At 42.4% G+C, this 128,514-nt stretch overlaps 3 protein-coding genes and 1 non-coding gene across 14 annotated transcripts; 2 read left to right on the forward strand and 2 right to left on the reverse strand.

The window, feature by feature from the left end:
* Window positions 1–239: 239 nt before the first annotated feature.
* On the reverse strand, window positions 240–63,263 carry AGGF1 (angiogenic factor with G-patch and FHA domains 1). 4 transcript variants are annotated; one of them, XR_002799857.2, is made up of 17 exons: window positions 62,680–63,253; window positions 60,095–60,197; window positions 58,887–59,089; window positions 57,867–58,031; window positions 55,292–55,480; window positions 51,380–51,707; window positions 50,405–50,516; window positions 49,266–49,317; window positions 44,762–44,863; window positions 43,223–43,388; window positions 41,997–42,079; window positions 38,906–39,033; window positions 37,158–37,257; window positions 35,705–35,907; window positions 5,265–5,357; window positions 4,910–5,155; window positions 240–4,363 (listed from the first exon to the last, which is right to left on the reverse strand). XR_002799857.2 is itself a non-coding variant. In XM_070234653.1 (15 exons), exons 1-14 carry the CDS (start codon window positions 62,887–62,889, stop codon window positions 35,707–35,709), a joined length of 2,142 nt encoding a protein of 713 aa, XP_070090754.1. In that variant the 5' UTR covers window positions 62,890–63,253; the 3' UTR covers window positions 4,895–5,357; window positions 35,705–35,706. The 4 variants fall into 4 exon arrangements, 3 of the variants coding, with proteins under 3 accessions (XP_070090754.1, XP_023473911.1, XP_070090755.1); XM_070234653.1 differs by lacking the exon at window positions 240–4,363 and having other exon boundaries at window positions 4,895–5,357; XM_023618143.2 differs by lacking the exons at window positions 240–4,363; window positions 4,910–5,155; window positions 5,265–5,357 and adding an exon at window positions 33,006–33,315 and having other exon boundaries at window positions 62,680–63,263.
* Window positions 11,893–25,607, forward strand: ZBED3 (zinc finger BED-type containing 3). 8 transcript variants are annotated; one of them, XM_023618147.2, is made up of 5 exons: window positions 11,893–12,169; window positions 14,354–14,409; window positions 15,519–15,620; window positions 20,094–20,188; window positions 20,876–25,607. In XM_023618147.2, the coding sequence occupies exon 5, from the start codon at window positions 20,888–20,890 to the stop codon at window positions 21,557–21,559; it is 672 nt and encodes a 223-aa protein (XP_023473915.1). In that variant the 5' UTR covers window positions 11,893–12,169; window positions 14,354–14,409; window positions 15,519–15,620; window positions 20,094–20,188; window positions 20,876–20,887; the 3' UTR covers window positions 21,560–25,607. The 8 variants fall into 8 exon arrangements, with proteins under 8 accessions (XP_023473915.1, XP_023473918.1, XP_023473914.1 ...); XM_023618146.2 differs by lacking the exon at window positions 11,893–12,169 and adding an exon at window positions 12,357–12,447; XM_023618148.2 differs by lacking the exon at window positions 11,893–12,169 and adding an exon at window positions 12,958–13,090.
* On the forward strand, window positions 18,018–18,155 carry LOC111767994 (small nucleolar RNA SNORA47). Its single transcript, XR_002799956.1, has one exon. It is a non-coding gene; the product is annotated as a small nucleolar RNA SNORA47 (small nucleolar RNA).
* A 42,550-nt stretch (window positions 63,264–105,813) lies between the features above and the next one.
* CRHBP (corticotropin releasing hormone binding protein) lies at window positions 105,814–118,621 on the reverse strand. Its single transcript, XM_023618151.2, has 7 exons — window positions 118,230–118,621; window positions 117,774–117,867; window positions 117,312–117,469; window positions 115,651–115,861; window positions 113,788–113,936; window positions 109,974–110,091; window positions 105,814–106,528 (listed from the first exon to the last, which is right to left on the reverse strand). Exons 1-7 carry the CDS (start codon window positions 118,308–118,310, stop codon window positions 106,374–106,376), a joined length of 966 nt encoding a protein of 321 aa, XP_023473919.1. The 5' UTR covers window positions 118,311–118,621; the 3' UTR covers window positions 105,814–106,373.
* Between the last annotated feature and the right edge of the window lie 9,893 nt (window positions 118,622–128,514).

Here is a 128,514-nt window from a genome sequence, read left to right on the forward strand (position 1 = left end):
CTGACATTGTTTAGAATTGCCAGAAGATGGTAATAATTAAAAGCAGACTACAGTTTAGGGCAACTACAAAGAACCTGCAGGCAATATCACACTTGATGGTGAAAGAATGAATACTTCTCCCTAAGATGGTGAACAAGGCAAAGACGCCCTCTCTCACCACTTCTCTTCAACACTGTACTGGAAGTTCTAACCACTGCAAAAAAAAGCCATGAAAAAGAAAGGACAGGCACAGATATCGGACAGGAAAAAAAACAACTATCTTTCTTCATAGGTAACACCATTGTGTTAGAAAATCCTAAGGAATCTACACACATACACACATACACAAAGCTACTAGAACTAATATGTTGAATTTCGCAAGGTCATAGGATACAAGGTCACTATATAAATTCAACTGTATTTCTATATACCAGCAATGAACATTTGGAAAATGAAATTAAAAATACAGATCCATTTACAATGCCATCAAAAAACATGACATACTTTGGAGTAAATTTGACAAAGCATGTGTAAAACCTGTACACTGAAAACTAAAACATTGCTTAAAAAAATTAAATAGGACAAGTAAACAGAGACATATATCATGTTCATGGAGCTGACGATTCAATATTGCTAAGATAGCAATTCTCCCCCAAATTGATTAACAGATTGAACACAATCACAATTAAAATTCCAGCAGATTTTTTTTAAACTTGACAAGCTGATTCTAAACTTTTTATGGAAATAAAAATGACTTAGAACAACCAAAGCAATTTGAAGACTTTCTATATAACTATAGTAATCAAGACAGTGTGATAATGGCAAAAGGATAGATATGTAGATCAATGGAACAGAGAGAGTCCAGAAATAAACCCATAAATACATGGTCAAGTGATTTTTCAACAAAGGCGACAAGGCATTTCAATGGGAAAAAACAATGCTTCAACAAATGGTGCTGGAACAATTAGATATCCATTTCAAAAAATGTAAGTATTGACACTTACCTGGCTATACTCAATAATTCACTCAAAATATATAATAGACAACATATAAAAGTGAAAACTATAAAACTCCTAGAAGAAAACCTAAGAGAAAATTTTTGCAACTTTGGTGAAGGTAAATATTTCTCAGCTGGGACACAAAAACCATAAACCATTAAAGATATAATTGGCGAACTGGGCTTTTATGAAACTATGTAAATTACATAATTATGAAATTAATACTTTGCTCATCAAAAAAACACTTGGTGGGGGGCTGGCCCCGTGGCCGAGTGGTTAAGTTTGCATGCTCCGCTGCAGGCGGCCCAGTGTTTCGTTGGTTCGAATGCTGGGCGCCGACATGGCACTGCTCATCAAGCCACGCTGAGGCAGCGTCCCACATGCCACAACTAAAAGGACCCACAACAAAGAATATACCACTATGTACGGGGGGGGGGGGGGCTTTGGGGAGAAAAAGGAAAAAATAAAATCTTTAAAAAAAAAAAAAAACACTTAGGAAAATGAAAGTGAAACCACAGAATAGGAGAAGATACTTGGAATAGATATATCTGACAAAACTCTTGTATATAGAATATATAAAGAACTAATACAATTCAACCATGAAGACAGAAACCAATAAAATACAGGGAAAATATTCGAACAGACACTTTACAAAAGAAGATTATGAAGGACCAATAAGCACATGGAAAGACCTCGACATCATTAGCCATTAGGAAAATGCAAATTAAAACCAAAACGAGATACCACTTCACGCCCACTAGAATGACCAAAACGGAGGAGACAGACAACGCCAAGTGCCAGGGAGGGTGCGGACGCCTGGAACTCGGGTACACTGCCAGCGGGAGTGTCAAACGTCACGCTACTTTGGAAAATATTTTGGCAAATATACTTTGGAAAATATATATGAAACTAGAAATAACCTGAATGTCCACCAACAGGGGAATGGATAAACAAATTGTGGTATATCTATATAACGGAATAAAACTCAGTGATAAAAAGGAAGGGTACTGATACATGCAACAACACAGACGACTCACAAAAAGCACTATGAGAAACGCAAGAAGCCTGACGCACTCCATTTATATGAAATTCTAGAAAATGCAAGCTTTTCTATAGTAACAGAAGGCATTTCAGTGGTTGCCTGGGGGTGGGAAGAAGGAGAGATGAACTGGACAGGATATAAGGAAACTTTTGGGGGTCAAGGAAATATTCCATATCTGGATTGAGGTGGTGTTTACATGGGTGTACACATTTTCCAAAACCCATCAAACTGTACATTTAAAATGGAAGCATTTTGTTGCACATAAATTATACCATAAAATTCATTTAAAAAGCAACAACAGCAACAAAAAACAAGTTCCTTAATGCTCAACTAGCTGCCCATTGTCACCCAGGGCGGAGGGTTGTAAAGGGGCCTCCACTATGTGAGGACCCTCCAGGCAAATATGCACTTGGCTCCCAGGCCCTCATGTGGGCTCACCGTGCTGGGGAGAAACTAGCCCACGTGAACCAGAGTGGACCAGAGGCAGGCGGGAGGGCCTGCTCTGCGCTCCCCCACCCTCGATCCCACTTAGCTTTCCGTGGGGAATGAAGGGCACCCCCTCCCATAGAGAGCTCAGCTGGCCTCAGCAGGAGGCTGCCAGGCTTCCAAAGGAGTAAACCAGAAGGTGGAGAATGGTGCAAGGACAGGAGACACCCGTCCTGCTTTAGAACTCACTCAGCAACAAGGACCATCATTTTCTGATGACTCACTCCGTGCCATCACTATGGTGAGTTTCTACGCGTTACCTTGTTCAATTCTTAACATGACCCTCATGCAACTCCTTCTGTGATGCCAGTTTAGAGAGGAAAAAGCAAAAGAGGCAGAGAGGCTAAGAAAGCACTGCAGACCTCCAGAGCCAGTACACGGCAGAGCTGAACCCCCACTGCCTTTGGGGAAGCAGCTCTGCTCCTGAGGGCTCCTGTGCCCTTCCCCTCCCACCCTTCCCGGAGCCGAGCGTACACAGTGGGGGCAGGCTCAGGGGCCGGTGTTCCAAACAAGCAGGACCAGGCCCGGAACACCGAGTCCTGTTCTCTACTCTGCTCCAGCGGCATCAAGGCTGCCCAAAGTTCAGAATCCTATTAAGTCATTTTCTCTATAATTCAAATACAGAAGTACTTTTAAGAGACACACAGCATCCCAGCTATTTCCATGTGCTATAAATATGCAATTTATGGGGAAAATGGGAACTCTGTGTTACATTCAAATTGAGAACTATTTGAAGAAAGGGGGAAAAAAAACCCATCGTATTGAGTCATGGGGAAAAATAACTTCAGTATATCATACTAGTAAATAGGGATGTAAAAATAGCTTCTGTTTGGAAGTGCAAATTAAATGTTAATGTGGCCTTGAGGTTATTTCAAATATGTTTCATTTTTCATTTTCACAATCTGATGAGTTCTCCCCATATTAAACCAAGGCCAAATAATTTTAGATGCCAATTTGAAAAACCTTCAGATCAAGGTGCTCAACTCCCTTCGAAAAGAACATCAGGCAACCATTCTCTGAAAACAGACAATGCTGGCAAATGGCTCATCAGTCAGCAAAGAACAAGAGCCTCGAGGCAGGGGCCTCAGCCGGTTTTTCTTTGGCTTGCCCAGAGCACGAAGCTCGGTTCGGGGTGGACACATCATTTTTCTTTGCCCCACTCTCTTTCTTCCAGGAGGCAGAGGTCCTCTTCATTCGGAAAACTGCCTTCCCTCACTGCAGCCTCATGGTCAAGGGAGAGCGCCAAACCAGGCATCCTGACCACACAGGTGAGAGAATTGGCCAATCCGAGTTTCCTCGAGGCCCTTCCCCAGATGTTTCGAATTTGAATGAAGGAAAGGGAGCACCCTGGGGCCACGTGGGCCCAGTAGCTGCTGGCGGCTGCGGTCCAGCTGAGTGGGGACAATCGGTCCTTAGACCTTTACCTCTTGGAGTCGATTCCTCTTCCAGCCACCAACTCCGCACCTCCCAGGGATTTGGCGCCTCCTGGGGTTCGGTTCCATGAGGGAAGGCGCTGTTTCAGGGGCCTGTGGTCCACTTTCATTCTCAAATCCAAGCTGAAGTCACAAAACCATTTATAAACAGCCATAGTTTCCAGCTCCTACTCCATCTCAGGAACCCTGCGAGGTGTCTCGTGTGATGCGTCTCGTTTACCCCACACAACAAGCCTACGGAGGGAGGTACTGTTATCCCCATTCTACAGACGAGAAGCAAAACCGACGACACCGCAGGCTCTGAAATCTTCAGTAATTCGCCCACGACGACACCATCACTGAGCCTCTTCCCACCCCTCTGAGGGCAACAACACTGCTTGGTCTTCAGCTGGACTGCTTCCGAACCCTTCTCACGTAGGCGTGACCTACAGAAGCAAATCCAAACGAAAAGCCTGATGCGAATGTTCCCATGTTTTTAAAAAATGGAGCTAGGAAGTGGGAAGCGGAGCCCAGTATCTGGCGCCTGCCCAGCAAGCCCATCAAACTAAAGATTTCATCCACACAAGATACTGACTCTGCCCACCAGGACCTGGGAGGGCGCCTGAAGGTAGAATTAGGGAGGAGCCTCAGATTGCTACAGTATGTGCCTTTTTAAGAATATATTTTCTATTGTGGTAAAACATACATCAAATTTACCATTTTAACCCTTTTTAAGTGTGCAGTTCACTGTACATTGAGTTCACATCATTGTACAACCATCACCACCATCCATCTCCAGAACGTGTTCCTCCTCTCCAGCTGAAACTCTGTCCCCATTAAACACTAACTCCCCGTTCCCCCCTCCCCTCAGCCCCTGGCACCCACCTTTCTACTCCCTGTCTTTATGAATCTGACTACTCTAAGCACCTCATATAAGACGCATAGTATACGGTTTGAATTTTCAACCCCTCCAAGTATTTACTGAGACTTACTATTTTATTTACCCAGCACTCCGCTGGGTTTTACGGGGAAAATATATAAAATATGAGATCAGATTCCTGCCACTGAGATCATTACAGCTGAGCTGTGAAGGCAAGGCCGGCTTTCAGGAAACGATGCGTACAGGCACGGTACTAACTCGGAGGCCAGGGAAATTTAGATGAGAGAGAGATCCTTGTAAGCTGCTATAGTCTAAGAAGTCTTCATAAGAGTGGTGACTTGAGGAAGGAGAGGAAGGTCTGGTTGGGGAGAGAGGAAGATTTCGGATTAACTACATCATTCACAAATCCAGGCAGCGGGATCGTCCCAAGCAGACCGAGCCAAAGACACTGGGCCAGCCATTCTGACCTGGTTTCTCTGAGGCAGGACGATCAGTCCTCGAGCTGTGGATCAGAAGCCTGCTTGTCTTCCAAGCCACACAGGGAATGCTTTCTTTTCCCCCTATCACAAAACAGACACAAAAGGAAATCAAAGGCTTGTTGCTGTTGTTACTCTTTATAATTATCTCGGAGAACAGCCAAACCAGCTCTTTCGTGCCAGTTTGTCTTTCTCCTTTGGCAAAAGGAGTTAGTAAGAACCTCTGAAACTTGTGTGGAATGTCTGACCACCAAGGTCAGGTCACATCAACCCTGACCACAGCTGGGGACACGGACCCCCGGAGCTGTGGAGACAGAATCCTGCAGCTGCTCACTCAAACCAGTCACACGAGTCCTTTAAACACGCCGCATGGACGCCACCCCCAACCCCCACCCCAGCACTTTGAGCAAGCGGGCAATGGAGCAGCACCCTGATGGGGCTGTCCATGAGGGTCGCCTACCACTTCCACATCCCCTCCTGCATAAGCCTCTCGGCTAAGGACCCTGGCGGGTGAGTAAGGACACGAAGGCCCGCCCGGCTGTCACTTTTCTGGGTTTTTTCCTCCCTCTCTTTCTTCCCTTTAAGATGCGGCAGTAAACAAAAAGAAGTCTTTGCTTTTAGACACAAACCCTCCTTAGTGTGGTTGATGGGTTTGATTCTGACCGTCCATTCAACCGTATGTTTGTTAACAGAAATTGCAAACGTGGGGCTAGTGAAGCAGCCAGAAAGTGCACCATGGGCCTTTACAAGGCATTTTATAACCACAGGAGATGGAAATGTGAAATGGCAGCAATGGGCCCTGCCTGGATAACCCACAAGCCTGCCACAGTCGACTAACGGGCACGTGGTGGTTTATGATGAACGGATGCACACAAACCACAACAGAACACAGGATGGGGACCGATGGCTCTGAAAAGGGGTGCAATGCTGAGGTAAACCCTTGTACTATTTCTTCCCAATAGTTCTTAGAAATGGGAAGCGATGTCCAATGCCTCTCTGAGAATTCCCATAGGAAGAGAGCCACTTCTTTCTGTGTTTCCCTCTCATATTGGTGACCTGGAAAGGTCACCCGGGGAGCGCTACTCTCTAGGGTTGAGTTACATGGGATGTTGCCCTCTGAGCAGCGGCTCAGTCTCCTCACACACACCAAGGCCAGAAAAAGACATGAGGGAGACAGGGGAACCACACACCACGTTGGAGTTACTTATTCCAATTCCGTCCCCCATCTGCTCTCTGGTTTATTGCTTTCTGCTATATATTGAACAGGTTGAATCTTAAAAAACCTCGGCTCTGGTCCACAGTGATGCAGCTGTCCAACTAGTCTACCTGTCTCTAGTCTGTTTTACTCAAACACGTCCCCCATTCCTCCCCAAAGTGGTATAGTTAATATATAAATCTCACTATATATAATTCTCTTGCTTAAAACTACCTCCAGGATAAACTCCAAGCTTAGGTCACTATGTTTCAAGCCAAAAATGACTTGTACTTATATATAATCACAGTGAAAATGTCAAGTTTCGGAGATAAGTTTAGAAAATTTCATAAGCCTCCAAGCCAAAAGCCAACCAATGTAATAGAGTCTATGGTAACATTTTTCTAACATTAAAGGACAGAAAATGACAAAGTTAAAAAATGAAGAAGTTGGTCTGAAAAATGCCTAGAGGTGAGGGCTGAAAACAGTTCACCATGTGGGAATAAACTTTGTCGTAATTACAAATATAAAATGAAGACATTATTTGAAAGCCACACAATTAGTTACAGTTAAAAAAGAAAAGAAAGCCTTTTCACTTGGGCATGCATTTCTTTCACACTCTCCCTGCTCCCCCAGTCTTGCTTCCATGATCACCTCTCAAACTGCCTGCATCCCAGTTCTTGTCATAGTCACAGCATTTGGGGAAACCCAAGCTAAGAAAGTGGGTACCAGAGTGGCCCTAGAAAGGAGAAGCCTAGAAACTCTGAACCTCGAAGCCTCAGGACAGGATTCTGGAACTGGAGTACGTGCCCATCAGATGGTAACAAGGACCCCATTTCTAGTGGTAAGCGGAGTGATGATAACCCTAGGTGTGCTGTGACAACAGGATTAAGATTTCCACCTGTGATGGATTAAGATGAGGAACAGCTGAAAGGGAAAATGGTGGTTTATTCAGGAGTTTTGGCTGATCCTAATAAATATACACATCCAGAAGTAGCTAGCCTGACAGACCATTAGAAGAGCCTACTAAAGTTTCAGCTCAGGTGCCTTTTGGGGAATAATATTCTATAGGGATGGGATGGTGTCCTCCAGGGTAGATTGTGTGCATTAAATCATTGATTTATGGGTCTGTGTCCCCAGTAGCTAGCATACATGGGTCCTCAACACTGTCTAAGTTTACAAGCACCACAGAACCTGGATCCATACCGTGTCTGTTAACGTGGGTATTAAAAGTAGCCAGATCACGCCCTTCTCCCCCTAATCCTCAGCTCCTCAAACTACCTTCCCACTTTTCTCTAGGTCACTAAGCTGCAGGCAGCTGCAAACCACTGCTCTCATCCCCCAGAAGAGTACTTCCAAGGCTCTGATGAAGCCCACAGAGCAAAAACCCTTCTCCAGCCCGGCTTCCTGCCCCCACTCCCCATTCCTGCAACTCTGTTCCCCAAGTTCCACGTCTGATTTTTTTTTTTGGCAAACTTTTCTTCCTCCCTCCCTTTCTCTCTTTCCCCTTTTCCTCCCTCCTTCTCTCCTCCCTTTCTGCCTCCTTTCCTTCAGGCACTGCCAAAGATGCACATAATTAAGAAAAACTCATTAATCCAGGGAATCAGGGCAAAAGGAAAACACAGGTAGGAAAATAAAAGATTAGGGCCCAGAGAAGTTGACTGTGTGGAACTGGTAGGTAAGTATTATGAGTTGAATTGTGTGTCCCCCGCAAAAGAGATAGGTTGAATTCTCAACCCCAGGTACTTGTGAATGTGACCTCATTTGGAAATAGGGTTTTTGCAGAGGTAACCAAGTTAAGATGAGGTCATTAGAATGGGGCTTAATCCAATATGACTAGTGGCTTTTTATGAAGAGAGAAGTCCGGATACAGACGCACAAGGAGAACACGTGACAACAGAGGCAGAGACTGGAGTAATGTGGCTGCAAACCAAGGGCTGCCGGCCGCCACGGGAACCTAGCAAGAGGCAAGGAAGGATTCCCTGCTACAGGTTTCGGAGGGAGCATGACCCTGCTGACACCTTCATTTTGGGCTTCTAACCTCCAGAACTGTGAGAAAATAAATTTCTGTTGTTTTAAGCCACTCAGTCGTTAGTATTTGTTACAGCCGCCCTGGGAAACTAAAAGAGCAGGCATCCCATATTTGACTCTTATCCTTCCTAGCGGCTAAAGCAGGGAAACCATCAGTTACATGATCCACAGTGCCCACAGGATTAAAGGGTCCCATTTGCTTCTGGGATGCAGAGCTTTTCACGGCATGAGGGATCAGAGAATGGTCTTCTCTCTGGGTCCTGCAGAAAAAACACTGTGAGATGCAATGATGACTGTAGTTGATGACAACGTGACACTGGCCCTGATAATGAATTTTATGCAGCTATTTCTACAAGGTGCCTCACTGAAGGCAGATGGTATGACCCCAATGGAAAGTTCATCAGAAGCACACAGAGGAAACCAGAGGTGAAAGAGGGGACATTACTACCAACCTTACAGAAACAAAAAGGAATACTACGCACAACTGTATACCAAAACATTAGATAACTTGGATGAAATGGTCAAATTCCTAGAAAGATACAAACTACAAAAACTAACTCAAGAAGGAACAGACAATTTGAACAGATCTATACAAAACGAAGAGGTTGAATTAACAATCTAAAATAGTACCCATAATGAACAATCCAGGCCCAGATGGCTTCTCTGTTGAATTTCACCAAACACTTAAAGAAGAATGAATGCCAATTCTGTTTTTTTTTTTTTTAAAGATTTTATTTTTTCCTTTTTCTCCCCAAAGCCCCCCAGTACATAGTTGTGTATTCTTCGCTGTGGGTTCTTCTAGTTGTGGCATGTGGGACGCTGCCTCAGCGTGGTCTGATGAGCAGTGCCATGTCCGCGCCCAGGATTCGAACCAACGAAACACTGGGCCGCCTGCAGCGGAGCGCGCGAACTTAACCACTCGGCCACGGGGCCAGCCCCTATGAATGCCAATTCTTCACAAACTTTTCCAAAAAATAGAAGAGAAAGGAACACTTCTCAAGTCATTTTATGAGGCCAATATTACACTGACAGAAAAACTAGACAAAACATCACAAGAAAACTACAGACCAAAAGCACACACAGGAGTACCAAAAAAGTGTGTTCCTGGTACACAGCTCTATCATTTCATGTTTTTGAGGCAATCTCCATAAATAGTTTTCTCAAGCTGTGTTTTTGATCATTAGATAGCAGATTTCAAGGCTATAATCTTAATCAAGAATCTGGAAATTAAATATTCTGCATTATCAATGAAACGCAGCTCCTTATGCTTAGCCAACTTCTAGGAAAGGGGATGGAAATGAGGTCCCTTTATGAAAATTAAGTGTCATTTATTTACTGTTAAATGCATGATGAAAGTCAGGGGAACTGCCACACCAAAATAAGAACTGAAGAGGTTTTTTCTTGCCAAAATTTGAACAAAGAATGTGGGGCAAAGAAGAAGAGTTATTAGATGTTTGCAATATATTTTATAATTTGACTTAAAGTTTAATTTAGAACTACAAGAAAGAGATTTCAGACTATAAGAAAGTATAAGGATGGAATCAAACACAGAAAAAACAGGCTCCTTTTCTCTGGACTTCAAAAATAAATCCAAAACACATCTAGCTAGGATAATAAACATAATTCCAGGAGTCCAAATCCTACCCCTTTTTAGGTCTTATTTAGGTTATTTAGGTTAAATGCTACCACTTTCTAGAAGATAAAAACAACAACAAACAAACACATAGATACAGAAATTAGGGGAAGGGGGAGGGAGGAGGGCGAAAGGGGTGACAGGGCACATGTGTGTGGTGACGGATGGTAATCAGTCTTTGGGTGGCGAACATGATGTAGTCTACACAGAAATTGAAATATAATGATGTATACTTGAAATTTATATAATGTTATAAACCAGTGTTACCTCAATAAAAAAAATGCCACCACTCTCAATAGGATGTAGCTGTTCTCAATTCAGCGTGGCACGTGAATGTTTCCTCTTACATTATTTTTCACTTTCTTCCTGGAGTTGCATTTGTCTTGCTGTCTTACTGGAGTATAACCTTCTTGAGGGCGGGAATGGTCTCTTGGATCTCCAGACTCTTACTCAGGTTTAGGATAGGGCTTTGCCCATAACCAGCACTTACTAAAAATTGTTCTATAAACTAATGAAAATAGCATGGACCTCATTAAACAGTCTAGTGGTCAAGATCCCACGCTCTCACCTCATGACCGGGGTTCATTTCCCGGTCAGGGAACTACACCACCCATCTGTCAGTGGTCATACTGTGGTGGCTGCATGCTGCTGTGATGCTGAAAGCTATGCCACCAGTATTCCAAATACCAGCAGGGTCACCCATGGTGGACAGGTCTCAGTGGAGCTGACAGACTAGGAAGAAGGACCTGGCCACTCAATTCTGAAAAAATTGGCCATGAAAACCCTTTGAAAAGCAGTGGAGGAGCATTGTCTGATAGAGCGCTGGAAGGTGAGAGGATGGCGCAGAGAAACTGGGGAGCGTTCTGCTCTGCTGGACAGCGAGTCCCTAGGAGCCAGAATCTACTCCATGGCACTAGCAAGAACAACATTACATGGTGAGTTTAAAGCCAGATGGATTTTTAAGTTACTCAAAGTCATAAAGCCTCTTGTTAAAAGGACTGCTACATACAATAAACTTTAAAAATCTGTTATGAATTAAACCATGAATAAGAGGTGGCTTTACCCTGATTTATTTCCACTAGTTACTTTTCTTTTAATGAGATGACCACAGCTGGTAAGTGTCCTTTTTGGAGAGAAGAGAAGTAGTAACCTAATATTTAAGCTTCACATTGCAAAATGATCCCTTTAAAGACACCAGACCAGTTTTTTCTTCTGAAACCATTCTTGGAACGGTAAGGAGAAATTCCATTAATGGACTTTGAAATTCTAGTCTATAGAAAGAATGAGGTAAAAAAAAAAATTACTTGAACCAAAGCATGTAAGGTGCATTATATTAATGTAACCAGTTATTCCCTGTCCTCCTTTTAAAAGGATTGTACAATCTCTGTCCATTGTTAGGGGACTTGCAAGGCTTCCTTATGAGAGGAGTATGCTTTCTAACCCCATTGACAGCATGTTTTGTCATGTGACTGGCTTTGGCCAATAGAATGCCAGCTGCTTTAAGAGCAGCATGTGCCAGGGTCATACAAGGGCTGGTTGTTACATTTCCAGAAACTTGGCAAGCCACTCGTTAAACTGTTAGTAGCTTGAAATAGGCCACAGTGGGAGTATTTACATCATGGAAATAGCCAACACTGCAAATGAGGACTCCCCCTCCGTCAAAGCTGGGTCCAGCACACCGGGAGCAGGTCCCAAAAAGGTTGATCTTTGAACCTGGAGCCTGGAATCAAGGGCACTGGTGGAGCAGAGCCAAAGCTGCCTGCAGCAGACATAATTTGCTTGAGAAATGAATCTTTGTTACCGTGAATCACTGAGTTGCGGCGTGGTTACCTCAGCGCGATCTATCAAAAGCTGGCTGATAACCAGGCCAGCGTCTCTGAGTTTTAGTGAACACCAATGAGCCCCATCTTCATCTGTGCAGGCCTTGATTGGCGGATTTCTTGTAATAACTCGTGCCATCACACCTTGAACCTGGAAGGATGCAAACTGCACTCAGAGACTCCAGACGGGGAATCCAGGTCTTGGAAGGTTAATGGAAAGGTACGAAACAAAGATTACATTTTTAAAATCACTCCACTACTGCATCCTTTTTAAACCTGGGCAAACACAAGTCTGTCACTCGTGGGCCGGGAGGGTTCAGGAGTGACTCCCCAGTCCGCTCAACGACCGGCCCCGCGTTACGGTCCCCCCTCCCCCGCTTCCCCGACGCGGGAATTGGGCGCTGTGTCTTTAAGGGGGCCGCGCGGTTTCCGCCCCGGACAAGATGTCTGCGGGGTCCCGACTCGCGGCGCCGCCGCCCCGCCGCGCCCCGGGGCCGGGTGAGTGCGGGCGCGCCCGGGGGGCCCCGGGGAGCGGGCGGGGCGGCGGCGGGGGGGCGCGGGGGCGGCCGGCCTCGGGGCCGCAGGTGAGCCGCCGCGCTCAGCCCGTCCCGCCTGCGAAGGATGCGCTGGGACCCGGCTTCTGCGGGAGGCCCCGTGCGACTTCCTTCAGCACCTCCTTCTTGCTCCTTCTCTCCCGTCTCCCCCAAAAAACTTACTCGGGAATCTCGAAAACCATCCGCTCTGCCTTGACGACAGTCGCCTTATTGCAGACTTTGAACAGTGCAAGAGGGTGGGTGCCCGGGAGCGTGTCTGTCTCTAACGGAGACTTTCTTACTGTTCCCCACTTTGGGGAGGAGGAGCCGAAGGCAAGCCAGCTGCTCCGACAGGCATCCCCACCCCCACGCCGCGGTGCTCAAACAAAAGGATTTTCTCATCCGCCTGGAGCCGACAGGAGCAGCTGGCTGTAACTGCTTACAGTGACCAGACGCCCAGAGCTCACCCAGCAAAGTTATTTTTCCCTCCTTGAAAGAAAAAAATAAGTACCTGCCAGCATTCGAACTTCTCCTTAGCCAAGACTACAAAGATATGGTGTTTGAGAGAAACTGGTGTAGAAACAGCTTAATAAATTGACATAATTAGGGTAATTATTTTCTGCACTTTTCATTAATGTATTATTTGTATACTTTTTTTGGCCAAAAATAGCTTGAGGCAACGGACAGTAAAAAGTATATAACAACGTGTAAAAAGGCTAAGAGCTCAAACAAGGTAATTCTTAATTAAAAAGTCTTCGTGGTACACAAGCCTTCAAAGTAGGGCAGCTTTTAGTCCTTCTAATTCATATTAAATTACGTATTTTACAAGATAAAATGGATCAACACCCTTCTTTTTGGAAACATGTATTAAATAAAGTAATGTAGGTCTGAAATAAAAGTCCACTTTAGGCAGAACACTTCACAATTTTTATTTTTAAAAAATGCATTAATAGAAAGAGAGTGTTTCTCAGCCTTTTAGCTAATGGTAGAGATATCTAAGAATTTGGCTTATGACGTTTAGAGAACATCTCTGATTCACCAGATAATAAGCTGTGGGTCCAATACATTTTTTTACAGTTCATATGCAAACTTTTGCCAAATTTTTCATCGTTAACCCTTTATTCCCTAACCTGGGGGTCCATACTTCACAGTTTGGAAGCATTTTTACTTCATCTGAGCCTTCAGCATGGTGATTCCTGACTAATTTTTCCAATTGTCTGGATCTGTTTATAAACAGATTAATACATGGCAGTAAACTAGTATTTCAACAGAGATGCACAGGTAACAGATGAATGAATTGTGGTTTCCTTGATCCCTCAGTTGTCAAGGCTAGTTATTTGTTTTAATCATTATGTTCTGTTTTGATTAAAGTCACTAGTGGATAAAGTAAATGAAAATGTTTGAGTGTTTCCACACAAGACTGTGTGGATTTCACATTAGTGTGAATTTCCCACCTAAAATCCAGGCTCAAGCTGCTGGATTAATCCACATTAGCCTGGACTATAGAAGGACTGTTAGAACTATAATTCATTTGTTATTTCCTTTTGAGAACACTGCCTGGTTCTTTGGCTTTTGGCCTGCCTGATATTTTGTATGTGTATAAGCGTAAGTATAAAATAAAATTAACTTTTGTGGGTGGTTTGTAGGATGATTCTCAATGTTATAGTCATATGGTGTGTGTCTATACCCATATTTACACAAATTATTCATCCAGGTTTTTATCTCTTCCCTTATTCTCCCTGAATTTTGGTATTCAGGGAGATCATATTGAGGAATATGGGTTTTAATTTGATAGACTATTAGAAGAATAAAACTTCTTCAGAGAATTTCAAATGCAGAGGTAATTAATGTGCATTTTTTTTCTTCCACAGAGTTAGACTTCTTATCATCCTTCCAGATAACGGATACTAGAATGAAACTCACAATGGTAAGTTCAGAGGCATGGTACCAACAACACTCCTCTCTCCTCTTCCATGAAATAACTAAAATCTACTTTTCTCCACCTGAAATTGGACTCAAAAATTTCCACTGTTAAATTAATTTCATGCTAGCCGTGCTTTTACTTAGCTTCAAGAAATTTTACTTTAAAATACGAGCTTGGAAGCCTAGTTATACAACTACAGAATTGGAACTTTATTTATTGGAGTCAGCACTGGTGGTAATGTGTTTTAGTCAGTTTTGTACCCTGAGCAGGATGGAAAAGGAGCGATGCTGAAGCAGAAGTGTCTGCATGAACATCTATCTGTGTTAGGGTCCCTGAGGCCCCCCTACCCACTCTTCACGCATGAACACTGCTCTGACCTCTGCCACAGGCACCAGAATTATTGCTTGAAGCATCTCTCCACCAGACAGTGGGCTTCCACAGGGCAGGGACTATGCGCTGTTCCCATGGCATCCTCAGCAGGAAGCACGTGCCTAACCCTGAGCAGGTGCACAAGGAGCCTTTGAATGAAGGAGTGGATGGATGTCGGCAGAATCATCACATTCACTGGCACTTTTCTGGTAGTTTAAAAACTGTTTAAGGAAAAAATTAGGAGAGCTCTTATTTTTCATTTTGTTCTTGTGAGCTAACCATACAGTTAACGAATGTGCATTTTTGCTGGGTATTTGGTAAGGAAGAAATGCCTATCACAGGACGCCAGCTAACCAGACCTCCCTGTTATCTTCTACCTGGGTGATGAGCAACCTATTTTGCATGAAGATCAATTTAGGAAGTGAAAATAAATCTGGCTGGGGGTGGGGAGGTGGATCTGTGATTCTTTTTTATTTGCTTTTTGTATTAAAAAATGCCCAAGAGAATTCTTCCAATTTAAATTACCTACTCTATTGAGTAATAGAATGTCAAAGAGAAAAATAAGTGCCTTTTAGCCACTACGATATTAATGTGGGCATGTTTGAACAGTAAATACTGGTAGCTTCTTTTTGTTCATGCCTTGAATTTATATAGCACTGGAGAGTCCAACAGCGAGATCATTTGCATTATCTGATTTCAGCCACCTGTTTAGAAGCAGATAATTTTATCATTTCCCTTGACAGATGCAGACATGGCGACTCGGGTGAGCCGGGGCTAAGAAATGTAAAGTTGGGCTCATTTCATTTAATGCAGCGCCCCCTGAGTGCCTACCCTGTGCCAAGGAGGTGAGTGGGGTGGGCTGCTCTCCCAATGCATCCTGCATCTCCTGTGGATGCAGAATCTCCCTCTGCTCAAGCAGGGCACAGCGAACCACCCGACACCGAATGACCTCTCAGGGTCCCCTCCAGGCCCAATGGCAGTGCACTATGCCCCAAGGGACTGTTCCCTCCAGTCTCCATCGCTGAGGCTGCCTGGCCCTGCCTGAGCTCACATGCCTGAGGATTGTTTTATAAAATTACTTTTTATTTAGGTGTAGACCCTGCCATATCCACATTCTACCTAAATGTACACCCAGGATGGCCTGCACGCTTTCTTAGTGCCTTATTTCTTCTCCTTTGTGTTTACCTCTTCCCTTCTCCTCTCACGTCAGCTGCCACCCCCTCAACCCATCGTGTGTCTCCTTCCTCCACATACATCTACAATCTTTATGTATCCTGTACAGATCTGTATGTTATTTAAATAATAGTAAGATGACAGATACATGCTTTTCTGCATCTTGCTTTTCTCCCTGAACAGTTCCTCCAGAAATCCCTCCAGGTCACGTGGCATAGCTCCAGTCCCTCCTTGTCACGGCCGCGTACTATTCCCGATGTGAACACACACTATTTACCCAGCCACTCTCCTGCTGATAGGCGCTCCTGTCTCCAGGTCACGTGGCATAGCTCCAGTCCCTCCTTGTCATGGCCGCATACTATTCCCGATGTGAACACACACTATTTACCCAGCCACTCTCCTGCTGATAGGCGCTCCTGTCTCCAGGTCACGTGGCATAGCTCCAGTCCCTCCTTGTCATGGCCGCATACTATTCCCGATGTGAACACACACTATTCACCCAGCCACTCTCCTGCTGATAGGCGCTCCTGTCTCCAGGTCACGTGGCGTAGCTCCAGTCCCTCCTTGTCATGGCCGCATACTATTCCCGATGTGAACACACACTATTTACCCAGCCACTCTCCTGCTGATAGGCGCTCCTGTCTCCAGGTCACGTGGCATAGCTCCAGTCCCTCCTTGTCATGGCCGCATACTATTCCCGATGTGAACACACACTATTTACCCAGCCACTCTCCTGCTGATAGGCGCTCCTGTCTCCAGGTCACGTGGCATAGCTCCAGTCCCTCCTTGTCATGGCCGCATACTATTCCCGATGTGAACACACACTATTTACCCAGCCACTCTCCTGCTGATAGGCGCTCCTGTCTCCAGGTCACGTGGCATAGCTCCAGTCCCTCCTTGTCATGGCCGCATACTATTCCCGATGTGAACACACACTATTTACCCAGCCACTCTCCTGCTGATAGGCGCTCCTGTCTCCAGGTCACGTGGCATAGCTCCAGTCCCTCCTTGTCATGGCCGCATACTATTCCCGATGTGAACACACACTATTTACCCAGCCATTCTCCTGCTGATAGGCGCTCCTGTCTCCAGGTCATGTGGCATAGCTCCAGTCCCTCCTTGTCATGGCCGCATACTATTCCCGATGTGAACACACACTATTCACCCAGCCACTCTCCTGCTGATAGGCGCTCCTGTCTCCAGGTCACGTGGCATAGCTCCAGTCCCTCCTTGTCATGGCCGCATACTATTCCCGATGTGAACACACACTATTTACCCAGCCACTCTCCTGCTGATAGGCGCTCCTGTCTCCAGGTCACGTGGCATAGCTCCAGTCCCTCCTTGTCATGGCCGCATACTATTCCCGATGTGAACACACACTATTTACCCAGCCACTCTCCTGCTGATAGGCGCTCCTGTCTCCAGTTTTTTGCCATTCTAAATAACACTGTAACAAACATCCTACTACACGTTACTTTACGTATTGGTACTTTTACTTCTACAGAATAGATTTCCTGGAGTGGGATCCCTGATTAGACCTATTTTTAATTCATAGAAATTGCCAGATTGCTTTCCTAAAAGCCTTCACATGTCCACTAGTAATGCACTAGTGGACATCTTTTCTCTGCCTCCCTTCTGGCTTTGGCTGGCAGCCCTCTTTATTTTTGTTAGTGTGATGCATTGAAAATGAGACCTTGCTGTTAATTTAACAGCACTTCCCTGAAGATAAGTGATTCTGTGCGTCTTTTCACGAATTTCCTGGCCATCCGATTTTGCTCTTAGGTCACTTGCCTGCTCATATTTCTTGCCCATGTTTCTGTTGGGTTGTTTGCCCTTTTCTCGGCAGTTTGTAAGAGCTCTTTGTGTGTTAGGGTGGTGGCTGATGATTCTAAAGCTTCTCTTCCAAGCCGAGATGGCTTCTCTCCCTCTGCACGGTAGGGGTGGTTGAAATGAGCTCAGGGCTTGTTTAGCAGGGCTACGAAGGCGTTATGACTTGTGGCCACACTGTGGGTCACCCTAGATATTGAGTTTGAACAGAAGAGTGTATCGAGCCAAAATGTAGCTGCGTGTGGAGGACTGAGAAGGTGAGGCAGTCCTGTACCGTGCTGCCTTCTACCGGTTAAGACCTCCGAGAGTGAAGGCCTGCCGAGGCAGAGGATGTCCCTCTGCCGCCCTCGGAGGGGCAGCCCTGTGCTGGCCGACATTTGTGATGCTGCTTGTCTCTGGCTCAGATGAGGCGTTCCACTAAGTCTCAAGGATTAAGACATCAAAATCAGTGCTTCTCGCCCTTGTTTCCAGCTTAGCTCTTCTAACAGATGGCATTCACGTATGTGGCACTCCTCTGGGCATCCCGGATTTTGTAGAAACTCAGAGACATCTTGCAGGGAGGTAAAGCATGACAGTAATTGGCCACCTCTGGCACTGTTAGGGGCACATCAGTAATGATTACTCAGACTTTGGCACAAGTCAGCGAGTCCGCAGCTTATGTACAATTTTCAACCCCCGGCTCAAGAAAGCGTATCAGAATGCGAAACGATAGTCTTGATATTATAGAAAAATGCTAAATTTCTTTTAATTCATAAAATAAATACAGGGATTCGTAATACTGTTCTCTCTACTTTTGTGTGTGTCTAGTAATAAAAAAAGGAACTCTGGAAAGATAAAATTCTAATGTAGAAGGGATGAAATTCTAAAAAAACAGTGTAGAGAAAATTTTAGATAAAGTTGGATGACAAAAAATATTTCTAAGACTAAAACCTGGTTCTGTTGACTAACCATAAAGGTTTACTAACCATAAAAAAATTATCCTTGAAGGTGGTCTGTAACTCCCCTCCTTGTCCCACCACTCCTGCTTTGGGGACTTTAGCTATTTAATAAAGCTCTGGGGAAATCTAGCCTTTAATTTCTACAGACCTTTTATACTAATTGGTCATCATAAGTAACCATATTCAAATCAATGCCTGTTGCATCAGAAGATATGTAAATAGCTGTTTTGTTTAGAAGAGGCCTGGTACTTGTCTTTTTTTCACGATTCTGGTAAATTCGTTATCTTTTTTTAAAATGAGAGAGAGATGTTAAATGTCATGCCTGATCCTGAATGGACTTGCTTGGTGGGAAAAAAATACTGCGGTTTAGAAAACTGTAATGCATCTGTAACAAGATTATTAGCAATTGAATTAAAAGCTTACACTAAATACTATTATTATAGCAACTTATTTTTCCTGCTCTCATCTTTGTCTTCAGTCACTCCTAGTTGCATTTACAAAAGAGATTCTGGAACTATCATTTCATTGCTGACAGTGTGAGTGGGCACTGGCTATCTCACCGTGCACGGTTCTCCCAACTTGGCCTTGATCTTCCCCTGAAATAAGGTCTCAGATGAGCTCCAAGAGTCTCTCGTGTGTTCTCTTCTTATTTTTAGACTTTCAAAGCAAATTTGTCTAGAATCACACATCGGGTCCTTTGTGAAGTTGTTTCCTAAAGAATAAACTTCACCTTTTCTATCCCCCTCTTGTTTGATAGGTTATCAGTGGTAAACTGTTTCCTAACAGAAAAGACTGTGATGATAGGCATTGCATTGGGATCCTCGTTTTTTCTTTTTAAAGATTGGCACCTGAACTAACATCTTTTGCTAATCTTTTTTTTCTTCTTCTTCTTCTCTCCAAGGTCCCCCAGTACACAGGTGTATATTCTAGTTGTGGGTTCTTCTAGTTATGGCACGTAGGACGCCACCTCAGCATGGCCTGATGAGTGGTGCCATGTCCGCGCCCAGGATCCAAACTGGCGAAACCCTGGGCCACTGAAGCAGAGCACGCGAACTTAACCACTGGGCCACGGGCCGGCGCCTTGGAGCCCTTTAACACAGATATTTTGTAGGACAAAGCAAGAAGCTACTACTTTTCTTCCTTAATTAAAAGTATTGACCGATCTTTCATCTTGCAAATATATGGGGGGGGGGGCCCATTTAGTTGGGATGAGCAGTATAGAAAACTAATTTATTTGTTTTACGACTTGAGCACCTATGAGAGGGTCTGAAACAATGAATGCCAGGACAGGGCCCTAGCCAGTACTTCTAGGATCTGTCCTTAAGGCTGGTTAATTGAATTCCTCTTGCTCAGCTGCCTGTCTTCTGAATTTACCCCCAGCACTGCTGACGCTTATGCTGCAGCTTCTACCTGAGGACCTGGGTTGGCTGGAAGCCCGGAGGCAATGAGGACGTGGCCCGCCATCTAATTTAAAGGTAAACGTTTAGAAAGCTGCTTTGTCTATTGCTATTTCCTAAATGGGCATATTCTAAAACATTTTAATGGCTTTTGGTACTGCCAATTTTCTCATAAGCGTATTGTCTTTAAAATCAGGAAAACAAAGATTTTTATCATGAAAAAGCACCCTCATTGAAAGCTTTTTAAAAGGTGACTTTAAAAAATGCACTTTTGCCCCTAAAGTTTAAGAAACAAATTTTTCATCCCCAAAGCTTTATTTTCCCCACCTTTCTAACGTTTGCTCTGCAGCATTGAGAGCAGAATACAAAAGGGAGCCCAGTGCTCTTATTCTGAAGAGCGTGGACAGTAACTCGTAGGCGAGAAAGGAGCCTGGTGCGAACCGATGCGGCCACGCGGCCCTGATTTCGCCAGTTCTTTCCATTTGAGAAGCGTGGCCGCCCAGTTTTAGTCTAAGTACTTGTTGGCTGGGGACCCACTTGATTTCTAAGAGAATTCCTAGTTAAGGAAAGAGGGCTAGACGTTGCTGACATTTTGCCGCGGAATCAACAGGTAATACTGACAGAGAGCCCCGGGTCCCCGAGGTGCCCGCGGGGTTTCCAGCCGTAGTCGCGGGGGGCAGGTTCTGCAGGCTGGCGGCAGCCTCGGGAGCCGCGGGCGCGCGTGTAATGCTGTCGTCGTTGTGCTTACCCTTCCCCGCGGAGCAGGCGCTGCGGAGGATGCGGAGCGGCGAGCCGCCGGGGACCATGGACGAGAGCGGCGCGCCGGCCGAGGCGGCGGCGCAGGGCGGCCCGTGCCCGGGGCTGGCTCCCGCGCCCGCCGGCCGCCTGGGGGCGCCCTACTCCGAGGCCTGGGGGTACTTCCACCTGGCGCCGGCGCGCCCGGGCCACGCGGCGGGCCGCTGGGCCACCTGCCGGCTGTGCGGGGAGCAGGTGGGCCGCGGGCCGGGCCTCCAGGCGGGTGCGCCGGCGCTGTGGGAGCACCTGAAGAGCGCGCACCGGCGGGCGCTGGAGGAGGCTGCCCGCCGCTCGCCGCCCGCGCCTGCGCCCGCGCCCGCCGAGGGCGAGTGGGCGCGCCTGCTGGAGCAGATGGGCGCGCTGGCCGTGCGCGGCAGCCTGCGGGAGCGCGAGCTGGCGCGGCGCGAGGCGGCCGTGGAGCAGGGCGAGCGCGCCCTGGAGCGCCGGCGGCGGGCGCTGCGGGAGGAGGAGCGCGCGGCGGCCCGGGCGCGCCGGGAGCTGCAGGCCGAGCGGGAGGCGCTGCAGGCGCGGCTGCGGGAGGTGAGCCGCCGCGAGGGCGCCTTGGCCTTGGCCGCTGCGCCGCCGCAGACTCCGCTCAAAGAGGAGCCCGACGGGGAGCGGGATGGCTGCTTGGTGACCAGGGTCCTCCTGTAGCTGCCCCTCCACCCCCACGCCAGCGCCCTTCCCAGCGCGCTCCGCGGACAGCGTCTCCAGCATCACCTGGGAGCTGAATCGAGGCCCGCTGCCACCTCGCCGAATCGCAGTCTTCAGATGTGGGCCCTTGAGAAGCGCTTGGGGAGCCAGAGCAGAACCAGAAGTCACTTCTGCTCTGGGGTGCCGGGGGCCAAGCTCCAGCCGCCGTCTAGTGGGCTTCTGTGCGGGGGTGGCCTTCCTCGGGGCGCCTTCGGAAGTGAGCGCTCCAGCAGCCCGGTGAACCCTGATCACCCGGAGCCGTGGCCACCTTGTACCTGTTACTTCGAAAGGACGGACGCTTCCTTACACACCAAAGACTGTCACACCACGTGCCTGTACACCTGGCAGGGCAACCCAGGGTGGAGAGTGCATGGAAATGAGGCCAAAGCGGTTTACCCAAAAGAGAGTTACTCGTTTCCTGATGAGTGAGTCTTTAATGGGTAGTCGCTGCTCAACACCAAGTTCTGAAAAGGGGGCCAGTAGTTAGCCTCCCCGTCTCGAGTGCCTCCTCAGGGCCATCCCAGAGAGGCCCTCTGTCAGTCCCCGCAATGCCAAGTGCAGCCGCTCTCTCCCCTGCCTGTCCTCTCTCCCGTCCAGACCCAGTGGCAGCTGTGGTAAGCTTCCCCCCTTCCCGCCTCACACCTCCTGCCACAGGGCTTGACCTCCACCTCTGGTCACTGCGGTGGGGGCTTCCGTCCCCACAAGTCTCCACAGTGCTCATTTCTGGGCCAAAGGAGGAGGCTCCGTCCCATCTGAGGCCACCGGGTCCTCTCCCTGGGCCTTTGCTCCCCTGGTGCTCCTCCTCTCCTCTGTCTCCTTCCCTCCCTTTCCCCAGACTCCTCTTTCTCAGCAACACCCATCTCCCTCATACTGAAAAGAAAGACCCCCTGCCTGGATGCTGCCGACTGAACAGCGTCCAAGGAGGTTACTAGACCTTGCTGCCATTCTTTCCTCCTTCACTCCGTGCACAGCTTCCCCAATACGCTGGACTCTTTAAGAGGCCGCCACAATCTCCCAGTGCCAAAGGGGGTGATTTATTTTCAGCCTTCGTTTTGCTCAAGCTCTCCCTTCTTGAAATTTCTCCCTTGGTAGGTGGAATTTGCTCCTCCACAGAATTCCTTTTGCTGATGTAGACTCATTCCCAAACAGTTTTTCTTCAGGTCTTTTTTTCCTCATTTTTTTATATTGAAAAATTTCAAGCATCCAGGAAAAGCTGAAAGGCTAGTACAATGAGTACTCATAGAGACCCTCCGCCTAGACTGAACAGTTGTTAACATTGTGCCACATCTAATTTTTCTGCCCTCCACCGCATACATGCCTGACATTTCATCCCTATTTCAGCGTGTATCTCCTAGGGATAATAAACACATTCTTCTGCATGCTTACGATTTCCTACTAGCCTCTAATATAGGGTCCTTAATCAAAACTCCCCAATTGTCCCAAGAATGGCTTTTTATCTTTTTTTAAAAAGAGTCCAATCAAGGTTCAACTCTTGTACTATTTTTTTCCGTGACACACTTTTTGAAGAGTCCTGACCACCTGTCTTACGGAATGTCCTGTGTTCTGGATTTGTCCGATTGTTTCCTTAGGCCATCTGACGCACTCATTCTTGGCTCGTCTGCCTGTAGAGCGACACTAATCACTCCGGTGCCAGCGACTCCTGACTGCCTCCAGCCCTGAGTGCTCTCCCGGCGCCGTCCTTCATGTTCAGTCCTCTCTGCATGTCTCACCTCCGCTTGCATAACCCATCACTACAGGTGGGAGGGACACAGCTGTTCCACTCCCCATCGCCACCCCTCACCCAATCACTAACATTTCCTGGGCTCTTAAATGTATCAGGCACATGCTGCACACCTGACATGTGTTGTCTCACTCTTCTCACAGCAGCTCCCTGGGGAGGGATTAGGACCATGCCCATTTTACAGCTAAGGAGACTGAGGTAGGGAGGGGTAAGTAGTTTGTACAAGATCACACAGCTGGTAAGTAGTGGAGTTGAGATCCAAATCCAGTGTCCACCTCCAGAGGCCATGCTCCTAGCAGCTGTCCTGTCTCCCTTGTTACTCAGTCACCGGGCGGATAGCTGTTTCCTTCCTCCAATTCCAGGCAGTACCATCAGTGACATGTACTGAGCATTCACCATGTGCCAGGGCTGTGCTAAATGCTTTACAAGGATAATTGCCTGCCACGCAGCAGCCCCAGGATGTAACTGCTGTTATGCCCACTTTGTAGAGTCAGGCCCAGGGGAGCTAACTAATGTCTTCACAGTCACACAGCTGCTAAGAAGCAGAGTGGGATTTGAACTCCAGTCTCACTGAATCCTAGGCCCCTGATCTACTGAGTGCATTTCTACAAAATATCACAGCTGTCTTCCTCTGATGCCAGCTGCCCAGCGCAGGCCCCATTTATCATTCGTCTGGGGTTCATCTTCCCATCCTTGTCTTCCTCCACTGCCTCCTGCCTAACACACAACTTGGCCAAAGGAACTGTCCTAAGCCAACAGTGATCATATCACGTTTTCTGCTCAAAAGCCGCCAAGATCACCCGTCATCTACAAGCTTGGACTCCGTGGCCTGACAGTCAAGCTCCCCACGCTGTGCCAGTCTGACCAGTCCCCTCTACCTACTCTGTAAGCTCCAGCCAGACTGCACTCCTTGTTCTTCCTGACGTGCCCTGGTCTTGGCACCTCTATGCCTGTTTGCCTTCCCTCCACTTAAAAAACCCCTTCAATTCTGAGTATGAAAGATCCCACCCATTTTCTGAGACCAAGCCTACACTCAGCGGCCTGCATGAAGCTGGCTTTGATTCCTCACTTAGTGGATTCCTTCCTGCTCTGGACTCATAGCATTTTGTATCTCACAAACCTTAGAACAGGGATCTAGCATACGCTTTGTGGATTCTTGTACGACGCCCTTACCAGACCTTGAGCCTTTGGGGGTAGGAATGGAGTTTACTCATCCTTCTACTCCCACAGTGCTTTGCAGATAATAGCTGCTCAAATATTTGAGGCATTGAACCCACTCAATGTATTAAAGATTTTTACAAGTTAGTTTTCCCATAATTATATTAATAATTATTCATCTTTAGTTCTGAGTAGAATTCATAATAGGAAAAATAACCTAAAAGGAAATAGCAGTAATACTTTTTTTTAAAGCTATTTAATCAACAAAGATTTAGTAAGTGTCGGTTATTGGGCTGCTTGGTTTGAATTCAATCAACTATTCCAGCATGTCATTATCAGGAGTGTTTTTCGTAAAACAACTTTTTTCATTATACAAGTAACACGAAAGCAATACCCCAATCTACAAAGAATGGCAGAAAAAAAAGAACTCCCCCACAGTCCTGTCACCTCGGTAAAATGGCTATTGGTATTTTAATGTAGTTTATTTGTCTTTTGCAATTTTTACATTACTCTAATAATAGTATAAGTTATTTCTCTTAAGTATGGAAATCTAACTTAATGTGGATTTGTAAGTTGGGCTATAAGATCTGAATCTGGACTTTTCAGAAGAAGACAAATCTACAAATGTTATTTCTTTTTTTTTTTTCCTTGAGGAAGATTGTTGCTGAGCTAACGTCTGTGCCAATCTTCCTCTATTTTGTCTGTGGGACACCACCACAGCATGGCTTGATGAGCAGTGTGTAGGTCTGCACCTGGGATCTGAACCTGTGAACCCTGGGCTGCCGAAGCGGAGCATGCGAACTTAACCACTGCACCATCAGGCTGGCCCCTGTTATTCTTCTATTTCATCAATTGTTAGAACCATTAAAATAAGCAAAGATTTACTTTTAGAGTCTTAACTGCTCCCTCAAGAAGGTTGGCTAAGGGGAGCGCCAATTGCCTGTTGAGGGGCAGGAGAACAATTACCCTGACTGGTGACTGAGTGCTGGCTGTGGGAGTTGAGATACTTTACTTCCAGCTTTATACACTTCTGTACTGTTATAATTTTTATACCAAGCATGAATACTTTTATAATAAAAAATAAAATTACTTACATTTTGCAAATGGAAACTCCTCACGATTAGCATTCAGCTTCCTTAGTTAAAATAAACAAAACCTGCAACACGAGGACTGACGTAATCCCCACTTCCAGAAAATCCTAGAAAGAAACATAGCCCTTGTGCAGTCCAACTCTGTCATCTAACAGAGGAGAAACAGAGTGGCCTGTCCACTCTCAGGAGACAGTGGCTATGGCGGCTCACCTGCCTCCAGCCTCAACAGACAGGCTGCTGCTTTGGCCTTAAGGGCTTCTGCTCACTCACCTGGCAAAGCAAGAGGGCTACCTGGAGCAACCAGCCGAGCTGGCAGCCCGATGTCAGCTAAGCCGTGGGACTTGAGTGGGCACAGGTGGGTTCCAGGGATTGCATCGGCCTCTCTGGCTGTGGCACAGCCTGCTCACAGAGAGATGTCACTGCCAATGGGTGAGTGACATACCTTGCCTACATCCGCAGGGCTTCCCTGGATTTAGGCAACAGCTTGCTACTTGGACTACCTGGGTACTGCCTTTGAGAGCAATGCATGCACTGCATTAGTGAGGTGGATGGGATGCTGGAACCAGACTGCCCTGAACACAATTCCTCCACTCCTGCCATGATGTAGAGTGATCAGTCACTTCTTTCGGTTGACATGTGGCAGGGAGGAGGGAGTGTGGGCAAAGCAGGGTAATGACAACTGAGCCTAGAACAGCTGGGGCCCTGTACACACCCAAGTTATCATCCTTAGAGGCTGGAAAAGGGGAGGGTTGGCTGGTTTGAGCTGAGTTTCTACTTTACATAGCTGTCCATGTCTCAGAAGGGAGTCATAAACGCTGGGCTTTTGATTTTGTTTCGTTTTGCTGCCGTGGACTCCTCGGGGAACTCTCTTTCTAAAGGTTTGACCATCTTACCTTTCCACAGCCCGAATCTGCTCCCCTTTGGCTCTAATATGCTATGATCATGTGAAATATAGTGAAACATCAACTAAACTTTGAGTGAATCGGTTGCTCTGTTTAATTGGATTTTCTCGACTGCAGACTTAGAAAAAAATGTTGAAAGTCACATATGTACGCTTGTTACTAAAAACAATAGGAGTATAGCAAGCTTCTTCCACAGTACTGCAGTACTACTATCAGATTCACTACCTAGAAATGAAAATGTGTGCAGAGCAATCAGCACACTCTCGCGTACTCTACTCTTTGTCCTCATGACACCCTGCAGGCAGGGCAGGTGTAACTGTCCATATTTAATAAATGAGGCCCCACACTTCAGCAAGGTGAAGGGACCCTCTGAACACCACACAGCTAGGAAGTGGCAGATTGCAGGCTGGAGCTTGATCCCCGGATCCCAGTAACACCTGTGGCCAAACAGCTGCACTTGCTTCCAGGCCTCTCTCGGCCCACGTTTCAGCGGTGCCGGGGCCTCTGGATCCTGGCCTGAGTGCTCGCTGACACTTGGGCTGGTGTTGGCTACTCCCACCCACGACCTCTGGTGCTGGGGGAAGCCAGCCAGCTCTCCGAGAGGAGACAAGGTCAGCCTCTGTATCCTCATTGCTGCTTTAACAAATTACCAGAAACTTCATGGCTTAAGACAACACAAAGGCATTACCTTGCAGTTCTGCAGGTCAGAAGTCTGAAATGGATCTCAAAGTGTTGGTAGGGCTGCATTCCTTTCTAAAAGGCTCTAGGAGAGAATGCGTTTTTTGCCTTTTCCAGCTTCAAGAGGCTGCCCACATTCTTTGGCTTCTGGCCCCTTCCATCTTCAAGGCCAGCAAGGGCCAGTCCTTCTCACATTGCCTCACTCTGCCTCCGTCTTCCACATTTAAAAGACACTCTCCTTATCTTCAGGTCAGCTGGTTAGCAATCTGATTCCATCTGCAAACTGAATTCTCCCCTGCCTGGTGACATATTGACAGGTCCCAGGGATTAGCACAGACATCTTGGGGGGTATTATTCTGCTGCCACAGGCATGATACTGCCTGGCACGGTCTGGGGCATGTGTGAGAAAGGCATGTGCTTGATGGGAAGCCCCTCTTCCTCAGAAATCAATACCTTACTGGAGGTCCTAACCTCTCCCCTCTTATATCTTAGTCTCTCTGCCCAGGGCAGGGAGCACTCAGACTTTTCTGAGACAGAAAGTTGGAAGTTGGGTATGAAGGATCCCTCTCGGGGGGAAGAGGCCTCCATAGTTCTGAGAACCTTTGTAAATTCGTGCACTGACTAAGACCCCGCTGACTTGTACCTGCGAGGAGCTGATCACGCCTTTGGAGCCCAATGCGAATTCAAATCTAAGCTGCTAGCCATGTGTGTTAGCTGTCACCTTGGCGACCACCTTAAGCCCTCTGAAACCCAGTTTCCTCATCAGTAAAATGAGGACAACACATACCTTACAGAGTCGTCATGAGGACTAAGTAAGCTATTTAGGCAAATTCTGACATGTAGTTTAAACTCAGTAACTACAGCTTCTATTTCTCTTCCTTCTCTGAATGGGAGCTCAAAACCAATCCAAAGGAGCTCAGAACAAGCAGGTTCCCTGGGGAGATCTCCAAGAGCAGCTGCACACCAGCCACAAAGGTTTGCCAAGTCACTTTCCTTCAGGATAGAAATATTTTTCTGTCAAAACATAAACTTCATGCCTGATTTGCGAAATACACAAATCCAGTCAAAACTCAGTACGACTCGTGACTACAAAGTAATCTGACCAACCTTACAAGTCAATATATCAAAACCTATCCATTTGAGTACTTTCCCTTCAAAGAAGTCACCTTGGGAAAGCATACAGTAGTTCCAAAAATGCTTCCCTGCTTAAAACATTTCTGGAACTCCTCCTTTAGAGTAGCCCTCGGAGTCTCTGGCACATTCTTTAAAACATCCTTAAGTTGGCAAATATCCATCTTTCCAAGAAAAATTAGATTTTTAGAAGAGCTGCCAGTTACTCAGAGCCCAGGCTGGCGAATATGGTGCTGATTAACCAGATTAACTTTTCTGGTTAATCAGGTGTGGTTACAATAAAGCAACGATGATTATTTTTGTGTGGCTCATAAATTGGCCTTGATAGTGTTGTATACTAAGGTTAAGTAAAGGGAGCATGGTCATAGTAGAGATTAAAGCCCATTTTAGTGGGTTTATGATGTGAATGAATTCAGATAGCACTGGGAGTCATTACATATTTAAATAGTATTAAATGTTTCCTTTTATGAAAATCTTAATTATGACATTCTCTGAAATCTGATTTCACAGTATTAAAATGAAGGCTTTAAGGAAAAGCATTAAATGTTAATGAAAGTTTTATTATTTCAGTATATATTCTCCTGGGCCTTTGGTCAAGATAAGTAATGATCAGGTGAATGAGCTGGCAACCTTCCTGGCCTCTGAAGTCTACCAGTAATTGGAAGCTAAGTAACACACTGTCACATGTTTAAATACATTTAATAATATTCCACCAACTTCTCTGTGTCTTTTGCTTTCTGGGCAATGAAATACCAGAGCATTTTTACGTGGACAAAGAAAGCTAGCTTTTTATTGGGAGAGTTTCTGAAAAGGCATTCTCCCTCAGCAGGCAGAAGACAGTCTGCCTCTGTTCACATTAACCTCCCCGAGTGTGTCTGCTCCCCATCCTCCAGGGACTGGTTGATGTACATGTTCCCCATCCACGCCAATTTCCAGTGACCTGATTCACGTTGCCTTTTTTTTTTTTTTTTTTTGTTCTTCAATGATTTATTGTTCAGATTTAGAACCACAAAATCCAAAAGTCTGAGCAGGCAGTTACTATTCTTCTCAGGTAATCAGAAGAGAGAGAGAATGAAATGAAGGACTGCAGCCTCAGTAAGGTTTTGCTGTTGTCTACATATCCAAAACCCTCAAAAACACGGCTAAAAGTTTTTTGAAGGCAGACTTTATAAGATTTCCCTAAAAAGGTCTGGTTTCAGGACAGATCTGAAAACAATTTTTAAAAAATTGCTCCCTCGCCCTCTGCCCCAAGAACTTTGGCTTTTGAAAATACTTTGAAATGAACAAAAACTGTTTTGGATTAATACTCTTTTTGGAACTATCAAGGCCTTCACGTGACTACTTGGCCTTTACATTCTACCAAATACTATCTAAAAATAAATGTTAGCTCCAAGAAGGCAGGGCGTCTTGTCCGGTTTGTTGACTGCTGCACCCCAGGCCTAGAATAGCACCTGGCTGTGCAAGTGCCTCAAGACTCTGCTGAACGAACGCACGCTGTTCAAAGATCTTTATGTGAAAGGATCTGAAATCTCCTATTTCTTGGAGTTCTCCCTGCAGCTTCCCTGCTCCCACAGGGTACAGGGTAGGCCTGCTAGATCTTTCTATCCTGTCTCCAGAGGGCTCCAATTCTGAAGTCATGCAGAACCCACTCCTTCGAGGATAACGAGGGTCACCTACAGTACCTTCTACCCTTTCTCATTGTCTTTCTCACTACGAGTCTGCTGCTCATTCTCCAATATTCATTAAGAGATCCAGCTCCTGACCCAGTCTTCTGGTCCACACCTATCTCCTATCATCTCCTCGGAGAATGAAGATGACCATCCACTCACTCACCTCATCCCTCACCTTCCCTCACTTCAATAACCACCATCTCCACTCCAGGATTCTACTCCTACAACTGTGCCCTTGACACTGGTAGCATGGCATAATACTACTAATAATTGCTAATATTTGAGGGCTTCTTATGCGCCAGACAATATGTTCAGTGCCACACAGGCTTTATCTCATTTACACTCCCCAACAACCCCATGATGACGTTAGGGTAGAGAAGTTTAAATAAATCTTTAAATGTCACTCAGCTCAGGAGTGGTGGAGCTGTCATTTGAACCTAGGTAAGTGAGACTCTTCAGCCTGTGCTCTTAACTGTCCCACTGGGATGAAAAGAATCAAGATTTAACCCTACCTCTGCCACTCTGTCACACAGGCTTCCTGACCTTGAGCAAAATAAAAACCTCTCTAAGCCTCAGTTTTCTGATTCATGAAATACTGGCAGGCATAAAGATGATTTATGTTAAGTGCCTACCACAATGCCTGACATACCGTGAATGTGTGTCCGTCCATCCTATCAACAAATGCTTACTGAGCACCTCCTAAGTACCTAATCCTGTGGTAGGTACTGAAGACACAGCAGTGAGTAAGACAACAAGGTCCCTGCCTTCACAGGTCTGCACAGCACCTATGGGTGCTCAATCAATATGTGACAGATGGAACAAGCCCTCCAAGGAGATCTGCCAGTCTCCACCCAGCCTCCCTTCAATCAGCCAAGTTATTCTGCTATAAAGCAACCTAATGAGTGCCCTTCCTTGCTTAAAATTCTTCACAAATTCTTGTCAAAGAGATAAATCCAAATTTCTTAACAAAATATGCAAGAATGGCTGTGGGTAAGTGACTCAGTTCCTCTCCCCACCTCACGCCCTCTTCTTTAAGCAGTGAAACCCTTTCTTCATAGGTAATCTATTTGGAAGACTGAATTGAAACCCAGATCAGTGTAAACCTATTCTGGAAACAGCACGAGCCCTTGAGTCACCAGTTTGGCATCTTCCTGTGGATCATGGTGGAGGATTTGCAAACCACTGCTCTACATCCTCTTCGTAGCCTCAGTTCCTGGCATGTTTCCTCAGTTGCATAAAACTATCCGTAAAGGCACCTGCAGTTCTACAAACCCACCGTGCTCTTTCACTTTGAGGCTACAAGTGTATATGCCAGGCATGGTGCTAGGCACTAGGAATGCAGTAAGTGAGCAAAACCAAGGTCTTGCCCACATGGCACTTAGGAATCTAGACAACTAGCATACCAATCACACAAATTAATATACAACTGTGAACCAAAATAAGTAGTCTAAACAAAACAAATAGGGATTTCCAAGAACATTTATCAAAGGCAATTAGACTAGGGGGACAAAGGAGGCCTCCCTGAAGAAGCAGCAATTAGCAGAGGTCTAAAGAATACGTCAGAGGGAAGAAGGTAAAAGTCTGGAGGAAGAGCATCCCAGACACAACAGAACACAAGCGCCCTGGGAGGACAGGGCACGGCACGTGTGAGGAGCTGAAAAGAGGGCCAGCGTGCTGCAGCCCAGAGAAGAAGGGGGAGAGTGACACAAGGAGGACTGGAAAATGTGGCAGTGGCTAGACCAGGTGGGGTTTTATGGGCTAGGGTTTTGTGTTCTGTCCTCAGAGTAACGGGAAGCCAAGCCACTGGAGGACTGAAACAGAGATGACGAGACAGGAGCTGTGAAGAAACTTCGTCTGCAGTGTGGATGGACTGGAAGGAGGAAGGCGGGACTGCAGGCAGACCTGTTAGGAGGCTAGAGGAAGAGTCCCAGGGAGTAGTGACAGTGAATTGACTTAACACACTGGAAATCAGGGGGAAGGCAGGAGCGGAACAGAAGCTGACTCCTAGGCTCCGGATTGCATGACTGGACAGATGACGCTGCCAGCTGACAGAGTGAACTGGAAGAGACCGGACTTGGAGAAGGCTGTGTTCACTCCTCGATAAAGCGGCCTTTAAGGTGACTTTGAGTTGGAGATGTATCCTGGCTAAAACAACCTGGAAGTCCCAGGTATATAGATGGTAAAGGCAAATGGGTACATGAGAGTCAAATGTCTGGGGTTGAGCCCCGAAGGCCTCTCCACTTCCTGGAGTTGCATTCCTACTTATTGTAAATGTGTGTGAATACACAGAGCTAACGACACAATTACACCTGCTTTAAAGTTCAAATAAGGAAATAATGAAAAGTGAAAGTCCACTCACTCCTTGGGTGATTAATATTAACAATTCAATACATACCCTTATATATATATTTTTTAAGTGGGATTATGCGATACATACGTTTCTACAATCTGCTTTTTAAAATCAGCACTGCAATGAGAATGCTCTTCTCCATCAGAGTATAGATAGTTCTAGCTTACTCATTTGCAGGGCTGCAAAATATTACACAGCAGGGCTGCATCACAGTCTAACCAACCACCCAGTCCCCAGTGATGGACAGTTGGGTCGCCCGCCCACTCAACATCCACCGTTCCTTCTGCCTTGCTCACTGAACCCCACCTCTGTCCCAGCAGCAACATGGTCAGCCCCAGTGATGGCTCCTGACTGGCCTAAGCCGACTGAGGCCATCCTGTTGCCCACCTTCTCCACTTCCCTTGCAGCAGCTACGGGTAGTCACATGATCAGGTGCAGGCTAAGGACCCCAAGGAGAAGTTGCTGTGAGAGCTTCTGAGCAAGCTTTTGCTTTCCTGATGAAAGAGGACTGACCCAAACATCGCTCTTTCCCATTGCTTCCTGTTTTGGACATGAAAATGATGACTGGAGTCTCAACAGCCTTTTTGCAACCACAAGGCCATAAGCCAACACTGAGAATAACAGAGCAGAAAGGCAGAGAGAAAGCCTAGGCCCTGATACACACAGACACACACACATACACTGACTCATTTTAGAGAATCCAAATGTATTTCCACTTCAAAGTCAGAAAAAGCAAAATGAAATGTTGGGGGATCAAAGATTCAGAGCAGAGATATAAGTAATGCCCTACAAAAATAAGCAGCACACTTAGTGCAAGATGATGGGGAAAATACTTTCAACTGTTCCTGAGAGCACCTTTAGGTGTTGGGTCCAGAAATGCCTTTCTGGCTCCCTGCCAAGCACATCCCTCTGTCCTGCAACTTGACAGGATGGCCTTTGTACACAGACTCTGACACTTCTTGCATTCCTTTGTTTGAGATTTCTATCTTCTTTTGCCTGCAATTTGAAAATGTGCCAAATTAAGAAATAATCTTTTACATGAAAAGTTGAAAGGTGTTTGATTTAGGTGAGCCATTGCTTTTCATAATGTCACCACTAGAGTAAGAAGGAAACATCAGAAGTAAAAACTTTTAAAAGCAAAAAAAAAGAAAAAAAATCCTTTCTGAGAAAAAGTGCTTCCTAGCTATTTAATTCTGGAAAACAATTTCTGTTATTTTACTCCAATATTGATGGTTTCTTCTGTTCCCAATTTTGCCAGTTTCTCATGGTTCTGGCACAAATATAAGATGTTAGATTTTGCAAAATTCAGCAACTTGTAGCTCCACTTAAACACATAAAGGCTATTAAATTAATAAATGTAAACTTTGTAAATAAACTGTAATTTAAGATATTAGACACAAAACAATTTTATGTGTAATCCAAATTGTACATAATTCACATCTATGCTTCTAAACAAATAGAAGCTCACATTTGTACTTTTACAATTTACAAAGTGCTTTTATATACATTTTCTCATTTTCTATTGAAGACAGACATGTGAGATAAGTGTTATTCTTATTCCACAGATGGAAACAGACCCAGATATTAGTCAGTGCTTTAACCACTATGCAGTGTAGCCCTGAGACTTTACATCTGCAAAGCGTTTTAATAATGCAAATATCACACATATTTCAATTTCTGTCACCATTTTTAAATTTCCATTTTCTTAACAAAAAACAATGAAAAATTTTTCTGCAATCTAGTAATAAAAATGAGAAATATTACCTAGACAGTTGTATACTACCACAATGAGTGAGATCCACCAGAAGCAAAGTCTACTAACTATATACAGGGCACCAGTATCAGAACTACACTGACATGAGTAATTTTTTCTATTTTAGAAAAAATAATACAGGATACTCCTGTTGCCTCCAAGTCTAATGGTGTGTGTGTGTGTGTGTGTGTGTGTGTTAGGGTGTGTAGATGGCCAAGAAGGATACAGAAGAATACTTTATCAGCTTTGGAGTAACAGGGCCTGCGGTTATCCCAGCTTAGGCCTACAGGGACTTGACAATTTGCTTGGCCATGTCTCATCTTTAGTAATAAACTTATTTTTCTTTCCTCGTCCCCCTTTCTTCCTAAATACCCTGTACCATTTGGACTAGAAATTCCAACAGGTAGACTTTCTTTCTGAATTATCTTCCCTACTGTATAATTTTTTTCAGAATTTTCCTTTCCTATTTCTAAATCTTGAAGACATTTTTTTATAGTAGATGAGGGAGCTATAGCTCATATTCACTGTCAGGAAAGGGTCAGTTCCAGCAGTAATTTCCCAGCAAACAGCTGAGAGAAAAGCTGAACAGCGAGGGATAGCACAGCGGTCAGTGGCAGAGCAGTGACACCTGCACGCAGGGAGCCGCACTGCAGCTCTCCCCTGCTCCACGGGAGCTTTCTTCCTGCTCTGCAACTGAAAGAGGAAAACTCGGGCTGGTCATGAGTTCAAAGCAGACCACTGTGTTTAAATCACTGGTTCAATTAATCACTCTTCTGATGTCATAATGTTTTTATTGCATTTCAGGACATTTTTAATAAACATCTTGAGTTTGACACCTTGACTAGGTAATCCTTTTGCAGTAGAAATCAGATTTCTCTGGCACGACTCCATTGCCAGCAATGGGATTTATCAAAACTACAAATGCCAGCACATTGAATATTTCAATACCGTACTCAATTGTCCATATCTAAATATTTCAGCTATGAAACAAACCAAATGCAAATGCTTAATATATAGTACAAATAAACAGATTCTTCACAGAAGAAAACAATGAAAGACTAATTTTCCACAACATGTCACCTGGTCATTAGTTCTTCAATACTATTACTTAGGTCATCTCAAGAATGATAAAATTTATGCACCACTACCCATGTTTTTCTCAACATTTTTTATCTAAGTTCTAAAGGGCAAAAACAAGGATGCTCCTAGTCAGAACTGTTTTTATAAACTTCTGATGTTTCTTTTGCTGTGCATCGTACAATAATGAACATGGAGACAAGGACAAATGCATATTTAAGCCATAGTGGTTACATGAATTCTGCTTATACGGCTAGGTGCTTATACGAGTCTTGTAAACGACAAGATAAAATAATAAAGTTTCATAAGCTCATCCACGCCCTGTGAACGTTAGTCCACTCACAGCGTAACTTGATTCAGTCACTACTTATTAGTTTTAAAAAATGCTTCTTACAAGCTGCAAACCACCCTTTATTACACATTGCTGAGTCATGAGAGGGTAAACTGTGACACAGTTCCCTCATGCCACTGACTCTTTTGGAGGGAAAAGTCTGCAATAAAATAAAGTTTCCAAACCCTCTTTTTCAAAAGCTTGAACTGTGTCCTAGGACTGACCTTCACTCTGTAGTCCCTTTCACCCAAGGCGCGCTCCCTGGTGCATCTTTTTGAGGTTTAGTTTCTGGGAAGTTTTCAGCAAACCTTTCTCGCGCTTTCTCCCAGTTCTTTTTGCTCTTGCTTTGGAGAAGGTGAGCATCTTCAACTGAGGATGGTTTGCCTGTCCCCAAACCTGCATGTGTTCGCCGGAGCTGCAGCTCTATCTGTTACCAAAAGTGGAGCAGACCACTTACTGGAGCGTTTACACACATTGCAATCTGTTGTGTCCAACCTGATACTTTTCAATTTTGATTTAGAAAAACATTGATGCAAAAGGAAAACCTGTCAAATTCATCACATATATACAAGAATACATACATGACTACACACGGAACTTCAACTCATTTTTCTACATTGTCTTCCCTGTCACTAAGTACAGCTGATTCTACAGGAAATGGAGTGCTCTTTCAATAGCAACCACCAAGTTTCATGGAGATGCTGCAGAATATGTCATCCTACTCTAACCAGAAGTCAAGGCAATGGATGTGTTTCAAAGTACTGTCCTAGCCTCACCTAAGTAAGTGAACAGGTAGGTTAAACATGAAGAATCATAAAGAGAATTCGATTGTTTATTTTCACAAAAGTAGGGGAGGACTTCCCATTATCTTGAGAACCATAGCTACCAGTTGCTGAGTGCCTAATATATGTCAGGCACCATGCTAGGGGCTTTATCCTCATGACATCCCTAAAAAAGTTATCATCCCCATTTTTACATATGAAAACAGAAATCGAAACTTGCCCTCAGTCACACAGCTGGCGAGTGAGAGGACACATACTCTAACGAAGGTCTGACCACAATCCCCATGTCCTTCCCATTGTACCTCAATGAAAATGAGAAAATTTACATTAAACTCACACTAATCCATCCACTACTTCTTTAGGTATCAAGCAATTATCAAGAAAGTTCTTTCGTCATGTTCGCTTGTAAGGTTTTTGTGAAAGATAATCTGAACCTCCAATGAACCTTGGGACTACAGAATTAAACCGCTGTACTATTTCCCAGACATTCTCTATTGCTTGTTACATGCTCTGATTCTTGAACCTAAAACAGATTCTCCAGCTAATACAGAATCTGCCTGTTTGTAAAGTAACATTGTGACTGTTCCTGCAATGTTTAGTACCAGGCATAATAAGGAGGTCCTTAAAAACAAGTAAAAGACACAGAAGACCTTTGGCTCAGGAAATAATATTTACTATCCTAGCTTTGATAAAGGAAAAGACTCTGAGAGGCTTCCTAAAACAAAATAAAACCATGCATACATTTGGTAACTGGGAATGCCATTAAGGCAGTAGCCGTGCCTGGTTTTGCTTGCTTCTATTCTCCTAGCTCTCAAGGTAAAGCTCGGCACGTGGTAGGTACCCAGTATGTATATCTGCTGTAAGAATTAAGAATGAAATAACACACAAGTCTTACCGGAGTTTTCATTCCTCCACCATCCTTCCCGAGGCCTTCTCCTTTCTTCCAACCCATCTTCTCCAACATCTTCCGACCTTTGTTGCTATCAGTAATTTCACTTTAAAGAAAATTAAGATGACAATTGATTTCTAATGACCGTTTAGGTCATATTTATAATCAATTAATGAATTAAAAATAATTGGCACAACTACTTTAGAAAATTATTTGGCATTACCTAACAAAGTTGAAGATACACAAATTCTACTCCTATGTATACAATTTAACAGAAAAGCATACACAAAAAGACACGTACAAGAATGTTTCTGCAGCAAATCTAATAACCACAAATCAGAAACAACCCAGATGTCCATAATGGTAAAATGGAAAAACTGTGGCTTATTCATACAAGAGAATATCATACAGCAGTAAAAATAAAATACACCTAATAAAATAATGTTTGACAAAAAGAATATAGATACAAAATAAATACTGAATTATTCCACTTATTTAAAATTCAAAAATAAGTGAAATTAATCTGTTGATGTTGAAGTCAGGAGAGTGGTTACCTTTGGGCAGGAGAAAGGAAGAGTGATTAAGAGGGGGCACTGGGAGGGCAGGTTTCTGGCGTTACTGATAATTGTCTATTTCTTGGCCAAGAAATGTTTATTCTGCAATGTGTTAATCTTATGATAATCAATAATTGACAGTGATACTGGTATTTGTGTACTTTTTGGTATATATGTTATACATCAATAAAAAAGTTAAAATGAAACAAAACCTCTCACTCACTATTTGCATTTTGTTCTGATTTTATATTCTGCTAATTTAAGGGTATTTTTATGTTCTATCACATTGTCTTTTCAGTTCTACAAAATACGTTAAATTAGCTCTTCAATAACAATCAACCAAGCAATGTCAGACCAATGTGTTTCATTTTTTACTTCTGCCTTCTAATTTAACTCTAAAGCAATCTTCATATTCTCCAGCAATTATTTCAAAAATACTAAATTTTAAAAAGTATTTGTCATGTTGCTTAGTATATCTAATTCATAATATTACATTTCATCAAATCTGACTCCATAAATTGTAAGACGCATCAAATTTTATGTACCATTAAGAAAAATTTGCTGCCATGCGTAATTATAAAACTCTTCCAAGTAGTGTATCTTAGAATCAATAAAATATGATATTTAATCAAAATTTTATAATTAGTTGTCAGTTCCACATGTAAGATTTAAATTTCAACTAAATCTAGAATTTACATTCTAGAGAAAAAAAATGTAACTAACATATGACTAAATGCAGAAATACGGTCATACTGTAGACCTCAAAATTACATTTTTCATGTTAATCAATGCTACTTTACCAAGAGAAAAGAGCTGAACAAAGAAAAATAGTATTTCAGGGTCAACAAGAACAAAAGTAGCTGGATATCGAAATACCAGTCCATACCAATTTCTTATTAGCGCAGCCTTCTAGATATCTAGTATATAAAAGTATGCCCAATTGACTGGGCGGCTAGAATGTTAGCGATGCATATATATGTGTTTCAGTATGTATATTCACATCTATGCTTAGTAATTTTCCAGGGAACAATGGAATTCTAATCTTAGAAGAAAATATAAATAGATACAGTGTTCCTATCTTGTTCTGAACCATTCCTTTAAAGGCTACCTAACAGAATATATAACTCTGTAAGTCAGATTACCCTATGAATGTGATTATGGTACAAAGAATGTTTCAAGCAACTAAAATGTAATGCTTACGAGTGAACAGAGGCAGGAGCATCATCTCTTTGGAAAGTTCCTTCACTTCCAATCTGCTCCCTACGTTTTCCAGCTCTGTCTTTATATTTTGGATTCTTCAGTGCCTTTTCATCTTCATATTCCGTATTCTTTATAAATAAACACAAAATATTCATTGAGGAAAACAAAAGTGATAAATAAAAATGTAATGTCTTTATATTTGCCTTACTTAGCAAATATGTTTCAATGTGGTCTGTATTAAACAGTGAATTAAAACAAGTCATAATATAAATTAAGACAATTATATTATTTACTATGCTATTTTTATTCTATCCTCTTTAAAATGTTTATATTATTTCAAGTTGTACTACAACATAAATTGCATATAGAATATAAATCATAAATTGTAATATGTAGTCGTAAGAATATAGTGAAAATATAGTATATATTTTGACCTAATGATGTGTACTCACATTCTCATATGAACTACCAATATTCAAAGAAATATGCAGAACCCCTGAGGTTGGAAAAAAATCTATTTCTCCTTTTCTCTAAGGAAGTGAATGTTCCCAAGGGACTAAACAGTTTGATACTATTCCTTGGAAGGGAAAAATGTAGAAAGCCTTTTAAAAAATGGATAAATAGCAAATACTCTTTTATCCTGGCACTACTAATAGCTTTCTGCTTCAAAAAAACTCCATTTATACAATTCATCAGTCACTCAACAAATATTTACTATGTAGAGTGTGTGAAGCTCCATGCTAGGTGATGGAGTACAAACACATTTATAATCCTAGAAGGGAAACACAAAATCTTTGGCACGCTCCAGTATGACTGGTTCAGCATTAAGGTGTAACAAGATGTGGCAGTAGCACAAAAGAAGAGGCAGTCCATTCAGCTTGGGGCTTCAGAGAAGGCTCCTCTTCCCCATGTTACTACATGCTGATCTTTATATAAAAAGTATGACATTCATCCACCAAGATGCCAGGAACTGCTAGAGCAACTCAAGAAAAGCACCACAGAAGCTTTTACTTAATTTTGCTTCTAAACAGCAAAGAAAAACATAGAACCACCAACTCTAATTGGTTTTTCTCCCTAGAAGATACAAAAATTGAGCTAAAGTTTTTGAGAAAATATATTATTCTCTCCTTATATATCTTCTGTTTTCCTCTCAAATTAGCCCCTTGACATTTTTTTCTATTATGATTTCTCTCCCTTAGTATAACAGTAACAACAAATAATACAATTTTGCAGAAAAATACATTATTTTGGGAGCATCTTTTCCCACATCTTCATGAAGAGTAAAAAGAACTCCACAAATATACATAAGACCTAGATTCTAGCTATATCTAGCTCTGTCATTTAGTAGCTGGGTGACCCTTAGTTTCTCAAATGGAAACTGGAAATATGAATTACCTTCATGGTCTACTTATAGGATTAAATGTTAATTTTTTTACAGCCTTATTAAGGTATAATTAACATACAATAAATTACACATAAAGTGTACAATTAGATACTTTTGAGATTTGAAACAAACCATCACCATAATCAAGATAATAAACATAGCCATCTCCCACAAAAGTATCCTCGTCCTTCTTTGTAATCCTTCCCCTCCTGTACCCACACAACCACTGATCTGTCACGATATGTTAGTTTGCTTTCCTAGAATTTTATATAAACGGAAATATATAGTACGTACTCTTTTTGTTTGGCTTTTCTTTCACTCAGCATAATTACTTTGAGATTTAGCCATTTTGTAGCCTGTATCAGCTCATGTTTTTTTACTGCTAAACCGTATTTGACCATATACATATATATATCATACTTCATTTATCCATGCTTGATGGACAAGTGAGTTTTTTCCAGTTTTTGGCTAACAGAAAAAAAGCTGCTATGAACATTTGTTTACTAGTCTTTGTGTGAACATATGCTTTCATCTCTCTTAGGTAAATATCTCGAAAGAGAATGGTGAATCACATGGTAGGTGCACATCTAACTTTTGAAGAAACTACTAAACTGGTTTCCAAAGCAATCGCACCATTTTACATTCTCACCAGCAGTGTATGAGACCTCCAGTTCCTCCACATGCCACCAACACCTGGAATGGTCACTCTTTTTAACTGGTTTAATTTGCATTTCCCTAATGACTAATGATACTGAACATCTTTTCATGTGTTTCTTTGCCACCTGTACACATGCTTTGGTGAAGTGTCTATTCAAATCTTCTGCTCATTTTTGAATTGTTTTCTAACTGAGTTTTGAGAGTTCTGTATATATTCTAGATACAAGATATATGATTTTTATCAGATAGATGATTTGCAAATATTTTTCCCAGTCTGTGGCTTATCTTTTCATTCTCTTAAGAGCATCTTTGCAAGAACCAAAGTTTTGGAGACAGTGCAATTTATTAATTTGTTCTTTTATGGATTGTGCTTTTGGTATTAAATACCTAAAAAATCTTTGCCTATTTTTTTTATAGGTTTGCTTCTAGAAGTTTTACAGTTTTAGGTTTTAAATTTATATCTATGATACATTTTGAGTTCATTGTTATATCTGTTACGAGGTGTGGATCAAAGTTCTACTTTTGGATTTTGCATACACCTATCCAATTGTTCCAGCACTATTTGCTGAAAAGACCATCCTTTCTCCACCAAATTGCCTTCACATCTTTGCTGAAAATCATACATATATATACACACACACATACACAAATATACATCTATCTAGGTCTATCTCTGCATTCATTATTCTGTTCCATCGACCTATTTGTTTATCTTTAGCCTACACTATACTGTCTTAATTATTGTAGTTGATGAGCTGTCTTGAAATCAGGAAATATTGGTCCTCCAACTATGTTCTTCACTGATATCATTTCGATACGAGTTTTTTAAAAACCAGAAATGGCTATTCAAATGTAGGGTATTATTATCATTTTTCTACTCCAACTTCAACAGTTGTTGAGGTAAACAATAAACAACAGAAATTACATAAATCTCTAAATCATTCTAAATAGCTCTTTTTATATATAAAATGGACTGTGCAAATCTAAAGGCATTTTTACTCAAAACCAGATGCACAGTTTAACACACATAACAATATTTAACATCCTTACCTGCAAACCATATTTCACTCGTATTTTCTTTAATTCTTTTCTCCTTTCCAACTCTTTTTCCTCCTTACTTAGTGTCGGACCAACTAAATGGAAAAAGTGAGCTTAGTTTAAAAAATAAGAAAATGCTAAATTTGATAAATTTTATATAAAATTAATACTGTTATTTAATAATTTAAAAAACTAACAGTATTAATGTCCCATCTGCAGATTAACCAACAGGTCCAGTAAACAGTAATATAAAAGCATCTTGGGTTATGATGATGTCCTTTCAGCATGTTGGTAACTAAATTTACTTGGAAACTAACCAAAATGCAAAGATTATAGGAAGGTTATAGTATAGATACCAAAAGAAACACTAAACATGTTAATTTTTTGATATGACTATTGTAATAGAATCCCAAATGCAGAAATAGTGAATTTTCCAAAGGAACATAGGCATGTGCAAAAGAAAAATCACAGAACCAAAGATTCACGTTATCATGTAATGTGTCATACTCACTTTCACAATCTAGTATCATAACACAAAAAAATATACAATGACCATGTACAGTTGTTTGGTATTTAGGGGAAAAACTGATATGAAAAAAATTAGTTCTTAAAGTATCTATTCGAATTTTAAAAGCCTTAGATAAGTGGGCTTAAAGCAAGATAGCAACTCCTACAGTGTTATTTATTATAGAAAAAAATGGGCATACACGCAAATGATACATCAACATAAACTGTAAGGAAGAAAGCAAACACGTCAACCAGTATCTCAACATCCTGCCTATTATCCTCTACACCGCTATTATACAACAGAGTTTAACTGTGGATGACTTCTTCCCATCAGTGAACAGATGTTAAGAGACCATTATGTCACAGTTTCTCTTTTGAAAGACATTTAGCTACCACCGCAGGGCTGCTTCAAAAGCCACCTAAACTGGATTAGCAAAAACAGAGCTAATGATTATCTTTCCTGGTCAAAAAGTAACCTAATGCTGTAACAGCACAGCTAAATTACCACACAGAAAAATCAACTACAATCATACTAGCCTAGGCCTCTAATTTCAAATACATGTCATTTCTTCATCTCATTTGATAATATTCACCAAAATATAAATGTATCTCAATACGGTATTGTATCAATTAGATATGAAGCTGGTAGCTAACATATATATTATTAGAACACTCCAGTGAAGTAAAGAGAAAAGTTTTCATGCCCACATGTGACAATACATTTCACATACCAAAAGACTCATCTTTCTTATCAAGACGAAGGTGAGCTCTAACCTGCCCTGGTTCACAGCCATCACAGGTCTCACTGCCAGGGTGGATGTGGAAGGACAACACAGTCTCTCCAATTTTCACTTCATCTCCATGCTCAAGTACATAGGGGTCACATTTAGTTTTAGGCTAAAGGGGAAAAAATTACAAAACAGAAATCCAGGAAGGTTATATATGATTATTTTATGTCTACTCTAAGTAATTAGAACAAAAAAACATTTGAGATGCTTCTCAGTGAGACAGACACACACATGCAAACACACACACACAAACTGCCACAACTCGAGGATGATCCATAATGTTCTACCAATGGAGAGGAAGACAGCTGAACTGAACTGAGAATTTTGATATTCTCAAATCCACTCATCTCCCTATCTCCATGTCCAATCCCATCAGAGAAACACCCAACCCAAACTCCAAACAATCTATCACCAAAACGAAGAACCACCACAGTCAAAAGGTGACGTGTAAAGGAGGTAAGCGTATCACATTTCCCCTTTTCCTCTTCCTTTCTCTTGATAATTCAGTTTTATTTCATTTCTGAATCTTATAGACTAAAAATAAGGCCTCCCTCCCTCTCTTCTGTATCTTATCTTCTTATGTGCCAGGCACTTTGCCACATGTTGGGGATATAAGAGTTAAGTGGACAGAGATAGCCCCTGCCTTCAAGGAGTTTCTACTTGAGCAACATTTCCATTAAAACAATTTTTTTAAAAACATACACACACAAAAAAGGAGGCCCCCTAAAGTTGCTATAACAACATTTACTCTGAAGAGCTTTAAAATGCATTTCTCTCTAAAAGTAAGGCATAGATGCATAATTAGAAGTCAAACTCAACAGTCAAGTATCCACTTATTAAATACTTTTTTTAGTCCTTTCTGGGAATTCCTTCCACAAAACACATTTGGGCTTGAACGCGGATCTAAACCAAATGTGTATAATAACCATGGCCTTCAAGAATAAAAAGCTCTAGATCAGGGGCTGGCCTGGTGGTGCAGTGGTTAAGTTCCCATGCTCCACGCGGTGGCCCGTGATTCATGGGTTTGGATCCTGGGCGCAGACCTACACACTTCTCATCAAGCCATGCTGTGGCGGCATCCCACGTGCAAAGTGGAGGAAGACTGGCACAGATTTTAGCTCAGGGACAATCTTCCTCCAGCAAAAAGAGGAAGATTGGCAACAGATGTCAGGTCAGGGCCAATCTTCCTCACCCCCCCAAAAAAATAAAAAATACAAAATTTAGTTTGGTTTTTAAAAATAACGTGCATGCGGCTAGCCCAGTGTCACAATGGTTTAAGTTTGCACACTCCGCTTCGGCCGCTCAGGATTTGCTGGTTCAGATCCCAGGTGCAGACCCATCCACCGCTTATCAAGCCATGCTGTGGCAAGAGGCCCACATACAAAGTAGACAGGCAGAGATGTTAGCTCAGGGCCAATCTTCCTCAGCAAAAATAATAATAATAATAATGTGCAAGTAATTAATTAGTACATACACACTCACCTGAAGAATCTGTTTTCCGTTAACAATTGTGCCATTTTGACTGCCTTGGTCCACAAGGACATAACTTTGTAAGTCATGGTCAAAATGAATTTCTGCATGAAACTTAAAAAAAGAAACCAGGTAATTATAAAGTAGTATACTTATTTTCTAACCCTAGATAACAATTTCTCTCTGATAGAATGTGATGGACTTTAGTCTCTGATAAATTTTTATTATTTTTAATACTTTATTTTCCTGAATACAAAAGTATTACAATGCTTCTGGTAGAAATGTGGAGCCCACCAAAGAAAAAAGCACCTATAATTCCACCTATAACTGCCATTAATAATGTAGTACCCTACCTTTTCTACTTTTGTAAGAGAGTTGAGATTATACTATAGATACAATTGAAATTATTTTTTCACCTAATGTAAGTATTTGTCCATATCATTAAAAATTCTTAATACAAAAATGTATTTGAAACACTCAGGGTCAACTTCTCAGAGAAGTTTCCCAGTATTTCGATACTCGGGACTAATCACTGCCCCCTTGCTCCAGAGCACTCTGTAACACTCACACCACAGGAAGTTACTGCACATAGGAATGTCACTGTGCTGCTGACAATTATTGCTTACGTTAGTCTACAGTTTTGTTTACCACTCAGTACATAACACAGTGCCTCACATACACTGGCCCTGTACTCAATATGTCTACTTAGTTGGATAAAGAGCTGCAGAAATATTTAATTTAAAATTTCATAAACAGTACACTGCTGGTGGGAATGTAAAAAGGTGCAGCTGCTTTGGAGGGGTCTGGCAGTTCCTCAAAAGGTTAAACAGAGTTACCATATGACTCAACAATTCTACTCCTAGGTATCTATCAAGAGAAATTAAAACATACAGCCAAACAAAAACTTGTACACAAATGTTCATAGCAGCATTATTCCTCAGAGCCAAAAAGCGGAATCAATTCAAAAGTCCATCAAGTGATGAATATACTACATGTAGTCTATCTATACAATGGAATATTATTCGGTGACAAAAAGAAATGAAGCACTGACATACGCTAAAACATGGATGAATCTTGAAGACATGACAGGTGAAGAAGCTAGTTACGAAAGACTACATATGATTCTGTTCATATCAAACGTGCAGAACAGGCAAATCCACAGGGACAAAAGCAGACTGGTGGCTGCCTGGGGCTGCAGCAGTTGGGGGAAATGGGGACCGAACACTAAGAGAGTGGCGTTTCTTCTTATAATAATGAAATGTTCTAAAATGGGTTGTGGTCATGGTTGCACAACTCTGTGAATACACTAAAAACCCTTAAATTACACACTTTCAATGAGTAAGTTGTCTATGGCATGTGAACTCTCTCTCAATGGAGTTATTCTTAAAAAATTTCATAAACATAAACATATAAAATGTTTCAAACACAAAAAAGAATATATTGAGTCTGTCTACCTGTGACCCAGCTTTAATAAATTTTGCTGTATTTGCCTCAGATATTTAAAAGAAAAATTATCATCCATCAATGTGTACCTTACTCTGTCCAACCCCTACCCTTCCTCTTCAGAGGTCTGATGTTTATTTAATCACAATGCATCTCTTTATACTTTCACCACATGTGTATGTATCCATAAACAATGTGTTTATTTTGCCTGGTTTGGAACTTGATATAAATGGGAATCATAATTTATATAAAGGAAATTCATAGGTCTTAAATGCACAGTTAGATGAGTTCTGACAAATGCATGCTCTCTATACATTTCTTTCATTTTGCTTCTTTGGCTTATTTAACATTATGTTGTGAGGTGCATCCAGTTGTCGTCGACAGTTGTGCCATTTTGCCGTATGGTAATCCATTGTACGGATGTACCACAATCTACATATTCTTCTGATGATGGACAACCAGGTTTTTTCAAGGTTTTACTATATTTAAAATGTTTCTGAGCCAGCCCTGCTGGCCTAGTGGTTAAAGTTTGGCACGCTCCACTTCAGTGGTCTGGGTTCAGTTCCCAGGCTTGGAACCACACCACTCATCTGTCAGTAGCCATGCTATGGCGGCGGCTCACATAGAACTAGAAGGACCCACAACTAGAATATACGGCTATGTACTAGACTTTGGGGAGGTGAACAAAAGAGAGAGAGGAAGATTGGCAACAGATGTTACCAAGCAAAACTTTCCCAGCAAAAAGAAAAAACGTTTCTATGAACATGCCACCTTCCTGTGGACAAGAAAAATGTTTCTCTGGGGTATATACTTAGAAATGAAATTGCTCAGCCATAGTATATGCAAATCTTAAACTTTATTGGACACTGCCATATCATTTTCCAAAGTGGTTGTAACAATTGTTATGCCCAACAGCAGTCTACAGGAATTCTTGCAGGTCTATATAGCCTTAATCCACACAGTATTATTAGAATTTTTAGATTTGCAAGCATAATAGGTGTAAAATTAAATCTCATCATTGTGATTTTAATTGGCATTTTCTGAGTACAACTGAGGCTGAAACTTTTCTCATGTTTATTAGCCACTGGGTTTCCTCTTCTGTAAATTTTCTCTTCATGTCCTTCACACATTTTTTTCAATTGCATTGTTTAGGGTAATAATAACTATATCAAAGAGTTTAAATAGGATCAAGTCTTTCGATTTGAAACCTTATTCCAAAGAGCTGTTCTAAATTATGCTCCCAACAGAAGTGATATTTAATAAATATGCTGAATGAAAACTGACATCTTGGCTTCATTTGTATTTCCTAAATTACTAGAAAGATGGAATGGTTTTCATATCTTAATCACAATATTTCCTCTATTGTGCATTGCTTATTTATGTTCTTTACTCATTTACCTATTGGTGTCACAGTGGGGTTTGAAAAAATGAATTTGTTTCAGCTTTTAAAATATAAAGAACGTATATTTTGTCATATCTGTCTGACTGTCCTAGTCTGCCTTTTAAATTTGTTTCTTAACATATAAAGAACTTCAAACTTGGAGGCGGCCCCATGGCTGAGTGGTTAAGTTCGCGCGCTCCACTGCAGGTGGCCCAGTGTTTCGTCTGTTTGAATCCTGGGCGTGGACATGGCACCACTCATCGAGCGACGCTGAGGTGGCATCCCACATGCCACAACTAGAAGAACCCACAATTAAGAATATACAACTATGTACCGGGGAGGCTTTGGGGAGAGAAAGGAAAAAACTAAAATCTTTGGGGGAAAAAAAAAAAAAAGAACTTCAAACTTAAATTATTCAAAATTATCTTGTCCTCTGTAACTCTTTTCTACTTTCACACAGCTAACAAATTATTCACCCTGCCAGTGGACATGTTAGTTTAAAAGAAAGAAAAAGCAGAAATGACACCAGAGAACTACCTATATTTCAGATTGGACTGGGAGAAGGACGTTGCTCTTTAAGTCATAGACTGGGTTTTCTTCGGAGGTAGAAGAAAGGAAAGTCATAGGAAAGTAAAAAAGCAAAATAATTTGGTCAGAGTTCACGTGAAGAGGATTTCCTTCCCTCTGAATGAGTCCAAACAAAGTAAAAATAACTAGATTTTCAAACTAATAATGGGAAACAAATTTCATTCCCAAAAGGCAAAAAGCCACATAAAATATATACTTTAGATCCATATTGTAGTCCATTAAATAGAAACAAAGTAGAGATGATGAAAGGACCAAAAAAAGACCAAAAAAAAAAAAAAAAGGAAAAATAACAACCATAGAAGGGAGGGGGAAAACTAGAGAAAATAAAGAAAAAGAAATATAGAGTGTCAGCAGCTAAACCTTTTGTTTTTTTCTACTTGTAACTTAAGTTGCAACTCGGTTCTTACTGTTTGTTCTGAAAACTCAACTGTTCTTTTTCCTGAAACCATTAGAGGCTCAACTAAGAACAGCTGTAAATGGAGAGCCCTGGGTCACGAGGATAGATGGTTCTTGGGTTGTAAAATACTCTGGACTCAAAGCAACTGTCTGCTAAACCAGCCTGAATCAACATCTGATTCATTTTTGAACTGCCATAATATCTAGCATATTTATTTCACTCAATAAATATTTGTTAAATGGGTATTACTTTAATATTTAAATTAATATCTACTTCTGCTCCAGACTATTAAAAATTAAACATAATTTGGGGCTGGCCCAGTGGCATAGTGGTTAAGTTCACGTGCTCCTCTTCGGCAGCCCAGGGTTTGTGAGTTCGGATCCTGGGCACAGACCTACACCCTGCTCAACAAGCCCTGCTGAGGCAGCATCCCACAGACAAAACAGAGGAAGATTGGCACAGATGTTAGCTCAGGGACAATCTTCCTTACCAAAAGAAATTAAAAATAAAAATAATTTATCCAAATTGTGATAAAGAATTTTTATTTTCTTAAGCAGTGGAATAAACAAATCTGCATTGATTTCATTACCATTACTACACTGACTATTAACCTTTCTATTAATTGGGAAAAACCCTAAGCTTTCTGCCATAATGATGATTTATAAAACACATCTAGGGGACTATAGTTGAAAACTCAAGGTACTCACCTTACTGACACCAACTTCGGGGATTCGGAGAGTATGCTCCATATCTTTTTCTCTGCAGAGTTAAGTAAAATTTCTTTAGTAATTTTTGAAGCATACATATACAGAGGCAGCACTTACAGTGACATGGAAAGAATTTGTTTAAAAAGATGATGCTTTTTGTTTTAAAAGACCATGCTACAATGAAAGTCTATCACACTAAGCCCCATTTCCTAAATCCTGCTCTAAATTTCCTGTTTGAAGGGAGGTTCCAGAATTACTTTTATTCTTTAGTACATCTATCTGAGCTAATAAACATCCAACGGGACAAGATATTCTTTGTACTAATGTCAATCATTTATTCCAGATATGCTATGTTCCCACTTCCATTACTATGTGTAAAAGGAACCTAATATTCTCCAAGAATTTAAAACTAAGGGGGCTGGCCCAGTGGCCCAGTGGCACAGTGGTTACATTCAGCACACTCCACTTCAGCTGCTCAGCTTCATGGGTTCAGATGCTGGGTTTGGACTTACACCACTCATCAGCCATGCTGTGGCGGTGACCCACATACAAAGTAGAGGAAGACTGGCACAGATGTTATCTCAGGGCTAGTCTTCCTCAAGTAAACAGAGAGGAAGATTGGCTACAGATGTTAGCTCAGGGTGAATCTTCCCCAGGAAAAGAAAATTAAGATATTGTATAAAATCTGAATTAATGATTATCTTTCCCTTTAGGAAGAAAGGAAATTATCCAATTCATGATTAAAACCTAACTCTCTACCAAGTGGTTATGCATTACAAACGAGTAAAAGCAAAGCAGCAGAGAAGGAGGCCAATACTGGCTTTAGGTAAGCAATTTGAACCAGCACAAAGGGTAAGAAAATTACAAAATCTCTGTGGAAGGTATCACCAAGATTTTACCTCTTTATATATGCAGCCCCCTTTTGGGACCATGAAGTCCCAAACTTTGAGTGATTTTCAAAAGCAAGAGACAAAAGCTAAGTGTCAATAATATTTTTTCAGTGGGAGAGGGAGGGACGTGGATGTCATATTTTGTCTATTCAACAAGCACCATGCACATTACATGATAATTGCTCAAGAAATGTACAAGCCATTGGAAAAAGACAAATAGATAAATATAGTAATATTAAACATTTTTACCTTCCAATTGTAGCAGGGTTTACAGCTGTAATGATAAAAAGTGATCCTGTCTGCAAGACTGGTGATCTAATAACAATTACTCTAATACACGGGGGCCAAATTTTTTCTTCATCTGCCAAAGAAAAAAGGGGGTAAATATTAATTCAAATGCTATGTAAAAAAATTAGAAATGTCTAGGGATAAGGAAGAAGCATCCATAAAATAAAAATGTATTGATCAAAAATCTTAATTATATTTAAACCACCTTTTAAATTCTGCTATATGACAAACGCACTGAGAAACGCTTAATACTGTTACCAATTTAAAGGGATCAATCTAAAAGTATTCAGTAAATTCAGTATCTATCACAATTATAAAAGAATCAACTCAGTTTTTTTTAAGGCTTTAAAAAATTTGAAAAAATTTTTTGAAAAAATGCCAACAAGCATTTTTATATGAAGTTAGAAAAACTGAGTCCACTTTTTAAAAAAGAGTGAGAGAAATTCCATAAGGCCAAAATAAGTTCAATTCCCTAATACGAAATCCTGAGTTTTAAAAGTATGTTTCCATATTCTCAAGTAAAATAATATTAGATTTACTATAATACTTATGTAGCTGAATTCACGGACTATACTTTTTACAGGCAATTTGTTCTTTCCCCCTCAATTACAAAAGTGGACTACAAGTATCTAACCCACTAAAATAGACTTAATACATTCTTCAGGATTAGAATGGAGATAACTCGGTATTGTGTTCTACTGACTAAGCCATTCATGCAATGAAACGTTAAGGTCCAAGTATGTACCACATATTCACATTCTACTCTCTGAAAACAACCAAGTGGTAGCCCTCGTAGTTTTCAGTAACGTCATTAAAACAATCAGTTTACTCTTCGGCGGCTACGTTATGACTTACTAACATTTGTAACTGCATTGCTCTTTGACAACCGCCAGACTGGGTAATTTGCATAAAATTGAATGACGGTTATTTACTCACCCTCATCCTCAGTATCTTCTGCAGTTACACTGTCTTCACTGGTCATGTCTTCATCATAACTGTCCTCGGTCTGAGAATCTGTAATTTCACCTTCTTCTGGTTCACTATCAGTCTCTACGATTTTCTCCTCTTTAAACGAAGTCAAATTATAGGTGTTTTCATTAAGAGATTCTACAGTCTTTCCACTAACTGGAACAGTGAATTTGGGGGGACTATTTTTGTAATGAATGTCTATTTTGGCCTTCTTCTTCACAGTTGCAAAATCTTCTCCCTCCTTGCAGTTTATATGTTCAACACTGGATGCTTTTTGATCTTCTGAAGTCAAATCCTAGAAAGAGGTGGGTGGGGAGGTGGGAACAGGGGAGAATAATCTTAAACATGGCCATTTTATAACATTTAATGCTAAATGTTTCAGTGAATTAGTGAAGATACATGTACAGCGAAATAACAATAGCTATTATCTGTACGCTCTCTTCCTCTCATGTTTCCTTTCTTGATCAATGACATTACCATCCACATCAAAAATCTCATAGTTATCTTTGACATCACCTTACCCACCACGTGGAATCAATTACCAAGCACTGTAGACTATGTTTACAATTTATCCCAGTTCTCTCCTTATCTATTCTCAATGTCCTAAGTGTCCCAGTCAAGGACCTCACTGCATATTGCTTGGACCACACAACAGCCTAGACCAATACTGTCCAATAAAAATGTAACGCAAGCCATATTTATACTTTAAAACATTCTAGTAGCCATGTTAAAAGCAGGTTAAATTCATTTTTTTATTCTATCTAACCCAATATTTACAAAATATTATTATTTATATAAATATTAACATTTATTCAATATACTTACTAAGGAAATATTTCACATGGACTTTATGTACTAAGTCTTCAAAACTGAATGTAGTTTATACTTACAAGCATCTTGATTAGGACCAGCTACATTTCAAGGGCTCAACAGCCACATGTAGCTAACGGCTACCTTATTGGACAGCGCAGGCCTAGAGAATACAGCTACCCTAAATTTTCTTCTTGAACTTTTAACCAATTATCAAGTCAACATACATAAAATACAGAATTGGCTTTAATTTCGGCAGGAATTTAAAGATTCTAATGTAGCAGAACAGTAGTTTTGTAAAATTTAGTATTTTATAGAGTTGGTTGGATAATACACAACAGTTTAAAGTAAAGATGAATCAGTTACATCTTTTTTATTCCGAAATTCCAACTTACCTAGCATAAGCTTTCTACTATTTATTATACACGTATAGTGGGCATGCCTTACAACAAATGAATAAATCTATTATTTTAACCTTAGAAGAAGCAGAGTTATTTCCCTCTTTTTCCTTTCACTTGTAACACACTCTAAATTTCTTTCTCCCTTAGAGCAACATGATGTGAGTTCTTCTGTTATGTTATAAAATATGAGAGCATCTTAAACACATTTTTAATTGCAACATAAATTCAATTTAGAGACTGGCTAAACACTCGCAGTGTGATAAACTATATAAACTTCCAGCAATACAAACTCACCAAGGACAAGAACAAGGGCAAGGAGCTGAAAAACTATGAAGAGCTTTAAAGGCCACTGTGAATTATAGCAAAAAATTCCCATATCTATATATACTTAATAAAAAAAGCAGTTTCCAATCTGTATATTTTATTATTATTACTGCTTATAGGACAACATACGGAGGAGAACAACGAGTGAAACTGTCAGAGATGCAACTTTTAAAAAACTATTTGCCAGTCCAGAATGTTAAATATTCATTAAGAGATGAGAAAGGGGGCCTATATGTGGGCATTGAAGCATAAATGCATATTTCAAGTTATTTACTCCAATCTCCTCACCCGACTCCCTTCCTTCCACATACCCTCCACTTCCAAAGAGTGAGGCTCAAGAGTATCTTAAAAAATAAAAAGATGAGGATGTCTTAACTGGTCTCCTATGCTTCACAGCTACCTTTTAGAATCATCAGGAAATTCTCAAAATTACATCAGGGATTTTCTTAAGTCCCTGTCCTGGAGTTCACATGTATTCAAAGAAGGATGCTGAAGATGAGCAGTTATGGGAACTAAGCAGGATCAAAATCCCACAGACCGCTTTCAAGTTTCAATCTCTACTCTGTCAGAGAAGGTCATCTGCAGACCCCCATGTGTTCTGTTCTCAGTGCTAGGGAGGTGTACTTTCACTACCTACCCTTTCAAACAGTTCAACCACTCGTAACAGTTAGGAGTCATTACAACAGAGGTCTTGAAAGCAAACGGAAAAATCATTTTTACTATTTTAGTCATATACTCTTCTAAGTATTATCAGTGAAAATAATAGAGAAATAGCAACAAATCAAATACAGAATAGAAAATAAATCCAACAGAATCCCAATTCTATATTTGAACTTCACTAGTATTATACATTTAAAAATTTTTCTTTGGTTAAGAAGAGAAAAACATAAAATTTCAAGAGTAAAGTATCTAATAATTGCCACAATTCACAAAACGCTATATAACAAGCCTCCTTTCCTGCCTATAAACCATTAACCTTATCTGATTAGGGAGTAGAAATAAGAGCACTGATAACATTTTAAATATTTTCCTTCTTTAAATTTAACATTGTATCATAAGCATTTTTAAAATTCCCCTCTTTCTTTTTTTTAGATTGGTACCTGGGCTAACAACTATTGCCAATCTTTTTTTTTTTTTTCTGCTTTATCTCCCCAAACACCCCTGTACACAGTTGTATATCTTAGTTGCACGTCCTTCCAGTTGTGGGATGTGGGACACCGCCCACAACGTGGCCTGACGAGCGGCGCCATGTCCGCACCCAGGATCTGAACCCTGGGCCGCCGCAGCAGAGCATGTGAACTTCACCACCTGGCCACAGAGCCGGCCCTCCCCTATCTTCATAAACTACCACTTTAAGGCCTAAATGATGCTTTGTCAATTAAATGTGCTAGCATTTTCTTAACCCAGTATCTTGTGGGCCATTTGAACTCAATTTTTTTCTGTTCTCATAAATACTGTTGTATAATTATACAAAGGCATTTTTCTTTCTTTAGGATTTTTAAAAAAATAAATTAGGAAAACAAGATTTTCCAGTTAAAGAATATGAACATTTTTATGGTTACTGATATAAACAGCCATCAATTTTCCAAACAGATACCAATTTACACTCCTAATGACTATGTACCTAATCTATATTTGCTAGCAATGGATTTTTTTAATGTTTGCTAACATAATAGGTAAGAAATTGCTCAATATGACTAAGAAAGTTGAATTTTACTTACGTCTACTTATAAACAGTGTTTTTCTTTTACTGTGTATTGTGCACTGACATCAACTTATCAATAGAGTCTGAATGTTCTTCTTCTCAATTAGACAACATGAGTATTTTATCTGCCCTAAATCTACTTCCTTCAAACTTTAAGAAATCCTTTCTATTTCTAGTGACAGAATTTGTGAAAAAGTCCATGTTTGCTCCGTGTGACTGCTCCTTGTTTGACAGATTCTGATACCTTGCTATCTTAATGGATATGTTTGAAATACAGAGTTACCGAAGGATTTTCAGCTTCATCAAAACTTTTGGCTTAATTATGATATCACCATTATGCAAATTTAAAAAATGATGAAGACGTTACCTTTTCCTTATTTACTTATTTATTTATGTTTTTAGTGAAGAAGATCAAGCCTGAGCTAACATCTGTTGCCAATCTTCCTCTTTTTGCTTGAGGAAGACTGTCCCTGAGCTAAGATCTGTGCCAATCTTCCTATATTTTGTATGTGGGACAGTGCCAAAGCATGGCTTTATGACCGGTGTGTAGGTCCATGCCCAGGATCCAAACCTGTGAACCCCGGGCCGCTGAAGTGGAGCACACAAACTTAACCACTACATCACCAGGCCAGCCCCTACCTTTTCCTCATTTGTTGTAGAAGAATCTGGATCCTTTCTTTTCTTCTTCGATTTCTTATCTCTACTTTGTTTTGCACCAGAAGTCTGATAAGGTTGCAGATCTACTCGAGAATGAAACTGATATCGACCACTTTCCACATCACAGTAGTAATAAATTCCAGTGGAAGGATCATAATATAGTTGATTTTCCTTTCAAAGTCAAGAGAACAGTAAGTTTTATTCATGTAAGATGAAATGCAATACAAGAATAAACAACAGAAATGCCAAATATATTCAAATACAGTAAATGTTTCTTATAAGAACTATGGTACTTTCTGAAGATAATGAATAAAGATAACAAAATGAAAAATGCTTGTAACTTTCCAAAATACTTTACCATTCAATAGCTGCTCTAATTTTCCTAGTGGGAACAATGAATAAATTTAAATATTAAATTGAATCTCATGAAACTGCCAATATATGACCATTTTTTTACCTATAGAAATAGCCATTTCATATGACTCAATACATTACTGAAAAATGATAACAAGAAACCTTCCAGAAGTCGTGAAAACTAAGGCATACGTCAGAAAAAGGTGAGCATATAAAAGCAACTCCAGACCCCTTATCTTTATGACTACACAGTAATGGTTTGGCAGTATAAACCCCCAAACCACTCCTCTCAATGTCATAAAACAAAGATTTGCCTTTTAATATTCATGACTAAAAGTCCTGAAGAAAAATTTGAAAGTAAAATTAAGCTCATAAATACTACAACATAACATTCTATATAAAGAAATTGAGAAACAATTGTCTTCACTAATTAATTCTACAGTAAGTAACTAAGTAAGACTTATGTGTAAAGTAGCCATGCAGAAATGAGTTTTGGCAAATTATGGATGAAAAGTATAAAGATAAAATTATGTAATCATCTGCATTTACTAGGTATTGTACTATAGGTACAGACACTGTAATGGCCTCTAGCTATAGGCCTATATCTATAGGCCAGTACTCTATAACCAAGATTTAACTGAACAGTCTATATTTTATTTACATCATAAAGCCATGCAGATCAGACCTGGAAATATCTTATGTATACTGAGATTAAGCAAATAAAACTTCCTGAAAAGGAGTAACTCGTTCTTCTCACTGTTGATACTACTGCAATTTATTGTCTTTAATCCATTTTGCAGATCTCTTACAAAAATATTTTGAATTTTCACTATCCTTCCCTTAACTAAAAAACTGAATGGAAGCATTCTAATCTTTACTTCTAGTGATAAGAGAACTTTTATAACTCAAACCTTTTTTAATCTGTTATGCCTTTCAGTCCAAAATATAGACATTTCCAAAAATATTTTTAAATTTTTATTTAATTAAAATAAAATGAAAACTAGCACAACAAAAATGCCAAAACAATGAGGTCCCTAATTTACTAAGACATATAACCTGCAGAGTGTAACTAACCATTTCCAGAAGAGATGTCAGGAAGAAAGATACAGGAAGGAAGGTAGAAGAATGATGAAGATTAATGTCATTTACTTGAAAACTGTGTTTTTTCCTAGAAACCAAATAAGTAATAGCTACTGTCTTTGGTAATAAGAGTTTAAGCATTAATTTTCTGGGTATTAATTACCATTGTCAATTAGCATACTCCTGTGAAAGAAAACCTTCTCCTTACAAAGGAATTACCAGTATACCAAGAACAAACCGACAAGCTAATGAAACCCCTTATCTAACTGAGATACTTAGTGTTATCACTATGTTCCCTAGATCAGTTAGCAACAGTTCCAGTAACTGGAATGACGAACATCTGCTCCACTTTGGGCACTACATTCTCTAACTCCTGAGGACCAGATCACATGCCTAGACCGCTGAGGCTGAGGCACATGGGTATGTGAGTTCCATCATCATCGTCATCAAATCCTGAATAAAATCCAATTAAGTACTAGACTTTGACAGCCATAACACTGTATTTTAAGTCAACAATTTTATTTTCTGGTTCTGTCCTAGTCAGAGGTCCATGACATTTCTGATTCCACACGAATTCCCTAGTTTTCACTGTTAACAGATTGATTTTTAAAAAGTGAAATGTTTAAAAGCCACAGAATATAAAACAAGGACTAACAATAAACATGCTATGAGAATTCAAGAAAAAAATTCCCTCTGTGGCCTCAAAAGGATTCATAAGGATATAACTATTTGAAACAAAAAAAATTTCACCCCAAGCCTAGAATTAACAATGTCACTTCCTTATCAATTCTATGAAAAAAATGTTAGTTTAGTTCATAAACATTTTACAACAATGCAGTTGTCTGCTTTTATTAATAAATGCTCTAACATTTTTCTGTTAGTTTACATATAAACAGTTATTGGACTCTAAAATAATAATCACAATTAACTTATTTAATTAAAAACCTAGAAGTGTAGCATCATAAGCTATTTTATAATTCTTTATTCTTGTCAAACAGCTTTGAATCAAACATAATTTTTAGGTGCAGCTCCTTGCTTTTCTTAATTCAGCTGAGGGTTTAATATTTGGCATCAAGCAGCTAAGTGTACAACGATACAGTATTAAAAGCTCTGAGATACTTACAGAATCATAATAGAAACCAGTGCTGTGATCGAAATACAGCCCAGTACTCTCATCATAACTGAATCCAGTCTGTGACACAGCAGCTTCTGCAGCAGCTCTCAAACTTTCAGCTAATGAGGCACCTTCTAAGGATGTGTCTTCAGTTGCTAATGCAGATGCTGGCTCCTAGGTAAGATACATTCATGTCAGGTAAAACAAAAACTCCCTTATATCAATTTAAAAGTTGGCAGAATTTGAAATGATAGACTTAAAAACTATTTTAAATAATCAGACCTCGATTTCTGCAATGGAAAGGGGTAGCTACAAATTACAATTTGATCCACTTTTAAAAATATTTACTAATGTATCAGTTAATTCAATTTTGACCCAGTTTTAAAGACACTAAAAGTGAGTGACCATTACTCAAAAATAAATGCCTGATACCATAGGAAAGCAAGCCACAAAAAACAGACTCTGAAATAGTTTTTAAGACAAATGATCTAGATTCTCTAATAATTATAGGTTCAAAGGGAAAAAAAAATTTAAAAGAGAGACAGAGAAGAAAGCTACAGATTACATGAGCTATATCACACATCAAACAGTTGTACCGTATGAACCTTACTGGGCTCCTGCTCCAAACTGGAGAAACAAATTTGTAAAACATTCAGGGAAATCTGAACAGTTGCAGGACATGGGACATAAAGGAAGCATTAAAAAAATTTTGTTGTGAACATGGTATTGTGGTTCTTGCCCCAAAATGTTTTGGTTGAGTCAAAATATACTAACAAATTTTCTTTGTTTTAGTTTATGTACTATACATCATAAATTTTTGGAACACAACCGAGTAGGAAAACAATTATACACGTGAACAAGTTCTAATTTTTGTTTCTCAAAAACTGTACTCACTGCATAATTATACACACAATGTTTACAAACCCTGTATATGTTTTGATGGAACAAAGAAGTCTTTTTTCTATAAAATAACAACAAAGAAAGACATGTTCTTGGGCATCAACAGTTTCATGTTAAGCATTTTATTACCTGTGAATGTGAGGCATAATGGTCCTCTTGTCCACATTTAACATTTTCTGTTATATCAGTACCAGTGTAAGCATCATTTTCTATTTGTGACTGGTCTTTAGAATTCAAAGTAGAAGGTTCAATATTCTGATCTTGCTGAACTGAGAGCTCAGTCACTTTATCTGGAAGACTAACATCTTTATAGTATGTTTGATAATAATAATCTGTAGCAAAAATAAATCAAGTGATACCACATTAGAATAGTGTATGTAAAAAGGACTGAATTCCAAAACACGGGCACTGAACACAAAACAGCACACACTGCAAATAAATCACATTTTTACAACTGTACACATTTTAACAGATTAACATTTATGGTGCACATAAATCTGCAGAAATATATGTCTTTGATTCTCATGTCACCTTCAGTAGCTGTCAAGCTAAAAAGAAAAAAAAGGTAAGCAGATTTGGATTTTCCACAGCAAGAGGAAAAAAGAAAACAGGTAGACAGGTTGTGTTCTGTCGAAAAAAATTAGCAACACTTAACTTCCAACCACGTATCTTAATGTTGTTTTGTATTAAATGACAATGGAATAAAGACAATGTGTCAAGGGTTGCTTTTTCTGTCAAATTTCTCTCAAGACGCTGACTTTTTAAAAAATATATCATACAGATATGTAATGTTAATACTATTGCCGTGCTTAGCAATTTAGCTAAATTATGTACTGAATAAAACAAGGAAAAATAATGGGAAGGATGATTTCTTGTGGTCCCAATTTAATAAAACTCAGTTGCTGAGTTATTTTGCCTCACAACATAATGCCACTGATGCGGCCACGGTAGCGGACTCACCCTTCCCATAAAGGCCTAAGAGACTGGCACTGAACACAATGCCAAGTGGAATGCGTCAACAAGGAAACATATGCCTCTGGTCACAAGGAAGGCCAGACAAGAGTAGATGGCTCACAGCACGGCAAAAATTACTCAGTGAATGTGCCACTGAAAACACATTAGCAGGATTATGTATTTATGGGAATGACAATACCTTTCTACTTTCCCACCAGAAGAGCTAATGGATTATCTGAAAATACCAAATCATATGGCAAGAAGGCAACATTCTAACAGTTCTCCTATGTGTCTAGTTTGCCTATTTGACAGTTACAGACAACTCTACATTAGCATGATCTGAATGCAACAGTCTTGGGCTATCGTCCCTACAAGCTGCATACCTGAGATGGACCAAGGAGGGTGGTTCTCTGTTTGTACTTCTACATCAGACTTGCTATTATCTTCCTTTCTTCCACAATGGAGTATTTTGCTGAGCTCTTCTACCTAAAAGAAAACAAGGCTTTAGGAAAAATAAATCATATAGCAATCTAATATACACATCATTCTCCTGAAATTACAATAACTACTTTTCTGGGAAAAAGATTTAGAGAAGTACCCAGAGCAGCTAGTTTCCTTTTCAGAAAAACTAAAAATACTAAAATTGACTTGCTTTCACCTTTTACTTTTGCGGGGGAGATGTTTTTATTCTTATACTCTGTTGCTAAACTTCAAAATACCCCCTCCAAAAATCAGATTGAGTAAATTAATAGGACTCTGTGAACAAATCCTTTAACAAATAAGAATATTTTATACTAATATTTCAATCTGTTAGTTCTCCCTAAAGAATTAGGAAAAAAGTATTAACTCTTATTCGTTGAACTAAATCATCTAATAGCATTCCGTGTCCTCCAGCTGAAATAAGTGTTCACTTAAATACAGTAAGCCGCTCATAAGCTTTAATGTACTTTTTTTTTCACATGGTAGTCTTACGACTAAATAACCGCAGAAGGGACGATGGACGCCTCATCGGAGGAGCATCTGACCTCCCTGTGCCGAGGCTGGAGCTACAGAGTGTGAAAATAGCCACAAGCAGATGAGCAGCAGCCTCAACACACCTCAGTCGGACAGCATCTCAATATGAGACATCTATTATAAGCATGCAACTAACCAAAAAACAGGCTTCTGAGTATTTCTTTAATGATATAGAGACCTTAAAACGAGAAAGGTGATAAAACTGATTATATACAGATTATCTAGGTACTTCATCAGTTATCAGATCTGCTACTACCAGGGCTGGAAGCAAGTAAAGCAGCCAGAGCATAAAATTTAACGAGGCACTCACTTGCAGCTTCACTCAAGTACAAGCTCTGTACCTGAGGGTGAGTGCTCCCTTAAATTTTGCGCCCTAGGCTACTGATTGCCTCGCCCAGTTCTGGATCTGCCTACTACCACCATTACTATGAACTAGATCACTTATTCAGTATCTGCTACATGCTACACAGTATACTTGCTACTCTGGATAACATCTCGTTAATTCTTACAACCACCTTACTAATTAGTTGCCCTAATCCCCACTATACATGTGAGAAACCTAAAAAGACAAAGTAATTTGGACAAGGTTCTTTTGACTCCAAAGCTTGTACATACTATGTTTTTCTACTCGTTCACCCTTAGTTCTCAAGCCAACTTTTTACTGCTCCAGAAAAAAACACAATTTAGTCATTTAGGATGACAGTCAACCACCAAACTCCACCGGCCACCAGGGAGGCTGACTAGGAAGAGAGCAAGGAGGAGTTATCACTATGGCCTGTAGAGCTGAGAATTTCTATACATTTCAATTTTTCACATTGGCCCACCAAATTACCACTAATAAGCAAAACATTGGCTCTTCAAGGATTAGCAAAAATGTTTTCTTTTAGGATCTCTATGGCAGGCAGTGCTCGAACAAGTTAGAATTATAAAAGGGTTTTTAAAAGGCTGTCATATTTTGCTCCCCTTCCCCCCACAATATTTTAACTCCATCTCCAGTGTCCTAGCACAGTCCTTAGCACTGTAGGTGTTCAAGAACCAGCTGTTGAGTAAACAAACACAAATTTTCTACAATGTCATAACGTTAACAACTTTATACACGTGCATACCAAGTCACTGCAACTCAGCAGTTATTTGCATAGACCATTTGATAACAACGCATTAAGTTCGATGACGTTTTAGTGTTCAGCCTACACACGTGGTTTTAGGAAATGTACCAATATATTCCAAAGGACTGGCCAACAGTTGAATGGAAATAAATAGCGATGTGAAAATAACCTGCTGGGACAGGCTGCAAGTGCCCAACAAATCAAGCTGGAAAATTTATTATGCTCCCGTCCAAAAGTAAAAAAAAAAAAAAAGTGTGATAGTTTGAGTATCTGTCTATACCGTATTTTATGAAATTGAACTTAGCTGGTTAGTGTCTCTAACAAAGAAAGTTTTATCTTCCCTACTTCCACCAGAAAACTCAAGATGATACACGCCCAGAGCAACCTTACACATACCTAGTGTTCAACAGCTTGTAAGACAGTTTGTTCCCGCTTAGGTGCTGTCACCTTCCCCTGCGGGGTGCCAGTGTTCTCATTTTAAGGGCACCTGAGGCTCGGCATCAGGTCACATACCCAGAGAGTGAGTGACGGGATTCGGACTCAAGTCCAGCGCTTTAACAAACTCAGAAGTAATCTAGAACAAAACATTACACACACGCCCAGTGCCAAGGGGCCGTTACGAGCCAGGAGGACAAACGGGCTAGAGCGCTGACGTTCAAGCCACGCCGGCCGTAGGCGCGGCTCACGCACTCGTCTGAACCCAGGGGCCGAGCTCAGGTTTGCTGCACAGCTACTCGGAATTACAATCGCACTGAACTTCTTCTCTCGAGCACCTATCAGGCCGATCTGGGCCCTGCCGGGGAGCCCGCGAGGCTCTCGGGGGCCTCGCCGGGCTGCGGGGCGCGCACCTGGGTGCGGAGCTCCTGGTTGTTGCTCTCAGCGCTCTGGTACAGCCGCTCCGTGTGGTGCAGCAGCTTCTCGATCTCCCGCACCTGCCGCTTGCAGCTCCGCAGCTCGCGTTCCAACTTCTCCACCTTCCGCCTCAGCTGCGCCAGCTCAGGCTCGGGGGAGGGCGGCGGCGACGGCGACAACGGAGGCGACGGCGCCTCGGAGGCCATGGGCCCGGGCGAGGAGGCCCGCGGGCGCGGAGGGCTGCGCTCAGGCGGAGGCGGGCGCCGGCGGGCCGAGAAGCCACGGGAGCGCGCGGGCAGCGACAGGCGGCCTCACCCGCACCCGGCCGCCGCGGCCCCTGGCCATGGCGCCCTGAGGCTCGCTGCCCGTAGCCGAGAGGAACTGCGGGCCACCAGCAAGGGGCAGACAGCCGCGCCCTGCCCAATCGCCCGCCTTTGAAACAGGAAAACTTTATTGGCAACTATCCTCTCCAGCGACCGGGACAGCCGCGGGAGCGTTGGGGAAGTGGGCGGGCCAGAGAAACAGAGCCCGGAAGCGCCCGGGCCGTTCCCGGGCTGAACCGGAAGTGATGGGGCTGGGCGGGGCCGAGGCGGAAAGGGAAGCGACGGGAAGCGAGAGGGGCCTCTACGGTGCACGCGCGCAGTCCCCGACGTCTGCGGCGGGCCGGGCGGTGTGGAAGGGCGTGGAGAGCTGGCGTGAAAGCGGTTACTGAAGCTTTGGAGTGATGGACACGGTCGCAGCCTCTGGTCTCAGACGTTTGCCCTTGCCGACTTTCAAAAAGTTTTCAAACTTTTTGCATAGAGCGCACTTCCTAGCTCCTCGTTTTAGGGATGAGAACACTGAGTCTCCAAGTAATGGTTTACCAAGGTTTATGGAGATAGTGCTCACCCAGGCCTGGGACGCAGTGTTCTGATGCTCTGCTTACTTAGTCCTTCTGCTGATTCCTTGAGTGTAGGCCCCTCCGGGGAAAGAAAGCAAATTCATTAGGTCTGACTTGCAGAGAGGAGCATCCTTGGTGGGCAAATAAGCAGCGAGATTCTGTGGCAGCAGGAGAGAAAAATGCTCTGGTTCAGTGTTTCCTCTGTGTGAAACTGACATTTATTCACCAGCCTTTAAACTGCGGAGGGCCGCTTCGGAACACACTTCCTTCCTTCACCAGGGTCAATTAGAGTTGGAACCTGAGCTGGGAATGCTGGGCCTGCCATCTGAGATGGTCAGCGACTGCGTCTTGCCCATCCTCCTCTCCCAGGCCCAGCACGGCACCTGTCAGAGCGCAGGAATCTGTAAATGTTTGCTGAGCACAGCTAAAGAAAAGAATCCTGTTTGATGTTGACAGTGCAAATAATCCAATCTGTAAATCAAAATTGGGGTGAGTTTACTAGGAGTCAGTTCTGAGGACCATGTAGCCTGGGAGAGTCCTTTCACAAAGCAATGGAGCACTCCAAAGAAGTGGGGGTACACAGAGTGGTTATGTACCATCAAAGAGCATGTATCACATATGATTGGAATGTCCCTTTTACAATAGTCACGAGATTGCTTTGCTGGCACAGCAATTCTGGGAACACAGCGAGTTGGTGGTCTTAAGGTGGGTGGTCACAAGGTGAGTGCAGCAGGCCAGCAATCAATTCCAATCCTAGGGAGAGATGCTTATCCTTAAGGAAATGCCCAGTGTAGGGGAAGTTACATCCTTATGTTTAAGGGCACTGTTCTTGTCTTTGGGACATAGTAAATACTGAAAGCACATGTACAATGCATGCTCGACAGCCACAACAAGCATTTTTGGAAAAACAAGTTCAGTAATTAGTTTTACACCAAATGGCTTCTTCATGTACTCCAATATATCCTGTTGCTTGTCATTCATTTATCAATGTCCTCATTCAGTGGTGGCTGTGTGTCGTCTGTGCCATGTACCACCCACTACTTTAGTCACAGGCAGTGAGTGCTCCTGCAGGGACCTGTCCTCTCTATCCTGCACACATTATTCCTTAGGCCGTAAGGGCCCTTCTACAAGATACTCTCTGGTCAAGATGACAGTGAACTTCTAGCCATCAAAGTGTATTTAGTGAGAACACACAGCATGGCCCTCCTGATGTGAAGTAGAGAGGGATTGCCAAAAACTTCTGACTTCCCTTGATGCATTATGAGTCCAATCAAGAATTTATCCAAATATTTTTTTATAAAAGCTATATTTCCCACTTTCTCCACCTTTGGGGAGTAAGAAATTCTATAAACATTACCTGTAAATACCTGTAAGATAGGATTTCTAGTTTGAATAAGTGAATAAATAAGCTTATTAGCTGCTGCTTGAAGCAGTGTCTCTGATTTGTCTTAAAGGCAATCCTTTTAAGCCTAAATTCTACCTTCTCATGCTACTAGTCTGTACCTTACCTCTGACCATTAGTCTGGAAGAAAAGAGTGACAGTTTTTTGAGAAAAAAGAGAAAGCCCTGTGGATCAGTTAGGAATTACATTAACATGCAAGTAACAGAGTTTTGTCTATAGTGGCTTATTAAACAAATTAGGAGGTTATCCTATTAGAGTAAAGAAGTCTGGAGATGGGTTGTCCAGACCTGGTATGGTGGCTCCACCAGGTCTTCAGAGACCCATGCTCCACCTGTGTTTCTGCTCTGCTGTTCTCAGAGCATATTTCCAGCATCCAGGTCAATTCATGGTACAAGATGGCAAGGGACTAAAGAACTTTCCCATAGTCCCACCCAATGACTTCGATTTATATCTCAATACCCACCCCTTGCTCCAAGTGGGGCTGGGAATTATGCATGTATTTCTAAGCTGGGCATATTATTCCTCCTAATAATAAAGGGGTTCTGTAAGTACGGATGAAAGGGAAAATGCACATTGTGCAGGTGAGTAGCAGTCTTTGCCACACCTAGTTTTCAGATCAAGATGTATTTAGTTTAGTGGGCAGGGCCAGTGCCCTTGAAAAGCATACTACTTGAGACAATTTGTTTTTGTAATGTTTTTTCTTAGTTATTATTTTGTACCTCAGATTGTAATCATACTCCTTAGTTCACAACACATTGTCAACATTGGCCTGTGAATGGGTCTTCTCTTTGTTTGTTTTTTGGTTCGTGTTTTTGTTTTTCTGTGGCTCTATAACCTCATTACTAATAGGAGCACCCATTCTTACGTGTCTAGTATATGTGCTTAAGTATAAATCTATCCTTATAAAAGATGGTTCATGTGCATTTCTTTTACATAAATAGTATTTGGTTAAAAGATGTTGTAAAAATGCGTATGTGTTGCTCTCTCCATGTGTCTCAGTGCCGTATAATATTTCAAGGCATATGTGTGCTACGTTTCATTCATTTGTTCCCCTAGTCCTCAACATCTAAGTTACCTCCATATCTCTATTAAAGCAATTGATACCACAATGAAAATCACTGTTTCTGCCACTTTACTGACCTGTGCATTCAGCTCTCTGGGATATATAACAAGGCATGTGACCTCTGGTTCACAGGACAAACATTCAAGTTCACTGTGTTTTGCTAGATTGCTTTCCAGAATGGCTGCACATCTTCACACTCTCACCAGCGATGCACAGGGAGGTCCGTGTGCTCCTCATCCTCTCCAGTACACAAGATTAGCAGCTCTGGTCCTTTCCACCATTTTTATGAGTGTAATGAGATATTTCATTGTTATTTTAATTTGCACTTCTCTGATTACTGGAGGATTTCATATATTTGTTGAAATGGCCATTTGGACTTTCCCTTCTGTGAATTGTCTGTTCATATCTTTTTTGCCTGTTTCTTTGTTGTTCTTTTGCAGTTCTATCATCTAGATATTAATCCTTTATCCGTTTTAAATATTGTGAATATCTTCTCCCAGTCTGTCATATATCTATTAATTTCACCTATGGTGTCTTTTATTGAACAGAAATCCTTAATTTCTATGCTGTCAAATCAGTCTTTATTTAACTTCATTTTATTTCGTATATTTTATGATTTGGGCTTTTAAGTCTTATTCGTGAAGTCTTTCCCCACTCTGAGTCATATTTTCTTCTCTAACTTTATAATTTTAACTTTCATATTTAGTTCTCTACTCTAACTGGAGGGATTCTGCTGTATTTTTTTCACGTAATGACCTAGTTTTCTTAAGACCGTCTCCTTTACGTTGCTTTCGAGTCCCGCCGTTATCATCTCTCAAGTTCCCATATATGTGTGGGTCTGTTTCTGAGCTCTATCTTCTGTCCTGTTGGTCTCTGAGTCTGTTCCTATGCAGAACCATTCTGTTTTCATCACTTGGGCTTTGTAGTATGTCTTAACATCTGGGAGGACAAGTTCCCAATCTGCTTTTATTTTTCAAAATTGACTTATTCATGAGTCTCTATTTTTCCATATAAATGTTAGAATAAGTTGGTTGAGTTACGCAAACAATCCAATGGAATTTTTAATAAGATTCCGTTGAATGTATAGATTTATTTGGGGAGAATTGATATAAAACTTTACTATGTTAAGATAGCCTGTCCACATACATTCTTTTTTTGCTCTATTTATTTTTGTACTTTAATAGAATTTTAATATGTCTTCTGAAAAAGGTCTTGGGCATTCTTTCTAAGGTTATTTCCTAGGCACTCATTTTATTGTGAATGAAATCACATTTTCTAGTATATTTGACAAGTAAAAGTCTAAGTGGAGGATAGGTTTCTAGCTTGGACAAAGGAAGTAGGGACTACTGGAGAAGAGTGTTACACGGAGGACAGAGGGATGCTTTAGTTTTGGTTTTGTTGATAACATGGAGTTTGAGGTCCCTGCAGAATATCCATTACAGACGTTAAGTAAGTAATGAGCATTCCAGACGCCCATCTGAAGCTTAAGAAACAGACCGGCTGTAGGACTCGTACTGTGTAAAGTGAACACAAGTGGCTCCAAGGGCTGAAGAGAGAAAGCAAATGCACAGACAGGGCAGCAAGCAGCTCCTAGGAGTTCCAGAGAGCTGTGGAACTACCTGGGAATGTGGACCCAGTGCCGTGGAGCTTCTGACTTTTCGAGACAAGCCAGAAATTTGGATTTTTGTGTGAAATCTCTGTTGAAAAACAATGGTTCCAGTTAGAGAGAGAATTTCTGTGACTTCATTATTCTGTGCTCTTCACTGTTGACGTGCGCTTCAGTCCTGCTCCAGGGTCCAGGGTCTCCCCACTTTTACCATCACGGCCACTGCTGTCTTTGCCCCTCCCCTTCCCTTCCTTTGTTTGCTAACTTATCTGTTTCTTTTCCTCTCTCTTTCCCTGTGATTTTATGATTTTGTTTGGAAGAGTTTAACTCTCTCTATATATCACTCGTCAATAATAGAGCGCTTTTCTTCCAGGCAATGAATCAGCTAAATCCCAAATCTGATTTACCCTTCAGGCCTTTGGTTATTTATAGTAGATGGCGTGGAAATCATATTAATAGCCCAATTCTTTGTGTGTCCTGTAGCCACATCCGTTGTCGTGTGACTTTGTGGTTGCCATCACCAGAGGCAGAATCTCCCTCCGCCTTTGGATCTGGGCCTGGCTGTGTGGTTTGCTGTGCCCAGTTGAGTGAGGTGATTGCCAGAACTGTGGGCCACTTCCCAGCCTAGGTCTCAAGAGGCCTTAGTCTTTCTGCTTGCTTTCTTGGATTCTTGCCATTGTCATGAGAAGGACATACCCCGGCATGTCTGCTGGTCTCAGAAGGAGAACAAATGACACATGGAGCAGATCTGTTCCAGCTAAGATACTCCAGCCCAGCCAGCCTTGAGCAGAGGCTCCAGGAAATCCTCGGACAGTTAACCATCCCAGTGGAGACCAGCCAGCTTCCACCTCACCCTGGGCTTGTGAGAAATAATAAATGATGTTTGTTGGAAGCCACTGAGTTTTGAGGTATTTTGTATGCAGCAATAACGGATACTCAGCCTGGTCTAGAGCCGCTCCGGGAGCCTGTGAGTTTCAGCAGGCCGGAGTCCAAGTACCTGAGATATTATTACGTTCCGTAACAGAGGAATATTGTCAATTAAATAAAACCTAATTTATATCCAATTTCTTTTACAATATCATCAATTCTATGCTTAATGAACATTTACCTGTCATAATTTATGTTGGATCCACTGGGGTAGCCAAACCTCTCCTATCTAATCCTACTGCTTGATGTCACGCAAGAATATCTGGGGAGCCATAGCATTTCAATATAGTTCTGATTTATTGCCCCATATTACTTTTGGTCAATTGACCATTACCTGTTTCCTCCCCCTGGAGGCCCAAGGAAAGAACAGGTGGGTGTAACACTGAAACACTGCAGTGAGGGTAAAGGAACGAAGCCAAAAGAAACCAGGCAGCCCCCTCCTCCGCCCCCAACTGAAATACTTACATTTTATGCTTTCACTTTGTGAGTGTATAACCAGTGAAAAAAATTACTATATTGTAAATTTTCCCATGGTTCCTCCTTCCCCCGGGCACAAATCCCTAATATTGAGAATGCTGCTGACTCTCCACAGAGAGTCTATCTCCACTGGACTGAGTCTAGGTTTTCAAGATGCAAAATCAATGCTTTAGACTAGTACTACTTTCTCAAACTCTGTGGTGAAGGATCATGAAAAAAGAGTTCCAAACCATTGTGGATTGACACTTTTGTAAAATATAACAACATGTGTGAGTAAATAGGAGAGGAGAGAATAAGGGCGGCCAGAGGGGCTACTGGGTAGCATGAAATGACTCCCCTTAATAGTTTCCAAGAGATACGAGTTAAAGTTTAGATTTTTTTAAAAGTTATTGGCCTATTCGAATGGTGCTTCTTTGAATGCAACTGGCCCTCAGGTCAGGAATTCATTAGTGTTAAAATTGGATACAAAATACAAAAATTAGCAATCACGCATCATTGCTAAATTCTTTCGAGGAGGGTGTTCATTGCTTGGTGGTGCCTTTCAGGTGTCCTCTAGCATAAGTGGGAAGGTGCCCAGCTGGTTCTTTAAAATTCACTCACCCAGCCTCTGCTGCACTATGCCTGATTGCCCACTGGTGAGAACGTAGGTAATATCTCTGTCCTGAGCTGACCCTATAAGAAACCTTTATTCAAAATGTTAAATTCATTCATTTTCTCACTGCCTCCAAAGTTCCTGGGACTTAAACTCTTTCTGGATTTAATTTTTAAAAGTGATTTCGTGGAAGACACTGCTCAATAGCCATTCTCCCTTCTTCGTTACAAAAGAACCCAAATTTTGTTCATGGTACAATACACCTAACTAGAAGTCTCTATTTCTCACCCTGGTGCAGCTGGGTGACTGTGTGACACCGTTATGGCTGATGAGGGGTGAGTAGAAGTCTAGAGGCGAGTCTCCTGGGAAGGCCGTTGCTTTCCAATAAAAAAGGACACATTCAGCCTTTTACCTTTGCCCTTCCCTTCCCTTTCTTCTTCTTCTTCTTTTTTTTCCTGCTTTTTCTCCCCAAATCCCCCCGGTACATAGTTGTATATCTTAGTTGTGGGTCCTTCTAGTTGTGGCATGTGGGATTCCTTCTAATGTGGCCTGACGAGCGGTGCCATGTCTGCGCCCAGGATCCGAACCCATGAAACCCCGGGCCACTGAAGCGGAGTGCGGGAACTTAACCACTTGGCCACGGGGCTGGCCCCCCTTCCCTTTCTTCTTATTCTCCCTACCTGGAGAGTCAACACTATGCTGGAGGTGCAACTGCTGGAGGTGGAACAGCCTTATTGTGACCATGAGGCAATCATGAAGATGAACACCACACCCCAAGGAAAGAAAACCAGAAGGATGGGAGGATCCTGGAATGTTGATGATACTGTGAACTACCTGCCTCTGGATTTCCTCTTAGGTAAGAAAAATAAACCCCTTTTAATTAAGTCACCATAGTTTGATTTCTAGTTCACAGAGCCAAATGTAATGCCTAAATGACATAATCATTTTTATGCAGTCTAGTTCATCTATTTTGTTAGGTGTCTTAGCAATTTTTTTTTTTTTTTGGTGAGGAAGATTGTTGCTGAGCTAACATCTGTGGCAATCTTTCCCTATTTTACGTGGGATAAAAGCCACAGTGTGGCTTGACAAGCAGCGCTATGTCCACACCCAGGATCCGAACCTGCAAACCCTGGGCCGCTGAAGCAGAGCACATGAACTTAACTGGTATGCCACTGGGCCAGCCCCAGCAATTTTTTTTCAAGATATTATTTATTTACTTATTTATTAATAATTTTTTTGGTGAGGAAGAGTGGACTCGAGCTAACATCCATTGCCAATCTTCCTGTTTTTGTGTGAGGAAGATTATCACTGAGCTAACATCTGTACCAATCTCGCTCCATTTTGTATGTGGGACGCTGCCACAGCATGGCATGATGAGCAGTGTGTAGGTCCATACCTGGGATCCGAACCTGTGACCTCCAGGCGACCAAAGCGGAGCACATGAACTTAACCGCTATGCCATCAGGCCAGCCCCTCTTAGCAATTCTTAATAACCTAATTTTTAAATGAGTAGAGCATTTCCTACAGTGGTCTCTAACACGCTTTTTAAGAGTTTCAACTCATTTGATGAGTGCTAATAAAATAACACTAGATCTAAGAACTTCTGATTTCTTGGTGGTATTTCAATTATCAATGGAAAATTTGAGAATAGGCAGTTTTCTTGACCATCTTTTGTTCTTCCTCTATGTGACTGGCCGAGGAAAACTTCCAGTTAAGAAACATTCCAGTTGGCTCAGAGATGAAAGTTTTATATCCACCAACCTTTTCTCCAGAAGTCAAACATTAATTAGTTGACAAGTCTCCAGCAATTAGTATCTTAAAACTTTTTTTAGGAATTTGGCAAAGAACTTTTCGTGGACGTTTTCCAACCAGTGTGACATGAAAATGTTCCTAGTGTGTTTTGAAGTTTTTGGTTTTTCTCCTTCCCCTTTGATAAATATTAACCAAGAAGTGGCATACAGAAGAAGTTGTAACCATGGTGGAAAGAGGAGGCCGAATGTGCATGCGTGCATGTGTGCACATGCATGCTACGTGGGTTCATTTGCAAATTGCAACTTGTTACATTTGCAGATAACTGTTTGATTCAGGCTTTTACAAATGAGTAGTAAATTTGCTGTGAACCTAAAACTGCGCTAAAAAGTAAAGTCTTTTTAGAAAATGTGTAGTGAACAGTATACCTGTGTACTGAGTACCACCTGCGCACTCCCAGTATGTGCTCGCTGAATTGAATGGAAAGAACATAAAGCGCATGAGAGGACTCGAGTTACTTATAAGCAGATGGCTGGAGTGGGGTAGAACTGTGGAGCTCAGAGTTTGCAAGCTGAAAGACGTTATGTGAAACATTGGCGAGGTGTGATTGCTCCATGGTCCCATTGCCTCTCAGCAAGAGGTGTGAGCAGCATACACACAGCAAGGATGCAGCCACTCCACACTTGACTCTTTCCACCGAGCCCAGAATTGACTTCATAGTCTTCAATTCTTCTCATAGTCTTCAACACAACTGTTCCAGATGGCCACAACTAATTGATGAAACCATCACGTGTGATAAATCGTCTGGGTAAGAACCAGAGAGTTGCAGGCACAGGAGACCCATGTCTTTAAGATGGTCCTCCCAGTATTCTTCTTCATCTTTATTTCAAAAATGTGCATTAAATCTTTGATAAAGGTTTTAGAGTCAAAATAGGGTAACATCAATTTGTTTGACAAACATTTGTGGAACACTAGCTATGTGCCAGGCATGGTGCTGGGCTCTGGGGTACAATGGTGAGTGCACATAGGTTCAGTTCATTGTCATTTACAGTCTGGACAAGGAGACAGGCATTAATATAATTAAGGAAATCACACAAAAATATAATTATAAAATGAGACTACCAGCACTAGAACCATATCATCCATTGAATACAAGGAACTCTGTAGAAGCATGAGTCTAAAAATGTAATGGAAATTATGTTTAAAGCATAAAAGTGCTAAAAACTACCAGAGAAAGTAGGATAAAGGAAGTCTTGCAACAATGTCTTTAGTTCCCCTAATTAGATATAAAGAAAAAAAAAAGCAATGCAAATTCTCTTTTAGCAAATCAAAACAGACAACTGGGACAGAATAAACACTCTTTCCTCATTAGGAAACCAAAACAGAACCTTTCCCCCAGTTCACCCTTGCTCGGGCGTCTCCCCAGAGCAGTGACATTCACTCAAGGTAGTGTGGGAAGACACGAATGTTCCGACCACTTTAATGTCAGCATAATAATATAACAATATATAAATTAACACTTTATACTTAGATTGGTTTATTTAATTAAATTTGTTTTAATATTTATAATGTTAAAATATTATAACAACTATAAGTGATATAATTAATATAGTATGATCTTCCCCTCGATTCTTGGAAAAGTCTGAAGGAAAAAGATCAAGGAAAAGGGTTCTGAGTCTAATGCTCACCAGTCTATCATGAAGAAACACAAGATTAGGGTTTGGGGAAGAGAAAGGAGTATCCTCAGAGAAGGCAAGGAGCTAAAGGAAGGACAGATTTTCTCTTAAGACCAGAAGGAAACAAGGGGATGGAGGAAGGAGGAAGCAGGGGGCTGGGGACGGGGTTGGGAGCCAGGAAACATTGCGTAAGAAGAGAGAGAGCGCATTGCCCTGGAAGAGCTGGGCAAGTGGACCTGAGAAAGGACCACCATGAGGCCTATTGATAGAGGGCCCAGGAACTTGGAAGCAGAGCCATCATCTATAGTTTGCCCTGCTTTCATTCAAGGGAATGTCTCCAGCACCTGCACTAGGGGACTCTGATAACTGCCCTCCGTTGGGGTCCACAAGGACTTCATTCCTCCAGCATGCCCCCCTACTGATTGCCCAGAGGACTTGCAGAACAACCCCCTCCCCCACTCTGCTGCCCAATGCTACAACACTCCCAAGATACCCGTGAACCCATAGGAGAAGGAGAGGACTGACGGGGTGCTGGACTGGACTCCCCATGGAGTGGGTGTGGGGAGCATCTCACACTCGTACTGGGGTGGGGACTGCTAAAAGAATCTACCTTGATACCAGAGGAACCTTCTCCTTCCCTCCCTGCCCTTTTCTCCCCGGGATAGAGCATTAGTTATTGACAATTCTCTTGTAATAATTAAAAATGTTTAAGAATATAAGAAAGGAAGTTAAAATTAAGCAAAGGAAACATTAGAAAGACAGGAATACATATTTACCTTCTCGTTGTTTCAAGGAAGGGCCTGGACTCGATCCTGTCATTTATTGAACTATATGTACTTCTCACCTCTCTTTAGTTCATGAGGATTTAATGTGAGGCCACAATGAATGAATATTTAACCACCAAAGTAATGGTACTAATTTGTTGAAACAGTCTCCTGAAGAAAAAAGACAGAATGTTTGTGAGCCTAATGACCTCTTTATTATCATCAAATGTTTACTAAATATAGTCAAAGTATTTCGTTTGGCATTCAATGTAGCTACATATAGAATAGTTATAAACAAATTAAGGTTCATCTGAATATCTGCCAAAAACTCAGAAGAGAAAGACAAAGGTGGGCGCTTATGTGGTTCATTAGCACTACAGAGGACATCAAATCGTGTAGAATTAACTTGATAAATTAGTGAAATGGTTTAAATGCAATGGGGAATGTGTGGGACAGTAAAATAACTTTCAGAGAGAGACAGGTTACCTAAATCTCAGCTCTGCTACATGCCAGCTATAAGACTTTGGGCAAGTCACCTAAGCACTCTGTGTCTCAGTTTCCTCACCTGTAAAATGGAGATTAAAGAACGGTACCCTTCACAGAGGATGGTGGGAGAATGAAAAGCAATAACGTGTGTAAAGTTCTAAATAGAACCTGACACGTAGTAGGTTTGCAGTGAATATTAATTATTGCTATTATTGTTTTGTTTAATAAATGCTTACGTAGTGCTTGCTGTGTGTCAGGCACTGTCCTAATTACTTTACGGAAATAATTCACTTATGTGCTAGGCACAATGTTAAGCACTGGCAGATAAATATTAACTCATTTAATTCTCATCACAATCCTGTGGAATAGGGACTGTTATTACCATCATCACCCCCATTTTACAGGTAAGGAGACTGAAGCCCAGAGATTAAGTAACTTGCTTAAGATAACACAGCCAGTAAGATTCAGAGGTAGGATTCAAATTCAGACAATCTGCTTGCAGAGGCAGCGCTCTTAACCGCGTGCCATCCGTCCTCCACGTGCTAGCGTTGTCACCATGATGGTGAACCATAAACCGAGGGTGATGCATGAAGCATTAATGTATATAAATTTGTTACTTGATTACTAAAGTTTTTTCCTACACAATAGATGTTTTCATAAAATGTGTATGTTGCTTTTGTAAACAGTATTTTAACTGCAAAATTGGGCTTGTTAATGAGAAAAGTATACATGGAATCGTTCTAGAAAGGTTAAAAAGATTAACAGGACAAAATATCTGTAAGGAGGTTTAAGGGCTCATTAATAATTACCTGTCTCCTTATGGTATTGCTATAAAAATCATTCCATTAACCATCCCTACTCTCCTCTCAAGTCAATAAAATGATCAAGTGTGAAAGCATTTTGTAAACTATTTAAAAACACTTGTGGAAATGTAAGTTATAATTATCTGCCGTTTATTCTCTAACAGCCTGAGAATAGTATTTGTGTGTGTGATATTGATATAAGTAGACATATACGCATGCACATCCTTGGAAAACTTCTCAAGAGTTATATACTACTCTGTCCATGTTGTTTGCCACTAGGGATGTGGAACTGCTGATCTGACAGACTTCTCAGATCCTTTTTACTGAAACCAACGGACGACATGCAGAAATAACACAGACCAAATTTTGACCAGAAGGTGGCAATAAAGCACTGATATTTCCAAAAGTTTCCAGGTGCAAGAACTGACTTCTAGTAGGTGGTGTATATCCAGGGGGCCAAAACATTGTCTGGAGGTTCTGATCATCCAGATCCTTAGGACAACACTGAACCCCACCTCCCTCCTGGCCTGGAGGAGCCCAGGCTCAGGCAGGAGGTGATGGGGACTCCGTATGATACACTCTGCCATTGGAAACACACGGGGCTGTGGTAGTGAAACGGGGGCCACCTTACTATGTCTATCCTCAGTTAGCTGTCTGTTAGCAACAGTAGTTGAATAACATGTTACGAAAGCCCACCCTATAATAACGCCTCTGGCACCTGGGTCACCATCACAGCAGGTGCTTGAGTTTTTCAGGAACTGAGAGTTGACTCCTTGTCCAGTTCAGGCAGGTTAGGACCAGCGACTCATCAACTCAAGGACTGTGATGACCTACAGGTGACCCTTTGACAACGTCAGGGAGCTTAAAACCACCCTCAGGTCATGGTAACGCTGCCATTTTGAGAACGTCCCTCCTAAGAGGAGCCATGAAGCTTGCCTACGCTCATGTAGATCATCAATTACCTCACCTCTCCTTACCTCCAGTCATCTAGTCCCACTTCAGACTGACCCGCTCTTCTATCCCGTACACATCCACAGCCCTATTTTTCAGGGAGGGGTCTTTGAGATTGGACCTCCTGTCTCCTCACTTGGCTGCCTTGTGATTAAACCCTTTTTCTTTGCAAACTCATCATATGGGTGATTGGTATAATCGTGCAGTGGACAAAACAAATCTGGTTCAGTAACAGTAGCAAGGTCATTTACCTGAAAAGCACGTCCCCGTCTTAGAATCCATATTTAAGTTAACTATTGAATAAATGGAATGATTACTGGGAAACCGTGGTCCTATTTTAACTCTGATGAAGTTTTCCCGTGCACCAATTTTACTGCATCAAGAATGAGATTTCTTCTCTTTGTTCTTCATCTAAGGAATGGCAGAAATACTGGGAGAAATTAGTATACCCTTTAATTTTGTCCCCTCACCCTCCATCCCAGGCAATCAAGGAAGAAGGCCCTGACAAGGCTTCCTTAATCCTGGGAAGAACACATTTGTTCTGTCTAGAATAGACTGGGCCTGGGGTTTGTTAAAGAAACAGTTAATCTGACACTTGTTAGCACGGTAAGAAAGAGAACACTTTATTACGGACTATGGGATACATGGAGCTTCAAGATCATTGCAATAGAGGAGAGAGATGGGGCTCAACTCCAAATACAATGAGAACCAGTGGGGATATACAGCCAAGGAGCAGGTGTGCGGGGTGGGAAATTACTTCAGGAGCCTGATGAAAGGAGGCAGATAAGGGTATGGTTTGCATATCTAAGGCATTCTCACGGGCAAGTCATTTGCTATTTCTAGGAATTAGCTAACCCTCCAGGCGGCAGCCCCTCCCTACATCTGCAAGGCCCCAACATGTCAAAGCATCATAAAATAGAGAAAAAATTTTAAAGGATGATTAAATAGAAGTGTTTGCTTCTAGCTTTTAAAATACTATGTATTTATGTCAACCAGCCAAGTACCTCATGAAATTAGAAAGCGTTGAATAAGCAAGATCATCGGAATCCATCCAACTAATAATCATAATAGCTGACATTTAATTCGTTCTTTCTATATGCTACCTCTTGTGCTAAGCCCTTTCAATGCCTAATTGTATTTAATCCACGTTTGTCTCTTGATTGGTGTGGTGGTTATTCAAATCTGTACATGTGATAAATTGCCATAGAATTATACACAAAGCCCTACCAAAAAAAGAAATTGAAATTTGAGTAAGAATTATAGTCTGGGTAATTGTACTGTGCCAAGCAATGTCCTGGTTTTGATCATGCACTATAGTTACATAAGATGTCACCACTGGGTTAAGCTGGGTGACAGACACATGGGACCTCACTGTGCTATTCTTGCAACATCTCATGGATCAGTCATTTCAAAGTAAAAAGTTAAAAGAAAAAGCCTTTGAGGCCAACACTATAATTATCCCCATTTTGCACATGAGGAAACTGAGGCTTGGAGAAGGGTGGTAACCTGTCTAAGGTCATTCAGTAAGCAAGTGACACAGTGTGATGCCGACCCAGAACCCATGCACTTTCAGCCGCCCTTCAACACAGATAACCTCAGATAAAATTGTGATTCCTGCTACTCACAGAATGTTTCTAAGTTCCAATATGGTCTGAGAAATGCATAAATAAATTCAATTACACCACGGTGCTTGAAAATTGATTAAATTGCAGCACACAAAAGTTAGTATAGGAATTGCAATGGGTCTGTATCAAGAAACAATGAAATAATGACATTCCATTTTATGGGCTTCTTTCAGCAACAAATTGTAAAATGTCAACACCTTCTCTTTTTCACCGTTATAGAACACCAGATATCAGATTAATAATTATAAAAATATTTTATTGGGGGCTGGCCCTGGCCCTGTGGCCCTGCATGCTCCGCTTTGGCGGCCCTGGGTTCACAGATTTGGAGCTATTCCACTCACCAGCCATGCTGTGGAGGCATCCCACATACAAAGTAGAGGAAGATTGGCACAGATGTTGGCTCAGGGCTAATCTTCCTCAAGCAAAAGAAATAATAAAGGAGAGGATTGGCAACGGATGTTAGCTCAGGGCAAATCTTCCTCACAAAAAAAATTTTATTCATTTACCAAGAAAAATCTTAGACCTGAGTCATAAATAACAGACAGTGCATTTGTTTTGTACAATTCAGTCCTCTCTAATGGCAAAGAAATTGGCAGCATATTTCCAGAATTCTAATTCCATCGTAGATAAATGAATCATAGCATTTTCTATGATACACGTGTTAGCAGCCTTTTCACTTCATTTAGTCTTAATTACAGTGGCAGCGTGGAGCGCTGGACTGACTGAGTACTCACATCTGAGCTCGAGGTCTAGAAATGTCAGAAACACATGGCAATCTGAGACCCAGGACCTTTTCTTTAATATTTTATGTTCCTATAGAATTTAATTTGTAAAGTCTGAGTCATTGATCTCTACAGATTTGTTAACCACTTTGTGTCATTCCCAAATGTTTGTAATCTCTTTCACCCTTGGTTATTTCTTTTATTTGGTTTCATATGACATGGTCTTACTGGACTCTGGATAATTGGCTATCACAGGCCCATATGACCCAGGAGGCCTGGGGCAGGCCATGTTTGAAGATGACATGGGGCTGTGCTCTGACTAGGTTAAGGAACAGGAAGACACTGATGTGTCCTTCTCAGCATACGATTGCCACAGTTCTCATTTCCTCACCTACACTCTCTGTACAGGGCAGGCTTTTCTGTAAGAGGAAGTGGGTGGTGACCCAGTGTGGGCAAGGACTTGTTGACCATAACTCACCAGCTCCACTCCGGCCTGCCTGCCTACCTGCATTGAGGGGAACCCGCAGAGTTGGATTTCATCCGCCAGTGACTAAAAATAAAGTCTTTAGAATGGGCTTTAGGGGCCGGCCCCATGGCCAAGTGATTAAGTTCGCGTGCTCTACTTCAGCGGCCCAGGGTTTCGCCGGTTCTGATCCTGGGCACGGACATGGCACTGCTCGTCAAGCCGTGCTGAGGCAGCATCCCACATGCCACAACTAGAAGGACCCACAACTAAAAATATACAACTATGTACAGGGGACTTTGGGGAGAAAAAGGAAAAATAAAATCTCTAAAAGAAAAAAATAAAATAAAAAAATAGAATGGGCTTTAAGTTTTTCTATGTAAAATGCCACACAGATTTAACCGATGATCATTTTCAAAGAGAGGGAAAAAAGGAAAGGAAAGATAGTGTGAAACCATTAACATTTTTGATCATTCCAATGAATTCCCATGTATCGAGGTTATCTTCACTTTTTGTCTTACTCATTTGACTGATTTCACTTTCATCAGCGTTTCTTTACTGGTGTTTCCTGTTTAGCGTTTCTTTACAATTGACCTGGAGTTTGAAGCTACCAAGAGGTTTCTACAGGTGATGGATTCTACTCAAATACTAAGTGTCATGGGACATGCTTGGTCATCTTGAAGTTTCTAATATAGTCTTAGTTATATTTTCCTTATCAAAAGAATCAAGTAGATTTAATGAATAAATATCATTTTCTTTATTGTATCCACACAGTTTTGTTAAGTATACAAAAAAGACCCTATGCAACCAGCCACCAGGTAACTCTGCCAGGTCATGATGGAGTTAAAGGTTGCTACAGCCACACAGGACATTGTAGGGCCCTTTGATGAGTGGGCCTCAAGCCAACAAGAGAGCTGAGGCCAGGATATAAGATCTTAGCTGGCCTCATAGGTACAAAAATTGAAAGTATAAAAATGTCGAACTATAAAGTATATTTATACAATGAAATACTCGGCAGCTGTCAAAATGGTAATATACGGATATGTTGATTATATTCAAATGCATATAGATTGCATATTTTTAGTTAAAAAATCAGATTACAAAACACTGTATGTAGTATGATCCCATTTCTGTGTTTACATACGTATAGAAAATAGCCTAGATAGATAAACATCATCACATATATGGGTGTTATATACAGTTGAGAGATGATAGGGAGTTTTCCTTTTTATTTTTACTTGGGTATAGTTCCTAGGTTTTAAAATTACCTTATATTAATTAATAAAACTTTAAAGAATGAAATGAAAAAAAAGATCCTCTAATACCTTGTACTATAGGAATCTGAAATTTATCACTTAATTTGGCTACCATTACTAACTCAAAAAATACTCCGCAAATATTTACTATCTATCTACTCTGTGCATAGATCTTTGCTATGTCCTGAGGGAGACTAAATAAGAGTAACAACTTCTCTACCGTCAAGGACTTAATCTCAGTAGTAGTAGAGGCACTCATATAAACAACCAAAACGTGGTGGGAAGACAGCGGCAGGAGTTAGTGACTGCTGATGACACACTGACGATCACAAAACAGAGGACTTGAGTGAGGTGACCCATTTGCCTGTTAGGAGACACTTTGGAGGGGGCTTCAGTGCCACACCCAAACCAAGCTGAGGGTCTCTGATGGCAGAGCTAAGCCCTGTCTTCTACTTAAACCAACTACCAACTTTGTGCTCAGGCTCCTGAATAGTTTTAGGCATAAACTTATCAAAACAGGCAAGAGCTCTTGCTAATGTCTGCTATTATGTGTTCATCAGGAAATATGTAGATGTGTTGTCATTTAACGGGTAAAATATATTTCTTGTCACTTGAACCACTATACCCAACAATACACCCAATGTGTCATAAACAGTAGGACAACGGCTAGCAGACAAGCTGCAAAGATGCGTGGAAGACTAACTTAGGGACAATATAGCCTGGCCACCAATTATGGGGAAGCAGGAAGACGAACGTTTTCTTTCTTGGGACTTCATCTGGGATGAACTGGTTAGGTGCCCAAAAGAGTAAGAGAAAGAGGCAGTGACAACGAGAGAGGCTTCGATGAGGCATGGATCTCACCAGGAATCACACCGCTGACATTCCATCAGTGGACCAGTTGTTACTTGGCGGCACCCACGCTACATTCTCTCCCATTCTTATCCAGTGTTTCATATAGAGATAAACCTTTTCTGCTCAATTTCAGACCTCCTTTCTCTGTCCTTGGAGCTCAACGGCATAATTACCAAAATCATCAGAGTCAAAAGGACTGTGATCGTGAATGTTCTCTTACAAATAAACAGCTACAGGGATTAACAGATAAGTGTATCAGAATACCAAGAATACTATAAGAACATCAAATAATCTCATCCTTGTCTCACCCCATGCTTGCCTCATTGCTTATCCTGCTCTCCTCCATTAACAGGTTCAAAAATCCTCTTTATCATTTTGCCAGTGTTAAATGTATACATATTTTGTGACATAATATCAGGACTAGGATCATTTTCTGATATGCATAATACCTACTGAGTCGGATGTCAGTTGTAGCTATTGACTAAGGGTAGAATTTTCCTGTTGCAAAGAATGAAATGAAATCGAATGAAGATGTGAACAAAGGAGCAGCTAAGCGTTGTGAACGCAGCACACCTAGGGTTTATCCCATAGTGCCGAGTACTGTTCAATCACCAAGAACAAACCTGCCCATTCTACCCGGCAAGCAGGCTGATTTCCTTCCCAGCTGTTGAGGAAGCGGTGTACAGTATGGCTATTCATCTGTAAGTAAGTACAATTCTTTGCAACTGAGATAGCTCATCTGTTTCAATCACAGCTTAACTTGCCACTAAGCTATACAATATGCATGGATATGCCTTTCTTTATAGTGGGTATTTTCTTGGGGAAAGTTATTTGACAGTTGGATTGTTTTCTCACTGAATTGCATTATAGTTTAATCAAGTTCAATGATTATTTTTCAATTGACAATAATTTGGTTTTTAACTTTTTAACTTTAAAAGTTTTTCTAAAAAACTACCTATTAAGGGCTGATCATTTATGTACATGCGGTTTTCTCATTATTTGGAAGGACACAAAAAATGTAAAATATGGTCCCTGTCCTCCAATGGCCTAAAATCTAATTATGGAAGTAAGACATCAAGACTTTAAACAACTGATAAACAAGGTAGGAAAGTAATGATTAAGTGCAGACAATATTTAGAAGGAAGGGATTAGAGTAATCTGAAAGAAATAGGTCTTCAGCTAGACCCGAATGACAGAGAATATTTAAATAAATGAAGGGGAATGGGGAGGGCATTTTAGGCAGCGGTCTAGCCTCGAGTCACTATTGAACCTGACTTATATAGAGGTGGGAGGATGGTTGGCCAATAGAAATGTCTTATAATGTAGGCAGAGATTTACCCCAAATATTAGTTTTCTATTGCTGCTGTAATAAATTACCACAAACATAATAGCTTAAAACAACACAAATGGTATGATCTCACTTACATGTGGGCTCTAAAAACAAAAAACAAAAAACCAATCTCATAGATACAGAGAACAGATTGGTGGTTGCCAGAGGTGGGGGTTGGGGGTGGGTGAAATGGTTGATGGGGGTCAAAATGTACAAACTTCCAACCATAAAATAAAAAAGTCATGGGGATGTAATGTACAACATGGTGACTGTAGTTAACAATACTGAATTGCATATTTGAAAGTTGCCGAGAGAATAGATCTTAAAAGTTCTCATCTCAAGAAAAAACTTCTGTAACTGTGTGTGGTGACAGATGTTAACTAGACTTACTGTAGTGATCATTTCACAATATAGACAAATATTGAGTCATTATGTGGTACGCCTGAAATTAATATAACACTGTATATTAATTAAACCTCAATAAAACAAACAAACAAAACCCACAGATGTACTATCTCACAGTTCTGTAGGTTAGAAGTCCACCATGGGTCTCACTGGATTAAAATCAAGGTGTCAACAGGGCTGTGTTCCTTTCTGGAGACTCAAGGGTCCAATCTATTTCCTTGCCTCTTCCGGCTTCTGGAGACCTTTCACACTCCTGGGCTTGTGGCCCCCGTCCCCTACGGTCAAAGCCAGCAACATTGCAAGACTGCGTCTCTCGGACCATTCAAAAAGTCACATCCTCCTCTCTCCGCAACCAGGAAAGTGTCTGTTTTTAAGGACTTATTGATTACATTGGCCTCACCTGGACAACCCAGGCTACACTCCCATCTCAAGGTATGTAACCTTAATCACATCTGCAAAGTCCCTTTTGGCATGTAAGCTACCAGATTTTTCTCTAATTCCTTTCTTTCCATCCCCATTCTCATGGTTTTAGTCTAGTTTCTTATGCCCTCACCTGCGATTATGGCAATAACCTGCTAGTTGCCATCCTTGGAGGAACCTCTCCTCCGCTTCAGTCCAGCCTGCGCATCAATTTCTGCAGATCCTCTTAAGCCACCGATAAAAAAGCAAAATTCAACTGAGTAAATTTTAAAGATCATACCGCTCTATTCAGTGATTCATGAATTGGGCAGCATCCAATCTAGCAGACAGAAATGAACTCTGAGGAGCTCTGCAAAACAGAAGACTTTTATAGGCAAAAGGGAGTGGGACAACGAAGTTATGCCAGGCAAAAAAGCGGGTTGGTTATTGCAAAGTTACTTTCCTTTAGGGGATGGCAGGGGTCCGTCAGGCCAGTTACCTAACTAGTGCTGATCAGGCTATTCCTAATTAACTGGTCTAAGATTGCATTTCTCAGAGAGCCAAAATGGAAATTTTTACAGTTATTCATATATACTCTGGATACACAGAAAACATTCCTCAAAGGATACCCAAGAAACTGTCAAAGGGCTGCGAAATGGAATGCCGGGGTGGGGGCACAGACTGACCAGAAGGGTGGGTGGAAAGGAAACTTTAACTTTCCATTTTATGCTTTTCAGTATCGACTGAGTTTTTACCATGTAGATGCATTCTTTTAAAATTAAAAAAACTAGAAAAAGAGCTTTCAGTTAAAAGGACACATTTTTTGGAGAAAATTTAGATATGCAGGGAAACATCACCACTATTGTTCCCCCATCACACAGAACCACTGTTCAAAGTGAGTAAAACGTTATTGAAAAAACAAAATCATGCCTCTCACTCTCCAAGAGTCCTTGAAAGTAAGAATGGTTAGATGCCACGGTAACATCTCCCTCTACAGCGCTCCAAGTGCTAGACACACGTTCAGATGGTGGGGCATGCAGAGAGAAGAAAACCGATCCATGCTCAGCCAGAAGGGGACCATGCCACCATGAAGTGCCCGCCCTGCCAGGGGCTGGCTGGGAAGAGGTAGAAGCAAAGATGAGTCAGTCAGTCTCCAACCCAGGGAGTTAAGAGTCAAACACACTGCTTATTCTTGAAATTAAGAAAATGTAATGCTTGTGGGAGGAATGTTACCTTTAGAACCTGGCTAGCATTCAGAAATCAGAGACATAGAGAATTAGCATTAGGACCTTGTTTTCTCCTGGAAAAACAATGTGTAGATACAAATAGAGAAAAATGCTGTAAGAGTCTAACATTAAATTAATTAAATCCCAGGACCTTGCTCTGGAGTCAGATGACGAGGATTTAAATCCACGTTCTGCCGTTTTCTAGAAGCGTAACTTTGAAGAAGATAGTCGACTTTTCTAAGCCTCAGTTTTCTCCCCTGTAAAAAGGAGATACAGAAAGTTTCTGCCTCATAAGGCGGTCATGGGCGCTGAAGGGGATAAATGAGCACAGGGTGTTTGGTGGAATGATTCCAAAGACCCAGAGAACCTGGCTCTCCAGCACTCAGAGCAATGGTGGGCATGCAAAGACCTCATCCGCCTTTGTCAGCAAAGGAGTTAGACTGGTACGACCTAAAAACATTTTTTAAAAAATGTTTCAAGAAGGAACAGATAGGGGCCGGCCCGTGGCTAAGTGGTTAAGGTCATGCACTCCGCTTTGGTGGTTTAGATCCTGGGCGCTGACATGGCACCGCTCATCAGGCCATGCTGAGGCGGCGTCCCACATGCCACAACTAGGAGGACCCACAACTAAAATATACAACTATGTACTGGGAGGATTTGGGGAGAAAAAGAAGAAGAAGAAAAAAAAGGAAGATTGGCAACAGTTGTTAGCTCAGGCGCCAATCTTCTAAAAAAAAAAAAAAGGAAGGAACAGATAATTACAAAAGTTTGGAAACAACCCAAATGTCCACTAGGATAGCGAAATAAAGTATGGAATACCCATAAAAACGGAATGCTCTGCAGCTGTAAAAGTACTGAGGAAGTTATCTAATGCTAATACAGAACAAGCCCTGTGACATATTTAATGTAAAAAGGAGAAAAACAACAACATATATTTGTATTTCCATAAAAAATTCTATAAAGATGTATCAGAAACTAATATAGGTGGTTAGCCATAGAGATGAAGGATAAGAATCCAGTGAAAAGGGGGATGAGAGTGGGAGGGACACTGTTTTTACTGTACATGTTTTTATATATTTAAACAATTTTTGAACCATATGAATATTCCATATTGAAAAGTAAATGAAAAATTTGAAGAAAAACAAGGAGCTGGATTAACGTTGTTTATGCCGGTCAATGCTATGGTGCAATGTTAGAGGGAGGTTTTTGTTTGTGTTTTTGTTTTGAGATTAATTTATTTTCTTAAGAATTCATTCAAGGTTAAAATTCAGACAGTAAAAAAGAGCACAGGGTGGAAAATTTCCTTCCCACCTTAGGTACAGAGTTCCCCTTCCCTCAGGAACCAATGTTTAAAAGATTCTTGAACATAATGGAAGTTCTTCTGCTGTGATTTCAAGGGCGACTATGCCACAATGGTTCTAGCAAGTCAAGACTCTGATTAAAAGCTGACTCTTTTATTAAACGATCTTTTCTCGTATTGCAAATGAGCTGCTGCTGAGAACACCTGACAACTGCAGGCAACACAAAGAAGACGATGATGCTATAGGTGGGCAAAGAGCGACCCGTATAGAGGTCTGTGGAGTACAGAAAATGCAAGGCAGAGCACGCAGACCACCACAGGGAGGCCCACTCCGCCCTCCTGGCTCCAGGAAGCTCCCCCCAGGCTTTGCTGCAAACCCTTCAGGGGAGGGAGCTGTGGCGAGAGGGCAGTGAAAGCTGCTGCTGAGTCCCCATCGGAATGAGCACACCCCCTGACCCCCCCCCCCTCCCCTGGGGCCCCAGTCAGCCCCACTCACCCTCAGGCCCATGGAGGAATTAAAGAGTTGGCAGGGCAAAGGACCCACCTCGGGAAACTGGGTTGTTTAAATCTGTGCTTCTCAAAGTGTGGTCCCGGGGCCAGCCGCATCAACGTCACCTGGGAACTCGTTAGAAATGCAGGTTTTCAAGCCCATCCAGGCCCACCAAATCAGAAGCTCTGGAGAGGAAGGGTGTTTTAACAAGCCCTTCATGGGCTGGCCCAGTGGCAGAGCGAAGTTCATGCAGTCTGCGTCAGCGGCCTGTGGTTCCAGGGTTCGCAGGTTCAGATCCAAGGCACGGCACGGCTTGTCAAGCCATGCTGTGGCAGTCATCCTACATATAAAGTAGAGGAAGATGGGCATGGATGTTAGCTCAGAGCCAATCTTCCTAAAAAAAAACAAAAAAAAACCCCCAAGCCCTTCAGGTCATTCTGACGAAGGCTACAGTTTGAGAACCACTGGTTGAAATCAACTTTTTCTCTGCTTTGCTGCTGATGACAATCACCTGGAAGGTGCAGGGAGGCGGACTCCCAGGTCCTACCTCACTTAGGGAATCAAAATATTCTGTGGAGAAGCCTCAGAATCTACCTCTGGGAATTGCTGCGAGACCAGCTTACGTGTTTCCTAACATCGTGCATCTGGTAATAGAAAACGAACTGCCTTACCCCTGAATAAATCCAATGTTTCTTTTTCTCGAGAGCAAACATCCAGGCTGGCCTTACAGCTCCAACAAGATTCTTTCAGACTACCTGACACATAGCAGCCTCTTCAGGCTCTCTGACCCACAGATGCATGGTCTATTCTCAGAATCCTGACTGGACAGTAATCAGATGAGGAAGTACAGATCCTTGCCTGTTTTGCTGACACCCACGCCCATAATAAATTCCTAGGTGGTCCACTGCCGTCACACAGAAGGGGGTCCGAAGGAATGAGACCTGACATGATGAATTTAGGTTGAGCTAAAGGAGGAACTGGGGAACACAGTGCTGCTTATCGCCCTGGGTAACAGTGGACACCTCAGAGGAGAGGAGCGTGGGAGGGAAGCGTTACAATGTCCTCCCTGTGAGTCCTGTCCTGTAGGCGGCTGAGTGGTGGCATCACTCCTTACTTGCTAAAAGGAATAGAACTCTCCCGTGCCTAACCCTCTGTTCCAAACTCCCTGGTCCCCTGCCCTAGGGTGTGGGGACAGAAAGTGGAAGTGTTGCTCCGTGCATGTTTTCTAGATCTTCGGACTGGGTAAGCACCACACTTTGAAAGCACTCTGAGAAGCTCTTTCCCAGAGCTTGTGGAGGAAAGCAGCCGAGAGAGGCGGGTGGGGGTGGGGGGTGGGATGTGGCGGCAGTGAGTCAGCTCAGCCGCAAGCTCAGAGACTGAGGGACCACCTGAACAGCGACTGCCCCTGAGTGTTCCCTTTTCATTCCTCCACTGACCACCGCTCTTCAGTGGGGAAGTCTGGAGGACTATTTATTCTCTGCACACTCTATTACAGTCACCTCCGTTTGGCAGCAGGAAGGAAAAAGAGAGGGTGAGGAAGACAGGACAGAGCAGGAATGGGAGGGGGAGGCGGCTGACGTGCCATCGCTTTGTGAGGAGAAACACCAAGAGGAAGCCCAGCTTCCACCTGCTGAGGTGGGTTGGTGTTTTGTTTTTCAACCTGGTCTTAAAATATCTTAGATCATTTTTTTAAAAATCTACATTCCTAGGCCACTTTGTCCTAGGAGGAAAGAAGCCTCCCGAGTTGAACACAAGCAGGACCAACGCAGAAGTTCACACAGGAGATGCCTCAGGGCCTCAGCCCATCTCTGGCTTCTCCAGTGCCGCTGGATGGTCAGGGAATGGGGGCCGTTTGGGGTGTAATATCTTTGTTGCCTCATTCTATGTGACTTACCATATGTTACCTACTAAGAGGACTAAAAATATAAAGAAGCATCTGAACAAAAAGGACAAAGGGGCGCTCCTTCTAGAATGAATATAGGCTCCACAACAAGGATCTTTGTTCGTTTGTTTATTACACAGCTGTGGACTGAATGTTCGCATCCCCCTAAATTCATATGTTGAAATCCTAACCCCTAAGGTGACGGCAGTAGGAGGTGAGGCCATCGGGAGGTGATTAGATCATCCCATGCCCAGCATTAGTGCCCATATGAAAGAGATCCCAGAGAGCTAGCTCCCCCCTTCCAACATGTGAGGTTATAATGAAAAGAAGGTGTCTGTAAACCAGGAAATGGGCCTCATCAGACATGGAATCTGCCTGACTTGACCTAGGACTTCCCAGTCTCCAGAACTCCGAGAAATAAATTTCTTTCGTTTGTAAGCTTCTTGGCTGGTGGTATTTTTGTCACGGCGGCCTGAAAAGAATAAGACACACACGATCCCCAGCACCTAGAACAGTGCTGGCACATAGGGCGTCCTCTATGGGTATTTACTGTATAGAAAAGAATGGTGCCCTGTTCAAGAGTAGGAGCCAGTACTCCTCAGGATCATCGACAAAGGCTACAATGGGCTTTGTCCTCCATGTTAATGCCTGTTTCGTTTCACGTACAGACGAGGACCAACAAATGCTTACATCATCCATCCATTTGTTTGGGTTTCATGAAATTTCTTTGCATTACTTTTCATCCATGGTGTCCTGCTTTGTCACTACATATATATGTTTCGCTTTATTGGCATTTTCGTCGTTCACACTTGCTTCAAGAGCTGCCTGGAATTGCAGATGAATATCATGGAGACCTGGGGAGTCAGGTGCCCACCCACATCCCTGGAAAACTGCTATAAGCTGAGGCCAGTGGTACAGGCGTGGAAGGAATGTTAGCCATCACATAGTCCAAATTCCCTGTTACATAGACAGGGACACAGATCCAGGAAAGAGAAACCATCTGTCTGGGAGCCCATGGAGCATCCCACTTGATTTAGTGCCATTCCTTTGGCTTTCCAGAGTCCTAGTCAAATGAGGTCTAGTATTTGGGAAAGCTAATTGCTACTGGAATCCCTTAAACTCTTTGCTTCCCATATTCATTTTAGGATGGGATTTTGTGTGTGCGTATGAGGAAGATTGGCCCTGAGCTAACACCTCTTGCCAATCTTCCTCTTTTTGCTTGAGGAAGATTGTCACTGAGCTAACATCTGTACCCATCTTCCTCTATTTTATGTGGGATGCCCCGACAGCATGGCTTGATGAGCGTGCTAGGTCTGCGCCCAGGATCCAAACCTGCGAACCCCGGGCTACCAAAGCAGAGTGCACAAACTCAACCACTACACCACTGGGCTGGCCCCAAGGGTGAGGGTTTTTAATGACAGGTTTTATGAATAAGTTTATCCAGTGAACTGAGAATGGGATGCAGGACAAATTAGTTCTAAGTGGTGATGGAAAAGGCCTTCATTCATTGTACAGGAAAAAGACAGTTTAACAATCATTTTGGAGAGGCAGCATAGCGTAGAGAGAAATTACTCTGGAGACCGACACCCTGAGTTCAAACCCCAGCTTTGCCACTCAGTAGCTCAGGAGAGCTACTCTATAGTTCTTTGTCTCAATTTCCCCATCTGTCCTTGTCTGTAAATGGGAGGCAGTAACAGAGGAGTTTGTCATTCATAAAGAATTCAGTACAGCACCTGATACTTACAAGTTCTCCATGTATGGAAGCCACTGTTTTTTCTCTCCAGGTCTCTTCAAGTAAAACTTAGCTTACATTTGTCACTTATTTCTAGGATAAAACACATCCATATCTGTGGTGTATGACCCATTCACCACATCCAAATTTACTGTCTTTCTATTTTGACCAAGAGTGGAGGGATGGGGAAAACTCCAGGGAGAAAATGGTGCTGGGAGGGCACGTATGGTGTTCACTCTAAGGGCAGACTTTGTAGAAGTTAAATTTACAGTTTAATAACACTCCCATTTTAATCTATTTGAGGATAGTTTTAAGAATCTAGATTGAGTTTAGTATTTATCATTATCACTTTAGGTTTTTGGGGGGTCTTCATCTAGAGAATATAAACAGGGAGTTTCACGATACAGTTGAGTAGTTCAATCAAACAAGTATTTGTGGAACTCATACCAAATGCAAGGCAGTGTCATATACAAAATTCCGAGGGACGTGAAGACAACTAGGAAACAGTTCCCACTCTTGGGTTTAAACAATAAAGTCTACTGAACAAGATAGCTGAATGCCTCTAATGACATTCCTGTCTAAAAATAGGTGAGGAAGGAAACATTTATAAAAGATTACCACATTGTCACGAATTCCTTCCAAATGCCTCTTATCTCATTCGCCTTTAACGTCATAACATTATCCTGAACATCCATCTCTGAGGTTCACTTCGCTACAAATATCCTCTGGTGAACTGAGAAGTAAATTACATGATCAGAGATTATTCTGGGTGCCGTCAAAAAGAAATGAAGGTTTATTTCCGGACGCAAAAAATAAAGTGACAGTTCCATAAAATAGAACGTGTTCTCTTTCCCAGCTCACAAGGATATTGAGCTGTAAAAGGAAGATGTTAGCTCTCTGATGAATACCTAGTAAGATTTTATTTTAAATTTTATTTCAAGAAATCTTTACAGGTCTGTATTGCCGGTATTCATCTGGGGGTTTACGGTAGGTGTTAATTAGTTACTCAAAACCAAAAATAGTATATAAAACTGGGGAAAAATGCTTTCAGATTAAAAAGTTTTATTACCTCTCATATTATAATTTTTTCATGTTCATCCCGCAGAAGTTTGAACATCATTTGCATTATGCAGCGCTGAGTTCTAAAGATGAGCCTTCAGTGGTAGATGGTTAACCAGCACTATAGAAACTTGGGCATTTTGAGCACAAATTCTAGTTTGGTGTTAACTCACTGTCAATCCTTCCACAAATCTTTCCATCTTGTGGTTGCCCATGTACGAAGTGAAGGTACCCACATTCTCCTGGTTCATAGAGTTGACTGAGTCCTTACGCACTGTAGGGCTGAAATGAAGTAAAATACGAAAGTCCTTTATGAAGCGTTAAAAGAAATACGAATAGCAGTAATACATCGCTATAGTTATTAGAGCACCGTGTGTGTGCCAAGCAACCTAAGCCATCCTATAAAGTCATCCTATTAGCATATGTAAATACCATCTACATTGAGCCAATAGATCCAGAATATGATTCTGCCTGTCACAGTGGCACCCGAAGAAAGCCCTGTTGACCCATATTCTATGACTCATACTACATAACATGTTTAACTTCCTTTAATAATCAAATTCATCATTCAGCATATATTACAAGTCTTTCTTGTGACAGCAGAGAACAAGATAGACAAGGTCCCTGTCCTCCAGGAGCTTACATCCTGCTAGACAATTCCCTGTAGATTCTTCTTTCTCAGCCTTAACCTGCACATGAACCATCTAGGAATTTGATTTCAATGTGGATTCTGATTAATTAGGTCTGGGGTTGGGCCTGAGGGTCTGCTGGTCCGGAACGCCACTTTGAGTATCAAGAAACTAGATAGCCCATGTGTTAATCTTGCAAGCAACATGATGCCTTAGCTAAGTGACAATACCCTCCTTCTTAAGAGAAGAGCCCTTAAGGACTGAGGATAATATTGGGAATTTCAGGCAGCTGGTGGTAGAAAGAAGAGGAGACACATATGAGCAAATGGACTTTTCGTAACCTTTAAATAAGAAGGCTGGCTGAGAAGCAGCCCAGGAAAGACAAGACCCACATGCACTGCTCTGCTCCAAGTGCTCCCAAGGGCATCTTCACTCACAGGAAGCCTGCTTTGATCAACAGGACTGATCATACAGAGCAGGGGTTTCAACACTCGTTGCTCATTAGCATCTCCACACCAATCTTGGGTGTGGATGGGGCCCAGGAATGGTTCTTTTTGAAAGTTCCTCAAAGGATTCTAAAGTGCAGCCAGGATCAAGAGCCATTATCTCATAGGTATGGATTTCCAGGAACAGTTCTTATTTTAGGAAATTTTATTATTTTCTTTAAAGATAAGTTATTAAATTACAACTAACTGTAATTTATTTTTATACATTTTTGTAAATCTTTTTATACACATACATTTGTAGATCAGGTAAACATCCTTTTATATAGCATTTATCCTAATTTTTAGTGTGGAAAAGATGACAACTATATTGGAGAATAATATCTGCAGTATAAATGGCAAACATTTGGTGTCATTAGCATATAAAGAGTTTTTAAAAACCTTTAAGGAAAAGACCTTCACTGCAATAGAAAAATGGGCAGAAGAAATGAACAGGCAATTCAAAAAGGAAAAAAATGCATGTGACCAGTAAGTAGCTTTTAAAGGTTTAACCTCATTAATAATGAAAGACATGCAAATTAAAATAATTAGACTTATGAAAGATAGAGGTCAAACAAAAAATTTGGAGGGATATTAAGTTCTTGGAGCAAAAATAAGCTAAGTCATTAAAGGTGTTGCCTTATTCACAGGACTCCTTGCTCTTGGAGGCTTCAGCAGCCATATAAATGACCTCACTGCCCTGAGGTCACCACGCTGGGAGAAGACCCAGGCACAGAGACCACATGGAAAGCCCCTGGGGCTACAGGTAAAGAGAGAGATGCCCAACCAGCCCCCTGCTGTCGCAGCTGCAGCCACCTTCTGACTGCAGCCCCATGAAGATGCTGAGCCAGAACCTTCTGACTGCAACCCTGTGAAGATGCTGAGCCGGAACGTGCCAGCTGAGCGCTCCCCAAATCCTTACACCAAAACTGTGAGCAATAACAAAATGATTGTCATTGTTCTGGGGTGATTTTTAAAGCAGCTGTAAATAACCAGAAGAGAATTTGGTGCCTGGAAGTTGAGCGCTATCGTAACAAAAGCCTAAAGAAAGGGGCACTGGCTTTGGGACTAGGTGGTTGGCAAAACTGGAAGGGCCTTGAGAAAATCATTAGCAGAAGTCTAAAAGCAAGAACCAAGCCAAACCACCCCACGAAGTACTTCCCAAATACCCAACCCCCAGTAATCATGAGAGTTAATGAAATGATGATTATTGTTTTAAGCCAGTAAGTGTTGGGATGTTTTGTTACACGGTGATAGGTAACCAGGATGTCCCACGTCTGGTACCAAATTCTGGATCAATCACTGTTCAGTAGGAAAAGCAGCACCACCATGAGTGGTACATAGTGATTAGACATTGTGCAATTATGGGAGGCGGTTAAGCAATCTCTGTAAGCCTGCAACTTCTGCTTCTGGTTTTGGGTTTGAAATTGGCAGACCCAGCACCTGGGAAAGAAGGATGGACATGAAGCTAGGATGAACTGGAATCTGTGAGAATAACCTGAAACTCAGGATGACAAACTGAATTCCAAGACCTCCAACCTTAATGATGCAGATAACCTGCCAGGTAAGCTCGTGATCGTCTACATGGTGCTATAAATACAACCACCTCAGGATTCAGAGATGCCAAAGGACTCAAAGTTGCTGTGGGCCGTCAGTCGCCTCACACTGACGAGGTGAGCTAGCAGACTGGTGATGGCGTGCGGGAGCTGCATGCTTCACCAAGTAACAAAATGGCTGCAGCTTCATTTCCACCTTCCATCAGTTTCCACTCACATACACTTCTGTGGCCAACTCTTACCAAGAGCCATCCAGGAAAGGGGATTCTGGGAAATGTAGTTCCAGCTAAGTTGACACAGTGCGAATGCACCACAGGATTGACTAAATAAATATGGAAACACATTTATTGACAAGGGGAGATATTCACACAATATATTTAGGGAGAAAAGCAGATTAGAAAGCAGAAAATATAGTGTGATTCCATTTCTTAACATATTAGTAATATTTGTAAATATAGAAAAAGCCAGGAAGAATATAAGCAATAGCAGTAAAAATATTAGTAGTTATTTCTGCATTGATGCTATCAGCTTTTATTTTCCTTACTTATTTTTCTTATCCATCTGTAGTCAACCTGCATTGTTTATGCTTACAAAGGAAAAGTTTTTAAAGTGGTTTAAGACTCGCACGGCAGAAAGACACAAACTCAGGAATTTTTTTTTTTCTGAGCCACCTTAATCAATTGAAAACTCTGAAAGTCTATTTGAATGAATTTTGAGCTCAAACAACACAAAAACACTCCTGATGATAAAGCAGGAGAAGTAATCCTGCTCAACACCAGTGGCAGGTCTTTCTCCCCCAAACCCCTCTTGTCAAAAGCCATTCATTTTTTCTGAAGGAAAAACCCAGCTAAGGCGTCAGCATTCCAAAGAGAGAGAGGGAGCAACTGAGCCTTCTTATCTTTTTGATGCAGCATCTGTGGCCCAAACTCACACATCAACTTTTCCTTTTTTTCCCATTCCTTTCTGTTCCATTCAATTCCTTTCCTCTTTTTACCTTTCTTTCTTGTTTTATGACCAGCCAAAAGGGGTGCTGGCTTCATTCTTTGTGCCAAAACTCTGTTTTGTTTTTGTTTTCTTAACTGCAAAGAAATGAAGTGTTATGATTTAAGAGATAGAGAATGACCAAAGGGATTTCCTGTCCCTTTTTTCAGCGCCAAGCAATACCCAGTGAGGATCATGTTTTTGTCCTCTGCTTAAAGGTGAAAATCCCCCATTATCTCCATCTACCCAGTAACAGTAATGAGAAGGTTACATCATATAAAGTTCTAAGCCCACTACAGGTGGGCATGGCTTTGCTAATTATGGGGCAGTTATATAGCTGTTTCTTTCCTCCACTGGATGGTACTGTATCTGAGAATGGGTGTCTGTCCTTGGGTGGTGTGTGTGCGTGTGTGTGTGCTGTTGCATGCATTTGCCATCCCAGAGTCACCCAATGGACACTCAAAAGAATGCAGGAGCAGGTCCACAGCACCCACAGGTAGGAGATCTTGAATAATCTACAGGGTCACTGCTCATACGATGGGGCCCCTTCGCCTGCCGTGTGATTCTGGGCTGGATAATTCAGAATTAGGAAAATCACAGCTGGGTGCCACGATCATGAGTTGTCCCTAACAGTGGTGTGTGGGATTTCCCAAGAGGGGCTGGAGATTCGAACTGTGGAGGTTTGAAGAAGATGCTTCCCTGGGAAGCCCAGGCTTGAGATTTGAGCAAGGTGAGGACACGGTGGGGCCTCATGAAGGGCTTCATTCTGAGACTTTTTTCTTCAGGCAGTAGGAGTAGTCATATTTTTTCACACGCTTTTAAATACTTTCCTGCATACCTTTTAATGAGAGTGATTTCCCTCACTCATTGTACTGATTTCCTATGGTTGCCATAAAAAAAGTACCACAAACTGGGCAGCTTCAAACACTCGAAATTTATCCTCTCACAGTTCAGGAGGCTAGAAGTCCGAAGTCAAGTTATCATCACGGCCACGCGCTGTCTAAAGGCTCCAGGGGAGAATCCTTCCTTGTCTTCCCAGATTCTGGCGGGTGCTGGTGATCTTTGGCATTCCTTGGCTTGTAACTGCGTCTCCAATCTCTGCCCCCGTTGTCGCATGGTCTTCTCCTCTCTGTGTCTTCTCTGAGTACCTGTGTGTCCTTTCCTGGTCTAAGGACATTGAGGGCTCATCCTAAATTAGCGTGACCTCGTCTTAACTAATTACAACTGCAAAGATTCTGTTCCAAATAAAGTCCCATTCTGAGTAGACTTTGGGGGGACACTGTTCAACCCGCTACACTCATGAAAAGATTTTCCACTCAGTGTGGCGGTCATGGAGGGAAGTAAAGGAGAGAACCAAGAGTGGAAGTGAGACTGCACTGGCCTCCTGACCTAGTGAAGGGAGGTGTCTTGTCAGGCGTCAGATGGGACAGCAGTCCACGGGTCTTCTAGGCCACAACCGAAAGCGAAGTGAGCAGGCCTGTGGAGAGTGGAGAGCGGCAGGCAGGTGAGGTCAAGAAGATGCCTCAGAGAGGGCGGGAGACAACCCTCTTGTCTTCCCCCAAGTGAGGCCTTATCCACAAACATAACACAAGTTGCTGGAAGAGACGTTGCGTGCCCTTCTCATTTCTCCATCTATAGTCAAAAGCCACAGAAGCGTAACGATTAATGAGGAGTTTCAAACAATTCAGAATAGAAGCTTTTGTGTGCGGTGTGAGTTGCAGCTGCTGATGCGTAGAGATAGCAGAGAAGGTGGCTCTCCTTAGAGAAAGCACATCAGATGTTTGGTTATAAATAGCCAGAAAATGTACTTAACAAGACACTAGATCGATCAGGAAATAATTGTTTGCTGGAAATGGCAGTCTTTTCCGTGGGTAATTAAGATGGTGTCACTTGATACCTACTCCAGGGAGAATCGCCCTTCCAGCGCAGTGTCATTAACCTGGCGTCATGGCAACAGGCTGGTCGTGGGTTTTCCCTCTGGAGCTTTCTTTTATTAATGTGGCTGCTGTTCACAAGTTACGGCTTGCTCCTTCCATTGTGTTGCTCCAAACACAAGTGACAAGGTGGAAAGAAAGTGAGGTAGATTTTATAATTAAGCATAAGCCTTCAAGAAAAGCAAAAACAAATAAACCAACCATCAGCTTCCTGCTTTGAGAGGTAATCCTCCTCCATACAGGTCTGTACACCCTCGTGGTTCACCGACTGGGACGTCAGCATCAGCCGGGAGCTGTTAGAAACGCAGAACCCCAGCTCCCACCCCGGAATCAGAATCTGACCTTCGATGAGAGCCCTGTGAGACTCATGTTCACATTAGAGTTTAGGAAGCATGGCCAAATAGAGAGTTCCCTTTAAATAATAACACCACCAGCAGCTGCCAACAAGTTTCTCTTCTGGGGCACCACTTTTTCTCATCAGCCTTGGCAACCTGATAAGACTTCCCAAAAAAGTGGGAAATGGTCACTGTTCTCTGCAGTCAGAGGAAGGCCTGGCAATTTAAGCTAAGTTTATCTTAAGAAAATGCCTCCAGGCTGTGCCAGGTATTGGGCCCACTGGTTTCTCTCGTGCGCTGTCTAGTTTGGGAGACCTATCTCTCTGTCTCTGAGCTCCCCCATCAGCTCAGAGACTCCAGTCTGGAATCAGCCACCACGTTCCAGCAGAACCAAATGGAGGCGGCTTTTGTTCTAGAAATACTGCTTGGAAACTCTGCCAAATGCAAGCTCAAAATCAAACTTTGCCTCTTCTAGCCAGAACACAGGGTCATGCTGTTGCTTCTTATTCATCACAGCAATGAATTTCTTGTCCAAACCTTGACCTGAGGAACGTTACGAAAGCATGTAGATAGCCCAAACACCAAGTCTGAAGGACTTTACTTCATCCTCCAGACATATGATATACCACAAGCCATGTATTGCAATTATAGTCGAATGAAAATGGGAAATGACCCACATGCTTCTATTAAAAAGCAAATAATAAAAGCAAACCCATTGAATTATCTCAGTATTTTTTCCCAGACTTTGGACTCTTTTATTTGGGTGGAGGGAGGATGGAGCAGGATGGGTTGTAATGGAAGAGGAGAGACAGGACTGTAAAACTGGTAGAATGAAAGAACGATTGACAATTCGGAAGGAGATGTGTCCTTGTTGCCACGACGTCACCTTGACTAAGGCATGTGACTGGTTTCCCATCATGGATGAGCAGCTGTGTGACCTTGGGTAAGTGTCTTAACCTCTTTCTTCCTCAGTTCCTTAATTTGTAAAATGAGGGTAATAATACTACCAACCTCTTTGGGTTGTTGTAAGATTAAATGAGATAATATATGTAAACCATTTTACAATGCTTAGTATATAATAAACACTGAACAAATGTTAGATTTATTATTGTATAGAGATGAGGTCAATTCTGGGGCTAAAAGAATGTGCTAGGGCAAAAACTTGAGTATCAATTAAAATCTATATACATAAAGAACTGAAATGTGGAATTGAGGTACTTTACTGGATTATTTAAGAATAAAAAACACACAACTAGAAGGACTCACAACTAAAATATACAACTACGTACTGGGGAGATCTTGGGAGAAAAAGCAGGGGAAAAAAAAAAGAATAAAAAACAAAACAAAATGCCTATAAGGGGAATTAGCAGACCGATCAAGCCCAGGAGAGTGTCTTAGTTCGTTCAGGCTGCTATAACAAAATATCATAAACTGGGTGACTTAGAAACAACAAACATTTGTTTCTCACAGTTCTGTAAGCTGGGAAGTCCAAGATCAGGACACCAGCCGATTCAGCATCTGATGAGGCCCCATTCCTGCACGGCCATCTTTTCTCTGTACCTCACGTGGCTGAAGCGGCAGAAGTGCCTCTTTGATATGAGCGCTAATTCTAGTCACCTCTCAAAGTACTAGACTAGACTAGTACTAGACTAGTACTAGGACTAGAATTGGCCACCCCAAGACATGTCTCTTTGGCATGAGGATTATTTCGGGCTGGTTACTTTTAAAAACTGCAAACATGAGAGAAACTCTGAGAAGTAGAAGTTACCCTTTGTTTGGAGACATTTACATTGTAAAGGAAATCTCCATCTGTAAAGATGTCTCCCTCTCTGTACCAGGAAGAAGGGGGATGACCTTATCTCTAGCAACTCTTATCAGTGCAGAAGGCAAGGACTTAAGTCTGCACCTTACTGTAGTTTACTGTGCTTTTCTGGTAATCTCCCATAACTGACTCCCCCCATACATCCTCCTTTGTCTTTAGCTGAGGATGGTATTTAAGGTGAGAACGTCCACCATGGTAGCGAGTTGCTCAGTTTTCCTGAGCCTCTCCCATGTATACATGTTATAAAGCTTTGTTTGATTTTCTCCTATTATTCTGTCTCAGGTGAATTTAATTTGTTGTCCAGCCAGAAGGACCCAGAGCGAGTAGAGGAAATGTCTTCCTCCCCTACAGTACCATCACATTAGGGGTTAGGATGCCACATATGAATTGAGGGGGACACAAACATTTGGTCCATAGCATAGGGGTTACCCTGAATTACTAAGTTTGTTCACCTACATTCACTTCATACGAGCGAGTGGTTCTTCACAGCATCTTTATGGATATTACCTTCTGAGACAGTAATTTTCAAGAGAACTATTTAAAAAATCTGCAAAGTATCTGAGAATATTCATCTTTTATGGGGAGGAGAAACTGAACACCTGACATCCAGGGGCCCTCTCCCATGCCTGTCCGTCATCTCATTCTGTCCTTCCTGCCTCCTCACTTCTTTCAGAACTGATTTTCTCAGCTGGTCCAGTCTACTGTTGAGCCCATTCTCTGAGCTTTATATTTTACTGATTCTTTTCTTCATTTCTTAAATTTATTACATTTTAAAAAAAATGAATCTTCTGAGGTTTTTTTTCCCCATAATGTTCTGTTCCTGTCTTGTTACATAGTTACGTGCCAGATGCTTCTGCAGTCCTGGATAGAGCACGTTTTATCAATGACCTGAGGAAACACCTTGTTCATTCATGCATGAGGAAGTGCTTTCCAATTAAAGACACTGCTTCGAAGGAGACTTTGGAACTGGTTTCATGGGGAAGAAATGAAGGAAGCTAAAGGCCTTTCACTTGAGATTTGACAATAGCCAGGAAACCTTTGTTAATCATGAATGTTAAGTGATAACATTTAATTAGCGTGGGTTATAAATAGAATATTGCTCTGAACTGACGTATGCACAATCTTAAGTTTCTGTGTAACTGTTGGCTGTTCTTTCTGCAGTTTCTCCTAAAAATGAGACAATGACATCTCTCAACCATTGTTATTTTGGACTTTCTTTTCAGAGATAGTTTCTCTGGGTGAGAACTGGGTTTTATTTTGGCCTTGCGGTCTTCAGCACCTGGTTCTCAGGTAAGCGGACTGAGGTGATGTGGGGAAGGTGCTAAGGAATCTGTTGGCATCCGTTCCTTTGCCCTTTTGTGCCCTGTGTATGAAAGCCAGTCTGCTTGTGACCAGGAGGTCACACAGGACTATGTGGAGAGAGAAAAGACATCATCCCCTCAGACCCTTCAGTGGTAAACAGGGAATTTAGCAACACCTTTGCTTTGCACATTATGTCTGGCTATAAGGGAAAGATTTTTCAGGAAAAAAAAAAAGTTAGTTCATAGTATTTAGCGTGTTAGTCTGGGTTCTCCAGAAAAACAGAACCAATAGAATGTTCTCTCTTCCTCAGGGACCTCTGTCTTTTTTCTCTTAAGACCTTCAACTGATTGGATGAGGCCCACCCATATCATGGAGGATAACCTACTTTACTCAAAGTCTACTGATTTAAATGTTAATCTCATGTAAAGAATGCCTTCACAGCTACATCCTGATGAGTACTTGACCAAATATCAGGGTACCATGGCCTTGCCAAGTTCACCAAGTAAAATTAGCCATCACATTTGGCCATTCTGAGAGTTGGAATTGGGATTAATTTGTTATAATATCCTCAGACATGAATGCCTTAAATCGCTTTGAATGGTGTGTTTTGGTAAAGGAATAAGGACCAGAAAGCTTTCACTGTCACTGCTATGCTGGCAGAAACCCTCTGTGAAAGCAGCCCGTGGAGCAGTGATAAAGTGGATGCGTGCTGAGGTCAGAGGCTGGAGTCTCCTCCAGGCTTTGCTGCTTCTTGAGTGGTTCGAGGCCACTTCCTTCTATTTCTCTCTGCTTCCGTTTCTCCACCTACAAGATGGAGATAGGTTAAAGTGTCCTAACTCATGGGAAGTTTGTGGAACAGTACAAGGACCATGGTAAGTGTTCAATAAATACTAGCTTTGATTCTTACTTAAATTAACAATAAAGCCAAACATTTTCTTAATGTTTGTCCATCTTGGAGAGAGGTTTTTTGGTTTATTTGTTTTCTTTTTAAACCTGTAGCCTTACAGAAAGTTCCACCAGCCTCACCCCTCCCTGCCTTTACCCTGGGACTGGCATTTTAGTGTCCCTTAAGGGGCACTCAGTGTGAGCAAGTTGTTTTTCACTAGGAAGGCAGGAGAGGGAAGAACTGTAGAGGCTCTTGTTAATAAGCCCAGACACGGTGGGTGGAAGACTGGCTTCACTGGGCAGATGGCAAGGTGGAGCGACCATTTTATGAACCTTGCAAATGGACCACCTCATTTTCATGAACTGATGAGAAAATGCTGTAGTGGTAAGGCCAATATATATATAAATATTCTCTCTATATATATTCTATATGTATATATATATACATTCTATATATACACACACACACAACAATTTGATGTCACAAAAACAATCAGCTATTTTCTTTTCACCAAATAAATTCTTATCACTTAGAAGAGCCACCTCTTACTTCCTTTACATAGCACACCTCTTTACAGCATTTAAGATGAAACTATATTACCAAAGCCTTGACTGATAAACAACTTTTCCAGGAAAACGACACTCATATTTATAGCCTATATAAATTTATATTTATATAGGTGCCATGTGCCTAGAATGGTGCTTGGCACTCGTGGAAGCTCTCACATTAAAGGAGTAGGTGCTCCTGTTTATACCTTACACTTGAGGAAGCTGATGCTGAGAGAGGTGCAGTGACTTGCTCAAGGACACACGGGGGGTTAGTAGTCGAATCAGAACTCAACCTCATGTCTGGTTCCAGTCTCTGGCTTCCTCCCTCTCCATTATGATGCCTGTACTCACAGGAGTAGATCTTATTTCTAAAGCTGTATCTCTGGTCCCATCCATCCTACACAGGCAAGATTACATTCCGAGCTGGTCCTAGGTAATACTGGGGAAGTGTACAGAGTTTGTCTTTGACCACACCCCCACCTCCATAGCAAGCTCTATTTGCTTACCCCTGCAAACTCTCAGCCAGCCAGTGGTGTCATTAGTTCCTTGCTGGCTTTCCTGATAGCCTCGATGGGGCATTCATCTGAGTCTGTCTCCCTCTCAGCTTCTCACTCTCTTAATTTCATCTACCACACTCTGCTTTATTCAGAGCTTACCTGCCAATTCTATGTCACATTATAATGATTAGCAATACTGTATATGGCCAAATTAATTACTGATTCGTAAGTTACTTCACTAACTAGTTACCTCCGTATGGTTTGACTCTTTTAAAACAGTAAAGGACTCATGAATTACTTGCTTAATTAAAAATACATCTTAAAGAACGAAAGGAAAAGGATTTTAAGGGGGTAAATTTTGGTGATATTTTCAGTCCAGTGGATGTTTTGCTGTCCTTCAAATCACACCACATAGGCAGCCATCGACCTTGTTCGTGCGTTTGGCTGACTTGATTCCTTCTGAACCATTAATAGCACAGGACACATTTTTCTTGTATACTTTAGAAACCTGGGGAGGGGAAGGAAGTCATCAGGGAGGAGTCCATCTTCTTACTAGGAAACCCCAATGTCTGATAATCCATCTGGTTACAAAGATTGCGGTTCTGTCTAACTCATCCGACTATACGTCCTAGCATTGAAATTGTCTCCTTAAAACACAGACACTCCTCGTTTTCAATTTTTCAGCCGCAGAAAGATCGAGCACACTATTGCTACCAACAACAGCTTTGCTGTTGGAGACCCTGGTTTTCACGGTGTTTTCGGACCCTCGAATCAAGCCTTCTTTCCCTCTCCCACGTTTCCTTGCTCACATCTCAGCTGCTTCTTTGAACAGTTTCTCTTAACACATGAAGAAAAGCTTTTAAATGCAAAGAGAAAAATGGATGGCAATCATTAAAAATGACCTGTCAGAACCGAGGCCTTCGATCTGCTTATTTGGACAAACAAAGGTGTTTCTCTCTCCTGAAATTCTGCACTGACGGATGAGAGCGGATTCAGATAGACCTCCTCGTGATTGCCCTGTCACCGGAGTCCAGCCGCAACTCTCTGTCAGGTGTTGAGCACTTAAACAAAATGCCCAAAAGTAAATCCTGCCCATGAAAGCTTTATTTTTCTTTCATGAAGATTCTACTTTGCAGGCAAACTCTGGCAATGTTTCTTCCCTATTAAAATTGCAAGAAAGGAAAGTTTGAAGTTGGGAGACATCTGGAAGAAGCTTTGTCACAAAAGTTTGTCTGTGTCAAATGTATTTCCTCCCTGAGGAAAACTACATAGCAGGCCAGAAGAACTCACGTAGTAAAAGGCAAAACAAAATAGTTCAATATGAAAGCAGAAACATTAAGTTGTTATTATCAACTTACTTTGCAGCCAAATTAACCAATGAATATTTTTAATATTGAAGAGAGGGCAGACCACTTTGAGAAGACTGGTATAAAATGTGGTTTTATCCATTTTTTATTCCTAGAGCAGGGATTCTTATCCTGAAAGCTTGCCTGGGTCTTCAGGGCTCTGTGAATTCTCAGAAATGTGGGGGTGTTCTTGCATATATGGGCTTTTTGGTGGGGGGGGGGGGAGATGACCTATTGTCCATCAGATTTTCCAAGGAATCTAATCTAAGAATCCCTATTACTAGAAGATTCCTTAAGGAATATGGAAAAGTTGGATATAATGATAGCAGTTCAAGCCTCCGTTCATGAGATCGAAGATGTGCATTTGAGAAATTTCTCTCTGGAAGGCAATCAGATCAGGCCTGGCTGGGTAAATGCAGCAAAACCAGACAGGAAAATTAGAGAATAGCTGAGAAGTGGATTCAGACACGTCCATTGTATGAACTACAGTAACACTCAATGCTATGCCAAAATCGTCATCATTCTCATCACCTCAGTAGCTTAAGAAACTAAAAGTTTACTTCTCGTTCACACAAGGTCCAGTTCCTGGTCCATAGGCAGCCTTCCCTGTGGCATTCAGGGACCCAGGATCCTTGTACCCTATGGCTCTGTCTCCTTGTGTGGCCTTGGAGTCCTAGAGGAACCTCAGTATCTTGCCAGTAGACAGGAGAAAAGAAAGAAGGTATGGAAGATCACATGAGGGTTGGACATCGTTTCTACCCACATTCCTCCAGTCAAACTTCAGTCACATAACCAAACTGTAAGGGAGTTTGGAAAAAGTAGTCTAGCTGCCTCCTCAGGAGGTAGAAGAAATGACTTTTGGGGCACACGTAGCATTTCTGCCCTGACAGTACTAGCAAGAGGTTGGGGATGATGACACGCTGCTTCAGACACTGGGAGGAAGTCCACTGTCATTGGCGGACCAGTGTCCGTATTCCACAGACCATAGGCCGGAAGACCGTGGCGGAAGAGGCAGGCGTACAGGAGGTAGAAAAGTGTCCAGAGGCTGTGGTGGGTACAGTGACATAAAACCTATGAGTAAAATGGCTCAGCATTTCAGACATGGAGGCAGGAGGAATTTGGGAATCCAGTGATCAGTGGTAGAGCCTGAGTCGCCTGCTAGTATTTGGAAGACCCAGAGTTAGGAGTGAGGATGAGTGTAGGATCAGGAAGAGAGTCAAGACACGCTCTTTATGAGGTGACTCCTTCGTGACCAGCATGCTGGACAAGAGCTGTTCAAATGCCTCCTGTCTGAGGCCAGGATTTGTCCTGGGGCAGCATGGAGCCCACAGATAGGGCTCAGCTGTATGGAATGAAGACTCAGTCACAGATCTCCAAAGAACAAGTCATGGACAGCCCACAGGAGTAGCTGTCCTCTCAGAGGATGTACGCTACTGTGCAGTATGAGCTTTGAAGTAAAACATCACAGATGAATGACCGCAGAGTGGCAGGGTTGGAGGGAACCCTAGGAGCTACAGTCCTACCCATTTTAGGGCAGAGACCGATAGCTTGCAAAATAGCCCTTAGGAATAAAGGCAGGTTGTCCTAACTTCCACGGTAAAATACGTGCCCCCTTACCTCAGCCCATTTTCTCCATTCAGCATGAGGGGATCATGAGTGTTAAAATCTAGAAACTTCAGACAATGATATAAGTGACCATGTTATTTAGGTTGTGAGAGGGTCTGTGAAAAAGATAAAAGGGTTCAACTTTATAGAATTTATTTTCTATGAAATAAGGAATCCAACATCTCATGTAACTAATGGGGAATCATACATCCATCCATTCAGCCAATTCTTCATTCATCCAAGCATTCATTCATACATACATACATCCATTCACACATTTATTCATTCATCCCAGCATTCATTCATCCATCCATCCATCCACCCATTCAGGCATTTATTCATTCATTTGCCAAAGTCCACTCATTCCAAAATACCTACAGAGCCAAAATTTGTGCTAAATCCTGGGTAATTTTATCACTTTCAATCAGTAGTTTTCTTTCTGCCTGGTTTTCAGATTTTGTTAACAAGCTCGGTGTATGGGATTCCAGTAAACTCCATTATAAAACAAAGTTTATATTAAATATGTTTTCAGAATCATAATCAGGCCATTAACTATGGCACAGTTTGCAGCTTCCATCCACTAATACACACTAAAGAGTTCATTTAGGAGTATTCCCTTTGTTGCCCAGGACCTCAGTTTTTGCCCCAGTGTCTTTTACAGACCACATGCTTCGTCTCAAACCAAACGTGGATAAAGCTCAGTCAACAGTAAACTGCCTTCGGTACCAAAGAAGTACTCAGATTTCTGCACATTGCGGTCCATGAGAGTTGTACGGTCTTTGCTGTCCTTATTGAACAGTACACCCACTGTGACAAAGACATGTATTCTGGTTTCTTGGGCGATAGTAGGAGAGGGATTCTTGCATCCTGCTTCCCTGTCAGGACCAGTCCGTTAGTGATGTTTGTACAAACACTGCAACGCTCCCCGGTGCTCTAAATAATTCTCCCTCGGTGGCCCAGAGTCCTACTCGTGCTAAGAAGTCTAAAATGATTTAGTTCAGCATTTGGCTCTGTACCACATGAGAACATTACTTGCTGATGGTGCTAAGGAGGGGACTACTCGGGAAAACAAAGCACAATGTCAAGGTGCCAAGGTTCTGAATATATTTATTCATGTTTGTATTTGTGGATGGAAAATTTTTTCCATGCTATAAAGTTTTGTTAAAAACAAGTTGTTACAAATACTAAATAGTAGCTACAACTATTATCAATTGTAAACAGAATAATAAGCAAAAAATAAACAAACAGATGCAACTACTTTGGTATACACAGACATTCGATCATTTTCCGTTATGAAACTGATATGACTGTCACCATTTTTATTTCTTTGTAGTATTTTCCCTTGAGACAATTTTTTTTATTGCACACAGCTTTGCACTTGTCTTACCAATTCAGATTTATAGCATACCAAAGAATTACAGAAAAATGTTTTTCTACCAAAGGGGGTCTTATTTCCTGCTATGTGGTCATTTATATATTATAAGTGAAAAAGAAGCAAGGTACAAAAATTCATGTGTGTGTGTGTGACATATGCTCAAGGCAGGGATACTGACTGGCTTTTAACTAGCTGGTCATCAAAATCATATATAACAGCCATTAAAAACTCACTTTGCTAGCAGCATGGAAATCATGGCGTTGGTTATGCAAAGACTAGATAGACAAACAGAATTCCGGGATACTGTTTCCATTTGGGTTTTCCAGTTCGTATGGTTCCAGCTGGCGGTACTCGAAAGTCACACGATTGATGTGTTTTCCGCTGGAGACCATGCGCACCACTGTGTTGTCACAGCCAATTTTCATTTGTGCTATAATTCAGGCAAAAAGTAAAAGTTTCCCAGCAGGTTAGAAACCACACATTTCTGTCAGTGAGATCATTTAAACACAAAGAAAGCGAGGGCATGTCTCTTCCTCTCACATCCTCCAGCCATGCATCTGCCCTCAGGTGAAACGTTCTTGTTTTCATTTTCATTATGATAGATAACCAATTGTAGAAGAGGAAACTGAACTCAGCCTTTCTCTTCCTGTGCAAGAACACTGTAGGCAAATAAAACTGGCTGGAAAGAGGCAGGAAGATGCCTCCTTGCCCTTTTCTTGTTCTACCTGCAAGGCATTGGCGGTAAAGCCAGGTGAGGGCAAGCCGTCTGTCCACCCAGCACCCGTTTCTAGCTGTGTTCTCAGTGGGGGCAGTACCGCCCCCTAGGGACAGGTGGGGAATTTGCAGGGACAGGTTTTGGTTGTCATAACATCTGACGGTGCAAGTGGCCTGTGGCGGGCAGGGCTAGAGGATGGAATGGACTCCTGGACATTCATATAGACCAAAACATCACCTGTCTGTTATTTTCTGAGCCTAGATAATGATTCTGCTTTACATATAAACAAAAAATCATTTGCATGGTTTAGATACGCACTGAATATACTCCTTTCTGTTCCATCGTTCACCTGCACCTTTTCTCTCTCATTCTTTCTCTGCTTCTTACATGGAACGGCTTTTGACAGCTTTGCGTCTCTTAAATCCAGTCTCATTCATTATCGGAACAAGCATCTAGTGCTGACGTGCCTGAGCAGTTAGATACCGAAACTCGTTTTTACTAAAAATTACTTTTCTTTTGTTTTTCCAGCCTCCAGCTGGTTCCTGAGGAAAGATTTATCTGCCGGCAGTAATCCGTTCTGCTGTTTTAATTTTCTCAACTTTTCCACCACTTTGTCTCTGTAAGGCCTAAATTCTGAGAAACGCTAGCATTAACCTTATAGAACAGGCACTTCACCAACATGCACCTAGGTTTAAAGGAAGTGAAACAGCCAGACAGAGTCAGTGAGGGAAAAGTTAATTTGGAGACGTAACAAATACAAACCCTATAATTATTTTAATATAAGCACCAGGGAGTCTAGCTTAAGCTTTTATGAGGAGGGCCAAGCTTAATTTTCTTTAAATCATTCGGACGGTCTTCTTTTTCTGATCTTACTCTGAACTTCAATGTACATAACATGCCCTCTTTCCTTTAGCTGCTGTGCGTATTGTTTATTAACTATTTTGACATAATTCCTAATAAAATCCAATTGAAAGGGCAGGGTCCCTAATGGTTCTTCATTGTCTGAATAGCGTAGGAGGCGCTCATGGAAACATGGTGAATAAGAGAAAAAAAGGAAGTCTAAAAGGAAGCAATGAGTCATATAATTCAAGCCTTCAAATTATCTTAAGACTGGTTTCAATTATCTAGATAATTTAGGCAAAAGTGGTTTTTTGGCCCAAGTCTTACGTTTTCCCAAATTCAAGTCCTATAATTCAAGCACCCAAATTACCCTGGCTTCAATTCTCTAAACTTTAAGGCGTGAGTGTTGTTTAGTCCTTACCTAATCCTCTTACCCAGCTCAAATACTTCTCCCCACAGGTGCCTTCCCTTAGGACCCGGGACCTCAGAGAGCACGTGCAGAAGGCCAGAGAAGGCACATGCACTGACAGTCCAAACCAGGGCTCCAGCGTTAAGTAGCATAAAAGAATCCCTGAATTTTCAGCAAAGTGAGTTTTTAGAAACCTGTTGCCTAGGGGCCGGTCCCCTGGCTGAGTGGTTAAGTTTGCATGCTCCTCTGTGGCGGCCCAGGGTTTCACAGGTTCGGATCCTGGGCGGGGACATGGCACCGCTCATCAGGCCATGCTGGGGCAGCATCCCACATGCCACAACTAGAAGGACCCACAACTGAAAATACACAACTATGTAGCGGGGGGCTTTCGGGAGAAAGAGGAAAAATAAAATCTTTAAAAAAAAACAAACCAAAAAGAAGTGTGTTGCCTTTGTCTTGATTAGAAAGCTTGCCTTGGGCCCATTCCTCCTCAAATCTCATCTGAAACTTCTTATACAGGTGTATCTGGGCTCAGTGGACTGCATATCAGGCCTCGGTGTTTACCTGTACATTTAAATTCCAGTTCAGAGATGTTTTGCTTATTAAGCACCCAGTATTAGCTCAGGGAGAGAGAATACTGGTGGGCAGACCCATTTTAATTAGAACAGGTAACAGCAGATCAAAAGGATGTCTGATTTGCAGCTTCGTTACCTGGTTGGTTAGTGACCTGTGGGGAGGAGAGGAAGGGGCTACCTAAGAAATCGCCATGAGATTAGAGGCTGTGCTTCTTCCTCTTCTGTTTTATCTTTGTCTCTAAAGATAATCTCTGATTCCTGCCTCTGAAGGACAGGTACGAGAGTGACCTTTATGGAAATATTTTATGTAATCCTTTCCCTCCTGCCTTGGGCTTCATTAATTAATTTGGTCATGAGGTGAGTAGTTTCCACCCACCCTCACCCCACCTGAGCATAATCAGAGGGAAAATCCTCACGGATCCCCAGCAGAGAAGATCCGGTTCTGCTTGGCATGCTGTGAGCTAAACTGGTCTTTTATCACAGGCTACCACTTGTAGATTTCAGAATTTCCTTCTGTGTGTGTGTGTGTTTTAAGGAAGATTAGCCCTAAACTAACATCTGCTGCCAATCCTCCTCTTTTTGCTGAGGAAGACTGGCCCTGAGCTAACATCTGTGCCCATCTTCCTCTACTTTATATGTGGGACGCCTGCCACAGCATGGCTGGACAAGCGGTGCCAAGTCTGCACCCGGGATTCGAACCAGTGAACCCTGGGCCACTGAAGTGGAACGTGCAAACTTAACCGCTGCACCACCGGGCTGGCCCCTCCTTCTGTTTTTGTAGCGGCCTTTCAGAAGCTGGCTTTGCTGCTAGAAGTTGGAGACATTCAGCAATTCTGAGAATTCCTAATAAAGTGTATCACTTTTTAATTTATTTACTACCAGTAATACACACATATATACATATACATGGGAAATGTTATTTAAGGATATGACTTCATTATTTTACTGTTACTAATCGATGAAACATCTACTATTTGAACCATAGTTTTCACTTAGTAAGCAAGCTCTTTAATCGCTCGAGGATGAAAGCAGGGACCTTCAAGAGGGTGGAGAAAGCACAGAATAAAGAAGCTTGTCTTTTTCATGGTTTTACTTAGGGCCACCCTTAAACAGGCGTCCTTGTTACTTCCCAGGTTTCTCTCCCAGCGTCGGGCATTGTGGAGACGCATCCTTGACGCTGCGCCTAGACTCACAGGGAAAATCCTCACACTGGCTCAACATGCAAAGTTAAAGTTTTTTTTGGTAGAACTTGCCTTCCCATGTATAAAAAAATTTGAGTTGTTTTATTTAAGGAAATAATCCAGATAGCCACATAATGATCAAAGAAACCTCTCACCAGGGCCACGAAAGGGATAGCAGAGATCGGCTAAAGGCATCATCTTTGAAGGGTCCAGTCCTGTTCCTCCCAGCAGCTCCACAAAGTCTCCTTTGCCCCCGCAGCCTGCTGAGGGTTTCTACAGGAAGAAAGCAGCGAACAAAGATATATTTAAACCGATCACGGAAGTCAAGCCATTTGACCAACGGCAGGTTGGTGAATTCACTCACTCAGCCCTAGACATCGTGGCAGGGCCATTAATTTAACATCCAGGACTCCGGAAATTGAAAGACTTCTAGAAGAGCAAAAAATGCAAAGGATTGCTTTTCTAAATCAGTTGAGTAATCATTTTTTCAAATGTATGTGCACGGTTTTTAAAAATTTTTATAAGCTCAAGGACTGGAATGATGAAATGGGAATCTGTAAACGCCATATAAGACATATGAAAATTGAATCCGAAAATGCTGTGCTTTTTAAATCATTTGGACATACAGACTGAATTATTTGAATTTCTTAATGCATGCAGTCAGAGTATTTATAAATAGGGCTTTCACATCAGTTTTTCCTTCAACTCATCTCTTTTCCTCTTCCTTATAAAGGACTTTTTATGCAGTTGGGACAATCTTTATCATTTCTACTGATAAAGATTTAGATTAGTTATAAGAATATTGAAGAAAGAAGAGAATCCTAATTTGGGGCTCAAGTTAGCTAGAGTTATCACCATCACTCTCCTTCCAACTAAAGCAAGTTCATTCCAAGCTATTTAAAACAAGAATCCCTTCTGACTCTGTGATCCACCGTAACCACCCATTTCTGCTTCCCTTCACCCTTCCCGCACTGTCTCATCCACAGCAATCCTTGTGCCTCACTTTCCCACACAAACAAAGCAGCTTCTCTCACTCCCAAGTGCCACCCTTCTCCTGTGATCAGGGCTGGCCTCACGGGCAGGGCCCCTGTGTCCACAGGGCCCACACTTACAAGGGCCTGGTGCTTGGTTTAATGCTCTGCTGTCACCGTCTTGAAATTCTTAATAAGTTTTAAATAAGCACCCCCCCCCTTTTCCTTTTGCACTGACCCCCAGGTTTGCCTGTGACCCTTGCCTTCACTGAGGCATACTCATCAAGAGACCCCACGTAGTGTGGCACGGTGCTCAGAAGTTAACCAGACAGACCCTGCCACATCAGGACCAAAATGTAAAACAGAGAACTCTAAACACACACTTACATAAACACACACACTCAAACACTTGGAAGACTTGAAATGCAACTGGAACTAAACCACAAATTAGAAAGTATTGTAATAGCAACCATTTGACTAATGAAAGGAAGAAGCTGGGCAGATATATTTTAAAGCACCTACTATGTGCTGGGTTCTATGTTGAGGTGATTTACACATCATTTCATCACATGATGAAACAGAGGGTTAATTAGCCCACGGTGTACAGGGCCCATGTTCTCAATAAAGAGTTGAATAAGCCATTTAGGGGCGAAGGAAAAAAACTTGTAATTGCCTTTCCCCTGAGGAGAGGATGTCCAGGGGGAACATCTCTTAAGACAAAACTTTCCACTTGGTTCTTTAGGTTCCAAATTTCAGCGGGAGGTGGTGAAGGGGAAAGGCAGGTTCAGGAGAGAGAAGTGGGAAGGAAGAGGATGGAAAGAAGTAGGAGCTGAAATGAGGGGAACAAAACATAGAAACAAGGAAGGTGGGTGCACCTGTTCCTCGGCGTTCAATGACCTCTCTCTCCTCTTCCCAACCCTCTCAGCTGTTAGCAGAAGAGACAATGGCAGAGCTGACTTATGGAAGGACATCTCTGGGGTTCAGCTCCTCAGCAGCGGTCCCCTAGGTTTCTTCGTTGAGGCTCTGCCTCCCTGGCCTCAGCCTGGATGAGCGTCTCTTGCCTAGACTATGACAGTGGCCCTAGGTGCTCTCCTTGCACCACTGTGGCCCCTACAGCCCGTTCACCACATGGAAGGCAATTTAAGTCAGATCATGTTGCCTCCCTCCTGCAGCCCTTCAGTGGTCCCCCACTTCACTTAGAATAAACTCAGACTCCTTGGGGCTGGCCGGGCGGCGCAGCGGTTAAGTGCGCATGTTCCACTTCGGCCACCTGGGGTCCACTGGTTCGGATCCTGGGTGCGGACATGGCACCGCTTGTCAAGCCATGCTGTGGCAGGTGTCCCACATATAAAGTAGAGGAAGATGGGCACAGATATTAGCCCAGGGCCAGTCTTCCTCAGCAAAAAGAGGAGGATTGGCAGCAGATGTTAGCTCAGAGCTAATCTTGCTCAAAAAACAAAAACAAAAAAACTCCTTAATACAGCCTGCCAGGCTCTCCACACCAGGCCCTGCCCATCTCCCTGATGCTGTCTCATCCCACTCCCCCTCTCCTTTGCCTTCTCTCCATTTCTGGAACCCAAGTCCATTCTTGCCTCTACAATACTTTTCCCTGTGTTCCTGGCTCCTCTTGTGGCTGCTGGTTCCTCTTGTGGCTGCTGGCTCCTTCTTATCTACCACTCAAGTCTCATTTTAAATGTCTCCTTCCCAGAAGGTTTCTTCCCTGACCACCTTATCTCAGGTAACTCCCCAGCCCACCCCACCCCGTCCATCCCCAGCCGCTGCCTATCACAGCACCCAGTTTCTGTAGGGCACTCACCACTGTTGGAAATATATTAAGTATTTGCCTGTCTCCTCCCACTAGAATGCCGGTTCCATGAGAGCCGGATGTGTTTTGTTCCTTGCTCATTTCTGGCATCCAGAATAGTGCCTTGCACATGGTAAGTGCTCAAAAAAATTTTGTAGAAGAATAGATGCCTGGAACACTGCAGTCTTTAAATTTTTTCAGGGGAAACGCCAGGATTGCTCCTCATAGGGAAGAATAACTAAAAAGCACAGACCTCCCAATCTCCTAGCACGCTGTCATCTCCTATTTTACACATCGAGAGTGACATACAAACAATCGCAAGCCAATAAGCCTACGCCAAAGACACCCACTTATCCTGGTCTTATCAAAGGATTATCCCTCCACAGAGCTCCAGCTGAAAAGAATAGGCACCAGCCCACGAATTTAGGGTTTAAAGGAAATTCTCGGTCCTGGTCCTAGTTATTTGGTTTTCACTGAAATCTGTCTGATTAGGAACTATAATGGTCTCTGATGCCAGCAAATGCATGAGTTCTCCTGACGTGGGCATATGCGGGGATAAACGGAAATGAGAGTGACTCAGGGAAGAAGCTACCAGTGCCAGTGAGTGTGGTCAAGCTCAGCATTGATGGTAAAGTCCATACAGAAGTTCACGGGAGAACAGGTGGATGGGGAGTCTCAGCCAGTAGTTTGTTGCAAAATGTACTGAATTAAATGTAATGCAAAAAACTTCAAAACTTTACTGTACTTTGCAATATAAAAATCCAATTTTGTATTTTATGCTACGCTTAGCATTCCTTCCCAACACAGTTCTGTCAATGAGATACTTCCTTCATGTCAAAAGAAAATTCCAATAATCAGAAAAACAGCTGTGTCGATGACTCACGCTAGGTTCTGCTGGGAGGGAATTTTCGTGAAAGAGGCAAGTACAAGAGAGTTCAATTGTAATTACATGCCACAACTTTACCAACTGAAAACATTTCTTACATCACAAGAAAAGTATTCAAGTCGTCAGCAGGGGCACCTGAGTATGCAATTTACAGCAGAGCGGAAGTGGCAGCCGGTTGAGTGAAAGCCGTGAGGGCGGGCTCGTGGGTCTGAGACTTCAGAGTCCACCGAAGACCCCACCACTCCAATTTGCTAATGTCCACCTTCGCGACTAGGGAATGAACCGGCGGAAGCCAGTAAGCCACTCACCTTTAACTGCAGACCGTTTAGGTGTCCCAGGGTGAGGTCGGATATTTTGATTGCCACAGGATAAATTATGGAGAAGCTGCAGTTTCGGTGTTGATGCGGAACTACCAGGGTGAACCTTCCGTTTGGGGTCTGGGAAATGACGTTGCAGGCTTTGTAGAAAAACAAAATCACATTTTCACTACATGGCAAGCTGGGTTTTTATAGAGATTTATTCTATCCTTATTTTAGGCTCCTACTCATGGTCTAGGGCCTTGTGGCCCAGAAGAGAGTACACATCACTGAGGCAATCTGGAGACGGGAAGGAGATGGGGAATGAAAATCATCGGCGACGTCTGACATTGTCAGGAGGCCCTGGGCTGCGAGGGGGCTTCTAATCTTAATCTCAGGGGGTCTCCTTGTTTACAACGATCACAAGACATTGATTAATAACTAAACAAACAAAATTAGCTGGTAGAAGCTCTAGGAACACTTCAGTTAACTAGGGTCCTAGTTCAAGCTGGAAGTCTGGAAGAATCAAGGCTTAAAGGTGAGTCCAGAACTCAAACCCTGCCTGTCTGAACTTATTGGATTTGGAGCCATAATGTTACTTTTTAAGTAATAAAATAAGTAAATAATAAAACAGTGCCAAAAGAGGCTGAGGAAAAAATAGAAAGAAATCAGGCTTACGTCTGATAAATATTTGCTGGGTGTTAGGTGGTAAGTTGACTAAAAGATAAATTTAACGTTTAATTTTACTCCCAAGAATTTCTGAAATTTGTTTTTTATTTCAAGTTTAGACTTACAGTGAATTTACTCTTCTAGCTGTGAAATGAGAAGCATCAGAGTCTGCTTTTTTTTTTGCCAATCATGGGACAAAAGTTTCTGATTGATCAGAATGGGTCAAAACTACCTCCTGCCTCCTTTCCATATTTTTAATTATACTTAATTTCAAAAAAGAACTGAAACTCCTTGATGATTCTGGAAGGTTTTCAATTTCGAACAAAACAAAATACAGGAGAAATATTTAACTTTGTCCTCTCGGATTATTCTGCTCCAGTCCCCAGACACAGCCTTGTGGTGGAGGGGGGCTTTCCTTCAGAAATTCTTTTAGTTTTTTAAAATGAAAATTGGAAGATCAGTCAGACTATTATTCTTTGGCACCTTAGGCCCCATTCTTCAACCACATGAAGTGTTAATATTAATACTATTGTATGCAACCAAAAATGAAGGATATGTTCTCTTTTCCTGGTGTTTTAAAAAGATTTTTCTCCTAAGGAGGGAAAAAGTAAGCAGATGAATGAACTAATTTTGGTTAAGATAACATGTTTTAGGCCTGAGCTGTTCACTTGACAGCATCTATGTGTGTTTCCATTGGAAATGAACTAAATTAGAGTGGTGGCCTCAGAATCAGAGGGCAATGCTAAGGTCTTCTGGTCCAAACCTCCACTCAGGGCGTGAAATCCGCCTGCCACATCCCAGATATGCAGCCTTTCATCGTTGCCTGAATATCTCTAGGAATGCAACTTGCTATCTGATCCCTCGGCTTATCCTAGATCAATGGAATGACTGCGAGGGATTAAAGTTTGTCACTGAATGCATTGTAGTACCCTAGCAGATCAGAATAAGACTTTGGAGAAAAAATAGAATTCTACCCGCCATAAATTAGTATCCTACCTAGGCTGGGAAATAAATTAAAAACTCTGATTTGATTTTCATAACAATGAATAGGAAATATCCTTTAGGTCATTTCTAATTACAAAACAATGTCCATTCATTCTTCACTTCACGTTTCTTAAGTCTGTACAATGATTCTACCTTTGAAAAGCAGATTCAACCCTCCTCCAAGTCCTGCCTTCCGGCTGAGGAGAGAGGGAGTCCACTTACGAAAGAGATTGGGATCTGTCTTTATGGTTAATGTGAATCCATTTCCTGGTTCATGGACCCGGAAGAAGATCATGGCCACGTTCTGGGAGGATCTGATGCTCCTTCTGCTTAGACCACTGTCACAGAAATCTATGTACCGCTCAGTCGTCGGGAGAGGATGATCCTGTGAACTGGGGAACTTCTCCCCCTTGAGGATCCACCCATCAAATACCTTCCAACAAAAAACACAGACATAGTGAAAGATCTCCATCGCGTGCTGAAGGCACAGGTGTGTTGAAAAGGGGGAAGTAGTTCCCCAGCAATGGGCCTCCAGCCATAAGTGAGGAAGTGACAGCCTTCATGCCCCTGCCCGCTGGCTCTCCATTTGTGTCTATTTTTACAGTGAGGGCCGTTTGTAAGTAATAGTATTAACTAATTAGTGCTTTTTCCCCTTTAGAAACCTTAAAGTTTCCAAAGCAAATAGCCTTATAGTTTATAATTTCAGCCACCTTGGTAAATGAAACTACAGACAATACACATTTTTATCTTGGTCACATTTTCCACACATCCCACCTTCCACAAAAGTGTAATCTGGATTTCAGTTACTCTTCTTCCACCACTCACTGAAACGTGGACAAAATATCTCAAAAGTAGACAGCAAAGAAAAAACTGGAGCGGCAACTTTATCTACCCGCCGATGGTTATATAGGCCCGTTTTCCTCATTTTTTTACTCTTATGGATCAAAATAACAACCAATTCAACACTCAGATGATAAAGGCTGGTATGCCACTTAAGACTTTTTTCTTGGCTTGTTAAAGTTTGCAGTTAGACAAAAGGTCAGAGTCCTCTCACTTTACCCTCAAAATCACCACAGGTCTCCAATTTAATGAGCCCAACCCAGTTCACATTAGCAAAATTCCCAGCCACCCAGCTGCAAATTGCTGCAGCAGACCAGTTCTCCTCCAACGTGTTTGACAGCTTCCCAAACAATTCCACTTTGGAGGTTTCAATCCCAGTCATTTTAACTGGACCAGAGACCTCCATCAGCCATCACTAGCCGTCCTCTTACACTTAGGAAACCACTGGGAGAGGGGAGGTTGTGAAGCTGGGGGGCTTGTCCTCCCCTCCCACCTGCCTCAGACTGGATTCCCTCTCAGCACCCCTCCCAGCAGCCAGTGCCCCACTGCTCCGAAATCGGGTCGCCCAGGCATCAAAGACAGTCTCCGCGAGCCTGGAACAGCTTCACGGAGAGAGGGACCAGCAGGAGCGAGGCGGGCTCGGATCTCTGACGCGTGGAGCCAGCCTTCTAACCAGGACCGGCCGGCACGGTGGACCCGAGCGCTGGCGCTGGTTAGTTTGTAGCATTTTCCATGCGCCCTAGATCACAACACAGCGTTTTTCCGCGCGTGTTCAAGTCTTTGGAAGCGCCCGGGATCAAAAGCGAACAGAAGGGAGCTAAAATCACTGCAACTTCCAAGCCATCGGCCCTTCCGGGAGTGGGGCGAGGTTGGCGCCGCGTGGGGGTCCCAGAGCGCGCCTGTCCCACTCGGGCACGAGCAGAGTGTCTAACTGAGAGGGTCGCCGGCTCCCCACGCTCAGCGGCCTCTGTCTGGGCGCAGCGCCCGGCCCATGCCCGCTCCCGTGCCCCGCGGCTGGGGCTGCGCGCGGCGAGGCGCCTCACCTGCAGGAAGTCCCCGCCCTGACAGTCGATGGAGACCAGGTCGTAGTGGATGGTGATGAACTCCTCGGGCTCGCCGATGAAGAAGGCGGCGCAGTGCAGCTGCGGCCGGTCGGCGGTGAAGGTGAACTGGCCCTGGAGGCTCAGCATGTCCAGGCACCCTGGGGGAGGCCAGCGGGGAAGGGGTCCCGGGCGGCAGCCCCCCTCCGCGCGCCCCACTCCCAGGTCGGCAGCGCCCGTGCCCGGACTCCCAGCCCCGGCTGCGCCGTCCCCCGCGCCCCGGGGCGCGTCACCCCATCTCGACCCAGCGCGCCTCCTCGGACCGAGCCCTAGCGATGGGAATCGCGCCCCCGGCCGTCCTGGCTAGCCCCTCGCCGCCGATGCCCCGGAGCCTCCCGCCTCGGCGCGGAGCCGACCTCCCCACCGCCCGGCTACCGGTGGCCGCGAGCCGGGCGCCCGACTCACGCAGAGCGCGGCGGTAGAGCGGCTCCCCCGCCAGCTCCCGCTTCAGGCTGGCGCTGAGGAGCAGGAAGGGGTCGTGGTGCGCCGCTTCCCGCAGCTGGCAAGGAAAATGGGTCAGTTGGGAAGAGCGCGAGGGGTGAGAAAGGGGACCAGGAGCGGGGCACCCTCCCTGCCCCACAGCAAAGAGAATAGAGTGATGCAATCAATGTCTCCCGGGTCCGGAGAAGATGGGAAGGTCTTAGATCCTTTCGGTCAGACTAGGGTATCCCCAGGGGCCAGAGGGAAGGAGGAAGAGGCAGAGAGGAAGATCAGTCTAGGGGAAACCAGGGAAGACTGGCGCAAAAGATAGGGAAGAAAGAGCTAACCCAACGACAGCTGAGCGCAGAGGCAGCCTGCGCAGCCCCCAAGCCTGGACACTCAAGCACGGAAGGTGTGGTGCGTCAGTCCGGGGTCGCTCACCTCTGGGTACCGGCTGTCCCCTCTTAGAGCCATCAGGAAGATCAGAATGAAGTGACACTGAAGTTTGAAGGATGGAGACATGCTGGCCTGGCCCCTGCAGCTGGTGTGCTCTGCTCCCGAGGTCTCGGGCTTGGCTTCCCACGCCTTCGCCCAGGCTGAGCTGGAAGCTGGTAGGGTCCCCTTGCCGGGTCTCTTTTATAGAGCGGTGAGGAGGGGAGGCTCTGCCCCTTAACTGATCTGAGCTCAGTAACCATGGGTTACCCTGTCTCAGTGACAAAGTGCGTGGTGATGACGAGGGTCCCGCTCTCAACCGCAAATTTCCAGAGTGGTCCAGCATTATTCACCGAGAATGATTTCAGGCGCTTACAACTTAGTCAACCAAAGTGTTGGAGAAAGAAGGAGGCAGGGATAAAGAATAAGGGAGGGCATTTTACTTGACCTGTCAAATGCTGAGTTATCTTCTCCGGTGGATATTCAGGGAATTTTTGGTTTTGCAAAGCAGTGACAAAGTTACATACATACATAAAATACCCAAACACATATGACCTTATCATGCAAGCCTGTCGCATAACCTTGGATGGAATCATACTGGAAATTGTCAGAGAACAAAGTATTCATGCAATTGCTCAGGGCTCTCAGGAAGAAACGTGGGGCATTTACAGCTCCAAAGAGAGGCTAAACAGAAGCCAAGTCTGACTTCGCAGAATATTGCAGTAAAGCAACTCAAGCTTGGTTTCTGTCCCTTAGTCTGTGCTTTATCCTGCTCCACTTTCTTGTAAGCATTTCCTTAATGGGAAGCTAACTCTGGCATCTGTGGACTTCTAGATTTTAGGAGAGCTCTGTCACTTAGCCTGAATGTATACATGATGGACACACTCCTGGGCCAGCAACTGCAGCCATGACCTTGGTATCCGTCTGAACCACTGAGAGGTGAAGTCATTCCATTTCACGCCTTCAAATACCTCAATTACTTTAATATTCCGGTAGAGAGAACCGCTGAGAAGCGTTATCATAACGGCTCATCAGCAAGCCTACAGGACTAAACAAATGACTTCGAGATCCAGAAATAAGTTAAGTGTAAGCTTATCTTTGCTGAATTGTTTCCCCTTTATGTCCAAAATTGTGGGAAATATGGGGATACTCCACACATGCTTTCCCAGCCCTTTCCAATCCACGCCCTAAGCAAGGCGACCTCAAATCCTGAAATCCTCACATCGTTTTACCTCTGCCTCATGGAAAACCCAGTCCTACCCACAGCTTTCTTTGCTTAATAATTTTAATAAATTATTACAAATAATGAGACCATAATACCGAGCAAATTGTTATGTTTTTAGTTTATAAATACTCAGAATTAAGCAGTAATTTGCCTAGTGGGGTCAGAACTTGATGTTTTCATATTTTAGACAATTTAGAGCCCTGAAGGGGCCGCCTCTTAGTTGTTTAACCAGGAGGCCTTCCTACCATAATACAACTTCATAAACAGTCCTCAGACCAGAGAGCCTGAGGGGAAGGGAACCAAAAGTCATGAACACTGGCCACCAGGTCCTTCTCCCCATCCCGGGACCATTCAGACGTCTGAATTTTAGAAAGAGTATAAAGAAACCTGAGGGGAATAAAAGAGGAGAAAGATAAATTTTCTAATGCCAACTTGCTTGGCCTCACACATGCCAGGCCATCTTGAGGTCTGTCTCCACCCCTGTTTGTGCCTGGAGGGATCCTCAGGCACACTCATCCTGCATGCCGTGGGCCCATTCTCCTTTCCCACCAACCCATCCCGAGCCTTGGGCTGCTTCAAGATTCAGCCCAGCACTCAGCTTGGAGACCCCTGTTTATCCCACTTTGGCGGTCTGGTCTTATTAGCATCCCTGTGGAGACATTCTTCTCCATCCCAGCCCTTCACACACACAAACACACACACACACACACAAATAAACACACGAACAACGATGATGTTTCCAAGGTGCATTCATACTGCTCCCTCCCCAGGAACCACTCACTCACAAGAAGAGCTGGGATGAATGAGGGCAAACCTAACACAGATGGGGCCATCCTATTTTACATAGCAATCCACATATTTTAGCATCTGGATGAACTTTATTCCCACATATCCTATGTGGGGAAATTAATGTGTAATTTTCACCAGCTTGGCAAATATCTACTAAGCAAGAGGAAACTGTGTTGTTTTTGTTTTTAATTAAGAGTAACCAAAGGATGAAAAATAGAACCTGTGGGGAAAGCTAAGAAGATAAAACTGGAGGACAAAGAAAAGTCAAGGAGCCACTCTCTATGAGCAAAAGTATTAAAAACGCGTGGAAGCAGTGGAAGAGTAATTTGGATTAGACAGAAGAAAAAGTTTCTGGACAATAAGTAGGTCTCTGTCTGAGGATGGAAGATAAATTGTTTTCATGGACTGATTTAATCGTACAAACAACTAGCTTAATATTTGAAAGCTGTTTGTTCAACAAAATTGACTGGTTATTTTGAAATACATTCTTAGTCAACTCAGAGTCCCCAGGCGTGCTGGTTGGAAATCATCTGTATGTTCACCTCCGTTCTCGGCACACATTTTAGTTTCTCTCCACGTTTTTCAGGATAACCTCTCCAATGCTGATGTTAATACAGTCCCAGATCGGCGTTTTTCAGGTCTTAAACTGTTGTTAGGCAGGATTAAGACATTCTTTTTGTTAGGGAGGATTAAGACATTTTTTCTTTGACAACGTCCCAGAGCAAACTGCCACCTGTGTTAGTCCTGAAGGTCAAGGTGGCCACACAGTATGGATCCATATTCAATCCATGCATGTGGCGTCGGGGTTGAGTTGTGCTGAGCCTGAAGAGGTGCACACAGACTACTTTTAAGTAGCATCAGAGGTCACTCAGTAGTCACCCACCTGGCTTGTGACGTGATTGTGACAGCCACGTGTAAGCTTACCGAGTTTGCCACGGCTTAAGCACTGAGATGTCAGAAGCAACAAAGGGGACTACATAATCCCAAGTCTCTGTTCTAGGGGCAGTCCCACGACCCCCTTAAGTATTCCCTACCTGTAGGAGCAAACTTTTTCTTTTGTTAATCGCATCAACAGAGAACACTACCAATTCATGCTTTAGAAGGACTTCTTTTCCCCTTTCCTGACTGACATGCTGAAATGTTGGGAAATGGGATGTGTGATTGAGTTCTTTAAGAAATAAATAAAGATAACTGAATAAAACTCATTGTAGTTAGCCAACGACAAACTAATTTTCAGTTGCTTTCAAGATGACTTGCTGTTTGAATGAATTTGGCTACTTTTTAATGCAACCATTTTTGATAGATGACATTTTTCAGATGTGATGAAATCAGGAGGGAAGAAACTAAGCAAATACACTCGGGGAACTAGAATAAACCAGACTTTGAATGAAATCCTCAGATGTCAGTGGTTTTCAACCCAAATACGTTATCTTCTTTTTGCTCTAGTTAAGATGCCCAGCAGTCAGTGGAGACTGGGACTTTTGGGGGTTGCAAGTGACTGATACTAAATTTGAACTTAAGAGAAAAGGGGGATTATTATCAGAATACAGGGGCATCTTGTAGAATGCATGGGTGGAGAAAGAGGGAGCAGGGTTGCAATGTCACTTCCAGTCTCTCTGTCTCAGGCCACATTCCCCCCACATCTGCAGTCTCTGTGGAAGTAAACTGGCCACCAACAATTCCTGAGCTTCACCTGTCACCATTTGACAAATAAAAATACCCTGATCCAAGGTTCTCGTAATCCCCAGTCCACAGAACTTTGAAGGAAAAGGCTTCGAGGCCAGGGGATAGGGTCCTGTCACAACATGACTGTTCTCATGACAGCCATATGGATGGAAAAGGGAGAAGCAGTATTCAGAAGGGATGCTGGATTCCTAAAATAACAGGTATCTTCAAAGAATGAAAAACAAAGACCCTGTGTTCAGGGACTTCTTCGATCATAAGTTTTCTCACCTGTAAAATGGTGAGCTCCACTGGGAATTGTTATAGGAAATAAATATTATATGTCATATTATATGTCTCTATCACTAGGGCTTTCCTTCTAATGATAATTTTACAAGACTGCATGCATAGGATATGTTTTTCATATTATATTAAATTAGAATGAATGACTTCATATTAGAATGAATTCATATTAACAGACTTTAAAAGACATAGTTAGAAAAAGAGAAAACTAGGTTGAAATATAATTACAGAACTGCATGTCAAAAGAAGAGCTTGGAAGGGGTCCCGCTAAAGACTATGTGCCATAATGGATAGTGGCTTAACTGCATCAGAGAGAAAAGCTGAAATATAGACAGCAGAGGAATTGAGAAGATTGGGGAAAGGGGAAAGTTGACGTTATAAGGCAGAAGCAGAAGATAAGTTAATTAAGAGCTGCCCAAAGAGAATACTATTCTAATCGCATATCAAGGATTATTGAGTGACAACATCTGCTAAGGCTTGGGGACACTGGGAATCAGGAAGCAATGATTTGTTGAGAAAGCTTCCAAACTGACAATAGGAAGAAAGGAGAGAGATGAGATGATCCGACCAGATTATCACAATGAGTCAGAAGCAGCCTAGACTAAAAAGATCTCTCCATTTCCAGCCAGGTAATCAATCCTTTTTCAGAGACAGCAGCCCTGGAAATTAACCCAAAGGATTATATCTTAGGTTTTAAAAATTATTAGACTCGCAGCAAAAAGTGAGATGGTACAGCCCAAATCAAGACAGTGGCAGACCAGTAAGCGCAAAGGAGATCAGGGATCCTTCTGTTCGTGCGCTGCCTTCCTTGACTTTGGATGACATTGTGATCTCAACTCCCTTCAGGCTTACTCTAAAATATGCCATGACTAACACCTAGCCGGTCGATCATGATGAAATGCCATTTCATAATCCCTCACTGCTGCATCAAAGGGAAAAGTACAGCCCGGGCCGGATCAGTCGGTGTTTGTCATCAGGTAGTGGTGACGCGCATCGGCACGTAGCATCAGCTCTTCTCTGACGGAAGAGAAATGAGGTGTGAAGAGTGTCATTCCTTCTGCCTTAGAATAGATCTAAGGAGAAGAGTGTGCCAGTTATGTAGAGTGACACGAGAGGGTCTAAATAAGGAAAACAGCCAGCTAGGCAGGGTCAGCTCTCAGTGATGCCTTCGTAGCTCACTTTTGTGGGACCCCTGCCAGTGACCAGCCTGCTCCTACCCCGTGGCAACCCTTCTCTCCTTCCTTCCTCCCTCCCTTGCTTCTTTCCTTCCTCAAATTCTGAGCAACAGATTTAGCTGCTCTACACTCATAGTATTTTATGTATACACCTGAATAGCCTTTATCATATTTTATTACAACCTCTAATATGTCTGTCTTCAACCTGAAATGTAAACCACTCACAGTCCGGCCCTGTAGCTCATCCATCTCTATCCTCAGTATCTGGCACACACACACCTGGCACCCCTGGGTGGTACCTAAAAGCCAGTTTAATAGATGGGCTTCTGCTCTTCCTACTGAGTCACACATTAAAGAATTGTCACCACTAAAGTGTTAGTTGACATCCAAAGATGTGGCACCAGCCAGGTAATGAGAGTCGAATGGTGACACCTGAGGAAAGAGAAGAGAGGAAGTGTGGACACGGGTCCTAGCGTCAGCTCCTAAAGACCACAGCCAGCTGTGCCGGAGCTGGAGGGACAGGGCTGGGCTTCAGGTGAGGCAATGAGAGCACTTACCCGGGGCACAAAAACTCAATCATCATGATAAATAATATTATAATGCAATATATTACAAAATGAAAATTAATGCAAAGTAATCCATGATGAACAAAATATCAAAGTTTTAGATAAAGATGCCTTCACTCTTAATGACTTTTCCTTTTGCCCCAGGCTCCATCAGCTCAGCACAGCACCATGGAGGTAACGTGGAGGCAACACCCCTCAGGAGTAATCAAGAATTTTAGGGGCTTCATTCTGGTTTGCAGGTGCATTAGCTGTAGAGCGGAAACAAGAGGGCTCTGGATTAGGCTCCCAGATCACCAACTGGGAGCTCGGGCAAGTCACTCACCTCATCTCTAGGCTGAGAGAGGGTGTAACTGTCAGGAAACAGATGGTGCTCTCTCTCTCAAGTGGGTAATTTGCAGAGTTTAATGAAAGGACTATACAAAGGTATGGGCAGCATGCAGGGAAACCACAAGGGAGGGTGCGGTGGCCCAGGACTAGTAGCAGGGATTGGCTGTCACCCAGTCTCTTGGGCCACAGGACAGGGAGAGGGTGAGAGAGGAGCAGGAGGTGCCAAGGAAAGACATCCAGCCTCAGAGGGTATGGGGTCTCTAAGGTCCTAGGGTGGCTTTAAAACTTGTCTGCAAATTCTTTGACATTCTTCCCACAAAAAGGCGGAATCTAATTCCTATTCCCTGAAATATGGCCTGCTCTTAGAGATGTGCTTCTAATGAACTGGCAAAGGGACACTGACTTCTGCGGCTAAGTTAGAAAAAGGCAGTACGTCGTCAGCCTGGAGTGCTCTCTCTCCCCTGGGACACATGCCTGTGGTGCCCTGAGCCACCACGTAAGAAGTCCAGCTACCGTGAAGCCACCATGGTGGAGAGACGACGTGGAGGGGCCACGTAGAGACACAGGGAGATGCCTAGGAGCCCCAATCATTCCAGTGCCCAGATGTTTTGATCGTCTCAGTCTGGGTACCAGACATGTGAGAGAAGAAGCCCTTGCAGTGACCTCAGTTCCCAGCCACCACCTGACTGCAACATCCTGAGTGACCCCAAGCCAAAACCACCCCACTGAGCATTTCCCAGATACCCAACCCACAGGAACCACGGGAGATAACAAACGACTGCTGGTTTGAGCCACTAAGTTTTAGAGAGACGTGTTATCCAGGAGTAGATAACTAATACAGGCCTGCCTTAGCCCGTTCAGGGGCTGCTATAACAGAATACCATAGACTGGGTGGCTGGGAAGCAACAGAAATTTATTTCTCACGGCTCTAGAGGCTGGGAAGTCCAAGATCAAGGCACCGGCAGATTTGGTGTCTGGTGAGAGCCCGCTTCCTGGTTCACCGACAGCCGTCCTCTCGCTGTGTCCTCACCTGGTGGAAGGGGTGATGGAGCTTTCTGGGGTCTCTTTCATAAGGGCACTAATCTCATTCCTGAGGGCTCCACCCTCGTGACCTAATCACCTCCTGAAGGCCTTACCTCCAAATATGATCACATTGGGGATTAGATTTCAACATAGGAATTTGGGGGGGGGGGGGACACAAACATTCAGTCTATAGCAAGGTCCTTTCCATTTCTGATCTCCATCCTCTGAGGCTTTGACTTGGGATCCCCAGCTGCCCCAACTATGGGACAGTCTTTGTCTGCGAAGCCTTGAGTTGACTCACCATCTTCCAGGCATGACCTTGTGCCCAGACAGCTACTTCTAGACTGAGTCAACACCTGTAAAAACAAGCTGGCTGGGGCCAAGCTCAACTGGTGGGGCACAGTCAGTGGCTGGAAAGCAGATACTAACCAGCCCTGCAGAGACTAACCCTGTGGCTGAGCCCTGAAACCGGCGTGCCCTCGCCAGCTGGTTGTTGGAATTATGTATGAAAGATCAGTAAACACCACTCCCTTTGCAATGCTGATATTTTTCTATTTTTAATCATTACCATTGTGCAAACAGAACAAGATTCCTCTAAGTCATTTAGAAGGAAGGAGGCCATCCAGTATTGAAGAAATCAGTTTTATGTCAACAGAATAGTTATATTGTAAGTCCCATTCAAGTTTTTAATCTCATGGTATAAAAACTGAACTGAACACTAAATAACTTTAGTGTTAAAAAGTAAACATCCGGAGCCAACTGAAGGAGCTTTCAACGGCTAAAACAGGAACAATCTGAGCACAAAATAAAGTATTATCAGATAACAACACAGTGCTTAAAATAAATGTTCCTGAGTCCATATTGATATAAATAAATGACCGGGGAGAGGAGACAAATCTCCCATGCAGAAGAATTCTGAATAGTTTATGTAGACACGGGGCCATCAAGGAGGGGAGCATAACTCCTCACTCCTCAAAAGTGGGCTGTCCTAGTGACTTCCCTACAAAGAGCACAGTGTGGGAAGAAGGTGGATGGAGAGTCACTTTCGAGTGGAGAAAGCCGACAAACACTATCTCAGCCAGTTCAAGGTCAACATCAGCAGTCATAAATCACATGGCTGGTATGTACTCTTGATATGATGTGATGGAGATGGCACTTTGCCCCTGTGCGCTTCCTCTCACAAAACCATAACCCAGTCCAATCATGAGTAAAACATCAGACAAATTCCAGTAGAGGGCCATCCTATGATATACCTGACCAGTACTCCTCAAAACTGTCGAGGTCATCGGGCCAGCCTGGTGGTGTAGGGGTTAAGTTCACACACTCCACTTTGGTGGCCTGAGGTTCGCAGGTTTGGATCCCGAGTGCAGACCCAGCACTGCTCATCAAGCCATGCTGTGGCAGCATCCCACATAAGACAGAGAAATATTGGCAAAGATGTCAGCTTAGGGCCGAGCTTCCTCACCAAAAAACCCCCCAAACAAACAAAAGAAACTGTCAAGGTCATCAAAAACAAGGAAAGTCTGAGAAACTGTCACCTCCAAGGGGAGTGTAAGGAGAGATGACATCTAAATGAAATGTGGTATCTTGGATGGGGTCCTAGAATAGACAAGAGACATTAGCAAACACTAAGGACATCTGATACAGTATGGATGTTAATTAATAATAATGTATCAATATTGGCTCATTAATTGCAACGAGTATATCATACTAATGTGAGATGTTAATAGCAGGAAAAACTGTATGTGGGGTATATGGGAAATGTACTATCTGCTCAATTTTTCTATGAACACAAAATGTTCTCAAAAAATTAGTCTATTAATAATAAAACAAAGTCTATTATTTTTTTTAAAAAGTAAAGATTCATATCTGGGCTTTCCAGCATCAGAGTGTATTTGATATTTGCCAGGAAAGATCCAAAGTAGTTTTATCTCCAAAACTTCTCAGGCCTCGCCTTCCATCTCTTAAAAACTTGTCTTTTAATTCTACTCCCACCTGGTTACGCCTCGTTTGTCCTCGGCTTCCTTTGCTCTGGCTCCACCGTCATGCTGCAGGAAATTCCCTCTCTTAAATCACCCCTAACTTTTACATCTACTATCCACTTCCATTGTACCTTGACTTCTCCTCATTTTTTTTGACACTTTCTCTTTTTCTTCTTTTTGGAACTCTTATTCTTTTGGTTTTAGGTAAAGTTAATTTTAAAGAGTCAGACATAGAGCCAGCTAGTGGTTAAAGTTGGGTGCACTCCACTCTGGCAGCCCAGGTTCATTTTCCAGTCACGAAACCACATCACTCATCTGTCAGTAGCCATGCTGTGCCGGCAGCTCACATAGAAGGACTTACAACTAGCATATACAACTATGTGCTGGGGGAGGGGAGAAAAGAAGAAGAGGAAGATTGGCAACAGATGTTAGTTCAGGGCTAATCTGTCTGAAAAAAAAAAAAGAGTCAGAAATATACTAATTTTGAAAACAGTGAAAAAATGAGTTAAACTCCAATTTCATATTATTTTACCCTTTGTATGATCTATATAAATTTGCAGCACCAAACTCAATAGTTGATTTTGTTTACATCTTAAACATCAGAAGGGCAGAATCAAAGAAAAGCTAAAAAGTTTTTCCCTTGCAAAATCTTTTTCTCTCTAAATCTGAAATATATGCTTCTAAAGAAGCAAATCATTTGTCACTGTCCGGGGGATGTAGTAATTTGCACTTAAATTTATTGGCCATGTTTTAGGGAGGCAGCAGGATATGGCAGACAAAGATGCATATTCCAAAAATTCAGGTTTTGGTTTAGAATACTTTTTTGCTTGGTGAGCAAAGAAAGGGATAGAGGCACATTCTGTCAGTTTAAAGACATGAGGTGCTGGAACAACTAGACATCTATGCAGAAAACCAACAACTTGATCCCTACCTCACACCACAAACAAAAATTAATTTCAGATGGATCACATAGACATGAAAGCTAAAACTATAAAGTATAAAGAAGAAAAATAGGGGACTATCTTTGCAACCTTGGGATAGGCAAATTTTTCTTAGGTTACAGAAAGCACTAACCAGAAAAGAAAAAACTGATAAATTGAACTTCATTAAAATGAAACAGTTCTGCTCATCAAAAGACACCATTAAGAAAATGCAAAGACAAGCCACAGAACAGGAGAAAATATTATTAATTCAGATATTTGACAAACCAATAATACAAAGAAAACAATTCTATTTTAAAAA

Source organism: Equus caballus, chromosome 14 (genome assembly GCF_041296265.1).
Source record: "Equus caballus isolate H_3958 breed thoroughbred chromosome 14, TB-T2T, whole genome shotgun sequence".
Taxonomy (NCBI): Eukaryota; Metazoa; Chordata; class Mammalia; order Perissodactyla; family Equidae; genus Equus; species Equus caballus.

What these genes read in the sequence shown, in the direction of transcription:
- ZBED3 (XM_023618147.2), top strand. Translation starts at nt 20,888, where the DNA reads ATGCGGAGCGGCGAGCCGCCGGGGACCATGGACGAGAGCGGCGCGCCG.
- AGGF1 (XM_070234653.1), bottom strand. Translation starts at nt 62,889, where the DNA reads ATGGCCTCCGAGGCGCCGTCGCCTCCGTTGTCGCCGTCGCCGCCGCCC. An exon ending in CTGGTTTCTATTATGATTCT is followed by an intron (nt 55,481 to 57,866) that starts GTAAGTATCTCA and finishes TGACTTTGAAAG; the next exon opens with GAAAATCAACTATATTATGA. An exon ending in ACGGAAAACAGATTCTTCAG is followed by an intron (nt 43,389 to 44,761) that starts GTGAGTGTGTAT and finishes TTTCCCCTTTAG; the next exon opens with CCTAAAACTAAATGTGACCC.
- CRHBP (XM_023618151.2), bottom strand. Translation starts at nt 118,310, where the DNA reads ATGTCTCCATCCTTCAAACTTCAGTGTCACTTCATTCTGATCTTCCTG. An exon ending in GACAGATCCCAATCTCTTTC is followed by an intron (nt 113,937 to 115,650) that starts GTAAGTGGACTC and finishes TTTTCTACAAAG; the next exon opens with CCTGCAACGTCATTTCCCAG. An exon ending in TAAACGGTCTGCAGTTAAAG is followed by an intron (nt 110,092 to 113,787) that starts GTGAGTGGCTTA and finishes TTCTTCCTGTAG; the next exon opens with AAACCCTCAGCAGGCTGCGG.